Source organism: Enoplosus armatus, chromosome 21, assembly GCF_043641665.1.
Source record: "Enoplosus armatus isolate fEnoArm2 chromosome 21, fEnoArm2.hap1, whole genome shotgun sequence".
NCBI lineage: Eukaryota > Metazoa > Chordata > Actinopteri > Centrarchiformes > Enoplosidae > Enoplosus > Enoplosus armatus.
In genome coordinates, this window is record NC_092200.1 from 14,469,983 (window position 1) to 14,593,407 (window position 123,425).

At 41.0% G+C, this 123,425-nt stretch overlaps 3 protein-coding genes across 6 annotated transcripts in view; 1 reads left to right on the top strand and 2 right to left on the bottom strand.

Annotated features, from left to right (window-relative positions):
* The window catches only part of sh3glb1a (SH3-domain GRB2-like endophilin B1a), an 8,938-nt gene extending 7,090 nt beyond the window's left edge, over positions 1-1,848 (bottom strand). For 3 of the 4 annotated variants that reach the window (XM_070927911.1, XM_070927910.1, XM_070927908.1), the window contains exons 1-3: positions 1,725-1,848; positions 1,121-1,262; positions 97-225 (exon numbers count right to left, since the gene is read on the bottom strand). In XM_070927911.1, the coding sequence (XP_070784012.1) occupies positions 97-225; positions 1,121-1,262; positions 1,725-1,787 (334 nt within the window). In that variant the 5' untranslated portion in view covers positions 1,788-1,848. Of the gene's footprint in view, positions 1-96; positions 247-1,120; positions 1,263-1,724 lie in introns of all 4 variants that reach the window. The other variant, XM_070927909.1, reaches the window with a different exon arrangement.
* Positions 1,849-4,050: 2,202 nt separating this feature from the next.
* Positions 4,051-10,361, bottom strand: LOC139304282 (crystallin J1C-like). Its single transcript, XM_070928197.1, has 9 exons — positions 10,295-10,361; positions 9,372-9,551; positions 8,378-8,476; positions 7,748-7,840; positions 7,508-7,664; positions 7,317-7,432; positions 6,434-6,511; positions 5,860-5,999; positions 4,051-4,464 (listed from the first exon to the last, which is right to left on the bottom strand). The coding sequence occupies exons 1-9, from the start codon at positions 10,359-10,361 to the stop codon at positions 4,360-4,362; spliced, it is 1,035 nt and encodes a 344-aa protein (XP_070784298.1). The 3' UTR covers positions 4,051-4,359.
* Positions 10,362-17,443: 7,082 nt separating this feature from the next.
* Positions 17,444-98,987, top strand: LOC139304648 (guanine nucleotide exchange factor VAV3). The gene is made up of 28 exons (XM_070928568.1): positions 17,444-17,650; positions 31,874-31,990; positions 55,191-55,249; positions 55,449-55,514; positions 58,415-58,523; positions 59,129-59,221; positions 60,425-60,493; positions 61,193-61,296; positions 61,665-61,764; positions 62,068-62,163; positions 67,270-67,338; positions 68,075-68,161; positions 68,272-68,357; positions 69,070-69,202; positions 72,677-72,786; positions 75,002-75,103; positions 77,241-77,332; positions 77,924-77,962; positions 79,307-79,329; positions 80,584-80,602; positions 83,224-83,354; positions 84,975-85,040; positions 85,671-85,705; positions 86,059-86,175; positions 89,474-89,561; positions 90,247-90,373; positions 96,683-96,834; positions 98,441-98,987. The coding sequence occupies exons 1-28, from the start codon at positions 17,444-17,446 to the stop codon at positions 98,483-98,485; spliced, it is 2,541 nt and encodes an 846-aa protein (XP_070784669.1). The 3' UTR covers positions 98,486-98,987.
* The last annotated feature ends 24,438 nt before the right edge of the window (positions 98,988-123,425 follow it).

Here is a 123,425-nt window from a genome sequence, read left to right on the forward strand (position 1 = left end):
ATTGTGTTTGTCAACCAGCTCCAGGAATCAGCAAAATAAACTGAAATGTTCACTTAAGTCCCAGTATGTCAGGCAGCTCAGTGTACTGTAACTCACCATAGGCAGTTCCAGGACCAAATTCACTTCCTGAGTCGATCATGGACTGGCCCAGTAGCTCGTGGTTGTTCATTCGTGTGGGGGCTTTTTTCTCCAGTTTCTCATACACAAATTCTTCTAGCCGGACGTCTGCAGATTGCAACGAGAAAACTCAATTACAAAGTCATAAGACTTATACAGTGAGGGAGCCAAACGTAGGCAGTGACTTTAGGACTTTACATTTGTAAACTAAAATGGACGCTTTCATAATGACACCCATAATGATGAGGAAAATCAACAACTTTGTTTCATGTTATCACATCACGTGAATGAACACTGACAATCATGCTGAAAATCACATACCACACGTATCTGCGGTATGTTCTACATGAATGTAGCAAAAGTAGAACAAATCCAGTTTGCCATGTTCAAGACTGTAACACAAGACAGTGTAACCAGCAGCTGGTCTGGTCTGCGTTTGCTGTGCTACAGCAATATGGCATCATGGTGTGAGCTGTGGAGGATGCACAGCTGAGCTTACAGACCTCACAGAGGGCATTGATGTATGTCAAACACCATCTCAGAGATGTAAGCCATGTTTTGAGTGACCTTTCTTACTGGCAGACATGTACATCTCCTAAATTCAGGCATTTTCTGAATCACCAAGCTACTCTACAGTGCAGAAACAAGATATCACCTGTCATTCATATAATATATAATAAAATCAATATTGACTAATATTGTTGATTTCCAAATATTGGGTTCTGAAGTGGAAAAAAAAAACCTGTGGGTGGATCACCATTATGATGAATCTATGAGGACATTTAGTAATTTGTGTCATGTCATCATTAATAAAGAAATCTAAAAATGTACTAATGAGCAAAGTGAGTGGCATTACGTTGACAGATCTATAAATGGGGTTTGGTGACTCTCCCCACAGAGGGGGCAACATACAGTGGATACCTGCCCTACACTGCTCTGGAAAAGAGGTCCAGTATGTCAGCGTCGAGTCAAGTTCATTATGGAGTCAAAAGTGTGGTCTTACTTGGGTTGGGCTGTAGTAAGACTTCTGTCTGCTTCATAATCCTCTCTGTCCATTGCTTGGTGTTCTCAGCTCTGACTAAAAGGTTCTCCAAATGGGCATCCAACTCTGTCTTTTCAGCCTGGCCAAATTTCTCTTCTGTAAACTGAAAAAGAAAATATCCGGTTATAGTGTGCACACAACCTGTTCCCTGGAAAGTGACACACTGGAGAATGGAGAGTATGGGGCCGAGGTGTCAAGCAAGGCGTGTTTGATGGAACGTTAGCAAGCTGGACAGACTAGCTGTTAGCTTACAAAATAAACGTTATCTGCCAAGCTAATGTTGATAGCTCTATCTAATGGTTTTAGAGGCCTGCTTTGATGGTTATGTTGAACAACTGAGATGTCATGGGTACTGTTCAAAAACACTCATATAGTGTAACTGCAGTCAAGTTAGCAGGAGATAGAATTTTCTCTCAGATGATAACAGGCTAACGTTACTTAGCTACACAATAACACCTACGGTAGCGTTAGCTGTTTAGCAAGCGAGCTAACGCTACCTGACTGGTTAAGCTAACGGCTAACGTTGGTTAGTAACCACTACCACTAGCTACACGGTCAAACTTACTTGTACCGCGCGGCTCAGGAAAGTACCGGCGTCCGCAGCTAACCGCTTAACATTAAAATCCATGGCGGGGAAAATAAACACTTTTTACAACAGCTAGCTTGTATCACAGTCAAACTGACATCCCTATGGAAAATGTCATTGAAGCAACTTTTTGTCGGAGTTCCACCCAGCTGTTGATCATGACAAAGATAGTATACGGACAAGATAGTTCACTTCTCCACCCTATTCTGACAGCTGTAAGAAAATGTCGCGCATGCGCATATCGACATAAAACAGATTAGGCAAAGTTGAAAATGTAATGTCAAATATTTTTCAAGCAACACCCAATAGCAGTAAACTAAAACCACTAAAACCACAAGTGTTAGTGTGTTGCTGTTCATTTCGGTCGACTGCCCCGCAAACGGCTGGTGTTTTCACTCTGGGCTTGTAAGAAACGACTTTTATCTATAGGAGTGCAGGGGGAAGAGAAATTGTCCTAATAGAAAAACACTACCCTCCCGTTAATATTTTGTTGCATTCATGTCTTTCGGAAATATCGGAATCGAATGAAGCCGGTCAAGAAATGGTGAAAATAAGTGGGAAAATCGAAATGTTCTACAGTAGAAGCAGCAAAATCAAGATGTGTAGGCCTGTATTGTAGGCCTATTGTCTTTTTTGTTTTGAAAAAAAAAGAGTCATATTTGCTATTTGTCAGGAATAGATTAAGACCTACATAGATACATACTCAAAACCAACATATAAACCATATTCAAGGTAAGGAAAATGAAGCATCTTACAGCATCGGCTAAACCCATTTATAATTGTCCTCTGCCCTGAACCCTGAACCTCACACCCTTTGCCTGTCACCCCTCCCTGACGTTTTGCCATTGATTTATTCATGTATTATTGACAGCTGTCCAGTTTGAATTTGAGCATGCAACATGTTCCAAAAAGATCCAAATGTAAAACTGACACTCTATCAGATATATTAGAACAATTAATATTTTTCCTGAATATCAACCTTTAGCAGCCTGGATGTTGCTTCCTCCCACCACAAGATTTCATTTCATTATGCATTACTTCTATGCAGTGGAGGAGGAGGAGGTGGAGGAGGAGGAGAATGAGTGCAGAAAGAGGCTCATCTGTCCCCATAAGTTCTGCATTTGTTTCATAAGCAGCAGTTATGGCTCCAAACTTTGCAATTCTAATGAAATGGCATTGTGGGAGACAGGGAGAGATTGTTTGGATCCTCCCCTTTAGAATATTGTCTGTTTTATACCATCATGATGCAGTGCATGTAGGTCATTTGCTCAAGTGTAAAATCTCCATATTTACTCATAGAACAGGACAGTACTGCTTGTTTGAGAATTAAACTTTTTCCTAGTAACTGTATACCCTATCCTCATGAAGTGCAATACATTCTATTTGACCTGTAATATTATTCGGCTTGTTGATGAGTAACACTGACACAATAAGGATATATTTCTACAACATAATACCTTCTGCAACCCTCTCCCCTTGTCTTGAGGAAGCGGACTTTGGCAGATTTTGGAAAAACAAAAACACTCTTCAGGTCTGGATGTAATTATGCCAGACAGAGCCTGCTACCTGCTGTGTGGGAGGAAGTCAGGCAGAGAGAGAAATCAAATGACTTCCCCTCTGTAGGCTACCAACGCACCGTCAGCTACAAACTTTTTACTCAGTTAAACGATGGCTGGAAGGTGTCTTCGTCCACATGTTTGTTTCTATGTTGCATTTCAGCTACACAACTGAAAATGCGATGTTTTTTCCCCCCATCACACCAATGCAGTAATTTCTGATTGCACTGCCAAGATGACGAGTAATACCAGTTTACATAACTGTATTGATTTACATTGTTAACCTTGAAATGTTTCAGACTTGAACAAGCTTGAACTATTGCCTATTTATCATTTTTCAACAAGTATAAGCTGTAAAACAGCTAACGGACTGCAACAGTAGCCTACACACTGCATTTCTTATAACCACACTATGCCAAAGATTTTAAGGCTTTGGCTCTGCTTTATGCTTGGCTAACTTTCAGAATTGTTGGGGCGGGTGCTTTCAACACGTGAATATGGAAGTCAGCACTTTTAGGAAGGCAGAACAGCTCCTTTGAGGGAGGAATACAGTTGTTCCAGTAGTAAATCTGTGTCTATCTGCTCTTTCTCTTCACAATAACCGAAAGCACTCAGGGGTAAGAGAAACTTCACCTCAGCAGAATGACTTTCTCATCAAGGCAAAGCATGTTCCATGAGATTAGGAAATCCCGACTGTCAACGTCACAGCAAAGAACTAAAAACAAGATAATGGAACAATACAGACATGCTGGTGACATAAAATGTCTTTATTTGAGACTGTTGCTTACAATGCAGCGGCTGAGGATAAAATATTTAACAACGTAAATACCTTGCACAGACTCTCACTTTCTTACATGATGCGGCTTTGACAGAGCAAATGGACTCGAGTTTCATTCAGTACGAGACTTTAGAATGCGACTGTCATGGATTGTCGTGTCAAAGTACATCTGCAATTTGAGAGAGTCTTCTAAAGTAGCTTTGAAAGGCAAACTATCCACACTCCATAAATACTTGATAGGTGATAAAACAATTGTATTTAGGGCAAAATCAAAGCTGAACTATAATTGCTGACTTTTCTTGGCCACATTTTCGGCTAGCTCCAACAGCAAAGGGTATCTCAACGTCCTCTTCCTCCAAGACTCTGGGATTCCCTGGAGACCGGTCTGAAAACACATCAAGACGACAAAGCTTTGAGAATATCTGAGCACACAGTCAAACTCATCAAAAGAGTTCCACAAATACAGACAACAGATGCAAAATGATATATATATTTATAAGATATATTTTCATGTGCTGCTATCTGTTTGATACAGTAAATATTACAGGTCTTGACCTAAAACGTGAGTATCAGCTCACACTTTAATTGACAGCTGTAAACCTGCGCACTGTGCTCAGTATTAAGCTAGTTGAGTTTTCCTCTTTATGTGGAGAACCTCTGGAGAGGGCACACAGACTGAATCGCCAAAATAAAATGCATTAAATACCAGGAGGATACACTACTATACAAATCAAACACTTCCTATAATATGTTACTGATACAATATAAAAAAAATGTTACAGTGTTGTTTTTATTGTATTGTGTGTTATTGAACATTTAATGCTATTGCCTTCAAACAAGAGGCCTTTGAGTCTCCTCCATCTGCGTTGGAAAAAGGACCAACGTCTTTCTAATAAATGTCCTAGTAACTTATTAGCAAACAGATGCTTATTTAGACATCCAGCCAAAACGGAGGGTTAGCAAAATGTTAGCATTCATTTGGAGTTGTGGTTCTGGTATAAGACACCTCTCCTTTTAGCTCTGGTTTGGTCTCCAGTAACTCTTGTGAAACATTTCTGGCTCTTAAGCTTGTAAATGTTCCACTTGGTTCACCAGGTAAAACAGCTGAAAACAGCTGAAAACAGCTGGAAAACAGCTGTCTGCTGTGACTGGAACAACGCTGATGAGGTGAGAATGAAAAAACAGTAAAGTTGCGAGTTGGAAAACCAAAACAATGAGCTGAAAGACACCAAAAAGCTTTGCAGAGCTGAGGGGAACTGCAGAGCCAGGTGATAACTCCCTATCACACACACATATATCATTTTATCCATTGTTAATATAAAAATATTGATTATACTGTAGCAGCTTTAATGGCTGAAAGCAGCTGATTGTATTTCTACCCTTAAAGTGGTGACACAAACGTATGAAATAAACATGGTTAATGTCTTTGCTGCCTTTTTTACTGATTATTTTGTCATTGTTGATTGATTTTGTGACTGGGCTTAACATAGCATACACTTAGCTTAGCTTAATCATTGTGCTGTTACACAAGATCTTTCTAGATATGTATCAGCATATTTAACAACAAAACAAAATGTGTTTTGTTTTGCATATTTAATAACAAAACAAAATGTGTGTGGTTTATTATTAAATATGCTGATACCATTCCTCACATCAGTGTTTAGAAATACAATAAAAAAAAAACTTTTTAAATGAATAATGCTCTTTACATTAAAAATGTAAAACCGTATGAGTGCCTAATGACTGTTTCATGTGCCTGAGAGCCACATTCCTACTGTACCTGTGCCCCAAAGCAGGCTCCTATAAAGGAGGCTCTGCTGGAGGTGCATCCCCCGCAGCGCATGGTGTCCCTGACTGCTTCATCCAGCTGGTTCAGCTTCAGGACTCCATGAAGCGCTCCTTGGAACGCACCAGGCAAAGCTAGACACAAACCCAGATTTAGCAGCAGGTTGAGACATGGTAAATAACACAGTAACAGATCAGCAATCAAACATGGAGGATCCAGTCTTGTCCAAGCGTTCTTATATTGCTAGATGTGATTCACTGCGCCTTTTAAAACACCATAATTTGATTTACTTTTGCAGTACCATTCATTTTACAATTAAAGTAGACACTTGAACAGAATGGGCAAGCAGAGCTCTCCACATGTACATTAAGCATATCAACCTTTAAGCCCTGTAAAACCTGAGACACTCAACTCAGCGGGAAGGGGAAAATGAAAAGGAAGAAGGAGGGAGGCCATTAGTCAGGAGATCAAAGGCTGGAGGACCTACTAACGGATACACTGACAGGGAGGGTACGCAAAGCCGTGCCAAGCCAACAGACCCGGATCCTGCTGCTACCGACTGGCTTACCTCATGTGTTTGTGAACACAGCAGGTATGAGCTGTTGGGATGTCTTGGCTAGGTTGTCCTTCACCTGGTGGATATGCGCTTCAGCAGAGATACAGGAAGAGAGATAAAATGTACTGTTTAGTGTTTAAACACTGGAGCCTGTTTTTGGCTGTGGCTGCCTACTGTCATAACACACATTATGTATCTCATACATCTTTGTTGTAACATTATGTTTTGATTTTGAAAGAGAAATGCTATAGTTTCTTTAAAGATGATCATGTTCCTGCATGAAGCATTTTGTGTTTCTTGCAGTTTTGACCACATTTTCCGTAAGACCTGTTGGTTGCATTAAATAAATAGTTCGACATTTTGGGAGTCACCTTCTGCCAAGAGTTACATAAGAGGAGTATAGAGCTTGAGCCAGTAGTCAATCAGCTTAATCTAACTTTTATTGCTGTTGTTTTCTGACTAATTGTTGTGATGAAAATTTGTTGAAATACGCTTATATGCTTTGTTGTGGAGAGTCAGATGAGAAGGTTGATACCACTCTATTATCTATCCATTAAATATGAAGCCAGAGCCAGGGCGTTCACTTTCCCTTTACTTCACGTCTTTATGCTATCATGGCTCTGTCCTCTAAAGGTCATCAATTAACATTTTATATATTGTTTGTTTAAGCCGTATAAAAACTGAAATGTCAAAACTACTACTAGGTTAATTTACTAGCTTTGGAGTTAGCCTGGCTAACTGTTTCCCAGCTATTCATATTTAACAGACAGTTATTATAGTGGTCTTCTAATCTGTCAGCAATAAGCATTTTCCCCAATAAGTGTGATGTTATAATGTCAAATAGTTCCTTTGAATCTCAAAATGAAGGAAGCTTTAAAGACGCAGGTAGCCTTACCAATGACAGCCCGGTCCAGCTCCTGAGGGTTCTGTCTTTTCGGGTCGTTCAACTGAGCCAGAACAGCATCAAGAGCATTAGGAGCTGGACCATTCAGAATGAAATGCTCCAAAAACCTTACAGACAAACAAACAAAGGTTAAGCATCCTGCCCTCCCTTCACTTATCACCTTCTTCAGGGCTGTCTTTTACCTCGCTGCAGCCAGTGTCACAGCCACACACATGTCATTGTTCTGGGTCACTCGTATGGCTTTCTCCACTTTCTCCAGCATCTCAGGTCGGCCAGCGTACATGGCCACCACCGGAGCCAGCTTCGTGACACCGTCCATCTGACAGTCCACATCACAGCCTCAAAAACACATACAAACACAGTTTACAACAACCAAAAAAAGCTGGGGTGGTCTACATGCACTTATGATGTGTGATCGTTACCAGTTTCTTCATTGCCAGCATCCACATTTCTGATGAAAGCTTTCAGGCTCCCGTTTCTCCATGGGCCATTGATGGGGAGGATGGCTTTGGGACCTAACAGTTGGGACGAAGAATCAGAGAAGTATAGCAAAGGGACGAAACAGGCGAGAGAGGAGAGAAAAATGTCCCTGAACTTTCTGTTGATGCAGTTTCTGTAGGTGGAGCTCTTTTCTTTGTCAGCTCAGTCATGATGACTATCACTGCCCATGATGATGACACAGCTCTTCTGATATATTCTAAGACATAAAGCCGTCTACAGTTTACTGTACCCAATGGCACCCTGTGCTGTTATGGTGATTTACAGCGGCACTGTATTTATATGACATCCTGACAGTAAAAGAGCAGCAAATATCCAAAGCACTGGACAGCAACCAAGAACAGGGAAGTCTGACTGTATGGAATATTTTCATGGAGAGGGAATTCCCCATCAGCAGGGAGAAAAACATTATGTACTGTGTTGTTCGACAGTAACAGAAGCTCTCACATCCTTTTAGGCATGTTAAGTTGATGATTATTACGTATGGACATGACAATATTGACACGCTGTTTGTTAAAATGGATAGTTACATAAAGGCTGAACAGTTACAGTACCTCCTTTTTTCTTGTATGGGTCATTGAGAGGCAGGTCGTACACTGTTCCTTGGCCAAAGAACTTGTAGATGCGCTTGGTCATGTCTTCCACATTAACATCTGCACATGCACAACAAATGACATATTGTACCTTAAGAAAACAATTGTGTTAAATTTCTGTTACCTCTATGCTTTGAAGAGCAATACATGACTTTTGTTTTATTGTTTGTTCAAGTTTTAAACACACTGATCACCTCTTACATAGTGTACAAAGTAAAAAACAAGTGAAAGGTCCAACATTTTTGCTCGATCGATACCACTCTCGAGTCAGCTGAATATGAAGTTAGAGCCAGCTGGTTAGCTTAGATTAGCATAGATAGCTTTCTTGTTGAGAGTGAGATGAGAAGATTGATGCCACTCTCATGATTGTCTGTTAAATATGAAGCTACAGCCAGGAGATTGTTAGCTTAGCATAGCATAAAAACTGGACACAGGGGCTAACAGCTAGCTTGGCTCTGTCCAAAATCTGTCTACCAGCACCTCTAAAGATCACTACAAAAACTGTAGTTGTAAATGTGCTTGACTATTTCACGGCTGGTTTCTGTGACTTTTTGTAGTCATGGTTGCCAGGCAACCAGTGGAGACCCCAGGAAGTCAATGCACCCAGAGGGAAATAGTCTGGCACATAACCCCCCAAACACAACTTTTTTTACCCCTGCTTCCAGTCCCTATGCTAAGCTAAGCTAATCGTCTCCTGGCTGTTGCTTCATATTTAACATACAGACACTGTATAGTCTTTTCCAAAATGTTAACTTGTATCTGTAAAGACAAAGTGTCAATCTTCCTTACAACATAGTCAACAACAGGATTTATGAGGAATTGTTTTACAAACATAACAATCTTGATCGGGCTAACTTTGATAACAATATATTGGTGATTATAATAGTGCTACTGTAACACATTGGAAGGCACTGAGAGTGTCATGTTAATGTATGACACATGTATATTTCAGCACCTCCACACTGGCTCAGTGACTCCAGCAGGACGTATGCCTGGTCTCCATAGCAGGTCTGCTCGCCCGTCGTCCTGCTGTAGAAAGGATTTGCTGACTGAGGCCGAAACTCAGGATGGGGCTCCAGATCAGAGAGAACTTCTTTGAGTCTGTCTGGATTGTAGATCCAGTGCATGGGCTGGGCTGTATGGGTGGGGAACACACACAAACATGAAAGAGGGAGAAGATTTAATAGTTTTGTTTTTGTGTTTGACATAACCTACTATATATACAGTCTGTTGATAATAGATAGCATGGAAAGGGAAATAGATGTGTATTGGATATTGGAGAATCCTGACTCTAAACAAGAATTGCATGTTAATCAGTCACCAAGCAGTAACTAACATTTGGGATTACTCTCCATAGTATTCATCATTATACGGTGTGTTAAGAATGATGTGTGGTAGTAAAAATAAATGATAATTCTGGCTAGTTTAGGTTTATCAGTACAGCTGTTGCAGAAACTGAGCTTTCATAACATTATGTATGAAGTCAACATGACTTACACAAGTTAAGGAACCGCCCCTGCACTTTATCAGCTTGGACAGATGTTGCTTATGGATATTGCTACTGATAATGCTTCTGAGCAACAATGAAAACAATGAAACACTGTTTGAAATGTCATATTGTGTAACAAGCACCAGCAAGCTTTTAAATATTTAAATCACAAACAGTGGGGAATAGTGGAACTTCTTATGACAGGTAAAATGAAACAAGTGTGACTTGTAAACTCTTATGTATCACATTTCCAATATGAATGATAAACATGTATATAACATGGAACAGGGAAACATGCAATAGACCTATAAATTATTGCGATATGGGTATTTCTGTAATGAATTCAGTCCCAGCATCGTTACACAGTTACAATAAACAGTTTATCTTACCTGCTGCATCTGCCACTGCTGCCCCGATAATGGCCCCAATGGCTCTGTCTACCAACGTCAAGGCCATCTGCTTTCATTTCAGACAGAAACACAGTATAAATGAGAAATATGTGCAGGTTTCATTGTATATTAAAACACAACCTTTAAAAAGACTTTTGCCTGGAACGAATGCCTGTAATTTTGAATTGACGAAATAGAAATACAGCTCACTATTGTTGTAGGAAATGGTCTCATGTAGCCGGTAACTAAAATACTTTTACACGCTGAGTTTTAATTCAATGTTTTAATCGATGAATGGAACAGATGCAGAAGTCATATTATTTATTTTGATGCAAGCTTGTCTTCATGTAGTTTTCTACCATTTCTTTTGATAGAAAAAAAGTCAACATGGAAACTTATGCAACACAGCATTAACTATATTTGATTACATGACATCTGGTAAAAAGATTATTGAATTATTCCTATGCATTCAAGACTTTATAACCTTAGTGAGAACACACTATCGATTTTTTGTTTTTATTTTGTAATATGCTTAGAATATTAATGTGTGTATCTATTTATTTAATACCCCAGAAGTCCTTGAAACGATATGGTGCATCATAATGAAGTGCTAAATAATATTCTGTCAACAACAAATACAGACTTGTTTATCCTTACCTTAGAGCCTTGTCTTAACCTTTTAGCACACCACTTGAAGTGTTGTAAAACTCTGTCTCAATGTCAGTTTTATGACAAGGGGAGGGTACCAGCCCAGAGATAAGCATACACCATACTGGAAGGAGGAGGAGGTGGTAATATGGAGATTAAAACACTTTCAATAGTATACAGAAAGCTGGCATTATACAGTGCATGAGGGGTAATTAGTTGCTCTTGATTCTGGTCAAGAGATGCATTTTAACTTTCAACGTTCAGAAAGCTGCATCATGTTTGGAAGTATTCAGGAGATAACACCTTCTGATGATTTGTTTGTGAGGGGCTGTATGGCACTGCTTTGTATGTACTTCATCGTATTTTTAAGCTGTTTTGTTACTAGGCTCGATTGTTGTAACTCTAACTTTGGGAATTTATGGTATATATGCAAAAGTACAAGACTGGGTACTTACTATACTGACAGGGGACAAAGCATAATCTTAGCTTGAATACAATATGTTGCTAAATTATAATCTTTATTTATTGCAGCAACAAGCCTAAGCATCTACAGCCATGCTAGTGGCTCTGTGAGATGTGCTTTGAGCTATGCTATGCTAATGTAAGTATGCTAACATGCAGTTACAATGTTAAGATGCTGATGTTTAGTAAGTAATGTTTACCATGTTCAGCGCCTTGGTTTAGTGTGCTAGCACGCTAATGTTTTCTAATTAGCATTAATCACAAAGTACAGCAGAGGCTGATGGGAATAAATTAAAATTCAGAGGCTCACCAAAGTCATTAGAATTCATCCTCTGGGGAGCATGAATGTCTGTACAAAATGTCATGGCAAGCCATCAAATAAATGTCAAGATATTTCAAGTTAGTAGAAAGTAAAAGGATACTTTAAGAGGAACACACATCTAACTTTCAAGTGTATCTAATTGATCTTGTGTTACATTTTACTATTCTACTGACTGTACAATCCAAATGCTTTTGGAGATGCTGTCTGAAGCTTGAGGCAAAAGTTCTGCTTTTCTGGATTTTTCAGGCCCTCTTCAGACATAACACTGGGGGTCACCCCCCTCACCCACTGAGCTTGGGTCTCCAGCCATATGGAGTGTTTCTGTGTGTAACCCCCTGTGTCTAAACTCAAGAAGGTTTTAATGAAAACATTAACTTTCTTTAAATTCCTCAAAGGTTAAACACTTAATTTATCAGTTAATTTGCACTTCACAAACTCTACTGTGACACCAGAGGGCAAATGACTATACGCTGAAATAGCTCTCTTTGTCATTTTCATTTGTCATGCTTTCTCTGTGTATATCTTTCACTCCATTGCCTCCATCCTGACGGTTCCCCAGCTGATCCCCTCCACTGTTCCAACTCTGATGAAACCCTGCAAGGTCTGGCCAGGCTCCACTTATCCCCGGCCTCTCATGGGCATCCCAGGCCATTGATTTCTCTTCTGGCCTCCTAAACCAGCAAAATAGAGTGCTATGGGTAGGGTCATGTGATCAATAGCCGTTAGAAAACAATGAACAAAAGTCGCCTTCAGTGTTACCTCTGTGTTGTGGTTGTGGATGTCATGCTAGTATGAGTATGAATGGACAAAGTTCAAATAAGGGTCTTTTAATAAAAAACATCACATTTAAATGTATGTAAATTCATTAAGTATCAGGTACAGCTGAGAGATAAATCTTCATAGGCCAAATCTGCAGGAAATGGGGAGCATTTGCTTTCTCTGGCAGGGAGATAACATGCCCTTCACAGCGGGGATAACAGAGCTGCTCAAATAGATCAGCCACTGTCACCAGATCAGGTGACACAATGAGCAGGGTGAAGCTGTCTAAATTACAGCCTGGCAGAATTGCAAGAAGATATTGATGGAGTGCGGACAATGTGGCAGTGCTCTCATGTTCAGGGGGCTGCTTAGCTTTGGGGGCTTTGATCATCTGGCAGGACAGTGGGGAGTGGAGAGGATGCCACTCTGTTATTTGATGCCAAAATTGCAAAGTAACAATGTGCATCAAGCTGACCTGGAAACAATGCTGTGGTTCATCTTAGGGCCTGCACTGTACCCCTTTATGTGATTTTTGGGTCTTTTATTTTTCTCTTTCAGGCTCCAGCTTAATGCAGCAGATATGACTGTAACCAGCAAAATAAAGGAACAAGACTAAGAGTGTACAAGACATGCTAGAGGCTCTGTGTACTGAGGCACAGCGCTGCTTCGAGCTAAATGCTAATGTTAGTATGCTCACAATGACAATACTAACCTGCTGATGCTAAGCAGGTATAATGTTCATCATGTTCACCATTTACCATGCTAGCATACTAATATTAGCTAATTAGCACTAAATATGAAGTACAGCTGAAGCTAGTTTTGCAGGTATTTGGTCAGTTGGGGACAATTCTAGCTGATGATGGCACTAGATGAAAAGTTAGGGGATCATCAAAGTCAGTGCATGTCTGTACACAATTTTGAGTGCGATATTTCAATAGATAAGTGAAATCTTTAATCAACTGGTGGCGGTGGATGACAAGTGTCATCAGTTCATCACCTGGTGACCACGGATGTCTGCATAAAACTTGGACTACAAACAGAAACCAGAATGCTTCTGATACCAAAGTCTTGTTCCTTGCCTACAGATTCTGCATTCATATGCAGATATCTGTTTATAGAGATTACTTTGAGCCTCTCAGAGAAGCTAGTGTGGCTGTAGACCCTTATAATTTAGTTTAATATACTTGCTTTCATGTGACTTATTTTATTTTTTGATATGTTCTATTACATCCTATACCCTCTTGTCGTGTTCCATCTTGTTGTTTTTCTCTTCAGTGACTCTATGAACATTTTGTCTCATATTTGATTATTGAAGCACTTTAATTATATTCTGTGACAGTGAAAAAAAAGCCCTGGCAGTCAGATCACATCTGCCATATGTGCTCAGACATAATCATGCTGTTTCTTGGAAGTTCAGCGTTAGTCATTACCTTCTACTTCTGGTCATATTCCAGGTGATATAACCCAGAAATAGGCTAATCATTATCAATCTGTGTGTAATGGAAAAATTAAAAAAGGCAATAATAACATGTTTTGATGCAAATGCAATAGTGCTATGAAAAACATCATAAATGTCATTATTGGGTTACGGAAATTTTAAAAAAGAGACTGAGATTATTGTAATTTCCAAAATGTATGATTGTCATAATCCAAACCGTACTACACTTTGTGTTTGTGTGTTTCTCCTCAGTCCCTGAGCAGCATTAATCAGAGGAATGCTGATAATTGTCTGGCTGCATGGCTGTCCTTCCAGTCTGGGAGAGGAAGCTGAAACAGGAGAAGGGTGCTGAGAGGTGGCCAGCATCCAGCTGCTGGCCACCTCTCCTGTCATCTGTGCTATGCCAGCCATGGCATCCAGTGTGCAGCGAGCAGAGGACAAAGCTGGACGCTCACAACTCAGCCGCACAAACTCCCTCCACCCCTGACTTGAATTTGAATACAATGTGGGATAAACTAAAGAGCAGGAGTGTTGACATTTCTACTCGTTTGACGTTCATCCAAATCATCTGCACAAATACGGACGAGGAACTGAGATGCAGAGGGAGCGAGGAATTCTAGATCCCAGAAGTGTTTACATCTGCAAATGCTGCAGACTAATCTTCATAGCATTGTTTGCACAGGCCCTTGTTCAGACATTGTATGTAAATGCTCCTGGTATGATTCATCGACATGCATTCTTTGCATGGTGCCATTTTTCTGTAAGGTTCCTTCCTCTGCAAAGCTTAACGTCTTTGCGAATCGCATTTCTATCTGTATAAAGGAAATTAATCCTGTAGGTGTGTCGTACCTCTCTTCTTATCTTCCATCATTACTGCACATATACCGTAAGAGCAACCTCAAATAGCACTGTTAATGTGATTACCAGCACATCTCTGCACACCCTGTGCTGGTATAGAGAGTTGAATTACTTTTCTTATCCTCTCACATTCCTGTCTTTGTCATGTAATGCATACCTTTTTGTAATACATTTAGAATGCTCTACTTTTATCACATCTTTCTGTGATGTTATGTTGCTCTCATGCTTACAGCACTTTTTGCACAGCCTGATTCAGATGTATATTTAATCCCATTTACTCTACTCTCTTTATGTAGCCAATTGCTTTTTGTTGCGCTAACAGCCCAACAGGGATCAATAAGAACTGTATTGCAGGTGCACTCTCTTGCGTCACATTCACGCCTGGAAGCTACTCTCTGCAGTCTTCTCACTTTGGTTGACTTGGGGCTTAATTGCTTTGCTCAAGAGCAACTTGACAGTGCCATAGGAAAGAGTGCTGCTATTTCAAACTCTTGGCCACATTCTCTCTGCCGGTCTGTGTGTTTGGGCACAAACTATAACGCTACATAATATGCTGGCACCTGGTGAAGATGAAGCAAAGGCAGCTTGCACATTCTGCAATACCCCACGTCCTTTCCATTCCCATTACGGAGCAATTTAAAACATTTAATTTGATGCTCATAAGTCTAACCAGAGCTGTCAGCATACAGCAGAAACTGAGGAGAGGTTCCTCATTTATTCGCACAGAAGCAATAAAAGATAAACCCAGCTTCAATTGGACCATATACTGGCTCAGTCATGCCAATCATGCTCCTAGTGAGATGATAAGTTACTCATTTGTAGGATGAATGTCAGCAATGTTAATGCTTTGCCCTTTTTAGAAAACATTTTAACACACATTTGTCTCTTTTTTGGGGGCATTCCTATGGTATATTTTTGTAAAAGCTTTGCTCTCAAACCATAAAAGCAAATGCATCTGTATTGTTACTGCATTAATACAGTAAAAAGCATGGTGATGTTTTGCCTCCTCATTAGACCTTTGTGTTGGACAAGAGCCTGAATGTCACATTTGTAAATGTGTGATGCCATGTTTGCATACATGGAAGTAGTAAAAAACAGAAGTAGTTGTGTTTACTTTCTCTGAAACAGAGGAAATAGAGCCATTTTCAGTGTCAAATTACTACCCCCTGTCATTATTAGATGGAGGAAAGTGACCTAATTGGTCTTTCATTGTAGAAAGTGATAATATAAGGAATAAGGGGAGGAATAAGAACCATCCAAAGGGAACTTGCTAGTCTGTCTTATATTTCTCTATACTGAATGTGCATATACAGTTTTGGACAGTTGGGTGTTAGAATATGCAAACATATTGACACTGAATCATAAATCAGTCTTAATGGCTATGTCACTGTGTGGGGTTACTGGAAACATCCAGTCAGTAAATGCAATAAAAACTACTTTCCCTCCTAAACTGATTCCCTGTGCTGTCCAACATCCTTTTGTTTTCAAAATAAATAATCACCATGATCTCAAAATTCCTTTCATTGAGTTGAAATACCACAAACCCAAACGGCAACTAAATAAAGAGGCCAATCAGAAATTATTCTTATTATCAGTCTATGACAGGAACAGAATGACAGCTCACAGTGGTGCTTTTGCATAAAATGTCCAAACATAATGATTCACTCACGCAAATAAAAGGTTCAGCCCAAGATGCATCACTGAACAAACCATTCAACACAAAGCAAATACTGTACATATTGCGAATAGATGCGAACTTACCTGTAATTTCTTGATACTGTAGTTAAATTTCAGAATCAGAATCAGAGTCAGAAATACTTTATTGATCCCCGGGGGGGAAATTTAATCATATAATACTTTTTTTTGGTAAAAGTAATGATTATACCAGACATCCCAGAAGATGTGATGAATTATACCGAAGGTAGAAGAAGAGTTTCAGTGGGTTTATGAGTCCTGCACTGTGACCACAGCTAACATAAATGTCATGAGGCTTTGTTGAAAACTGTAATATAGCAGTGCTTTGGTGAAGAGAATAGGGTCTGTATCTTAGAAAGATGCATTTATTTGGTTTGTTTAACCATTCATTTCCAAGCCCTATCATCATAGCTCTGTGCAGCTGGGGGTATTTGCATTCAGAGAGGAACTTGGGCTTGCTGCATGATAATATTTGCTGTAAAAAATGAGCAAGTTAACTAATAAGAAATGCCTGTTTCTGTCACTACGGTGGATGCACTAATAAGTTTCAGTGTGGTTGTAGCCTTTGTTTCTTTTACTGTAATTTCATACAGCACACAACGAGCCTATGGGTAGCAAGCGGAAGAGGTGAGGAACTGGGTGAGGGGGAGGGAAGAGAGACATTGAGAGAACCGGAGAGAGAGAGAGAGAGAGAGAGTGTGTGTGAGTGTGAGTGAGTGAGAGAGAGAGAGAGAGAGAGGAGGAGTGCAGGGTGCGCTCCATCCACAGCCTCAGTACACCGGACTGTCATCCTTGGAGCGGCTCCCCGCATCTTCACCAGCTCTGCCGTGCTCCAGTTCCGCTTTCATCGGGTTTTACAGTTGGCGGATATAGCATGGATACGATTTAAGTGCTACCGAGCTGTCAGCAGTTTTACTTGCTAAAAAAAACTAATTCTCTTAAAGCTCGCTCGGCTTAAGGCAGAATAATGATGGAGTATTGGAGGCAATGCGCGCTGTGGTTAATTAACTGCAAGGTGCTTCCAGCTAACCACCGGGTTACATGGGAGTCTGCACAGGTATTTGACTTGGCCCAAACGCTCCGGGATGGGGTCCTCCTCTGCCATCTGCTTAACAACCTGAGACCCCAGTCCATCAACCTAAAGGAAATAAACCTCCGACCGCAAATGTCACAGGTAAGAGACGACATCCCTAATGTGTGTTCCTCGCTCCGTCGCCAAACTACAACTTAGCCCCTTTGGATGGCGCGCAACCAGACTTCGTAAGGACTACGCTAGTTTAAAGTTTCCTCACTTCTCGCAAAAAGAACATACGTGTTAGAAAATGATTGAAGCTTCTTCTAATTGGAAATGGCTATGTATCAAATTCGGCATAATGTAATCCACACATTAGCACTTGGTTTCTGGAAAATGTCAACTTTTTACAATCTTGGTGACCAGTCGCTAACGGCCCCACAGTATATTTTGGTGGCGGAAAACGGTACAAGTAAGACATCAACACATTATCTTCGTTGAAATGTAATACGCACCAGTCCATGTTTGTATGTGGAATGTATACCGAAGAATAAAGGTGGCCCTTGTCACTGTATAGAGCTCTTAATTGTTGCTATCACGTGAGTACCTCTGACAGTGAGCAAAGAAACAATAAATTGCTAAAGAATTGGACGGAATGTTGTAGCCATCCACTGGGGCCAACTTATTTAATTTAATTGGGGCCAGCTATTTAATGTCATACTGTGGGCGAAAATGACAAAAACTTTCTTTGATTCATTTACTTCACCTTGTGGTATAAGTTACTTACAGTGACCTGAACTGTTAAGTACAGAGCTCCTCAATCTGCCCTCTATAGGCCTAGGTGATGTAGATACACAGGGGATAAAGGTTAGGTGGTGATGAGGCTTTGTTGTGGTGTATCCTAATCAGAAAAGTGGATTTATCTCATTGGATTAACAACACGCATAAATAATCCGGTATTTTAACAATATATTTTTTATTGAAAATCCAAACAAATAAGCTATTAGTTTGGCTTGAATGGCAATATGAAGGAACAAAGGCATTCAGAGGCATATTATTTTTTATATGTAGTGATATAACTAAAAGAACTAACTCATGTAACTACTACTGTACAACAACTCAATCTTTATTACTACTCTTACTAGAAATCCCACATAGATAGATAGATAGATAGATAGATGGATAGAGACAGTAGATAGATAGAGAGATAGATAGAGACAGTAGATAGATAGATAGATAGATAGATAGATAGAGACAGTAGATAGATAGAGAGATAGATAGAGACAGTAGATAGATAGAGAGATAGATAGAGAGATAGATAGAGACAGTAGATAGATAGATAGATAGATAGATAGATAGATAGATAGATAGAGACAGTAGATAGATAGAGAGATAGATAGATAGATAGATAGAGACAGTAGATAGATAGATAGATAGATAGATAGATAGATAGATAGATAGATAGAGACAGTAGATAGATAGATAGATAGATAGATAGATAGAGACAGTAGATAGATAGATAGATAGATAGATAGATAGAGACAGTAGATAGATAGATAGATAGATAGATAGAGACAGTAGATAGATAGATAGATAGAGTAGATAGATAGATAGATAGATAGAGTAGATAGATAGATAGATAGATAGATAGATAGATAGAGATCTGTGGCCATGTGACTCCTGATACCATCTGCTTCAATAACAGGACAGCCGGAGCCACGACCAGATTAACATTCGCCTTCATAACAGTGAATCTGGGTGTCTGGCTCGGTGACAACACACAGTGAGGTAGACACTCACCTACAGAGCCTGCAGACCTGTTGTAGAAAAATTAAACTGTACCAGTAACACACACACACACACACACACACACAGACTACAGTATATTACTCTGTAATGGATGCCCTGATGCTCTCATCTGATGTAAAACAGGTGATTACGGTTTAAATATGAGTACTATGGATGTACTGCGGAACTGATGGAGAGGGGGATTGGGCTTGTTTCTTGGAAAAAGCACTCCAAACTCAATGTCACAGTGGGACGGTCAATATGATATGCTGTTACTGTTCCTGCAAATTATAATTGGTCATCCGCTGTTCAACTTGAGCGCGCTGGTCAAGTGGACAATTTAAAAAAAGCACAGAGGACTTTAATGGAAATCGACTGTCCTAGGATCCGTTTACTCAGAGATTTCAGACAAAACTAGATTTGGGACTGTAAGAGGAGAAGCTGATTGGTCCCTTTACTGTTCGAAATTATGCTAGCACCAATACAATTACTGATAGAGAGGCATCAGTAGGTCAGTGTTTGCTGTCAGTCATGACATAATGACACACAACGGAGCTGCCATGCGTAGAGGGGTTGTGAACCATACTTATGCTCAGTTCCTGGCCTGGCTTACACTGGGTTATTTTTAGGCAGAGTTTGTTTTATGCATGGCTGGATGGCTTACTCACATCGAGGCAGTGATGAAGCTACATTCAGAGGTAAATTAGCATCAGTAGCAGGTTTAGGCACAATCCCATACATATCCAAATGGCATGTGCGAGTTCAAGCGTATGTGAGCATATACTGTGTTTTGAACTGCATTCCCAGAGGCCAGTTAAATAATGTGTCCAGTGAGATCTAGATACACCTAGACATGTAAAGTGCATCACTTCCTGTTCACCATAGGATCTTTTTTGGGGGGAAAAACCTACCAGACAATGCTTATAACAGGAATTATGAACTCTCTCATGACCTCCCTGTAGGTTTAGTTACTGTTGTGGCAAAATGTACATTTATAAATCCATAAGTATGTCAGTAGATCATGACTCGTGGCTTCCCCATTCACATATTCACACCGCGTGATGCTGAACTGCCTCTACGAGCACACCACTGCTCAACTACAAATGGGCGTCAACAACACCCCCCAGGAACTTTCCTCCCTCAGTCTCCTCAAAGTTACATTTACATAACTGAGGGTGGAGTTGCTTCCCCTTTCTGCCTGCATAATGCATGAGGGCCGTGGCAGCTACTTTATCATTGGCCAATAATAACACATGGGACGCCACTGTGGCCTCACCCATGGGACCTATGAGATGGAAAGACAAAGGCGGTGGAGGGACAGGGCTACAAAGAGCCTGTCTGGCCTCCACAGACGCATCTCTGAGGACATAAAGGGCCCTGAAGGGCTAGCCCGCTGTGCTGGTGTTAGCTGGATAGTTAAAGCACAATGCATCAGATGCTCTGGAGGGTTCACATGTGTGATGTTGGCATCAGGACGGGCTGCTTCTCATTCTGCAACATTAATTGTGTTGCATGGGCAATAGTGAGTCAGTGCTGTTTAGAAATGGGCTCATGGAAGGGCAGCAAAGATCCAGCAAACTACTTGTATGCAGGAAAAATAGCCAGGGTCAGTCTATTTACTGATTACATGAGTTGATCTGTGCTGAAGCCTCTCCTTTGGAGAAAGACGAAGAATGATGCATGGGGGGTTGTGTGTGTGTGTGTGTGTGTGTGTGTACAAGGTTTGTTATCACTTTTTAAAATGAAGAGTTTAAAGTTCCAGTTAAGGGCTTTAGGTCAGTGTAAAGCAAAAATTTCACCCCCTCTTTGATCATTGTTTTATGGGGCTGCAATGAACCAATTACACAGTCTAGACACAGTTCAACCACAGCAACTGCATTTTTTGCTTTTCTACCAGAGAAAACACCACATAATCAGTAGTTGTTTTTTGTCTCACTCTGTGAAAATCGGCGGTTTAGCGTTAAGGGGAACTATGGATTGCTTGTCATGGCGCAATGAAGCGACCATGTGGTCAAACATGAAGCATGCAGTCTTTCCATCCTCCTGTTTCTTGCAACATTTGGGTCGGTGTTCTGCAGAATCTCAGTTTTTACTGAGAAGACTGAGGATATATTCCAAACGCTGCATATGTAAGTTGGTAGCAAAGACATTAACCTCCTTGTGTGGGTGTTTTCTTTCATCATTCAGTCATAATGCTGCTAGCAGGAGAGTGCTAAAAACAAACTAGCTGGCAGGCTAGCAGATTATGACCGAGAATGAGGCAGCCATTGATGTTTCAGTTCAAACAAACAACTGCTTAAATACATAAAACTGAGGTTGTGTTGGGGGTTCAAATGTATGTAACTTTATAATTTCATAGAAATTAGATAGAATTTGCCCTGACACCCCTGACTTGTTAAGCCTGCTGTTGCCATGTCTCCCATGACACGGGGTTGTAAACTGCCGATTCAGAATAAGGACATTGTTGCGAACCCACCGGCAGCTGAAAGTCTCTCACACAGACCAGCCGTGCGCCTCAACATGCACAGGAAATCAGGAAATGGAATAAGAGGAAGGAAGTGAAACCAAACATGCCCTCGATCAAGCTCACACCAAAGCACCGAGATGTCAGACACAATGAGGAGAAAAGCCGCCTCTCTCTCTTCTCACAGCAAAAAAACCCCAAAAAACCCCACTTTGCTCTTCATTGAGCCGCCTTCAAAAAGACTTCAAGGCCCGCTCTTCACTTTTGGAAAGTGAAAGTGAGAGAAAGAGCGAGTATGAGCAAGAGTCAGGTCTAATTTTAACGAGCGCCGGGCGGCAGAAAGTGTTTCACAGAGCAACAAAGTACATCAGGAAAGACAAGAGAGAAAAGGCTTCATAGATGTGACACAGATTCAAGACCAGCATAGGGATGCTACACAATTAACACATGTATGAATTCATTATCTGTTTATTTTAATGTCATACAGAATACAGTAATGTTAGGCTACATACAGTTAGCTACCAGGCATAGCTTAGAGCATATATACATACAGACGACCACTGCTGAAACATATGACGGATTCTGCTCATTAAATAACACAACTAATTTGTGTCATTTCGACGGGTATGCAGCAGGTGTGTTGTTTCAAATCGGGCAACTGACCTGAATTTGACTCCTGGAGACCTTGGCAAGCGTATTATATTTGTACATATAGTACACTTAGAGAACACTATTATACATTATACATGGTACATATGTATATTTTATTAAGCTGAGACCAAAATTTCAAACAAAGAAGAGAAAAGCCGGTTTCACACAGCAAACACTCCGTACAGAAGGCTTCAAAGGCCGAGGCTCGCTCTTCAGTCGCAAGGACAAAAGTTAGAAAGAGATTGTGTGGGAGAGTGAGAGAGACAGAGAGAGAATGTCTTGATTTGCTTTTTGGCTCCTGCAGAATAAGACCTCTGCTTGAGTTACAACTTACAGCCACATAACAGATTGTTATTCTGTGTAAAACCATAAGATAAGACGTCCCAAATGTTAGCACATAAGGTGTTACTTTTAGGACACCTGTGCCTATTATCGACTGCCATTACTTTCTTGTGATGTGTTTTGCAACAGAGTGAAACTCATTCGTATGAACTTTTCCTTTTTGTGGTGGTGATAAACCAAAGTGGAGTTGTGTCTTTGAGTTTTTGGTGCATTCTCCTCCATCAGCTCTCTTCTTAACTGAATGCCACATAGCAGAACGCCGTCTGTGGCCCTCATATGCAAGTAGAGGTGACCTTTCAGCTATTTTGTGTCTCAGAAATAATTTATTATATGATAAAATTGATAACGGTTTGCATTGGAACGTAAATATGCTGCTGTTCTGCTTCCTTTGTTTTCCCTCATATTGTGTAGAAAATGTCCCCTTCTCGGTTGTTTCTATTGGAATAATAAGGCGTAGTAAGAATTATGGGTCGGGTTTCAGTGAGCTTACTTCGCACTTAACATTTTCATCTATATTGCATGCATACTCATACCTTTAGCCTACTAAATCTGCATACTAATATTGCACATACAACAAATTGCATGCTAGAATGCAGTGTGGGAGCATTAGGACCCAGCCTGGGAGTCCCTTGATGTCGACCCCTGAGTTACTGTGGCTTGGCTGCCCTCGTTGATTCATTTTGAAGAAAGGATTGCACCTGTCAGTGTGTAAACACCACATTACTGCCGCCACGCATGTCGCGTCGGAACAAGGCACCACAGCCTCCCATTTACAATTCCAGTGCAGCGTAATGCAGTCGCACTGGTTTGTTCCGCCGTGTCATCCCAATGACACGCACACTTGTGCTCTGCTTCATGTACAGTGACATGGACGCAGATATTTGCAAAGATAAGATTCTGCAGCACCTCACTTGTGCACGTACATGTGCAGAGAGCCAACTGACCTTTTCACTCCGTCACCAAGGTAACATGCTTGCGCCACAGCCAACCGGTAAAGGCTGTGCTCCAATGCACATTAAAGGATAGATAATGTATATGCTGATTTTATTAGGAGATATTCAGTGGTGGAGAATGCACCTGCAATCAATGTTTATTATGTTACTCAATTCTGGCGTGGGCGATTCAGTTAATCACTGTTGAGTGCTCTGGAAGCTCTTGAGAAAGTCAATACTGTCTATTGTCTTTACCGGCAAACAATCATCATCATAAGTGACATTTTAAGTGTAGTCAGGGACTTACTCACATCAGAGGAGACTTCTCAGCATACAGGATCATTTTAAATAGTAACATTAAAAATGATGATAGCAAGATTTTTTTTTATCTTGAATGAAATGTCATGATGCTATTTAAAAGACAGTGAGCAGTCAGGAATTGTAGATTGAGATCCAGATGATACCAACCCACAACCATGATCATAGCCAGCAGCAGTGTGTCTGCAACCTTTTCCTGTCAGGTTCACCGTAGTGGAAACCTGGAGCCAAGCTCTACACAAAGCTGATTTAAGACCCATAAAAAACCTCTGTGGACCTGTGTATACCTTTTGTGTGCATAACGTATATGAGTTTCTTTTCTTTCTTTCTTTGTGTATGTGCAAGTGTGTGGACCCAGTATGGGTATGGATAACGCCTGCTGCAGATTATTGACCCCATGTCTTTTTCAGTGGGGACAGTTATGTATAAGGCGTCCTGCTCCGAGCGACTGCAGGGTAGAAGTGATGGATGACGGTTGTCTATTGGAGATGTGAATGACCTTATTTGTGTGATGGAGAAAGAGTAAGAATCCCTGCAATACAGTGGGAATAGTAGTGACTCCATACATGCATGACACAGCACACACAGGGGATAAGGAAAAGGGATAGGGACGTACAAGTCAATATATTGTCTATGTACCAATACAGTATAATGTATGATACACAGTTTCCTTGGAGGCTCTAACTTGCCAGAAATAACACTGAAAACATTGAATACTTTTTGGCAAGAAAATGGACAAACTTGCGGTTTATTAGCTCAAACGTTTGACTTTTACAGCACTGATACTGTATCAGCATTCACAAACCTATATCGGTCAGACCCCACACCTGAATGGGCACATACACACACACACACACACACACACACACACACACACGGGTCAGATAGCAGTCGATAGAAGAACATTATTCACACTTTTTTTTAATACAAGAGGTAGAAAATCAGGGGGAGTAGAAGGAGGAAGACGAGGAGGGATGCAGTCTGCTCACCATTCATGCTTCAGTGTGTGCATTTAATTTAGTGCGACACACAGTTTATATGATATTCAATCTCCACCACCCTTACTCTTAATAAACCTTCTTTTGAGCCAATCAAACACTGTTGAGCTAAAACTACTTGACCTGGGAGGCTGTAGCCAAGAGGGGTTCATATCTCATGCAGTAAGGCTAATTCAATTCCCTTATCTAGTGGGGGGATGGAGTACATGTGGGGGTCATTGGGGTTAAAACCAGGATTTAATGGAAAATGGCTTCTGAGACACTATTGGTGTTGTGGGGGAGGTACAGAGATGGAAGGGTGGGGGGTTGGAGTTGGGTTTTCCCTTATTGCCTTATTGTCATTACATGAAAGAATCTGAGAAGCATAAATGCCTGAGTGAAAATGCTGGTCCTGCAGTGTGGACGGGGAAATCAAAGCTTTTCTGAAAGCAGAAATGTCAGGAGGCCCGTTCTCTGTCATCTTCAATTCTTTCTGAGATTGTTCATTTTAAATGTCACTACAGTTGATCATGCAGTTCGGGTTGCTATTAATTGTCATTTATGTTAATGCTGTCAGACGACTTTGAGAACGTAAAGAAATGAATTGATTGACACATCAGCGCACCTGCATTGTATGTTTGGCTGTATCTTAACACAGTATCAACGATCAGGAGGTGACAGAAAGGAGGTTTAACCTGCCGAGACCAAGCAGTAACCAGGCAGACGCTGAAAGAGGTTTAGTGGTTAACCTATTGCTGTGGTGCTTCAGTGTGTACAGTAATCGTTTTAAAACTGTGCTTGGGCAACATGACCAACTCGTCTTGACATTTTCGATTGTACTGGCCTTTATAAGAGGATATAGGAGCATGTATGTCGTTTGCTGCAAAGTAAAAAAAGTATTTAGAAAAGCACTGAAATAACTTTTTGAAAATGACTATTGTGGACATGGCCTCAGTCTGTTATATGGAAGTTAAAGGAGTAGTTTTGACATTTTTGGAAGTTCATGTATTCTCTTTCTGGCAGAGAATGAGAGGAGGACAAACTATAAGGCTACAGCACTCAGCTTTTTAGCTTAGCACAAAGACTGGAAACAGCTAATCTGGCTCTGTCCAAAAACAAAATCTTATTAATAAATACATTTAACATATTATCACCTTATAAATTTGATATTGCAAACTTGTTAGCAAACAGTGCCTGTTTACACATTAAGCAGACACAGAGCAACATTAGCATTCACATGGAGTCATGTTTCTAGGCACCTGAAAAATGTGATATTCACTCTTCTTTCAGCTCTGTTTTAGTCTCCACAAACTCCTGAGGGACGTACCAGGCTATTTAGATGCTAAATGTTCCACTACGTTCACAAGCTAGTTGCTAACTTTGTCTTTCTGTGGGAAAGGTAGCATATAGTGGGTTTATTTGGCCCTTTTTGCCAAACCAAAACAGTAAAGCTGTGGGCCGTAAATCCAGAACGATGAGCTGAAAGATGCTCAGACTGTAGAGTCTGTGATAATTATCTGTGGGTTTGTTACTATGAATGACCTTTCACATTACACAGTCATGTGATCCGTTGTTAATATAAACTTTTTTATTAGTGCAGCTTTAACACTTAGCTACAAGTTCTCATTTTCCTTCTTTTGCCCACAATTACGTAACACAGTGAATGGAAGGATTAGCAGGAGCACCACAGAGCTATCTCCTGGAAACACAGATCACTTTCATGCCATTTCCTCTCCTCACCTAGTGAGGGAGGTGACCAATGAGCCAAAGCCCTGAAAAAACAGAGTAGTTCCGCACCGGACATGTGATAAGGTAAAGAGGTGATAAAGCACAGAGGTGATAGCAAAAACTAGCAGGGGATATTCGGAGTCACGAAAGTGACTGGAAAAAGTGACTGGAAAGATCATCTGCATGCTACGTCATTGTTTTTCAGTCATGTGCCGCTGCAGACCAAGAGTCTGTGAGTTTTCATTTCAACCAAACAAGCAGCTCATTTCACAGTTTAGCACACCTTAAACCAAAGAGGAGGAACTATGAAATCAGTTACCACAGTGTATTGCTGGAATGAAACGCTGCTGACCGCTGCATTATGTTGACTATATTCCATTGAGATAAGTAAGCCGATGGGTGTCTGGCTGGGCTGTCTGCTGTGATGAGGGAGCAGCGGTTTTGTCAGTGTCAGCAGACCTTCGCCTACGTTCCACCTCCCATTTCCTGGTTACACAGCTGACAAAAGCTCCAACATGACATGGATGTGACCTGATCGCTTGGATTGGGATATGTCACCCACTGGGTATGACTTGGAGAGTCTTGACAAAAGAGCTCCACAGACCAGGCATGTGCGCATTATCTCATTCACTCCGGACACAATATGTCAGCGATGTAATCCAGCAGGGGTTAGAAACTGACAGACGCATGTCTTATTAGCATTTTTCCCCTTGACATTGCTTAAGCATGGTTTCCTCTTTACTTTCCCCTCACTGCTATCATATAAGAGAGTCAGACAGAGAGGGAGAGCTTTTAACTACCAAATTAGATTCTTTGAACAGGCCTTGATTACCCCTGCAAGAGACTCATCCATTTGATGGCCATTAATTGATGCTCAACAAGGTTTAAGCAGTAAGATGGCCAAACTCTCTGGCTGTCTTTCATTGCGTTGATCTATGAGAGAACAAGAGCAGGATTTCATTAAGCTCCACAATACGCATGGGGGCCATAAAAAGGCTCCAGCTTGTTGCTATGGAGCTTTGACTTGTACCAAGGAATACATAAGCAGAAACTGGATACTTATTGTGGATACAGAGCACGACCTGGCTCATATCAAAAGCACAGCAGCGAGATGGCTTGTCTTACGGGAAGATTTGTTTTTGCCCTATATTCCAGATGGTTGGTCTTTTAGATGAAATGCACTGGTGGGGTTTTAAGCCCTCCATAGACTGGTCTTGTATAAGCTATGCGTTTTCATCCAAACTGAGTCAACGTGTGTTTGGAGCTTCCTGCGGAGATGTTGCAGCACAATCTTCCGTCCTTAATTCCTTATTCTACACAACAAGGTTATTTGCAGGTTTCACTGAAATGCAGAAATGGGTATGCTAACATTGTTGGTTATATTTGCCTTGGATTTGGTACAGTTTCACTTGGTACATTTATGAATACCAGGGTTATAATTAGAGCCCAACCAATACTGTTTGTGAAAATCTGACAAAAATGTTCAAAAACATTAAATGAAGAAGCATGTTTGATAAGGACCACCTACATTAGAATTGGGTCATGTTAGTAACTACATAATGGCGACATTGTCTCTTAATTACTTAAAACATATCTTTGGCATTTCAGACTGCGATTTTTCCGTTTATTACATATATGCAGATATCTCTGTATATCTGTCATAAGCTAATATTGGTCGATGTTCGCTGTAATCATTTGGGATGAGGATTTATTTCTATAGCTTTCAAGTCTTTTGACTAAAAAGGTCCACTTACTAGCTTTTCCCAGGCCTTTCAACTGCATCACATGGTCTTCTGAAGTCGATGGATTTGTCTTGCTTTTATCTTTCATGTTTTATTTCAGCTTTCAAGGATTAGTTAGGGACATTTTGGAGTCACTGATTCACTTTCTGGATGAGAGTTAGATGTGGATGGAAAGATCGACACCACTCTGCTGTCTATACCCTAACATGAAGCTACGGCACACCAGCCAGCTAGCTTAGCTTTGCATAAAGACAGGAAACTGGGGGAAACAGCTAGCCTGGGTCAGCCCAAATGTAACAGAATCCCCTCCTAACAGCACTTCATAAGCTAAAGAGATCTAACTACTCAATAATTATAACTTGTTTGTAAATGATTAGAGAAAAACAGAGTAATGCTCTCAGTGAAGCTTTCCTGTCTAAATAAAGGTTATTAAAAAACTGTGAAACCACAAATTGTAATTTTTACACTTTGGGTTTTGTATGGATTAAACAAAGAAGTTCTAAATGTGGTAATTAGTGAGCTTCAGGGGAACTGGTTGACGGTTTGTTTTGCTTTCAGATATAGCCAGGCTAGCTGATTCCCATCTTTGTGCTGCTGGTAGCTTCATATTTACTGCAAAGACATGAGAGTGGTATTGATCTTCTCATCTAACTTCTGACAGGAAAGTGAAGAAATGTATTTCACAAAATGAATTTTAGTTTTCTATGACATCGGCTCATACATGCTACAACAACACATGCATGCAGATACATTCACCTCCTGAGCCCCAGAGTCACTAATGCAGAAGAAAAGCAGTCAGTGGAACAGTTACTGGTTGCCTCATGCTACTACACTCTTGTTAATACAATTCCCTCTCTACTGTTTTCAGCTCAGTGCAGAAGAGACAGGGGTTTTTCATATGCGCTCTGTGAAGCTGCTTCCCTCAGATAATACACTGAGGTCCTTTGGGACTCTCCAGAGACTCCAGGCAGACAAGATGTGCTTGTCTGATAAAAGAAAGTGATGTGTACAAGTGTAAACATTCAATATTATTCACTCAGTGCTCGCTCGATGCTTTACGCTGCCTCTTATCTGGAGCTCACTGGCTGGGGGCTTTTCTCTCTCTTGTGAAGCCATCTGTAAAGCCTAATTCAACTGGAGAAGACAGGCATTTCATATTTGATGCATGGACATGCGCTGTGTAGACAAATCTGATTGCGCTTTGTACCACAAGGGCGAAGGTGTGTTATGAATAACAGAATAAGTCCGGCTGCTTTGCTTCTTCTCGTGAGCTCTTTGTTTTTTTTCAAGCTGACGCCGACTGAATTATTTTCTCAAAGGTTGTCAAACTCGATTACAGTCAGATTCCACATATTAACAGGGTTGTGCTCTTGTTCAGAAACAGGAACGGGCTAATGAAGTTCACTTCCTGTAAACCTGTTACCCAAGAAGAAAAAGAAGAAGATGATGATGGTGATGATGATGATGATGATGATGATGAAGCATTGTTATATGGAAACCTATCTCTGGAGAATTTCAAAGCTGACACTTAATGCTGATAGGCATTCAAATTAGGGCAACTTCCCCGTGTAGCTGCCAATTAAACTGCAACTTTGATGCTTCGGGTCCTTTTTCTTGCACTGTTTGAGTTAATTAGTCCACCTCTGTATGTACTGCAATGTTTTCAGTTGTCTGTGTTCGTTGTGGATGTTGGCCCTTTGTACTGGTGCAGCCATAACGCCTCACCACATAAAGGCAAAAATCACAACCGCATGGTTGGTCTTGCACTGCGCCTTTCTGTTGGCTGGGATATTTTGTTGTCTTTGTACCCCTGCATGTCAATATTGACACGGCACCAGTTCCATCATGCAAGCATCCTTTTACTGAAAAAGAAAAGTAGCAACAGCTCAGACTGTTTTCAGTGCGACAGGAATGCAGTGAAATGCACATTTACAGATGAGGTCATCGCTGTGCTCTGTTGTGGACACAAAGTGATGTGGCCAGGAAAACTTCACTTTCTGAGACATCTCTTTCATCAGCATCCTTTTTTTTGTTCCATCCTGTATCAACTACAGGAAGGCCAATGGGCGTAAGTCACAGATACTGCGCGTTGGCTAACTGTAGTGTGTTGACACCTTCCCCTTCACTTACTGCCTGCCACTCGGCACTCTTCATAAACAGTTAACCACCTCAGGAAACCTTACTTAATACTGTGGCTTTTCTCCGTTTCGTTGGTTTCTTGGGCAGCATTCAGCGCTAACTGCCGCATAATTTGGACAAATAGATTCTGGATGAAGCCCCATTAACGTCATTAGAGGAAGACTTAGTTTGCAGACGAGGCAGAAAACACGAGCATTCTCAGTAAATGACCTTGTTTTTTAGGAGGAGTGACCTATTGATTGTTTGATTCAATTTTCTTGGGTTAAGGTGCTTCCTCAGCTGTAATTAAGTCCACAGTGTATAAAAAATAGCTGAGGAAGAGTGTCCTGTTGTTTTCCTCTGCGTTAGAGTGCTTGCATTACGTTACTTTACCCTTTATGGAAATTAGTTTATGACTCATATTGAATCGTCATGACATCAGGATGAATTTAGACACAGAATTCCCTTTATTTAGCTATTACATTCCACGTCCTGGGAAAACAAAGCTTGGATGCATCCAAAGTAACATATTTTCTGTTTCCAGTTTGTTTGGAATAAAAAAACGTAGTTTATCACAGATCACTGTACATGTTGGCCAATGATTAACAAGAAATTGCAGTACAGAAATGCCAGATGTATATATTTGAGGTGATTTACAGCCATGTTAGCGGCTCTGTGAGGCTGTACACAGTGATGCTTTGAGCTCATAGCTAACGTCAACATGGTAACATGCTCACAATGCTAAGAACATGTACACTGAATATTTGTAGTATCTGTAAACAGAGAGGTGAGAAACCATAAAAGAACACAGTGGGAGTAAATTACAATACTGCTTCACTGTCAAAATGCAAATATAAGGAGAGATCTGGTCTTAAAGCAGTCATTGATACATTTGTTTTGTTTACAATCTCATCATGCTGTATCAGGAGTAAATAGGATGTCTGCCTTTCTCTCCCTGCACTGTTATATTATCTCTCTCTAATTGTGCACCACTCCACTGTCCCATTTCAGCAGGAAATACATCATATTAATGAAACAAGATGCTCTCATGGTGCCTATAAACACTGATTCATCTATCTTTTAGAGCTGCGGTCCTCATGTGTGTCTCGCAGGTCCTCAGCTGCACGCCCTGATTAGGCTGCCAGAGTGAAAGCCAGCAGACAGAATAGAAAAAGCAGCAGTATCTGAACCCATTCAGTGACAAATACACGCACAGCTCTTTGAAAAGGAAAGATAATAACACATCATATCATATCATTTGTGCATCATGTCATACTGTTTGTACACTACATGACTTGCTCACAGATGAACCCCTTTCTGTCCAGTTCCTGTGCCTGAAGAACATCAGGACCTTCCTGGCAGCGTGCAGCGAGATATACGGCATGAAGAAAAGTGAGCTGTTCGAGGCCTTTGACCTTTTCGACGTCAGGGACTTTGGAAAGGTAAGGCAGCACTACTCTGACAGAGACAGAACGAGACAGAGGGTTCGGGTCTTGGTAATGAAAGCATGCATGTCAACCCTCACTGTGTTTGCCAGCTGTCCCCAGATACAGAACTGAATTACTCAAATGTGCTTTTAAGCCCAATCTTGTTTTTGTGTGGAAGTTAAAATGATTTATAATTGAAAGAACTCCTTTATCTTTGACTTGGATTTTAAATTGTTATGAAGGTCTTTGGATATGCATCCAGCGTCTGTGCTCCTTTTTGATATTTCAGCCAAATTGTAGATAATCTTTGTTTAGTTCATGTCAGTGTAACAGCAATTTCAGTGGCCTCTGGATCATAGATGTTCTTACGGGCATAGCAGGTGCTAATAAACACAGCATTAGGCCATATTGCAGCTCTCCTCACACTCCTAAACTCTAAAGCTGAAGTCAGCAACATGACCTAGCAGTTTAATCACTTCCTCTCATTAGATTGAGAATGCCTCAGCGTGCAGGCTTTATGAGGGGTTAAAAGTCTGGCCTCGGGTTCATTACTTTCATAGAACTCTCCGTCTCTGCTTGTAGTGCTGTGAAACTGTCTGCGGCTCTTTGACAGCCCTGCCGCTGCTCTCGTGAGGTCCCCAGGAGGTTTAATTAGAAAGCCTTGAGCAGAGAGAGGGTGCTGCTGGACCCTGGTGCACACGATGTGGGGCGTTGGAATGTGTGTCTATGTGTCAGTGGGAGAAACACTTGATTTACGTGTTGTCATCCTCCACTTAGTCATGATAAAATCTGTGAAGAAGTGGCATCTAGAGCATCAAGGGCGGCTGGAAATCCTCCAGTGACACCAACAATTATTATAACATCAGTGATTAATATTATACAGCTGAAATGAAAAAAAACAGAAGTGAAACACAGACTGTGACATAACTGATCTGTGAGTTTCCTGAGCCGCTAAACCAGCGCCGTAAAGACTAGAAAAGCTGCGCCGGCTAAAATAGAAGCGCCCCGTCAAAATTTTAAATCCCTTAATAATTTATTGATTATAGGTCCGGGTCCGGATAGGACGGCGTCTGGGTCCGGACTCGGACCGCGGTCCGCCTGTTAGTGACCTATGCTCTAAAGGGTTCCCCCGCCAGAGGTCGACTCTTTATCATTTTGCTGTTTGTGTTTTCGTAACTGAAAATGTAAGATGACTAATCAGCCAATATCCACTGAAAAACATTCACTTAATGAAGGCTTTGACTTAAAAAAGATATGTTAATACTGTCTCTCAGATGAACTGTTAATGATGTAATATGTACGGGGAAAAAAGGCATTACAGATCTTGTGAAAATATACCTCTGAGAATAGAGAATGGGAAAATGAGAAAGGCTTTAGATATGGTCAACAGCACCCTCTTTTATCCCTACTTGAACGTTAATTTTCGCTGCCGTGCTGAGCTGAATTAAGTAGCTGAGAGAATTAAGTCATCTATTCATTAAGTCATCTATAATTAAAACACATTTGGACCGCTGGCAAGTTTCTTTTTTCAACCTCATAGAGAAATATTTTCACAGAAAATCTACAGAAGAACCGGCAGTGGCTCAGCGAATTAGGATATGCAAATACAAATCTTTATCCTTACTCCTGAAATGTTACTGTTAGGGGCTTTGTAGATGTGTTCATCCTCTTGCTTTTGCATTCCTATTTAAAATTCAGTCCCGGTATGCATTTTAAAGAAACACATTGAAAAACAGGGTTTTATAGACAAAAGCTGCTACTGGGAAAGCCCATTTCTAAAAAACATACTTAGTCACAAAAACACCATGTCTGATCAGTCCCAATCATTAAATCCAGTTAATTAACATTAAATGGATTTTCAACAGAAAGAGTATCACAGTCATTTATCTTAAATGTTAAGTCAAATGTTAAATGAGAAGACTGATACCACTCTCGTCTGTAAGCAAAAATGAAGCTAGAGCCAGCAGCCGGTTAGCTTAGCTAAGTGTAAAAACAACACTTTGCGGTTTTTACATAGGGGTTTTTGGCTGGGCTGTGATTTTGTGCAGATTAAACAAGCGAAATGTCATGTGTTCATTAGTGAGCTTTAGAAGTGCTGGTGGGCAGGCTGGCTGTAGCTTTATATTTAACGGACAGATATGAGATATGAGGTATCGATCTTCTCATCTAACTCTCAGCAAGAAAGCAAAGTGTATTTCCCAATGTTGAACTGTTGCTTTAATATTCTACATTTTCTCTAGTTGTTTAAGCAGTTAGCGTTTTCAGAATATTGCACCCCAACAATAAATGTTCGATCCTTTTTTCTGATAGCTCTTATCATAGCTTGACATTAAATGACTTAATGTCAGTACTTGATAACTGTGTGAGGTGGAATTTCTCTGTCCAGTTAGGTTTTTGGTTCCTCCCTGACCAATTTCAGACGAGATGATGTCAAGCGCAGCCCCCTTTTCAGTTTTTACAATGTCCTATTCCATCGTCATTCAGCTCAGGGATTTCAGTTTGCTCAAGCACAACACTTTGATGACTCTCTTGAGTGAATCCCACATTGCCCAGAGTGAATTTAACATATCTGAAATTAGACAGCAAGCTGGCCCCGTAATCCTCGCTTGGCTGGCTCTGCCGAGGCTAATGGAGTGAGGAGAGGGGGGAACGGGCGAAGCTGCCACTCACCTGCAGTTCCAGCATTTTTTTGTTTGTTTTTAAAAATAGCTGCTGGACTGCTACTGAATAAAACATCAAGCCTGTTTATTCTAAAGTTTATGTGGTAGTCCTGATAGCGACTACGCGAGGAAACACGTGCTGGATCTTTCTCTCTTTGTTCCTCAACAGTGGTGCCGTGTAATCTTAAAGGTATTTACCATGCTGTTCTTCTTGACTCCTCGGCAGTCAAGGAAGAGTCCCTGATGAGATACAGGTCTTAAAAAGGAGACGTGAGAACTTGCGTATTTGAATTTGTAGTAACACTGGTACATCTGACAAACAGCTTTTGACTTGTTGGTGTTCCTGGATTCAAACTGTGGTCCCGAACAACACTGCAATACCAGGAAAACTGATCAATACAGCAGGTCGGTCTGTAGCCCTTTCCCCTCAGTGTGGGAACATCTGGTTTGCACATCTGTCTTGTAGACATATGGAGGGTTGTGGGCTCTATAGGGAGAAGAGAAACTTGGCTGCATAGAGCATTGTACACACACTGATACACACCTGGCAGAGAGAGAGGAAGGGTGAGAGAGCACCAGAGTGGATGGTGTGAGGTATTCAGAGAAGATATTGAGAGCTATAATATCTTCTTGGTGATTCAAGTCTTATTTTTATCTGTGGAGGCATTTGGTGGCTATTTGATTGAGGAGATGAGGCATAAAACTGATGTCACCATGAGCTTTAGTAGTTTTACCATACCAACGCAATGTCTATATACAGAGAATAGAGTATATAATGAAGCTTTGCTGACATGACCCAAGAACCCTCTGATCTCGTGTAAAAACATGATGTATCCTGATGATTGAAAATACATGCTGCCATCATCATCCCTGAAAGTGAATGACTCCCTCACTTCTATTTTATTGCTAATTCCAGTCGCCTCCTATCGGCTCGTTTCAAAATAGAATCAAAGTGCTGACAGGAGCTTTCCATACTCTCAGTCACATGATGGACAGTGGCTCACTACTTGGAAAAAATGAGTGTCGTAGACCGACCCGTTAAATAATGCAGCATACTGAAACCAATAACAGTAGCACGTCGCCTTCACTGCGGTGCTTTTCATTCAGCCGGCTGTTTGTAAGATGGCCTCACTGACCACAGATCTGCTTGTTCAGTGACAGTGGCATCTCATTCACCAAGCCACACGTTCTCATCTCAAACAGTGTGAAACAGTTTATTACCTAATAAATGCATTATGCAACTAATATAATAAACAAATTCAGATAATTACACATAATAAATATGTTTTTAATTGAAACATTACAGCAGCATGTCTTTTCACCACCTGAACCTGATATTTAATACTAATGACTAAATACTAATACTGATATCAAACAACTACTATTTACAGTATGTGCATTATATATATTACCACTGGAACAAAAGGAACATTTCCTCAAGGAACACTCATTTCCTCTCTTGACAAGAGTTAGATGAGAAGATTGATACCACTCTCTTCTTTCTGTATAGTGTTATGTAGTTATTGCTAGCAGCCAGTTAGCTTAGCTTAGCATAAAGACTGCGAAAAGTCTTTATGCTAAGTCTGCTTGTCTGGATCTCTCTGAATATAAGAAAAGCTGCCCACCAACACCTCCAATGCTTACTAATTAAAACACAGCAAAGTCTCCAGGAAGTCATTGTGCCCATCCAGGCAGGAAATAGGCCCACACATAAAACTACAAGTAGTTATTTTTTCACTTGCAATGGTTTTGTTAAACTGCTTTTTTTTGTGTGCCATATTTCAGTTTGAAATGTAATATTGAATACTAGTATTTACTATGATTGAAGACCCTAGTTAAATTCTCAAAGACAGGCCTTGGAAACAAAAAGCACATCTGGATGATTGATGAACAGTGTGGCCTTCATGTGGGCTGATTCCTACTCAGTAAAGTAACCTCAGTTCATCTCCCACCCTCCATTCTGTAGACTATGCAAATCTTGCTGCACCGCAACTTCCTTTAAAATGGGCCAGGAGATGCCACACCTGCATGTGTATATACGTATTATATGTAAATAATCTGGCAATAAGAGATCGATGTGGGATGCTCTTGTTTTTGCAGCTGCATGCTATTCATCCACCGGCAATGAAATCACCCCACGTTGACTCTAGATAACGTGTGGCAATTACATTAGTCAGACACAGAAAGGTTTAAATGTTCCTCCCACCACTTGAGTCTACACTTGTTTTGAAGCAGGTTTGCTGTAGTTAACAATTAGCCTTTTCAGTAATGTAAATGAAGGGAGTGCTGACAACACAATTACATATTATTGAGAGAAGTTCACCAGCGCACTCTTATGAGCAAGATGTGTTTGAAAGCCTCGCATATGATTGTTTTGAAGAAGTTCTACCACTGGCTGTCTGTTTAGGTGGATCAAGATGCTGATTATGTTTTGGTGGGGGGTGGAAAATGACTGGGGGAGGGGAAAGCAAAGATGGAAAGGAAGAGGGAGACAGACTGAGAGGGTTTATTGATTAACGTCTTCCTCCTCAATTGTATGTGATAAATTTAACTGTGGAAACCCACTAAGGGCTGATGCATCTCCTGACCAGCCCCCCCAAGTCATCTCTCCCTCTCTGTCTCTTTCCTTTGTCCTTCAGCTGTGCTCTCTCCAGCAGATCTGTGTGGTCAGATATCATATGTCTGCTTTCCTGCTAATGGATACTTGGGTTGTATCTTTGTACTGCATGGCTAAGCTGCAGTAACAGTGGTCCACAGTCGCTTTGGAGGCAAGTTTTAATGGCTGCCATTAGAACTAGATTAGTGTAGTGGATGGTCAATATATTGGGTTGGTATTGGTGTTTTATTAAAAATCACATATTGACAGGTCAGTGTCCCCCTCCTCTGAATATGATGGCGGTTCCTCCTAGACCAGTGCTGTCATCAAGAGGATTACCAGGGAAATCTTTCTAGTGTGGTGTAGGAGGTTTTACTTTATAGCTTCAGGAGGTGTCAGTCGGTTAAAACTGCAATTAAACCGTCAGCCTTAAGGAGCTGTGGACCCAGCTAGAACATATTCATTAGTCTGGCTTGGACTGCAGAGCCTTACTTTCGCCATCATGGTCTAAATGCTGTTTCAATTGCTTCTTTATCTTGAGAGAACGATACAAAAGATACAAATACACAGGAAACATTTTGAAAGTTTGTGGTGTTTTGGGCTCACAAATGTGGCCGTCAAAAACCCACATTGGTCAAAACGTTTGCAGCTGTGAACAGCACGTTTGTTTGCTTGACCGAACACATACAAAAACTATTTTCTTGATTTTATTGGCACATGGCCAATAACCTTTCTCTGGCAGACATTTTGACTTGTCAATTGCAGGTGTATGAACTGTCATTAATGATGGCTCCATTCCAGTGTGTAGCTTGACCGAGGAAGTCACAGTATGTATGTGGACAGTTTGTGTGTGGAGAGTTCGGATTCTCACATTCATACCTCTGGATGTTTGTCTGTAATCCACCCTGACTTAATTTTTTTGGACTGTGAGAAGAAACTGAGGCTAAAAAGAGTTAAAAAGGAGTCCGACCTGCATACAGCAGGAACTATATTATCACCTGAGTTCAGTCGGCACTGTAGAGTAATCTGTCGGGTGACTTTAGAAATGTTTGCTCTAAAATCACACATTTACCTCAAGTTCCAATGTTCATGCTATGTCTGAAAAAGCCACCACGCTTCACTTACTTTCACTTACAATGCATTTGGAGTGAATTTTCTCCAAAACAATTTGATGGAACCTGCTGTAAAGCTGCTGCGCTGAAAGCTCTGTGGATAATTTATAGACTCCTAGTGACAGACAGCATGACAGCAGCTTCCACTGGAATCACACTTTTCATATCAACCGGCTTTCCTCGAGCGTGAATGCACGCACACATGTGCAAACACACACACACACACACACAAACACACACAAACACACACACAACCCTTGTTTGCTGAAGATTGCTTGGCCAGAGAGCTCTGTGTCTCCCTGCTTGCTGGCTGCAGAGATGGATTGCCTCTTTGATTGTTTCAGCGTGTCAGAGAGAAACGTCTTTGATGATTGTGGACAGCTGTTTGATCCCTGTGTGAGCACAGTGGATGTCTTAGCTGTGGCAACCCCCACCTAGGTTGCCACAGTTGAAGGGATATTTCATCTGCGCTGCGTACACACATGAATACACACTTCTACAAAGGCAGCACATTAGGCTTGTCATGGGGAGCGTATGGGTCTAGACATGAATCTTCTCCCACATTGTGACACGTGCAGACAAAATATGTTTGTTGCTTTGACAGGCTCCTACACTGTATTTTACTTTGTTCACCATTGGTCAAAAGTTTCAGAGAATCTTCTTGGCTTTACTACGGCGCAAAGGTGAGCACAGGTGATGCTCATGCAGCAACAACAGAGCTTAAGGTGTTATGCTGTTTCTACAATGGCTTTGTCCGAACCTGACTTTTATTGTCCCTCCACCCTCTCACCCCGGTGGTCTGCTTGTTTACTGTTCTGATCTGTGGTACGTTGGTACAGAATTGTGGTACAGAATCAGATAAAACTACACAAACGCTTGTTGTTGTCTTCTCAGGGATCTCTCTTTTTTTTAAACAGTCAGTTCGCTGACTGGCATTTACTCTCGACAACTACAGTGCCGAGCTACAAAGCTAGCTGATAGGAGGCGATCACTTTGTTCATGTAGAAAAAGACTTGCCACTGGTCTGTCCTGAGTGCAAATAGTATAGACATAAACATGCAGAGAGCATATTAACCAGGTTACAGCCATAAGTTTCTTTTTTGCCAGCTTGCAAATGTAACTTTAATTAGCTACCGTTACAGCTGAGTGAATCTGCTGACAGTATGACTTATTAGCATAAACGTTTACTGGCTACAACTTTTTAAAATCTCAATTTTGATGTAACAACAATGAATCATTCATCTCTAGCGCCCGTTTTAACGCACAGTATGCAGGGTAAAAAGTAATGATGAGTGAAGAGTTAGCATGTCTGTTCGGACCACCTGTATGGGCCACAAAGAAGTTCAAAACAAGTTAATGAATTATTGAGGCTAAAACGTGCACACAATAGGAGTAGGGTTTCAGACTGCGATTGATTGTCTAACTGCAGTTAGACTGTAGTTTGACTGGAACTGATTTCAGACCACCTTGTTCACGTGGATTGTATCTCTCTCAGGTTCAAAAAAAGTGTTTAAAGTGAACTGCCCCCAAATTCAGACTGAAGTCCCACTATGAAAGCACCCTTCTTTGTGATGTCAGATAGTGGGCTGAAAGAAAGAATGAAAGAAAAATAGACTGAAGCATTTGAACAACCTCTCTATGATAAGACCCTGTAAGAGGGTTTATAGGAAATTAGCTGAAATTGGAGAAATATTGGCACCAGTATGGCTGGAGTGAGGCAGAGGCTACCAGTCCATCTCCAATGCGAATTTTTAAACGTGAATGAGGGAAAACGATGTTTTGCGTATGAGTGTGTCTGTGAGTGCCTACGTGCTAGTGTTTGCATGTGTGTGTGTTAGAGCTAGCAGTGGCTCCCCTGAGGACTGACTCATCTCAAGTTTCAGTAAGCAGCAGGAAACAGGAAGAGGAAACGGTCACCACAGAGCCCCTCTGGAGTTGTTTCTTTCTGTGTGTGGATATATTCAAATTCAGCTTCAGGTGAAATGCTGCATTTACGCCAGTGTAATCAGTATCCATATTTGTGTGTAGATACAACACACTGGCAGATGTGCTCCACTCCTCCCCATGCTGTCAAAATCAAAACTATCTCCCCTGGTGTGTTGTTTTTCTCACTAAGGCCTCATGGGGCCCAACAAGCCTGTCAAAAGCTCGACGTGTGTGTGTGTGTGACCAAGACAATTGAACTTCCCCTAATTTCTTGAGCTTCTCTCAAGCTTGTTGTTCTGTTAGGGGCTCTATCAAGTACCCACTGTTCCTGTGACTGGGCCCCGGCCCCTGGAGGTGGAAATGTGTGTGTGAAGAGAGTGTATGACAGAGAGAAATAAATAGACAGACAAAAGGTTGCTGCAAGTGGAAAACTGGATGGGGGAAACTTGTATGCTTGCCACTTTTTTGGTCTACTGTGTGTGTGTGAGTGTGTACATCCTTGCCCCATACCAGTTCAAAGGGAGCCTCCCATCGAGTGTGTAACACATAAACACTGCAGGTAGTCCTACAGTGAAAAGACACTTCCTCATTCTAAAAAGTTGAATGGATTTGTGAGTCTTTTCAACTGCATATAAAAGAGAAAAAACAAATATACAGTATGTATTTATTTGTTTCATTGTAATTCTTCCTGGTGTAATCTTTTATTTCAATTAAAAGATACCTTTCATAATGGATTGTGATTTGAGATGCAATACAAACACTTACCCCTGTTGTCCTGCTGCATTATTGATTGACAGTGCTCAGCAAATAATGCAAGGTTAACAGTAATTCTGCTTGCAGGGACCTTAGTGTGAGGGCTTTACATCTCACGGTGTTGCTGGGTATTGAGGTTACCTGGCCGTGCAGACATGCCAGGTATTTATAGGCCACTGCTGAGTCTGGGCAGCCAGAGAGCATGTGAAGCTGAGCCACTGTGGTCAGGATCAAAGACTTCTACAAAGACTGAAGTGCAGGTCTACAAACCAGCCCTCCTCCCCTTGCTGTCCTACTTTCTGACAGCTTCAATACTGACTGCTACCTGGAACTACAGACCTACATCTCACTGTGACTAAATCGTACATAATAGGGTTAGACTGATGTATTGGTTTGCAAGGCTGCTGCTGGCCTGATCTGCTCTAGTCAGTGTTGTAGACTTGTTTTAACAGTTAAAGAAATAAAGAAAATAATTGTAGCATTTATCACATCTACAATATTTAAAAAGGAACTCTTTCAAATGTAACAACAAATTGGATTCCACAGAAATATGCAGCAATATAGTATATGTTTATAGTCACTGTTATTTGATTAGTAGTATTGCTCTGGATTTCAGTGCAGAGGGTTATTGTTTTCTATGGACAAAATATTATTCTGGTGGCTTTTCCACTCTGACAAGAAGAAAACATGGGGGCTTGAAAAGGCCTCAGAATATCAGCTAAATATTTATCTCAGTAGCTTCAATGGTAGCCCTGATACAGGACCATATATGTATCTTAGTCCTACATGGACAACTCTCGTAACTTGGACGTGGCAGTTGCAGATCAACACATACAATTTGTTACGGGAAGAATGTTGAACATATGGGTCTCCACATACTGTACATGCTGTAAAAGGCAATACATACAGTGTTAAATCAGTGATGCCCCAAAGTATAAAAACAACATGTTTTGGTGTTATGTGGTTTATGTGCCGGACTATTTCTTGGCCAGGTACAAGGACTCCCTGCGGATAAGTGAGCAGAGATGCCAGGACATTAGTTTACCTCCATGCAGGACCTTTATATGTCGAATACGTTCCTGGATCCAGGCTACTTCAATCCAAAAGTAACAGCCTCCAAAATGTCAGTAAAGTTCTACTAACTGCACAGTTTTTGCTATATCGACAATAAGAATCTTCATCTTCATAGTACTTCAAAAACCACCAGACAAGCCTCAACATGCAGTTCAGTTATACAGAATCAAGCTGGAAAGCTTTGATCCCGCTTACAGATGACTGTATGAGGTGCATTTACATTCAGAACATGAATTGCCCACGGTCAGTGTCCTCTTCCAGATGGGCAACCATGCGCTGAGATGGAGTAATGTTTAGATTCTGCATGGTGATTTCACTCTCTTCAGTCCACTATCTGCCCGCTTTGAGGCAAGTCTCCCTTGGGCACCTGCCGGCTTCATCTAGAAGAGCAATGAGGGAGATTTTATTTTCAACAAGTGCAATCCGTGTCTCTGACACATCTTTAAAAACTTTCTTCTAAATCTTTCATGAGGTGCCAGAGGCAACATCTGTCATCTCTCCAACGTATCTGAGCTAACAGCAGCGAATGGGATTTCACAGGGACGTTTATGTTCTTCTGATCTGGCTGAGATGTTTTTCTGTAATATAAAGATCTTGTAGAAGCCAGGCAGAGGATTCTATGTATGTCAATGATGCTTTTTCCAGATGCTTAAGGCTCCAACTATAGGGGGGTTGGGGTCTTTTCTTCTCTGTATTGCTTCCCAAAGGTGGAGGTGGAGTGGGTGGATGCGCTGTCATTCAAAGTGGGGGGGCGTTTCTAAAAGCTAATCTTCATCCTCCGCATTCTGCTCAGAAAATCTGATCCCACCTCACAATATAGCAACTGTTATGTGTTATATAATATCCAAAAAGAAACAGTTTCGCTGAAATCACATGGGCAGTTGGGGGAAAAAAGTTTGAATTCATGCCGTAGATGAAATGATACATGGTGGAGGAAGCCTTGGGATTCATCTTACATGAAGAGCTGTGGTTTGCTTTCTCTGGACGAATCTGAGAAACATACTGACGTGGATTACAGTATTACTGCAGTATTTATCATTGTCTCGTTTAGTTAATGAGAAGTAATCCACAAATGGTTACTGTATTAGACTGTATTCTATTCTAACAAGAGAACCACCTAAAATTACATCAGTCTGCTTGTTGAGTGTGTTGAAATGGATTTGAGGCATAGCGAGAAATCATGATTTCAGCTAACAGCATTTGGACACAAAGAGAAATAGTGGAGGTGTACTCCAACACAGCTAACTCCTTCTGTTTTAAATCAGTTCCCCATTTTTTTCTGAATAGCCTTGGTCAATGCCAAAAATTTCAATTCTGAAATTCAAAGCTGCCATGCATAAAATTAGGTATGTGATGGGTTGCATCTTTAAAGTGGTTTTAATTACGTTTTGTTTCTCTGTTTAGCAGGTATAATTGTTTGCCATTTTACCACATCTTAGGTTAGCGTGTTAGCATGCTAACATTTGCCAATTAGTACTAATCACAAGTACAGCTGAGGCTGATGGGGATGTCATTTGTTTTCCAGGCATTTGGTAATAAATGGAAGTATTGAACCAGTTAATTGCAATTCAAGATGTTCGCTAAAACACAAAAATGTCGACCTCATTGGCACTGGATGTAAATCGTGAGATGTGGATTCTTCAATGTGTAATTACTGGGCTGCATTGTTAGTTAAGTCAAGGTGTGCATGGACATGAGGCCCAAGACAGAATATACAGAGGAGGTTTTAGAATGAAACACTGAGGTCAATGCTACCTTCCTTGTCAGTTTCCAACTCAAAACATGCTATGATCAGAAAGACCAAAAAAAAAAAATCACCCGAAAGTTAAAGAGGTAGGACATTTTCCCCAGTTGGTGAAACACAGTCTATGACGTGCTTTTGTCTTATGTTACTCTAACCTGAAATGCAATAGATACATAATGGCTCTAAAGTGTCATATTTTCCTCTGCGATATGAAGTTATTCAAGCGAAATGTCAGAAATACCATAACGAGATTGTACACAGCTGCATGACTAATGTGCAGAATCTGCACAGTGAGACTGAAACAGTGCGTATTTAATTGTTCATGATTATAATGGGAACTCCTCAGGGTATGCAAAGTGATGCTAACCCATTTATGCCATATAGATGTGACAAGCTGGCTATTCGTGGCCAGAGCTTTAGCAGCACAGATCCAGAAGTGGGAAAAACATTGGTTGCATTACAGCAGGGACTGAAGTGTATTTGGTTTGTCTGGTGTTCTCTGAGTACAATGCTTGTTCGCTGCTGTTTCAGAGCCAGTTTGGGATTTCATCACTCGGTTTTTGATGTGTCATGTTATGTACATCAAAAAGATTTCCCACACATGCTGTAACTTACATCAGAATCTTAACTCGGGCAAACAGCATGAACATCAGTGAGTGGACTCTCTTCTTGGTTGCAGCCCTACTTTTTGATCCAAGGATTAGATGAGTAGCTTTTTACATATTAATCCGGCCTATTGCATCTTTAATACACGAAACCAGATCATAAAAACAACAACCAAAAAAAGCCAATAATGATGACAGGTTGACCTGAAATTTAAAACCACATACTAGACTTGACAGACAGGACTTACATAATTGCAGTATTGGAATTCTTCATTTACTTTCCAGGCTTTTAATGTCTTGAGCCAATAACACAGATGTCATTAAGTTTGGCTTTTTTCCATGGAGGTTTGGATTTATGGCACCACCTCAGTGAGTATTTGCCTGTTATGGCTTTGGTCGAGACTATAATCCAGCATCGGCGGAGGAAGGGAAAAAAATGGCTGACATGTAAACTACCATGATGAAACGCGGCGCGAGATGCAACATGATTGATAACCCTGCTTCAGTCTTTGTTTACCTACAGCCAGTGTGGCTGTAAATCAAGCACAGCGGCGCGTCTTCTGTTGGCCGGAAAACTACTGTCTGAGCTGCTGGAGCTCAGAAATACTACCTGTGAAGGGTTCATCTAAATATATTTGTATCTGCCTACTTTAAGCATCAAGTCTAATTGATAGATATTTTCTTTTTTATGCATTTTGTGTGAAAAGCAGCAGCATTTCTGCACTCAACTATGTGCAGCTTCCCCACTGAGTGCTTCTCAGTGTTGGCTCTCTTGAGCGCCGCAGACCTCCTGGCTTTTCTACTCTTCCAATGAGTTAATTACATTCACCTGGTGTCCCAGGTGTAATTTATTGTGATCCTGATTAGAGTGATTATTGCAGTGAAAACCAGCAGAACTCAGAGTCCTGAATTTAGACTCTTGCACTGTTGGAAAAGAAGAAAAACTTCATCTTCATAATTTATCCTTTAAATATTATAGGTATTATTAACTTCATACAAAAAGTTTATCGAATTGAATGACATTTTTTAAAAATGTATTACACTCTTAGTTAGTGAGAGTAATTCAAAAAGTGTCACAGTCATCATGCAGCTGTTTTCAAAAGGAGTTCTGCCATGCAGGTACAAAAAACCAACATACTTTACCATTTAGTGTAAACAGGCAATAATGCAATACATGCTCAGGCAAACGTTAATCAATCTGTGACTTTGAAAATCAAACTTCACAAAGAGAAATCTCGAAGTTTTCCAAATATGGAACATTTATTTTGTGTTTTTCTGGCTCTTTGTGGAGCTCTCTCACCGCCACGCACAGTTTATGTAATGTTTTTGCAGCCTTGAGCCTCCATTTCCTTTGTGTATTGCACTGTGGGGCAAACTTCCACCAGCAACACACTCAAAAACCAAGCAGATGTACTCCGCGTGCCACCTTTGAGTATACTTGTGTGACTTTTCCTGTGTGAACACACAGCATACTTGAGGCCTCCCTATAATCTGTAAGTATATAGGCCACAGTGTATTTGCTCTCACTGATGCCATAATGTAGAGTAGTAAATCCCCATAACTGATTCCAACATTTGGTTGTCCCCTCTTGTGAATCATAAGGTCCCACGGGGTGAAACGGGGCCCACTAAACTGATACGGAGGGGTCCATGGCTGACACAGCAGGATCAAAGGCTCAGGGAAGGAAAAAAAATCCAGAGGAATGTCCATATGGATTTTCACTGACTGCCTTAGGACATCGTTTACAACGCAGACAACCCACTCAAACTTGCTCTTGCACTTGGTGACGGTTTTGGCGAGTCTTTCAAGTCTTGGCTCTTCAAATGAGTCCACAAGGAGGTGAAATCTGCAGCCTTTAAATGGGATCCTGATAACTTCACTACAGCGGTTGTTTGAAGGACTCTTAAAAACAGAGTATATATTTTCGACTGAAATACCCCTGAGGGAGACTTTCTTTCCCCTGTTTGCTTCATTTCATCCTCAGTTAACAGCAGGATAGTGTTTCAGCGGCAAGGGAACGAGACCGTCATGTCATCGTGATGAAACAATGGAGATTGTATTGTAGATTGGTTTGGGAGTGGGTGGAGGGATGAGGTTATGTCTTTAGCACGGCCGCCACGATGGATTCAATGAGAATAACAGCAGTGAACACAACAGCAACAAGCTCTGAGATACCTCTTTCTATCTCTGAGTGGAGGATTGTCCTCAGCTATCAGCAGGCTGAACTGAAGAAAAACATTCATCCTGGAATACACTTACGATCTTTCATATCGGTTTGCCAGTTGCAAACAGCTGCTTTTCAGTGTGTGAACAATATTGTTCAATATGTTGTGAATAAAACAAATGGAGGACGAAAATCAATATTCCAAAAATCTGGATGAAAATTGCGTTGTAAACGTGTCTGAAGCACAATCACCATTTCAGCATTCATACTACAATTTGGCATAATTACTCTTTTGCATTTTCTTCCAGTTTTTCTCTTTGTGCTCTCCTGAAAACATATTGCAAGCTGCTCTTGCAGTGTGAGCACTGTGTGGTGCAAACTGCACTGAAGAAGAAGAAAGAAAATTTGGTTGAAAGTCATCTTAAATTGATCTTCCCACGGGCCACTCCTCCGATTTTACACATGAAGGTCAGTTTAATTGTCACAAGGAGTACTATTTAACCCGTGGAAAATAGCTGTATAATGTCCTGTGTGGCTCTGAAGTCTAAGAGAGTAACCCTGATGATGTCATAGCGATGTCATCAGGGTTATCTTGGGCTTGAGACTTCACCTCTTTGACAGAAAGCCTGTGTTACAAACTCCAGACATGGAGTCTGAAAGATGTAGGCATTTACGAGGCAGGGAGGGGCTAATGAAAGGCTGAGTTGCATTATGGGAACTGTAGGATCCAGTGTTTTTTGGGCCATACTAGGGATTAAAAGTCAGGATATCTCTGCCTCTGCTGCTTCCATTCTGACCATTCCTATTTTCTAAAATAATCAATCAATCCACAAATGGCCTTCACAATGCCCCAGATCCCAAGGTGATGCTGCATATTTTTGGGTAAATATAGTCATATAACTTATAGTAGCACCATAGTTTTGGGTTTGCACGAGTGATTGCATTGTTGTGCGTTTTTTTATATTGATAAATACTAATAAAATAAACAAAGAAAGCCGTCTGATATGTGGTTCATTCTTACTTTGCTGTATACATATCACACATAGATATTTATGGTTTCTCTCTGTTTTTCTGTGCGTGTTGGTACAGTATGAGTGGTGGTATACTGCAGGCCAGTTGTGAGCAGCCAGCTGATTCAGATGGTGTGAAATTCAGCTGGAGTTACCTCACCTGTCAGCCAAGTGAGGACTTGGCAGATCTGATGTGTTTGTGCATCGTGGCCTCGAGCTGCGCGGGAACATCAGTATGCTGTGCGTGATTGTTTGTGTGTTTGCCTGTGTGTGAAAACCGTGAAAAAATGTGCCATCACTTGGGTGATGCGCTCCCCTTTTAATGTGAACATAAAACATTCAGGGAGCGCAGGAGTGAAGGACTTCAAGGATCTGCTTTGATTACTGGGGAGAGTGTGAATGTGTGTGTGTGACTGAGCAGTGTGTGTGTGTGCGTGTCCTGAGGCGCTGTAGTGTGTGGAGGTTGATGGGATTTACCTGGACAGCGACGATGCCCTCGCATTTGACCTCACGCTGTGGAGATTGGACTGGAGGAGGGAGAGAGATAGAGGATCACACTCACAGCTGAGACTATTGCGAACTTGTGAAGTGAAGTTCAAGAGACTGAGTAAGAGTGTGACACAGTAAGAGGAGGACTGGGAGTGTCTTCGGCTTCTATTGGGACCAAGTTTTTGAATATTAGAAAGCTCAGCAGCTGGAAGAGTTGAGTCATTGGTATTGATTGGCAGCCCTTTCAGAACTTGCAGTTATTGTATATTTTGTCCTGTGGGCCTTATGGTCCAGTTATCACATAGCAGGATGTGTGTGACACATTTGACTTTACGTTTTATAAAGAAATTAAAAGATTATAAGCTGCAAGCAGCCATGGACAACTGCGATCATGAAATGACTCCAGATAAAAATGGCTCATTTGAATGAGGTCACTAGCTGAGAGATGTTTTGCTGTTAATCAGTCACTGTGTGGCTGCGCAGCTTATACTTAACATCAGTACGGCAGCTTATGGTCACTACTCCAGTAAATGCCAAAATTGACTGTTTGCTAAGCCCCGCCCCCCTTAGTTTCTGTTGCTATGCCTGTCTAGCTCTCCAAAGATTGCAGATGAGAATATGTCATTATTTTCAAAATAACAGATCTTTGATTTCACACAGAAGTAAACAAAAGCAGTCGTCAGCTGTGATGTAATTAAAACTCCATGAGTTGGTCAAAAAGGCTACACCTGCAGCTGGCTTTGTAATGATTACTACCTGATATCTGAGACTGTTCCCTTCTTGCTCTCTGTGGTCACCTGTGTTGTGTGTCAACTCACAGTTCAGTTTCATTCAGCTCATTTACTTACATTTCTGAACAAGCAGGAAACTGACCGTGGCTCATAAATAATACTTGTTAACCAGTAGTTCCTGCACTGAGACATTATTGAAGTCACTACTTTTTGATCACAAAGTCATATGACAATATAGACAGAAATACACATGAATGGCAACATATATATTGCTTTATCATCTATGCTTATTTATTTATTTAAAATAAGTGATCAGTGGAAAAGGGGATGGAAAGCTAACTTCCATTCAGCCTCTGACTGTATCTGAGCGGGCTTATGTCATCGAAAGTCCAGTCTTTCTCATCCACACTAGAACATCCTGGGGTGCGTTTTCCAAAAGCAAAACACAGAGACAAAGAGGCATTTTCACATTTAGTTGGTTTAGTGTTGACGCGGTCTGAAGTAAACTGTCTCCTCAGAAAGTTCTGCCGTCTTTATGCCGTGTAAGTACAGCCGTGTTTGTTGAGGAGAGCGGTGGACTAAATGATGCAGGTGATGAAGACTGAGGAGAAACGGCAAACAAACGCGTGCCGCATTCCAATCAGCTGCACGTCTGTATATCCAAGCACACTAATTATGTATTATGGGCGTTAATGAGCCGTGGCACTGATTGCCAAACATTAGCTAGTCTCTCTCTCTGAGCCAATCAGGATTTTATTGGCTCCTCTCTGTGTGGATTGAATTTTGTACACCGGCTGCATCTGTCAAATCGACACACACACACACACACACACACACACACACACGCACACATTCATTTATGCATACGTGCACAAATACAATAATCAATCTCACGTGCAACAACAGACACACGCAACGCAGGAAACAAGCTAAAGTCAATTATTACTGACACACACACACACACACACACACACACACACACACATTTCACACCAACATGCATCCTGTTTACTCTCTCCAGTGTGTATTTTTATGTAAATGTTCTGTTTTTTTTATGTCTCAGTGAATTTAATATCCATTTTTTGTCACCAGGCACAATACCAGAGACAGAAAGGAGGCTGTCAGATATTCACATGTCCTTTATTTCCAAAATGTTTCAACAGCAAAATGTTTGATGTCAAAAGTGTGCAAGGGCCTTTTTGGTTTTCTCCCTGAAACACAAACACGGTTTTACTGACTCGCCTTCCTGCTTTTCATAAATGTTTTATCAAGCGTGGCCTGCAAAAATGAGAGACGGAAGCATTAAAAGGTTAGTGAACTCTCAGAAGAAAAGAAAACAAAGTGTTGATTGATGTGCATTTGCAATGGAAAGGACAGGAGATTTACAGATGAGATTTTCAACCCTGACCCTTTATAGTTTTCTGCAGCCAGGACTTTCTTTCAGGTCAAACTAAATGGAACGTCCATCTTAGACAGTCTTAGATCTTTGTGCAGGGATCTAAAGCTGTAAACTCTCCAGACTCCATGCAGTATGCTAAGTGTGTGGACACTCCGGGACAGGAAGAACTGCAATCTTTGAAATAACTACTCTAAAGCAGTCAGGTGGGAAATTCCCCTGAAATAACGGCCAGCGAGGGCTGCAGATGATGGTGACACTCTCTGAAGCTGCTGCTTCGCACCTGCTTGTTTGGTGTGGTTGGATCAACACTCCCCCCCCCGTTGTTTTCCTCCTGGTTTATGTCATATGTGGCGGTGAGCAAAACCCTGAAGCAAATCCAGCTGATCCCTGGTCAGTCTTGGTCAGATGGTCTCGGGCTGCTTTCATGAAACTTGTAGTGGTTTGTTTTCAAAAGGTATGAGGAGATATTTTAAAATAAAACATGGCACAAAGACACAGGTAACTTACTTCTGAATGAGTCATAACTGTAGTTCTAAATGACAATATGGCTTTTGATTTAGGATTCACACAACCCTTCTAACAAGCTGAGAAATGTAAGTGAGTCTTTGTCACTTTGACGCTGCAGATCAGTTTGATTTCCTGTAAAAGGCTGCAGTTAAGCACTGTTTTCAGTACTGATTTCAGAATCTGTAAGTGGATAGGTGACCTCAATTACAATCTGTAAACAAGAATTAAGTTCTTTTTCTTGGTTTGGAAAGGCAAAGTCTGTAAACAAACAAACATATATATATATATATATATATATATATATATATATATATATATACACACAATATTACCAACTGTATGTGTTTCACTGGATTACCTAACTGATCTCTATTTTTAGCCGGTATTCAATAATTTAGAGGGAAAAAAAGGAAACGAAAGAAAGGAGGAGTGAAATCAGAGTGCAGAAAACTGGGACAGTGTGCTGGGTTGTGTGTGAAACCAATTAAACTGTTGGCATGTTGTACATCTAAAATGCATCACCCATTTTCTTGAGGTGCCCGCTAACCATGAGAATCTGTGAAGGACGTCTCAGGAGGTGATCCGTGGGTTTGCATGTCAATAGCGGATATTCCTTCCTGAGGATAAAATATATTGATCTTTCTGTCAAAAAATGCCATCTGTGTTTGATGTAGCCGATCAGTGGCATTGTAATGTGCGCATATTGATACTGATTGATTCAATAGTGTAATCACAGTGTCAAAGCTGTTTCCACTTGTGAAATCATGATGATATGAAACGAAATAGCTGCACTTGAATGTGCACTGTCTATCAATGTGGAAATAAATACAGTGAGAATGAAATTCACTGGAAGCAGACAGATTGCTAGTGACATGCACCTGCATTCAAGCACACACACACACACACACACACACACACACACTGTGTACTTGTCCCCCTTTCATCGTGACAGACACATCAGACACATTCTGCTTTAATTGCTATTGTGTGAATCAAATATATATCCAGCGGTGCAGCCGTCAAAGGGCCAGGGCCCCTGCCAAGCCTGCAACCTCTGCTTCATGCGCTCACATGGGACACCAGATCTGATGCACGACCTTTGGGCTTTTTCATTTTGAATTCTTAAGATGACGCCTCAACTGTACGGGGCAGCCTTTGTGCAGTTTCAGCCTCAGTTTGTAACTGTGGCAGATGACACACTTGCTTTAAAGAACAGATACCGAGCCAGTCTTGCATTGGAGTCCTCGTGACATCTGAATCATGATGTATTTTTAAATCTTGCATAATGCAGCTCTGAGAACAGTAGTAATCATCTATATTTTTGCTTTGCTGACTGATGAAGTTTTGAAGCATATTGCCTCTTGGAATTTAAACCCCTCATTTCCTTTGTGGACACTGTCTTGACGTTTCTATTATTAGTGGTACGCCCGCTGATGGATGTGATACTTGTGAGTCCCCAGAAAGTCTCCTTGGCTGCGTGCAGATGGTCAGTTTTGTTGCGAATGTGTGTGTGACTCATGTATTCAGTGAAGCCAAAAAGCACAACGATACACAACTCGTCCCCCAAAACCTCCTGCCAACTAAAACTGGAGAGCCTCCAAAGCTCTGCCCGTCACGCAGTGGATCTTCAGCTTCTGGACATGTTGTACCTGCCAGCTGGCCTCCGGATGTCATGCCCTTCATTCGTTATCAGAGGGAGAACTATATCGACTCTGTCTGATAACTGTGAGAGGATTCAGACCTGGAAGGAGGAAGATTCTCTTTGAGTTTTAGAGGATGCACTCAGAAATGTGCCATTCCCAATACACTCATTCACGCCTGTGTGTGGATCGATGTGTTCCTGAGCACATACTGTATGTTAAGTTGATTAATAACACAAAGTTGACTAATCACTGAATTAACGTAATGCGAAGCTACACACATCACAAATAGTCACAAAATGTTTACAATTATACTCAAAACTGCCTGAAGTCTAAATCTGGTTGTCTCACCTCCAGGCTGCAGCTTCAGGACTTCTGTCTGTGCTTAGCTAATGGAAATAGTCTCTTTAAGTGTTAGTTTTGGTTTTTGTTTCTAATGTAACGTGCAGAAAAAAAGGTTTCCATATTGTACAGCTACACCTAGCACTCTAAGGTAAACTTAGGGCACACTTACTCTGAATGAACTGTATGTCTACAATACAATACACTTTGCAGCATGTACAAGTGGAAAATGAATTGTACTTGTACTGGCACACTAATCTTCAAGGGCATCATTTCCACTGTGGATGGAGGGGGACATGTCCCCTTCACTTTTTAAAATCCTATTTTTGTCCCCTTCACTTTTATTGTTTTGATCAACATTGCCCTCTTACTGTCCAGCTGCCATGAGCCAGATGAGAGAAGATCTGAGGGGATAAAATGTTGCTGACCTGACGCATGCAAATGCAGCGCAAATGTTAACCGAATGCTGAGAAAATTGGCAAAAGAAAATGCAAATAGAACAGGTGGATGGAAACCCACCTTTTTCACACATGCAGTAGTGTTCCCCAACACCTGTAAACAGACTCTCATGTGTAAAATCGGTGGAGTGCTTTGAAGACTTTCCCTGGGTTTTGTCTAACTTTTACCCAGTTGGTGGAGATTGTTGGGGCTGTATGCAGCTAGAAGGGAGGACCTGCAGACACTACTTAGGGCTGAAAAACAATCTACCAACACTTTTTCTGGTAAAAAAACAACAACTTCCATCCATTTTCTTCCACTTATCTAGGGCCTAGTCGTGTTGGCAGCAGGCTAAGCAAGGTAGTCCAGACTAAAAAACTTCTAATCTGTAACTTCTGTGCAATCAAAAATCCTCCAAAATGATCCATCATAAAGTATCTATGAAGAAAACTAAAAATGATCTGTAGTAGGCTTAGTGAATTATTAATAATTATGGAAAGCTCATCAACCAATTGGATCACATTTTCTTATTTGTTAGATTGAATTAAAGATATATGAATCCAGGGCTGAAACATAGTGCACCTCCTCTCATAATGTGTAATCAGCCACTGCTGCGCAGCTCCATGTAGCCCTGTCACCAACACGCTCTGCAGCCTCCCACTCTTCAGCTGCTCACGGCTAATATTTCCCTTTGAACAGAGCTCCAACTGATGCTGTTAATGCGCCGCTGCCTCTGATGCGTCTGATGTCTGCCACGATAAAACGCTTTGTCAAACTCACAGTTTAAGAGATTTATGAAATGTGAAATGGCAGTAAGTGTCGTTCACCTCCTGTTTGGTGGATGTGATGCAGCTTGATTGATTACATATTGATCAACACTATCTGCTTATCTATTAGAGATATTTAAATTAGAGAGCCTTCTGGTTAAAAACACATAATGCTGATACTAAAAACAGCTCAAGTCCATCAATCTTCAGCACCCTGCATTGGACAAACATTCACATGTCACATTATTAGTTCCCATGGTGTACAGTCGTCCAGTTTATAGCTTAAAGGATGTCAGCAGAAACATGTTTGTGTCTCTCTCTGTCCTTTGTTTATTCTATTTACTGGTGGGGGATGGGAAAGGCCAGTTGTGTGATCAGTATTGATCTCTGAGAGCTTGTGCTCCGGGCCAAATTGTATCTACGTTACATCTGTGGTGTGCTGCGAGCGTGCTGGCATGTTTTCATGTAACATCAGTGGATAGATGAAAAGAAGAAAGAGGTTTGTGGGCCGTTTGCCAGGTTGCAAAGAATGAACAGAGCTCTCTGATGATTGTTAACTCAGATGATAAAGCTGTGTTGTTCATTCAGCAGGTGATTATTAGTCAAACAGGTCACCACACACACACACACACACACACTCAGGGGGTCAAGGGCACTGGCAAGACTGAGCACAGCAGCGTGAAATTACATGTCATACTAATAGCAATCATGTCGGTCCACGAGAGCACACGAGTAACTTCACAGCACGATCGATGGCTGACCACTTCATGCGACTCTGTTCTGCTAACGACTGTCTGTGTGTCGAATGAGTCATTTTTCTGTGCAGCAACAACATTCCTCTCTCATTTAACACATCGCTCATTATTTCTAAATATATGTGACTGGGTTTTGCTCAAGTTCTGATTTTAGATGCGTCTCAACACAGAATTTGCTCCTTGGGGATATTAAAACACACCAAACTAATATAGTATTATTATATATATGAATTACTTCGGAGTATACGTTGGCTTGTGCGACTTGATTAGCTTTCATGGAAGAGTATATGTCAGATATTGCACACGTGTAAAGGACACAGGTGGATTTGGAGTCAGTGGCAGTGTTAGAGAATGCTGCCATCATGTGTCCTCTTTTATGAAATGCAGCACCAAGACCCAAACAACAAGCTCCCATATCAGTCACAAGTCCTGCTCTCCAGGCTGTTTATGTTTTATAATGTAAATAATATTGATAAAATAACATGTCTTTTTTTCCATTGCAGGTTATGGACACACTATCTAAACTTTCCCACACAGCAATTACACAACAAACTGGAATCAGGTATGTTAATGTGAAATGACACAATCATTTACAATCATTTAAAGGTATGAAACAATGTGATTATGTTTTTTATACAAACTTATATACAATGACATGTGACACAATATGATACAATATTATATGACACATTCCAATATGTGTCCTATGGGTACGTAATGATGAAGCCTGACACAGAATGCTCTCTGTTTTCTCTTTAAAGGCCCTTTCCATCGGAGGAGAGTGTTGAAGATGAGGATATCTACAACCACCTGGAGGACCTAATAGAGTAAGTTTCCCCTCCTCTCCTCTCCTGCACACACCTGTGTGCATGACAACCTTCAAAGCTGGAGGATTTTACACACTTTCTCTTTTACACACTTGCGAACTTCTGTTTAAAGCATTGTTGATTTAGTATCTGTGTGTTGTGGGCGAAAACAACATTTGTTCCCTGGGCGTTGACTGGAAGGCAGCCACCTCCTCTTCTTGTAGTAGAGCACAAGTTGTGTGGGCTCGTGGCTTGATCATTTATCCAGGCCTTGCATTTAACATATGATGACAACCAACTGTTTTATGATTGATGTTTTCAACAAATTTATTCTAAAGCGACTTCATCAAGTAACGCATTTTTCACTTTTGAAAGTGAACATGGAACAAAATCATAACATTACATTCTCCACCTACATTGCAAACAGGACTGCTGGCACAATGTCTTGCAAAGCCCTTCATCTAAATGCAATGCAGCAGTAAAAACTGAATCTGAAAGACTTAAAGAGACCCTTTTTTTTTAATCATTTTTTCTCACCTGCTTATCAAAACATTGCATTGAAGTTAAAGCTTCCTATAGTCAGCCAATGTGGTTGCCTTTTGCTTAATTAGGCCTATATGTGTCTATTGTTGGCCCACAGTCAAGTGTAACTTCCTGGATCTAAGCATAAACTATTAACAAATATGGAAATACATGGGACTGCTAACTTGTGGGTAATGTAAGTCAGCAGAGATAATCTTACAATAAAAATGCTGTTGGGAAGCCTTACACTGACACGGGGCTCTGGTCTATGTTTAGCACTGACAGCTCCTAGAGTAGGAAGCAGCCCAGTAGTCAGTAACGACAGGAAAACAGCACCCTGACAGCAGCCAGCAGTGGATGGGAGGTGGAAGTGGCAGCCTGGATCACACTGAACAGTGCTGTGTTCAGCCCTCGACTCCCATCTGCTCAGTGTTCAGCAGCTATCAAATGGACCAAGCATGTACAGAAACACACACAGACACAGACCATTCGCCCAACAGGAGAGCTTCACTACCACTTTTCAGTTCATTTATTATCATCTTCCTGAACACTGGCAAAAGTCATGACCAAAATAAATCTTCACATCTGCAAAATTAATTCATAGATACATGAAGGTGGCTTGAAACTTCCAGTGTGTAGCTGGAATAGGTGTTTGTGGAACTTTTTATTCAATTTTATCAAATAATACAAATAATAATAGTAACCATTTTACATACGAGAAATTGACCCCGGTTAGTAGTGTTTGTGTTGTGTGGTGACATGGAGTATTTATAAAAAGTACTTATCAAAGATTTTAAAGCTCCTAAAAACTTGGTTTCAAATCTCAAGAATTTCTCTATAACTAAATATTAATGATTAAATAAGCAACAATCAAAAAACATCAAGAGTTTAACAGTCAAATGGTGACGACAGTGAACAAACAAACCACCAACTGTCGTCAGATTCTGAGTATGTGACATCACCTTTTTCCAACTGAATCCACGCCCACTTGAGCAGCGAGAAAATGAAAAACAAACATGTATCCTCTGAAATAACCAAATATGGCCCACTTTTGACAAAAATATTTCTATTCATAGTAAGAAGTTGATTAAGACTTTTTCAAGGCCTTTAAACTCAGTTCATCAGTTAAAGCCTCAAGCCACACGCTTGGCCTCCCGTGTTATTAGATCAGGAGGTGGAAGATGAGGGGAGAAATTAATGAATTAGACCACAACCATGCTCTTTTGGAAATGTAAACAACGTCTCTGCCAAGTGAGATCCAAACACACACCTCCTCCTGTGACATTGCTCTGGTTTATGAGATGGCCGGGGTTAATTATATTTTGCATATACAGAAACAAGAGATAACTGAACAGTTACACAGGGCACAGGATTATACACTTTTTCTTTCACAAGAAACTGATACATCTTTGGCTCAGTGTAGGTGTTGTAGCCAAGTCTGTTCATGGATTCATTTCAGGGGTATTTCTCCACTTGTACAATGAGTGCACCTCATTACTCACTTTACACATTGCACACTCACTCACTTACTTTTTCTTTCTATGTAAATAGGAATAGCAGTCCCTGCAAGTCAAAATGCTCTTTTTGTACCAGATATTAATCAATCATTGTTTTTTATTTATACCTTATGTTCTGACCTCTGTTCTACTGGCCCACCATCACTCCACACAATAACTATCTCTCAGTACAGCAGATCATTTGCCAGGAATATATAGATACATTTACAGTCCACAGTATTTTCTCATCATTCGAATCGTGGGCCAGTCTACTACAACCTTGGTATATTAATGTTACTGGACAGGGTTCAGATGTATCCTGTCTTGTGTGGGCTGGAGTTCGTATGAGGGGATTTTTTTCCCCCCAGTCCACAGCCTACGCTGGCCATGCTTAATCCTCACCCCTCACCTCACCCTCTATACCTGCACACTTCCAAGTCTTAGTCCTTTGTTGTGTAGAGGTCCCTCTTTGAGAGTTTCCCCCTCATGTTTCTTTCCTCTTGAGGACATTTGGTTCTAAGGTGCTTATATAAAAAGGACAAGAACGCAGTGAGTCATGTCATGTTAGCCTGGCTGCTAAGGTAGAATAATTGGCTCAGATGTGAGCAGTCTGAACAGGCTTGTGGCGCTACACATAAAAGTCTTTGCTTGTGTGTGTGTGTGTGTGACCGTATGCGTGTGTTTCTGAGCCACTTTCACAGCTATGGATTAAGTGTTGTCCCTGACTAACAAGATTTGTAGTATAGTATTTAAATTCACTTCTTTAAAACCAGGACTGTGTGTGTCTTTGTGTGAACCTTTCATGTGGTTGTCATGACAAGTAAAAACTATTACCCACTCACAGTAAAACTTCAGTGTGGTGTAATGCAATGCCATTACCACATGCTGCCGTGTGTGTTGCAGTGAGAAGGGGGTGGAGGATGAGGAGGATCTGTATGACTGCGTGTACGACGATGAAGATGGAGGAGAGATCTATGAGGACCTGATGAAGACAGAAGCCATCCCTCCTCCGGTCAGTCCTCCTCTTTAACTTCACTCACATCTTTACTATGCCTCACACATACAGGTTGACTCAACTGACACATGCCACATTGGATTCTTCCATCTGTATTAAAGAAACTGTTTGACATTTTGTGGAACATGTGTATTTGCTTTCTTGTAAAGAGATAGATAAAAAGATTTATACCACTCTCGTGTCTGTACATTAGCTAAATCCCCCTTAAAATTCTATAGAGCTTTTTTCCACATTATACAATATGTTTTTCCACATTTCATATTTTCTAATCTACCGTTTTTGGTTCAAATTTCTATTTTTTCTCCATTCAATATTGAAACCTGCAAATGCCCTTTTATGTATGAAGTTAATTATATTTAATTTATTCTCATTAGAAATGCTTTGTTCAATAAAAACATGGTACCACATACGCTATCATAATTGGCAGACAATCTAGCTAGCATGTGTTAATCTCTGACCTTGCTCAAAGGCTTGTACAGGCTACATCTGGTCGAAGACTCAACAGTTTGTCAGCCCACAGCGCTGACACATAGTAACAGTCCTGTGTGCGTGTGTGTGTGTGTGTGTGTGTGTGTGTGTGTGCGTGTGCGTAGGCGTTCCAGAAGCAGGCAGAGACTGACATCAGGAGTTGCTGTTTAACAGAGATCAAGCAGACAGAGGAGAAATACACTGAGACCCTGGAGTCCATAGAGAAGGTACTGACGCACTGACTAACGGGGCTTGTTATTGTCAAGGACATCACCATATCACTTTACAATAGTACTTAAACTCACTGGTGTGTAGCCAGTGGGCGGATATGTTGTTAAATCTTACAAATGATGTTACTCAGTGATTTTTTAGGTGATGTAACATAAAGCGGCGTCTGCATGCGACTTAATATGTCTGTGAGCAGTTCAACTAAAGAGTGATTTTCTATTCTAAACTCGTCAGATTGTTTAATTTCAATAACTGTTAGAGGCCTGAAACTATTCAGTATTTAAAATGGAGGGAAAAAAGCAAGAATCTGATCTACGTTAGATTTTTTCTTCTTTCCTGTCAAATTAACAATCGCGCACCCCTTCAGATTTATCTCTTCACTCCATGGATATATTCCGGCCTTCATTCTCTTAAGGTGATGTGGGCCCACACTCAACTACAGCGGGTCAGAAATGAAAGTGAAGTTAACTTTCTTGGGGTGGAAATACTCCCACTCCGCTGATTTTATGCTGTAAAATGATGACAAGAGCACTGGAAATCAATTTGGCCTCCTTATCACTTGCAATATGAGAAACTGACTGACTGTAATGACCCGTTTTGGCGTATAATGGAAAAAAATAATGAGTTGTGTAACAAATCTGTCCTCCCAGAGAGAAATGAGTGAAAGAATATATTTTTATTTTTGAAATTAGCAGTGGGTAATGAGTAATCCCAGCACTGCTGCACCAAAAGACCACAACTGTGAGAGAAGCCCTTTTGTCGTGGATGTTTTCCACCTTACCCTGCACTTTCACAGGACCGTGGGAGGCCCGCCGTCTCTTATCCCCCAGCCACAGCTACTTGTCTTCTCCCTCCTGTGTGCGTTCACGTCTGGAAAAAAAGACCTTGCCAGATTTCCCAGCGGAGTATCTCAGTAGATGACTTTCGATATGAAGTGGATGGTGGAGTTTAGTTTGTGCTCGCCCGCTCCTTTGAGATGTAGAGGTGACTGTGCGGCGGGAGTTCTCAGAGAGGAAATCATTAAATTGCAAACTCTGAAAATGAGATTATTGCCATGACCCAGACGGTCCTCCTTGTTTTAGCTGACTGCAGCTCTTTGCAACTTGGCCCCATGATATAATAGCTTCTAGCAAAATGACTTTCCCACTCCCACTCTAGAGGGGACGAGCTTCATTCTCTTGCATTCTCTCTCTCTGCTGCAGCACTTTATGACGCCCCTCGCCATGTTTTTATCCATGGCCGAGATGGAGAAGATGTTTGTGAATATACCGGTAAGTCATTGACTTTACTGTACACTTGACAGTGTGATAATCCAACTGGGTGAGTCAACTTGGGGTCACAAATTCTTTATTGACGGGCCTTTTTCACTGAAGACATTTTGACAGGTGCAAATAATAAAATGAATGATGTCATGGTTGTTTTCATTTTCCAAAGTGAAACCGTTGAAACTGAAATTAACATCTCTGTGAGGCACTTTGAGCTAAATGCTAACATGCTCACAATGACAATGCTAATATGCTGATGGTGAGCAGGTATAATGTTTATCACTGCCTTAGTTTAGCGTGTTAGCATGCTAACATTTGCTAGTTAGTACTAAACACAAAGTACAGCTGAGGCTGATGGGAATGTCATCAGTTTTGCGGCTGTTTTGTCATAAACTAAAGTACTCGACACGTTTAAATTGTGACCTGATGATGGTGCTATGTCGTTAGCATGGAATTTAATGTGTCATATCATGCCACCATTAGCATGTTTGGTTTCAAATGAAAGTCAAGCTGAAATGATTCATTGATTAGTTGATAAACAGAAAAATAACTGTCAGCTATGATACAAAACATTTCCTATTTCCAGCATCTCAATTGTGAGGATTTGCATTTTTCATTATTTTCTTACTTTTCATAGACCAAATGATTAATAAGACATAATCTGACAGATATCAACATTAAATTATCTTTGATGTTGTGTTTCAGGAACTGGTTAAAGTTCACAAATGTTTACTGCTGGAAATCCAAGACTCAGTCCACCACAGAAGTGCCCAGAACCTTTACCAGATCTTCATCACTTTCAAAGAGCGGTACACTATGACCTCTCCTTCCTATCTATATTTTTATTCTAGAATTATTATTACAATAAATTCTGTGTATATAAGACGTATAAACTGTTAGAATATCTCAAACCCAAGTAAAGATTTCTTTGTACTGTGTGTTGACATTTAGATTATTACAAACAGGGCTGTTTGTCTCTGATTAGCAATGTCAGAAATTTAGAAATACTGCGTCTGTCAGCTTTGTTTCTAAGTTATTTAGCAGGTCTTAACTCCAATAATACCCAATATTAAAAAAAGGCCTTTAAAGTCTCAGATAGTGTTTTCAGAAAAGTGTAGGCACCCTGGCTTCCTCTCTAATCCTCTTGCCGTCTCTTCATGCGTTTGATCTGTCCCAGGTTGCTGATCTATGGGAAATACTGCAGCCACGTGGAAACAGCCATCGCCACTCTGGATGGCGTCTGCAAAGACAGAGAGGACGTACGCATGAAGCTAGAGGTAAAACGTTTCTAGTGCCAGTAGATGATTATTTAGAGCCACAGAAGTGACAAGTGTTCATTTCTCAACATCTCAGAATGGTCAGAGAATGCCCTCAAGTGTGTACCTGAGGCATTGCAGGTGATGACACCACTGCTGACAGCATAAAGGATTGTAAAGTTGCTCTAATAGCTTGCCCCTCAAGACTCTACTTTCACTCAAAGTGAAAAAAAGTTCAATAAAGCCACTTGGTTTTCTTTATAGGATCTATATATAATTCATAAGATAATCTATTGATTTTCTTTCCTGTTTGTTCTCTCACAGGAATGTTCAAAGAGGGCCAACTACGGCAAGTTCACACTGAGGGATCTGCTAGTGGTTCCTATGCAGCGAGTCTTGAAGTATCACCTCCTCCTGCAGGTACGGTACTCCACCCTGTCCTGTGCTATTGCTGTTCTACTGGAGTCATAAAGTTGTCGTGTCATCGTGGTGTAAAGCCATAGCCTTCCAATCAGTGCTGTGAATGTGACCAGGTAACTCAGATGCAGGAATGGCTTTTGTTTTCCTTCACAATTGTTTAAAACCCTCTGGAGTCCGTCTATACATCTGTGAAAACACCCAATATGTTTTATTTAGAGTTACCAAACTTCATCATTCAGAAACTGAGAAAAGCAGTTGCAAGTGCTGATGTGGGGCTTTCACACGGGCCTTTTTGAAAGAATTTTTTAAACTTTGAATTATTCATATTTTCAGTGATTTACAGGCCCAAAGAGGATTTGTGTGTAGAAAAAGTAGAACCACTTTTTCTGTCAACCTTGAACTGTTATATATACACACAGTGCATCTGGAACGTATTCATACCGCTTCACTTTTTCCACATTTTGTTATGTTACAGCCTTATTCCAAAATAGATAAAAAAAAAAAAATTCTCAAAATGCTACACACAATACCCCATAATGACCAAATGAAAAATGTTAGACAATTTTGCAAATTTATTAAAAATAAAACACTCAAATATCACATGTACATAAGTATTCACACCCTTTACTCAATACTTTGTTGAAGCACCTTTGGCAGCAATTACAGCCTCCAGTCTTCTTGGGTATGATGCTACAAGCTTGGCACACCTGGATTTGGAGAATTTCTCCCATTCTTCTTTGCACATCCTCTCAAGCTCAATGAGGTTGGATGGTGAGCGTCGGTGCACAGCTGTTTTCAGGTCTTTCCAGAGATGTTCAATCAGGTTCCAGTCCGGGCTCTGGCTGGGCCACTCAAGGACATTCAGAGACTTGTCCCGAAGCCACTCCTTTGTCATCTTGGCTGTGTGCTTAGGGTCGTTGTCCTGTTGGAAGGTGAACCTTCGCCCCAGTCTGAGGTCCAGAGCGCTCTGGAGCAGGTTTTCGTCAAGGATTTCTCTGTACTTTGCTTGCTGCATTCATCTTTCCCTCGATCCTGACTAGTCTCCCAGTTCCCTTCTCCCCTGATTGCTCATTTTGGCCGGGCAGCCAGCTCTAGGAAGAGTCCTGGTAGTTCCAAACTTCTTCCATTTACGAATGATGGAGACCACTCTGCTCTTTGGGACCTTCAATGCTGCAGAAATTTTTCTGTACCTTTCCCCAGATCTGTGCCTCGATACAATCCTGTCTCAGAGGTCTACAGACAATTCCTTTGACTTCATGGCTTGGTTTGTGCTCTGACATGCACTGTCAACTGTGGGACCTTATATAGACAGGTGTGTGCCTTTCCAAATCATGTCCAATCAATTGAATTTACCACAGGTGGACTCCAACCAAGTTGTAGAAACATTTCAAGGATGATCAGTGGAAACAGGATGCACCCGAGCTCAATTTTGAGTTTCATAGCAAAGGGTGTGAATACTTATGTACATGCGATATTTGAGTGTTTTTTTGTTTTTTTTAATTTTTCACTTTGTCATTATGGGGTATTGTGTGTAAAATTTTGAGAAAAAAAAGAATTGAATCCATTTTGGAATAAGGCTGTAACAAATCAAAATGTGGAAAAAGTGAACACACACTTTCCGGATGCACTGTAGATGTGCTGATAGTCCTGGTTTTGCTTCATGTTCTTTGTGAAAACATTAGTATGAGCATGTGGCACCGTCACTTCTCTTATGTCCCATTACCTTCTCAATAACATATGGAAATAAAAGAAGACCTCTGCTCCTCCTTAACTTTGCCTAAGATAAATATATGTACGGTATTTGTATTAAATCAAGAATCACTCCTACATACTGTAGTAGCGGTGACTATATTTACTCAAGTACCATATTATTCTGAGGTACTTTTACTTTACTCAAGTATTTCTATGTTATCTTACTTCAACCACATTTCAGAGAGAGATACACTAAAGTTAAAGTGAGCTACACCTCACCCTGCTGCAACAGTAAAATGCTGTATGCATGTAAATGCTTGAAAAATAATGATCCAATATATATTAGACATGTATATATATTAGAGATATATACATAGACTGGGGTGATTCAGCATAATGAATATGCTTGCTTTTAACACTTTCGTATATTTTGCGGATAATGCTTTTGCCCTTTTCACTTTTACTTATAATGGAGTATTTTCTCTTTCACTAAAGTAAAGGATGTCAGTACTTCCCCCACCACTGTGCATAAGCATAACAGTGCCAGTCACTGTCATTGTAAATGCTCAAAGCTGGACAGAAACTTCAAGTTAAAAGTCTTCATCGACTTTATAGATGACTGTCAGTAAGTGACGGAGCCCCATCAGGGAGTTTTTGATTCATCAAAACCTCCATCATTCCCAAGCTTTATGACTTTGTGAGGACTCAACTGTCACTAGGTGGTGCTGTTGATCACGTTTCTCCTTCTCCTCCCCTGCCTTCGTCCTTGAGGCTCTGAGACTCCTCTCGTCTATTTCTGTAGCTTCTTTATGACTCTCAGTCTGAGATGACCCGCACATAATTGTCATCTGATCGAGACAATCAAGAAGGAGGAGGGAGAAAATAGATTAAGTGAAGCGAGGACCGAAAGAGAGAGAAAGCAGCAGACAAACAACTAAGGAGAGACAGGCAGAGAGGTGAAGTGTTTTTGAAGTGGTGAGAATCTGAATGTGACGCTGAAGTGAGGCGGCGGAAACTCAGGACAAAGTCAGTGAGAAGTTACTAACGTGTCAGTGGAAATGGAAACATTCCCTATTTAGACATTTTAATGATTCAAAATGTCTCAGAGGACTTTTTTTTTTCTACGATAAATAATGTATAATTTAAAAAAACATATAATATTCTATGATGTTATATTACCTCTTCATGGTGAAAATGTTGAAACATTGACATGCATTTGTAAAACATGCATTTCCTCAGAGTAAATTATGTGTGTGAGTGTGAGAGCACGGCTTATCCTTTTAGTCTAATACACACACGACACACGTATCCCATAGCATAGGTCAAAGAGGCTGAAGGTGGTCTGTGTATAATGTACATGTGGGTTTGCTGTGATGTACAGTGCATTGATGAAAGAGAAGCAGCAGTATGTCTCTTGGTGAAAAGATGTGTGTTTTTGTGGAGGTGAGAGGAGCACCTGCACCTCCTCACTCCACTGGACTGGTTATCCAGAGGAAGGGCTCACTATTTTATTTTCCTGTTAATTATGTATGCTAATGTTGAGGAGCAATGAGTGCAGGATGGTCTGATTAAGGAGGCTTTATATGGAAGCAAAAAAAGTTAAAAAAAAACAAAGCAAAACAAAAAAAGATTTGAATTTTAAAAGCAACTAAACACTATCATAACTTTAATTGTTGAAATGTTTGACTTTGACCTGTCTGGCTTTTTGTGGTTTCTCCTCTTTGGAATTTCCAGTAGGTCATTTGAAGTTGTGCAATGTTAAAAAATAATTAAGTATTTCGTTTGAGGCTTCACAATTCAAGAGAACGGAAACCCTGTACACTTGACCTTTTGACCGGAATTTGTGAAAACAAAATTAATTAATTATTTAATTATTTTCTGGAAATTTGTGAGTGAATTTCAAAGTAAATGTTAATCCAGTGAGTTCAATGGCATCTAAATGTCAAGAACGGGTATTCAATAGTAAAAATTATTATGGCCTTTCTTTGCTTCCATAGATATACCTGGTTTGCAGTGTTGTATTTTTATCTGTGAATCCTTACAGGTAGTGTCAGAGAGCATATTTCCTTCACTAATGAATGACAGGCCGGTTACCTGCATGTGCACTCTTAAATGAATCCAGAACCATTTAACAGAAGGATACACATGCCTTTAAATACACACCATGCACGTTGTATTCTTTCACATTAAAATTCATAGTTTCTCAGCTTTTGCTTGTTATATTCAGACTGAAATGAGCTGATTCCACCAGGGTTTTTGATAAAAGTCCTAAATCAGGCTCTCTGGAACCCTATGATCCCCCAATCCCCCACCACCACCACCCGGTGTTTGCATGCAACACAAATGTCCCACCCAGGGAGAAAAAAAAAACCCTGTAGGAACAAAGTGATTGCGTTGTGTCAACATGGGCCGAGATCCCTGCGGAACAGACGGGTAATAGCCAGCTGCACCGAATAAAGCATCCGCTGGGTTACTTTCCCACATGGTGACAGCCAGAATCTGTACAACTAATGCCTTGTCACTTCCTCTCGCTCCCCGAGTTCCTCTCTCTGGCCGCTTCTTTCTTTCTGTCTTTTTTTGTCATCAATCTCTCGCTCCTCACTGCCTCTGCTCATCATTTGTCCCCCCCACCCCTCCCCACCTGAACACACCGCAACACGATTCCCTCAATGAGTCCATCATGTATGGTCCCGGCTATCGGTGTGACCACTCCCTTCCTGTGTATGTCTGTGGAGGTGTGGAGGTGGGAGCAGGGCTTGATAAATGGGACTCTGCCGTCTTGCCACTGATAATAATGCCCAGGTTGAGCTTGACTGACACCAGGGATTTGAGCAGTGCCAAGCAGACATATATATCTCCCTCAGTGGCTCAGTGTGTATCTGTGTGTGTGTGTGTGTGTGTGTGTGTGTGTGTGTGGACACAGTTTGTATGGGCCTGTATGAAGGACATGCATGGCATCCTTCCTTATCCTCCACTGCTGAGGTTTAGATGTCTTGTTTACGCTGCAACCAGGCACTGGCAAGCAATTTCAGATACACACTTGCACACACGTCTGCAATAGATGAGTGCACACACACACACACACTCACTCACACAGACACACACACACACACACACACACACACACACACAATATCTGATTTATTTCAGGACAGGATTCTTTTTGCAGTAACCTTTTTTCATTTCTTATCTAGACCCAAAGCAGTACTCTCTCATGTGTGGGATGTGGCCGTAGCATGTTAGCAGCAGGATAACAATGTTCCTGAATTTTTACACGTGTTTTTGTTTCATGACTGACAGACAGCCTCACTGTCCTTATTTTCTGTCATAGGGCACTTGCTCACTTATTGTATGTTGTGTGTGTGTGTGTGTGTGTGTGTGTGTGTGTGTGTGTGATTTGTTTCTGTCCAATAGGAGCTGGTGAAACACACTCATGATGCCACTGACAAGAGTAATCTGCGGATGGCACTGGATGCCATGAAGGTACAGCATTTATCCAGTTGATTTCATTTCCACACGCTGCTATCCCAGCGTGCAGCGAGTGGACGGTCCAACAACCCAAAGCTACATACACAAACATATTCACATTCACTCTTCCAGTATGAACCATTTAGAGTTTGTTTTCCCTTAAAGCCCCTGAAAACGTGTTTTATTTAATTTAACATTAAATAACTTTGTTACTATTTATCAAGTGTTTAACACTCAAAAACTCAGCTAATTTGCTTCATTAGGACTGTGTGGGTGTGATTGACAGTGAACTGGAAACTTCACAACCCCACAACTGTCAAATGTTGCTAAATCCTCATTGGTGCACGGAAGTCTGTAAACTAGTGAGAAGAAGCACGGATCATGTCTGAAAGGAGGCTGTAAAGATATTGCACCTCATTGCACGTCATTGCATGTCCACAACTTCTGACTGCCCATAAATAAATGAGTCTTCCTCTAAATGCAGCATTTATAAGTCCTGCTCAAAGGCTGTTCTGTCCTGTCCTTAGTCAGGTTTATTTGTACAACCCAATATCATATACAGTGTCTAATTGGAGTTGACAAGCCCACATCAGTAGTGGGTACAGAAAAGAAAAAAACTACAGAAAAAGGAATGAAAACCTTGAGGGGGCAATAGGGGCCGTACTGTACCGGGGGGGGGCAATTTAAATGTTTAGTCTATATGGAACTAAATTTGCGTAATATGCTTTATTGTTTTCTGATTTGTGTGCAGGACTTGGCTCAGTATGTTAACGAAGTCAAGAGGGACAACGAGACGTTGCGAGAGATAGACCAGTATCAGAAATCCATCGAAAACCTGGTGAGCCTCCTGTTTTTTCCAAATAACGAGATCTCAGACCTCGCAATACTTTGGAAATGCTTGGTTCCTGTCAGATCACACCCCATCTCTCTTTGTCTCTTCTCCTGTAGAATCAGGCTCTGATTGACTATGGAAGACCCAAGGGGGACGGGGAGGTACGGGTGGCCTCGGTGGACAAACGAGCTAAACAGGATAGGTGAGATGACACGCTGGTTGAGTAAAACGCTGACAGGCTGATTGCAGCTTAGGTGGAATCGGGTGCACTGGCTGTAAAACTGAGTGTATAGTACTTTAAGCCAAACTGCAGTTAGAAACGAAACCTGTGTGTCTTGTAAGTTAAGAACAAATTACACCAATCACGTCAATTACGCTACTATCAATCACAATCAATCATGGTGCCTGCCACATTTTTGGCATTTTGCTGATGTCCTGAAGGATCTCCAGAATAACAACCAGCCAGTAATTCTTTTAATAGCTAATATTTTAAACTACATTTCCAAACAGGTGCGATATAAGCTACAATATGCAACTTTTTCATCACACAGAAATGACATTGTTAGTCCTGCCCCTTCTTCTCTCGGATAATGTTCGCCCAACACTTGTCAGCTTCCTTGATGAGCTGTTTAATGTATCTTAAAATAACAGGTAGCTTGAGCTTGAGGCTATCCATATCTGTAAAGCCAGAAGCAGACTTCTGTCTAAAACCTTGGTAAAAGTCAAATTTCAGGTAACAGAGTTCTGAGAGAGAGACTGATAATGTATCATAAATCATATTTATTGCTGTCAAAGATAATGCACCTGAAATAATGTAAGTGACACAGCGATTTCCCAAAATGCAGTTGGCAGAGTAACATGGAAATATCATCTGGTGCATCAAGTTTGCTGTCAATGACTTTCAATAACCACAGGCACATCTTCCTGTTCGATGCGGCGGTGATTGTGTGTAAGCGGCGAGGAGACAACTACGAGATGAAAGAAGTGATCGACCTGCACCTCTTCAAGATCACCAACAACCCCACGTCGGACAAGGAGAACCGAAAGGTCTGCACACACCTAACCCTGACAAGAAAACCTATTTTTTTTGGGGGGGGGGGGGGGGGGGGGGGATTTAGTGCCGACATCAACCCCCATGAGTCTACCAATAGACTTTTATTTCACTGCAGACATTTGACTTTAAAGCACAGGTGCAACTCACATCATTAATGATGGCTGTTTCCTGGGTAACTGAGAATCTTCTTAGATATGGCTTTGTTATATTCAGCTGTCTGTAAGCTGGTGATTGCAGCCACTATGAGTGAATGTTACCAGTTACACCGGTGTAAATGTCCAACATGTCCACCGTAAGAAAGCTCTGGTGTTTGAGTGATTATCAGCAGTGTTTCTGGAGTAGATTACACAACAGTATTCAATGGGAAAAAGAACAAAGATACACTTTGGGTCATGGAACCGTTCTGATTTTGTTAAGGAAAATTCATTGTATTGTACAACATGGTCAGGTTTGGACCCCCACCTTGGACTGCACATGAGCAGGTCTCCCAGGTGAATTCAAGTTTCAAACTTGGCCGTCACCTTGGAAAAGATATTGGCACATCTTCCAGTCTTTTCTTCTTTTCTGTTTCTTTGGCAGCAACACATCTCTTTGTGAACGTTTCCCTTTTGGTTCCAAGAGAGTAACTCAATTCCGCAGTGATGATGTTCCACCTCAGACATGCATAAACATTAGCCCCAATTAAATCAAGCTGAACTCAAAAAGAAAACAAAACAGGTAGTTTTTTTTCTGCCAGCCTTGCAGACCATGTTTATTGCTCACATTTGCACAAAACATTGAAACACATAACCCAGTAATTCTGAGTGTATTCATAACACTTCTTATTCTAGATATGTCACAGCTGAGAGGAAAGTGCGAATCACACGTCTAATTTTATTGTTTTTACCTTCATAAAGAAGCGTAGATTTCTCAGGTGTGATTGGTGCCGTCATTTTGAATCCACACTGATTCAGTTCCACGACTGAAGAAGAAAATGCATCTTTTAGCTTTTTGCATTTTATGGTGTGTTATCACTATTTTCAAGATGCAGTAACCCACATTAAGCTGTGATTCACGGTGATTTTATAACAGCTAAATCAGCTTTAGATGACTTTTAATTTCACCCGGGTCTGTGTGCCACGTCCATCCTAATAGGTCCAGAACAATGCAGCGGGGACATTCCGCTTTCTACTTTCTCTCTCTTTCTGTTGCTGGAATATACAGCGTGTAAAAGTGAAAAATAACAGCAGAACGCTCTTCCTAACATGCTGTAAATTAAAAAGAACAAAATAAGCATCTCGTATAACAACCAATCAGCTGTAATGGAGGGAAGTCTTGCACTGTTGAGTCTATTATTGCCTCTTTATGACTGAGTCAGCAAAGCTCAGAAACCATGTTGGACTCCTGACAAACCAATTACCAGCGCTACTTCAGCATAATGAGCAGCCGTAACAATTTATCAGATGAACGCAGGTTCATAAAATTGAGTAACAATTGAGTTAACTTGCTTCTTGACAGTATTTCACGAGCACCTGTGCCACCCTCTATGCCCCAACGCTACCTTTTGTGCTCTGAATCCCCTAATGTGCTGTTGAAGTGAACTGCATGCCAACATCTTTCCAAGAAAAAGAGCCTTAAATAATTTGGTACATGCTTGTTCCAGCACATGTTTTACATTGTCTTGTTCATTTACCAGCATAATACCGAAACAGTGTCAGACTAGAGCAGTCTGCCTCCTCCCAGATGGTGTTATCATTAAACCTCGCTTTGGGCCTGACTACATACACACACACACACACACACACACACACACACACACACACACACAGTGAATACTAAGTGCCAAGTGGTGAAAAATATTGCCAATCATAATGAGGAATGATATCTAAGGCGTGCCAGGAAACAATGATTTGGGCAATAATGATGTCGTAAATAGCAGACATTAGTAGGCTTAGACCCATATGGGCTTGTATAGTTGTTTTCTTCTATAAAACGTTCAGCTACCTCGGTGTCATTCACCTCTGACGTGATGGATATGACGCAGTTTGTTTGATGAAATATTTATTATGGAAATGCCAAAGATGACGGTGGCTGTCTGAGGGAAGCAGCAATAAAGAACCTTCATCACAGAAGCAAAATAATCACATTTACATGCAAGGCATCTGGAGGTAAAGCCAAATAACCCTAAAGTCTAATCATTTCTAAAGCGATACAGTACACAGCAGGAGGAAACGACTGAAGCCGCTTTTCATGCAAAATCCGATGTTTGAGCCTTTGCAGCAGGAAATGATGCAATGAAAGCTTCACAAGCAGCGATATTCAATATTTTTATAATAACAAAAAATCTAATTACTATGTGTAAAAGTTGTTCGTGGTGATGAACCAACAGATAACCTTCCCCTTGTTTTAGCGTCTTTCAGCTCATTGTTTTGGTACACTACCTGCCCAGCAACAATGGCAACTAGCTAGTGAACATGCAGAGCATGCTAAAGAGCCAGATGTTTCCCTCAGGACTTGGTGGAGACCAAAACAGCGCTGAAAGGAGAAGGAAACATTGGAGGTGGGCAGAAACACGACTGTTCAACAAGGAAATATTGTACATTTTCCATCTGGATTTGTGATCCTTTTAAATTCCAAAGATAAACCGAAGCCAAAAACAAGACCTGAACTGACGGAAAGACAGACAAACACCCCCTCCGTCTCTTTACAAATTGGTAGCTAGAGATATCTTTGCTGAGCACAAGTCTTGGTGTCCACTGGGAATGCCTCTGTGGAGAGCTGCTATCCTTTTCTCTTTTCTTTCAATGGAAAAGATGAGCTTCCCTGACAGCGCTCTGAGCTTGGCATGTTTTTTTTAGCCCTCACAGCTGAGTGCTAAGTTCAAAACCTCAACTAGGGAGCCATGAAAAGCACATCTCACAGGCATCTGTTTGGTGGTGTTGTCTTAAAAAACACACGCATGTGTGGACACAGAGGCTGATAGGCAAATGTTTAGCCTTTGGAGTGTGCAAAGGGGCCCACTCACGACTTGGGTCTATGTGTAGCAGCTGTCTATCTACATATTCATTCATTCAATATAAGGTTGGCGATCCACCGAAACTTTGGCTTTCTAGCAGAGAATATTACACACAGGTTTTAAAAATGTTCACCAAAATAAAAATAACATTGTAACATATTGACTCGGCTACATGTGCATGCTGTCTGATGCCCAGCAGTTATATGGCAGACTTGCTTCCTCTTCTCCTTCATGCTCTCCCTCTCTGTTTTGTCTCTGTCTGTCGGTTCTGCTGCCCTGCAACTCTTTGTGTGTGCTCTCCCCGAAGGCATCCCTCTTTCATTTTGCATCTCTTTGTCTCCATCTGTCTCCCTGCATCCCGTCTCCTTCAGCTCCTGCTCCCTCCTGCTCCGTTTGTCTTTCACTCAGTTCATTTGTTCGGCGTCGTTTTGTTTTCTGTCTCACATGTGTTTTTTTCTTATTCCTGTTGCAGTGGTCCTACGGATTCTACCTCACTCATAACCAGGGCCAGAGCGGCTTTGAGTTCTTCTTCAAGACCAAAGAGCTGAAAAAGAAGTGGCTGGAGCAGTTTGGCATGGCCATGTGAGTGTGTGTGTGTGTGTGTGTGTGTGTGTGTGTGTGTGCTTTCATGCATGACAGTGGGATAAGAGTGTGCGTCTCTCTGTCACAGCATCAAAACGCACACATTGCCCATCCTGTTATTCAAGTTAGGCTGCTCGATGATTTATGAGGGACACGGCACTGTGACAAAAAGATGAGCAGATTACAAGTCGCACACTTACTTTTAAAACCAAAACCTGACTGAAAATGCACAAAAAAATGACATCACGGTCTCTAAAGCTCATGCATGAGTAGCACTGTCAAATTAGCCAACATTTTGAGTCCAGTATTTTTAACATTTAGTGCTTTAGACTCAGAGAACACAATTGGTTGAATTTGATTCCAGCATCAGGTGTATGTAGTTAGACTGCATCAACCAGTCCACGTCCTGAACTGGATGCAAATGAAGCTAAAGTGACTGACAAACTGGTGCCAGGAGTGACGAAGGGAAGTATAGTATTTCATATGTAGAGCCAAGAAAGACGAATGACTGACAAACTAATTGTCTCAGAGACACATGAAATTGGCAGCAGAAAGATATTCACAGGTTGCACAATGAAGCCAAATAGCACATGCTTCCAAACAGTGCAACAGGTGCAGTAGGAGACAGTTGAAGACATCTGTATGGTCTCCTCTGTGGCTCTGGAGAAGCTCTGTAAAGCCTAAACAAAAAAGTGACCCTGATGATGTCATAGTGATGTTGTCATGGAGACTTCACATATTTAACAGAAAGCCTTCGCTACAAACTGAAGATGCGTGCGTTTGCCAGACATAGAGTGTCCAACAAAAGATGCTGTCGAGTTGCATTATGGGAAATGTAGGATCAAGAACTTTATTGTGAAAGTCAGGATATCTCTGTCTCTGCTGCTGTGATTTTGACAATGCTTTTTTAAATGTATCTCTCTCAAGTGCCCCCACTTTATGGAAGTACAATACACCATTAAAGGCTGTAGCCATTTAATGTCAATACCAGACGTATGAGACATCACTCCATAATGTACATTAAAACGTCAATCTTTACACTCCACACAGATACCCTAGTACTCATGCAAAAACCCCTGGTCTTGCTGTTTTAGTCACTAAACCCTCACCACAATCATTTCCGACAACACCACAGATAAAAACTAACATTCTCCCAGTCCCATATTGTTTTTCTGGGTTTTAAAGTTCTTAAAAGTCATGCTGCTACCTCTCAGCGAAGTTTGGACCATACAAAGTTTTATCAGAGAGCTTTAATGGCTTCAGTACACAGAGAAGACACCACTGAAGTTCGTTTGCCTGTCTGAAGTCTGTTTTTCCAGAGAACATGTTGTAGACCATCAGTTTGATTTATTATTTGAGTAGAAAAGTAGCACCTGTGCATATTATGCGAAGAGCTTATGCAACTATGAGATTGTTGCACGTTGTGACGCTGACAAACAAAGGAAGGACCTCTTACATTTCAAATGAACAGGCAAATTGCTACAGGCAAATTTGGGCGAATCCTGTCTTTTTCTTTCTTTCTTTCTTTCTTTCTTTCTTTCTCTCTCACACACACACACACACACACACACACACACACACACACACATGCATCCATGTCCCAAGGGGCCAAGAACACTTCTGTGTTCACTTCGAGCAGACCTTGCCCGTCTACTTGCAATTCTCTCCTTCTCACTTCAAAGAACTGTATCAGTGGAATGGTACTGTTGCCATGGAAGACAGTTTGTTGGTTGCAATTATAAGTGAAAAAATATTTGTTTTCATTTTGCTTTGAAATTGACATTCTCATCAAAGACCAAAGCTGTTTGCTTGGGCAACAAGCACAAACGCATTTTCATTCATTCATTTGGGCTCATCTGACTGCTTGTCCTGATTTTAATTCTGAACTCTCCCATTGTTTCTGAAGTTCAAATGAAAACACATCACACATCTCTTCTCCTGTCACCATGCTTTATTCACCTCACAGATAAGTCATGTGATTTATAGATCACTTTAGATACTACATATACTAAACAACATAAATCTTTTTTATGCATATTATTTCTCTAAAATGCCACATGTAATCTTAATAGATACATACATTTTTATGAGGGATATAAATGACCATAAATACAAAACATATTACAACCATCTTTTCAGAATATTCTTTAGCAAATACAATCTTTCATCTTAACCCATCAGTAAGTATCTAATGTTTGTTTTGTGTCGTATTTAGATCCAACATCCGTCCTGAGAACGCCACTAACAACTTCCATGAGTTTCGTATGCACACTTTTGAAAGGATCACCTCCTGCAACTCTTGCCACATGCTGCTGAGGTAAGAGGCTAATAATTATTCACACACACACACACACACACACACACACACACACACAGAGTGGAAGCAGCACAAAAATCTCTTCAAGGCTATCGTGGAACATAAAGACGCGAGGACGAGACGCGGACCCTTTCCCTTCAAACAACTGTCAGGACTCCTTTGAAAGACCTGCACTCCTGCTATTCCTCTCCAGTGTACCCTAACAATCTATTCGTCACTTTTCCTTTTCCTCCTCTCTTCCTCTGCACATGTGCCTTCGTTACACAGAGTTTCTTTTGAATTCGCTGAATGGTATCAGCACCCAGAGGACTGTGCCTCATGGTCTTTCTTACAGCGGGGACGACTGAGTGGTTTCACCTACTGAGCATGGGGAAGAAAAATGTCTGTCACACTTGAGCACTTCTTCAAGGCGACGGATGGGGAAAGCGGACATATACAGAGGCGCTGAATTCACCAACGTTTAAAGGGGATAAGATATGAGAAGAAACAAGAATAAGGTCAGGGAAGGTCTCAAGAAGCATCTGATGATTCATTATTGTCTTTAAGAAGTTGCTATTTTCTTGATTAGTTCTCAAGTTTTTCTTTAGTCCTAATGAAATAGTCCAAAGGGCCAATCACTATTTATTGTCCTGGAGCTCTTTGTTTGCAGTACCTGTAGAAGAACATTTGATTAACTAAATGTAACCTCTTATCTAACAGGCACCACAAATCAAATGACTTCATGAATCATGAGCCTCATGAGTCAAGTGTTATTCTGTGATTTTAAGAAGTGTATGACATTATTTTATTAAACCTACAGAAAAAAAGAATTTGCAAATCACATTATTCTGTATTTCTTAGAAGAAAGTTATGAAAATACCAGATCTTCTTTGTCTAATCCAATATACTATACTATACTGGTATTATGAGGAGTCTCTAAAACCCACTCAGATTTATGATAATATTAATAAGATCACAGGCCTCGCTGAGACATTGTGTCATTAATCAGAAAACATTACGTACAAATATTCAGTAAAGTGTCTTGTAGAAGTTTTAATTTGAAAAGAAACAATTCTTGAAATCACATGAAAGGAAATCTTTTTTAGGTTCGCCTAAAAATAAAAGGAGTGGCGTCCTAATGGTTTAAATTCACTGTTCTGTCTTCTTCCCCCAACACAACACACGCCCTGTAGTTCTGAACCGCACAAATAAAATATAAAACAGCGTACCTGCAGGTTAACTCCATGCTGGTTTTCTCAAAGAGGTTAAAGAGACAATTAGCTGGAGAGCAGAGCAAAAGCAGCCTTTACTTTCATGTCATTTTAATTAGGGCCTCTGAGATGGTTATGTAAATGAAAACAGAAGTGCACACTGTGCACACATCGTTTACTCCAGAATTTCAGCGTCTTCTTTTCAGTATTTGTTAAATATGAGCTGAGGATGCAGTTTGGTTGAGATTAAGGTAGAATGAACCTCTCTGTATACTACCTACCTACCACACCTGTGTTGAGTTCTGGCTGCTGTCCTGGTGCTGCTGAGTTGGCTACGGTGGAACAACTTTACCTATACCTAAACTAAGAAAACACAGTGGTGCTTTTTGCTAACAACAGCATACTAACATGCTCAAAATGACAATCCTGATGGTCACCATCTTGGTTTAGCATGTTAGCATGCTAACATTTACTAACAAGCACTAAATGCAAAGTACAGCTGAGGCCGATAGAAATATAGTGACTTTTGCGGGTATATGGTCATTTGGTCAACCAAAGATTTGGACAAATTCAATGTTTGACCAGATGATGGTGCTAGATGAAATGTTAAGTGGTCGCCAAAGTCATTGCAGTTCACCCAGAGGGGGGTGAGAATGTCAAATTTCATGGAGATCAGTCCAAGAGGAAGTCATTCAGAGGAGTCACCAAAGTCATTAGGATACACCATCTTGGAACCTCGAATGTCTGTACAAAATGTCATGGCAGTCCATTCAATAGTATTTCAATTGAGATATTTTATATATTTAGACAACATTGCCGTCCATAGAGCCATGCCACTCCTCTAAACACCTCAGTAATTTTGCTTCTTTGCATTGATGCACTGTTACTACTGTGTGTGTACTATCAAGCACTCCACCTGATGACTTTTCCTGTTCTTTTATCTGCAGGGGCGTCTTTAACCAAGGTTACCTGTGCTCCAAGTGTGGTTTAGGTGCCCATAAAGAATGCCTGGCCCGCTTTGGGTGCTGTGGAAAATCAGGTAACACACCACTGCTCACACACTCATAAATATAACAACCTCACATCAGTTGCAACCAGTCTGAAACAGTTCTGCACTTCACAGTTTGTCACTGAATGAAATGTTTTCAAGGGACACATTAAATCTAATCGTATGAACACAACTGCACTTTTATAGCAGTATGAACATAATGACAGATGACACACAATGGTGCATAAAACCTGATGTATGAGTGTCTCCTGTGACTAATCACGGGTATGAGGGAGATTTGTTACACTGTGATTAAAAAAAAAAAAGAGCCTCACAGCGACATTCTGAAAATGATTGCACCAAGTGGAATTATGGGAAGTTGCTCTAAACAAGCAAGAATTTCATGCCTGCCCTTATTTCTACCAACCAAGGTCGTCCAAGTATTCGATCAGTATTGCAGATATTCATTCAGAAACTCCCCAGCTTCCTTCCGTGGGTGGTTTTGACACTTCAGAGCTTCTTAAAGGCAATGTCACTGTGTATCATTGTACCGATCCCCAAAGCTTAATAGTAGTTTTACTGAGGAATTTTAAGAAACTCCTGACTTTTTTATTATGCTCCTGTTGTGTATCTGTCACTCAGCTCCCTGTGCAGGAACACTGACAGCTCTGAAGGAGGATGGTGGGAAAACTTCAGACATGTGGAATGAAAAGAAAGCCTTCAGAAACCAGCTTAGCATGTCCTCTGCATGTGTGTGTGAGTGTGTGTGAGAGAGAAAAACTAAATTCACACTTTTTGTTTGTGGAAGTTCTTTCAGGTCTTGGAAGTTCTCACAGAACTAAAACTCGAAAAACCAAACAAGCGTGCAAGTTTTACTGTTACAACCCGTTAACACCGCATGTCACCATTGCGTGTGTGTGTGTGTGTGTGTGTGTGTGTGTTTGTATTCCCCCGTGGCCGGCTGCCAGCTCCTGTTGGACCTGGCATCTGTCATGGTGCTATCAGGTCGCAGAGGCAATAACGCCACTGCCAGGCCCACCTGGGCACACTGTGTGCCTGAGTAGATTTGGGCGACACCAGCAGCGGGAGAGCTGGCCAAGACTGGGATGTCGGTTTGAATTCCCACCGTCATTACTCCACATAGTATTCACCCTCTGCTGGTACAGGAAATGTGCAGGGGTGAGGGCCAGTACTTAAGTAACATACTAAAGTAAAAGTATTTGAAGAAGTCTGAAACTTCAGAAACTACTAAAAGCTACTCAGGTACAGTAATTGGAGATATTTTCATTTGTTACTTCCTTTTTGGTAGCACCACTTTTTGCTGATGTCTGTTTGACCTCAACATTGAACTTTTTTCACTCTAAAATGTCTCAGAAAGCCACCGCAGCGCTTGCACGGCTGCACAAACACACAATCACAGCATCACAGTATAGGGCTGTGTGTGCGCGTGTGTCACAGATAAGCCAGTGTTTACCTACGTTTGTCTGCTTTATCAGCTCCCTCGCCAGATGTTTGCGTAACAGGTCAAAGTTCACTTGAGGAACAACAGGCCTGCTGAGAGATGTGTGTGTGTGTGTGTGTTTGTACAGGTACTTTAGGTACACTGCATATATTTGTGGCTTTCTGCCAGCTAGTGTGTGTGTGAGTGTGTGGAGGTGTGCGTGTGTTTATGCAAGTGCTCTGTTTGTACAGGTACAGGAGTATGAGTGTGTGGAAAGGTGTGTGTTTATGTGTGTCTAGGGGGTGTAACCCGTCCCTCAGGGAGCCAATGAAAGAAACTGGTGGAGCAAAAACCTCAGGTCTGCCCCCCACCCCTCTTCCTCTCCACCCCCCGCCTCGTTACCTCCTCTATCCCGGCTGTCAGGTAGTGGCAGCGCAGCAAAACAAAGTGAGCCGCGGTCAGACACGAGCGGCCGCCGTCTCCACTAATGAGGGAGTGTTGCCTTGTACCGACGAGTGTGTGCAAGTGTTTGCGTGCACCTGCTAACCCGTCATTCACTATGCCTGTTCTCAAACTTCTTTCAGATCCCGGCTCCGTCAGAACTCAGGTGAGCTGCCACTGTGCGTGTGTGTGTTAGTGTGTGTGTGTCCTTGTTGAGGTGTACACTGTCTGTCTGTGTCTGCTGCTCGCCTTCTCTCCAAAGCTTTGCTGCACTTTGAAGACTGCTCTCTCCTGCAGCTATTTGCCAAGGAGACTCCAATTGACTTAACTCGCTGCAGCCTACCTGACGCGAGAAACGAGAATGTTTTTTTTTTGCAGATTTACCCTGAGTTGCCTCTGCTGTTTCTGAAACTGCTGTGTGCTTCACTGCCGCAACGCTCACAAGTATCCCCAAGCTGGAAATTAGACTGGGCTCAAAACAGTTTACTTAAGTAGTATAGCCAATAACTGTGGCTGAAACTGCACTATGTGGATAAGACAAGTCAAATCAAAGTCAAGTCAAATTGACTTGTGTCCCTCTTGCCTTGAGTTTATTTCTGGTGGCAGGTACTAACATAACATAACAACTAATGAGAAGCGGTTTTTGTGCACAAAAAGCTAAACACAAATTCAAAGTGCAGAATCCAACCTTTTTTAAAACTGCAGAAACTTGTCAACCAGCCGCTCTGATGAAATACGCACAAAAATGCATAAATACAGTGTGTTGTATTGTTGTTATCATTGTTAGAAGCAGTAGAAGTAATAATAGCAGTAATGCTATTTTGGGTGGAAATATTGTACAATGTCCCTTTGGCTACATGCAGTTTTTCACCTTTATCAAAGTAAAATAATAATCTGTCAGAAACAAAATATCATTATAGACAGAAAACATCACTATTTGCCAATAAATATCAGTTTAACTGCTCTCTGCCACTTTGAAACATTGCTGCTGCAGCAGCAGCAGTGCATGCAATCTGGGTTTTAACATGTTATTTCGTGTTGTCCATGGCAGGCCTGCTGCATGTGGTCTGCATAGGGGAGATAGCAGACTGGGTTAAAATATTAATTCTGTGTGTGCACATATATTCGTAGCATTAGGCTGTGTGTCTGATCATATTCACGTCACTGCAATGTGAGTGTAGCTAATAATTGATTTAGTAGGTTATAAGGTAGTAGAAGGTGGATGTAGGCTGCACTGACTTTGCATGACTTAAGATGTTTAAGATGTACACGTTGACCGTGGCAGTGAATTGTGTGTGCTGGTGACGAATGAACTTGTGGTCAGCGCAGAAACAGGTTGAAACATTCCCTAAATGTGCACGTGTTTGTTTGCATGCATTTGCCTGTTTCAGCGTGTAACTTTCTCTGTGTGTTTTTCCAGGGCTCGTGTAAAGATCCAGGTGAGAGATTCAGAACACAACACCACAGCAGACATCCTCCCACCTGGCATGCATCCTCCTCTTCCTCCTTTGTAGTCTGTTTTTTTCTCTCTCTGGCAATGTTTATGTGCATAGAGACTGCTGCTCCGAAGACAAATTATACCACGTTTTGGCACATAATCCAAGCAACTATTGATATTCACTAATACTGTGAATCAGCATGCTGCAACTAGCTGCTGATATCAGCACTTTTCCTTGCAACAAATGACTGACCAAGTATTTTTTGTTTAATTTTTCTAGATTATTCTGTTAATTGTTAAAATGGGCTTATTGTCTAAATAGGCTATATGTTATAATTACGATGATCTTAAAAAAGGTTTTACACCTTTTTAGGGCTGCAACAAAGGCTAATTTTCGTTACTGTTCATTACTGATGATTATTTTTCCAATCAATCAATTAGTCGTGAAGCCTTTTTAAGTGTAAGCAAAGTGAAAATAAGTAAAATTTTAGCAAATAGTGAAAAATGCCACAAGTGACTTCTCTTCCTCTCTCTCTCAGTCCGAAAAACACAAAGATATTCGATTTATAATGAATAAAATAAATAAAACAGCGGAAAGTAGAAAATCCTCACATTTTGAGAAGAAGGAAACAGTGACAGTGCACATAATTCACACAAACACACACACACAAACACACACACACACACACACATACACACACTCACACAAACAAGATCAACCAGGAAGCTGGACTTTCCTCTATCAGGTTGTTTATCAGGACTGGCAGTAGGTTTGCATTAATTGCTGCTGGCATGGCATCATAATGTTTTTTTGCTATCAGAGGTGACCTGGCTCAGTCAGAGGAAGGTGTACCTCACCTGGTAGCTATTAGACTCAATCTATGACTGAAAGGCTCATGGACACAGTTTAGGTTGAATAAAACTCAAACCAGGGTGCATAAATTAGCACTATACAGTAAATGCAGCCATTTTATTTCTGCCTCCCTCCTTCTGTGGCTTTCTGTCTCTCAATCTTTCTCCAATAGAATATGAATCCTTTGAATTGTGTGTGTGTGTGTGTGTGTGTGTGGGTGCCTACACTACACCGAGGGCCTTTAATCTCTTATAAACCTGGCTTCAACACTCATTTTTCCACCCCTCCATCCATTACGCTGCAGAAAATCATTTCTGACTGAAGACGCATTAAAATCAATAGGCATTTGATTGCCCCAGCCCTTGGCGTTTTCATAATATCCCGACGCTGCTCTCTTTGTCTGTTTTCAAAGGTACGCTAACACTTGGCTTGTCCTTGTGTGGATAGAAATGCAATTCATGCCCCCAAGACTCAATTCTCCACGGCCCTGTGTCTTTAGAAGTCCTATTCAGGCAAGCTAGCACATGTCAGGCTGCCAGCCTCAGTGCTACAGCGCTGGAACACACACTGAAAGAGAAGCAGGGCAGATATAGATGTATTGGCTTTCAATACAATGTTGTTGACTCCTCTATTATTTGCCTTAAGCTTTACCCTTTTCTCCATGCTCTCACTTGAATTTTCTTTTTCTCACATTGTATTCCTGCGCAACACTATCGCCACACTCTGCAGGGAAAGATATGCACATTTCATTTTATTGTGTTGGGCACATGAGATTTGAACTTTGGCTTTGTTTGGCATGGGTGGGTGCTTCATAACAGACGCGTTGTAATTCAATTGCAGTGATTTCTTGGTAATAACAAAGTTGCCCATTGTGCAGAATCAAATAGCGCTGACTGAGGTCATGTACTTCTGTTCGTACCAGTGCAGAGCCTTACTACTATGTAATATATCACCTGGGGAGTAGTGTGCTTCAGTTAGTCCTTGCGCTGTTAACTGGAGCAGTAAGGAAAAATGTGCATACTATGAACTTGAGCTAAGAAAAAGGAGGAAAATAGTGGAAAAAAACTACATGACACTGATTGAATTTTCCCCCAAGAGGCCAGAATATGTTGTGCAGCAGTAAACAGCGTCACTCCAGCTTATCTTTTATCTATGAGCCAGACAACCAGCCGTGCACTGTTGCTTATCCGTAATATGATAATGGATAATAGGTCAAAGTGATTTGCAAGGGCAGTACACTGGTGACAAGGAGTGTGTTTGTATGTATGTGTGTACACATGTATACTCCCTCTCATTACCACCTATAATGGGGGCCATGAATAGTTCCTTTAGATGCACCTTTAGAATGGCAAACATGCCCTTTTAGACCTGAGGTCACCCGGTACATGTATGCACACACGCATACGTAGACGTCCCCATATGCAGCCAAGCATTCACAATGAAGGGAATCAAGCCGAAGAAGTCTACGAGAAGGGTTTTAGTTTTATGTGTGTCTTCTTGTCTACTCAAGTCTACTTTTAAAAAGAGGACAATTGGGTTAAACCATCGCCACACATCAAAAAGTTCACATGATTCACTTTATTACAAACTTATGGTCCATAGAAAAAAATAAAATATGTATATAATATATATTTTCTTTACGTTTTACCATTAGCTGCAGAACTGTTCTCATTTCTCACTCTCAATATAGTGCCAGTCCAGTCGTGTTCGTACTGTATAAGGCCCTTTTTGCAAACAGTATGCAGGAACCAACTGTATCCCTCTTGCAGGTTTGCCCAAAATGCTGGTAATCAGGAACTACTTTGGCATGCCGAGCCCTACGTCTGGTCCAGCACTCAGCATCCAGACGGGTGACATCATTGAACTAATCTGCGCCGACCTTCACAGCGCCTGGTGGCAGGTCAGAGGTCGCACTATGTCTTAATCTCATATTTCACAACACTATAAAATAAAAAGGACATTTCCTCCACTGTCAGTCCATCTAGCCCTCATCCTGATCTCATATTCTGTAATAGAGCTAGAATGATATATCGCTTAGTCAGTTCTGCCTTTTTATTATAAGTCAGATCTGGTTTAGTCAGCATGGTCCACTTTTTATGAAAGGGATTTTGCACTACTGTCCTGTGTATCAACTTCCTGATCATGTGTTTATGTAGACATCATACTATAAGTCGGACATTTCATACCTGTGATTGTGCCTGTTCACAGTTCTTACTGTGAAAATAAACACTCTTAGTAACATGTATTTATATACACACACAGCGCGTCTTATAAGGAAGTTAAACTCCCACACGCTGGAAATGTTTGTTTGTTTCATGCAAGCAATTAGTCATATGACAACACGAGTGATTTAAAGCTCACTGGAGGAGGAAAGATAGGCTGTTTTCTGGATATTTGATGATAGTAATTTACCGTGTGTGTTTGAGACTTTGAATCAAAGTCACCATAATAATTATAATGAGATTTGATCTGAAAAGGGGCATTGTATTGACATGAACTACTGTATTATTGTATTATAATCAGACATGTAACAAGGAAGCCTAGATATCTCACCATATTTAATGCAAAACAGATAAAATAGATAAAGAATTCAATTAACCCTGTGTAAGAGCTTAACCAGAGGCAGCCATGGCCCCACGCTCGGCAAACATTCAATATCCATCACCTTTGTAGCCAGCAGACCGCAACCATTTCTGTTCTGGGGGTGCGTGACAAATAGAATTGATCGCTGTAATTTCATTTCATTCAACGGCAACCGTCTGTTTACTCTGTCAATGCTACCAGCTATAATCATTATCACACCCTCTGCGAGGATGCAGCAGAAAGCGAGGCTTTCCACAAGGACTGGCAAAAATGTCCTGAGGTGGCAGGGACGTGACAGGGACGACCACAAAACCATCAAAACAGGCTTAGCTGGTAGTGTGCCACTTGTGCCTCTGAGAAATAGACAAACACTGCCTGCTGCAGGGCTCCTGCTCAGTGGAGAACTGGAACAGCAGTACTACAACAGACTGCCTTAGATTTCCACACAATGTAGCACAGTGTTCATTTTGTATTTACCCCTCAAGATATTAATTACCCACCAACAACAGCCACTTCATATGTAGGTGAAAGCCTTTTTTTAACCAAGTCATCTCTGAATGCAACTGTTAAAATGCACAAAACTCTCAATTTCTTTCCAGCTGTGGAATCCATGTCTGAATTATTGTCCCATATAAATCAAGCCACAGCGCCTGAGTCAGACAGAAGAAGATAACTGCACTATGGCCTCCAGAAAACCCCCTATTTATATGGAGTCTCCCCAGTGTTGATAAATTAAGGCCCCCAGCTTAAAGAGTCATCACCAAGGGAGGAATAAGGAACTCATCCTCTTCCCTCTCTTCCTGCCAGCCATTATTTCAACAATAGTTAACTAGGGCTGTAAATTTACACTGCTCTGTGTTGCAAGCTAATTGTTCCTGAATTATGGAGACAGAGTCAGCCAGATGTACGTAACACAATTATCTCTCTGTGGTTTCAGGGCAAAATCCTGTCGACGAAGGAGGTTGGCTTCTTTCCAAGCGATGCTGTGAAGCCTTGCCCATGTGTAAGCAGCATTTCCTTGTAGTCCTTCGCCACATCAGGGCCTGTTGCAGCAGCTTGCATGTGGCTGCGTGTATTTACTAGCAGTGCAGTGATGTGAGGATGGTTTGGACTTCTGTGGTGAGACGAGCTATTTTACCTGGCGAGAAGAATGGGTTTTTATGTTCCGAGCACAAGGAACTTGTCTTACGAGATAAAAGACGGTTTTACTGTCGAATTCACTTCATCAATAAGAAACAAAGCATTAAATTAAACAAGCTATACTTTACATTGTGCAAACTTTATGTGGTGTCTCCACTTACTTAACTGTATATCAACTGCTTGTTTTTGTCCTCCACTTTGGATTGTCATGTTCCCTTTGATAAAATGAAATTCACAGCTGCTTCAGGAATAGATAACAAACCATTATCACCATGTCCACACTGTTGTAAAGATAAGAAGAGCATTAAGCTGTTTTATTGGGGTTGTACAGTGTAAAAGTGCCTGTTTTATAGAAGAGCAAAACATCATCTGGGAAACAGCACTGTGGTACTGACGCCAAGTACAAGACTTTACTGCAGTGGTGCACGTTGTATTGAGTGAAAGCTTCATGAAGATAACAAAAAAACATGTCTGCTTTTGGTTTTTGCTCCAGGTCCCGAAGCCCGTTGATTACTCCTCTCAACCTTGGTATGTTCACAGCAACAGAGTTCTGCTTTTTATTGGACAGACCAAGGTTTTATTGGGTAGAGCAAAAGGCAGCAATATACAGATGTAAATCCATGTACGGAAGATCAGGCTGATGAGAGATTCATTTGGTCCAGACAATAACATCATATGAATTTATTTACACATAGCAGCTTCAGCATGTCAAAGCAATTACATTACGCAGCTCTGACCCAGAAGTGTAAGCAAATTAAACAGCTCACACGGATTTTAGGAGAATACACAGTAATCAATGGTCTGCAGACAGTCAATAACTTTTACAGTACAGTATATTTCATGTGGGTCAAGCTCATGTCTTTTTGGCTGTGGTGTTGTAGGTTTGCGGGGCCCATGGAAAGGCTCCAGGCAGAGGCAGAGCTCATTAACAGGGTCAACAGCACCTACCTGGTCCGCCACCGCAGCAGAGAGTACACAGAGTACGCCATCAGTATAAAGTAAGTCTGTAGATTCTTGGATTTAATTGATTTAAATGAAGCATAATTATATTATTATTAATGAAAATGTCTCTTATATAATGATACACAATTTGTGTTCCTAATAGGAGTGCCCTTTAAATGTGAGCCTGTAGTGTAAGTGATGAATTTCACTACATCAGACAACAGTTTGAACAACTGTAACAACATATTTCCATCATCTTGTTTTAATGTTAGAGTTAGAGTTATGGGCTTGTCTTGGGTCTGGCCATCAACAATCACCAGATTGTTCTTTAACATGACAATTGTCTGTTTGCGGCTGCTCTGTCTGTTAGATTCATCAGATGCCTTCAGCCAAACCGCAGCATTGACCAGATGTAACTCCTGGCTATACTGCATGATTTGACGGACCAATTTATAGTTCCTTTGCAGGATGATGTGCTTTTCCCTCTGAGGCGGAGGCTGTGGTTAACCACAGCGATGTGGGTGAAACTGACCAAACCAAAACGCTAATCATGGAGCAGGGTCTCAGTTAAGGCACTTGGAAGTAGTACACATTAAGTTTTGACCTCAAAACCCACGAATACAATCTGATTAGTTTAGAATTAGAGTCATATAACCATTTAATCTTGGTAATCGCAAACCCAAATGAAATCTGCTTTTCAGCTGTGATCCAGATAGAAAATCTGCAAAATTTAGCAGAATGTTTTCATTGAAGATAACAAAGACTGTTTTTGAGCAAAATTAAGCACACACACACACACACACACACACACACACACACACAATACATTAAAACAACCTAAAATTACCTCAAGCAAGCTGAAAGAAATGTTTAGTAGATTTTAGTAGAACCTTTGAATTTGAGGTTCAGTGTGAACAGCATGTAGGACACATGGCCACTAAAATGCAAGGCTCAATGTGGAGCAGTGAGAGCAAAAATGAATTTGCGAAACCATTAACCATTAATCATTCATTGCCCAACAATTAACAACAATTAACTACAAACAAATACATAGATAAATAACTGGTAAGGTGCTTGACCTCAACTTCACTAAATATCTTTCGAGAACCTTTAAAAAGGGCAAAACTTGACGCTCAAACGTAACTTTCCCAGATGCTCTAAAATAATGCATCTGCTTAAAATTTTAAACACTATGGGTATTCAAAATATCCAGATATGTGCAAATTGTCCTACAAAATTAATGTAGTCAAAAGTGAGCGAACAATTCAACAGGCAGCGTCTCTCTGCGGAGGCGTTGTCAGAATTCTACAGGTGCAGAGTCCGTGTAGGCTTACAGAGCATATTTCAGACCCTTGGGGTGCTAGTGACCCTACCATTGCTCATGATAAATGCTGTCAGTGTAAACGCAGGCGGTGAAGTCACATCAACTGAGCTGGAACACTTTCCGTCTCAAGGAGCCAGCACGCCTCTCTGTGAGCAACTGAAACATTCCTTTAAACTTCGTTTGACTTTTTTTAGAATCCTTTTTTCCTCTTGCAGAATGGACCGGCTTTCATTGCCTTCAAGTTCCTTCTGCGCTGCAGTCTTAATTGCTTGTGTGCACACAGACACGATGCTAAGACTGTTCAAGGTTATTAAAACCTCCCCATGGAAGAGAGAAGCGGGGTAGAAAAAGAAAGCCGTTGTAGGAATGACGTTTTAAAAAGTATTACTCACAAATGAAAATGCCCTCTCCTTCATTGCCTTTTTCTCAGAATAGAGCTGGATGAAGATTGCATCTAAATAGCCAGGAGACCCCAGTTCGGTACAAATGAAGCTCTCAAATTTGTATTTAATGCATTCGACAAAAGTAGAGGGAAAGGGGCGTGGGTGGCTCTGCCACACACAGTAAAGAAAAGCTTTTTCTAAATGGGAAAATCTTGAGATAAGATTCTGGAAGTCTCAATATTTTCACATCATCACAAGTTGTAATTTGCTGTCCTGCAGAGAGTGACAGGAGTAGATTGATACCACTCTCATGACTGTAGCTTAGCACAAAGACTGGAAACAGGAGAAAACAGCTAGCTGGGCTCTAAAAGCACCTCTAAAGCTAATTAACACGTTATATCTCGTTTGTTTAAGAAAGTGTAAAAAATTACAATTTGTGGTTTTATGGAAGTCACTGCTCCCGGCCAAGAAATAGCCCAGTACATAATCCCCTTTAAACCAGTCAGTTTTACACTTCAGTTTTTAATAGTTAAAACAAAGAAGATAGAACTTGTTAATTACTGAGCTTTAAAAGTGCCGGTAGACTGACCGGCTGCTGGCTGCAGCTTCATATTTAACACACAGATATGAGATATGATTTTTTTCAGTTAACTCTAAAGCATATTTCTCAAAATATCAAACTATTCTTTTAACATTAAAATCAGCTAGTCTTAGCATTACTGTTAAGGTTTTAAAAGTTTTAGTTTTTGAAATCTAGACGTCATGACAAGTCCAGCTCTGTTCTTAGTGACAAGGCCTGACCCAGGAACAGTCAGGCCAGGGGTCCAAATTATATTCATTCTAATTGGGTCAGGTTGGACCTGGAGAGGGAAAGTAGGAACTTTGAAGTGAAGGCAAAAATGAAGTGTTTTGCTGCTCTTTTCGCTCTGTAATTGGAGGTGCACCACGCCGCCATGCTGTGTTAAGTCTCTCTATTTGGATCTGTTTGGGTCGATCACAGTTTGGATTTGGGTCTAATGATCCTCAGGTCTCTTTTTGGAGCAGGTCTCTGTTTTTATGCACGTAGCTTTGAGTTGAGTTTTCCACAGGTTCATGTGTGAAGACCTCGACGGAAAGCAGTCGATACCAGAACAGAGTTTGTAGATTAAAGCCACTATGTGTAGAATTTGAACTTTTCCAACCTTGGTGCCCCCTAGTGGTAGCATCAAAGAAGACCCTACCCCAAACCAGGGACATGGAAAATGAAGGGCTGAAAGCCACATATGAACTCTCATGTGTGTTGTCTCATTTTTCTACAAAAATGCTATCAGAGTAATTTAATGCAATAATTACTTCAAAAGAATCTACGTATAGTGACTTAGAAATAGGACAGGAGCTAGCAGATTGATGCAGTCGACACTCAGCTGAGTATTCACTGTGACTAACAGACACGCTAGATTTCTGCACACCCTGTCCCTATGTGGGTAGGGGAGTAGTTACACACATTTTCCTCCTGACCACCCATCATTCACGTGTCACGAACCTTCGGGACCCTATGCATTACAACGACGGCCGTGCTCTCCACAGTGGGGCCAGGGGGGCGGCCACCGATCGATGGTGGTGATCAGAGAGGGAAATTACACTCATAACTTATTCAATGGCCCACAGGTACAACAACGACGTGAAGCACATAAAGATCCTGACCAAGGAGGGCTGCTTCCACATCGCAGAGAACAAGAAGTTCAGGAGCATATTAGTGAGTCTTTTCAGCCTGTTTTATTATTTTTTTCAAATTCCACCACTGCAATTCATAAATAAATCATCATGTTCGCTTAATGAAGTGTCAAAACCTGAATTTTATTTTAGCAGTGTGCACAAAAATAGCCATGATTAGAGACGTGTTTATACTGGCCTGAGGGCTTCAGCATTATAGATAAGTGCAGCGCATATTGGAAAGGTTCACCAGCTTTATTTATGCCAGGATTGTATTTTCTCTATCTCAGATTTGCTAAAAACAGGTTTCAGAGTATAATATTTGAATACTGGTGTTTGTCAAAACAGTATTTTAATAACATATTTTCACTACATTTTATAGAGGCAGAAAACTGTTCAAAGGTTCTGTCTAATGTGGAGGTATAGTAAGTCAAACTTATAGTCAGCTTTCATAACATATTATAATTCTATAAATCTACAGCAGTTTAAAAGCACTATGGTAATAATAAGATTCAGTTTTCATGCAGACTCTTCATGATTGACGGATACGTAAACAACACAGATGTTTCTGTCATCAGAGCTGCAAAGAAACTATGCATGAATGTGTCATTTATCTGGTTTTACAAAGTGAATTCAAGAGAAATGTGACATGCAGTAAAGACTAACTTCAATGACTGTATATCTATTAGTGTGCTTACTTATTCTTATGTATGTGTGTGTTTGTCCAGGAGCTGATTGAGTACTACAAACACCACTCCCTGAGAGAAGGTTTTAGGAGCCTCGACACCACTCTGCAGTTCCCTTACCGGGAACCGGAGAACGCTGCTATGCACCGTCACCGGTCGGGTGGCAGCAGTGAGTAGACCTGACGAGTCACTAAGAATAGAAACAATCCACCACTAAGACACTAAAGCCCACTTCGCAGTAATGGTAGCAACTGATAATGCAACAACTGGGAAATATAAAAACTATTGACGGAAGGATTAAAGACATCTGAGAGAAATCTATCCCATACTGTATTTGTATATTCTGAGCTGATGATTCATGTAAACAAACAACATAATGTTTACATTCAGAGGGTACCTTTAAGTTTCTGGTAGCAGTCTGTTGATTCATTTTCTGATTTTATCTGTAAAATCTCTGAAAAATGCTCGTCACAGAACCCAAGGTGACATCTTAAAATTGATTCCAACAGTCTAAAACCCAAAGATATTTAGTTTACGATCATAATAAAACTGGGAAAAGCATCGAAATCATTGCATTTAACAAGCTGGAAGTGTTTAAATTATCAAAATAGTTCCTGATTAAGTTTCTGTTGATTGACTTCAGCTCTAGCCGCGGCATTTTAAACCTTAGACAGTTGACAGTCATACATGCAGTCAGCTAATCAGCATCAGCGGACTCTTCATCATCAAGTCAGGAAAGCAGTCAGTGTGATCCGACACTCATCATTCATGCTCCTTTCATTGTTAATAGCTTTTGTTTCTGTTACTGCTGCTTTTACTGGCTCTGCTGATTTCTCCCACCACTACTCCTGCCGCCTGTTCTGTTTTCTTATCTATCATCCTTCCCAACTCTCTCACACACGCCTTTAATTCACTTGGGAGCGTCTTCACATCCTTAAAAAGGAGCTAAGTAGCCATTTGTTGTTAAAGACAGCCCAGTCTCCTCTGATGTTAATTGTTTTTGACTGAACTGTCAAACGGTGGTTGGAGAATCCACTAAGCATGTTATTAGATTTGATAACACTCTCTGGACGTTTACTGAAGATCAAATCAATTAGAGTTGCCAGAGAGAGAGATAATCTGGTAGAACCTTCAACAAGTCCAGAGTCAAGAGCATTTATATGAGTTATAGTCTTATCCACCTACTGCATGTTACACAAATTCAAATAATGATATCATCCGTCATTAGTTACTTTTGAAATCCCAAATGACTTTTTTTCACTATTTTCATGTTCAATTTTCCCTGAAAAGTCACAAATAAACAGGGACTATGATAGTACAAAGACAGACTACCACAACTGTAGTATCTTTTTAATGTATCTGTTACTCAAATGTTTTAATGAAATAGTGATAGTAGATAATAGATAATAGTTTTTCATAATAAGAGGTCAAATATTTCTTCAATTGATGGTGTAATTTTGTTTATTTATTTTTATAGTTGATGTTAATGATCTTAATCACAGATTCATTTATTTTATTGAGCCATCAACCATCAAGCAATTTACTACACAAGTGTTAATGTGGGATATCAAAAACAGACGCTCACCAGCAGATTGTTGTTTCAGCTGTCATTTTGCTGCAAACATCCTTGTACACTTCAGACAGCCCAAAATTTGTTAGCAACTGCGCCACAAGAGGTTGTCTGCAAACTTTGTTCTTGTGGATGTTGTGGTGTGCTGTCTGGCAGTCGTTGAGGTGAAGATTTGAGCTGTGTGATATTTTTTTTTTACCTGTGTAAGATTGAGCTGTTTGTTCTATTATGAACAAACCTGTCAACACCTCAAGACAAAAGCAGCAATCATTGTCTGAGGAGCAGAACTGTACTGGAATGCAGCGCACTGATGATTATTTATGCATGCGGCTGCTGTTCCTTCTTAACTGTGCGACTTTGTCAGTCATTAAACTAACTAACCTGACTCCTCTCAGCAGTCAAGATGCTATTTGTTAGGGCGGAATGAGGGAGAACGCAACATCCAGTGACATGTTCTTCCTTTCTGACTTGGAATTTAACAGGGGTGGAGTGTGTAACTTTGAGCCGAGATTTTAATGAGATGATGTTTGGGTTTGAAGTGAAACAGCTGAGCATCGTCAACTCAGGAGTGAATATAGACATTTCTGTGACAGAAACAATTTTTTCTTGTGTAATTTAATAAGTAAAAGGTGTTTTTAAATAGTTTGTTGAAAAGAATGGCAGTATATACTCAATTGATCCTTTTATCCTTTCATTATTGGCTTGGTTGATAATGTCAGGTGGGAATAGGTTTGAAAAACCGTCAAGGGAGGTCAAAAAGACTCACAGTCTTCAGCCTCCAATGCTGAAGAAGAAAGTGCTGTTCGCTCTTTAAAACATCCAATGTTCACCCAACACAAGCTGAATGTTTCAAGCAATGCCAGCAGAAACGGTGTTAAACAGCGTGTGAGCCAGGCACAGCGACTTTGCCCATCAGTTGGTTAATGGAAAATGGATGACGTATCACAATTGGTGGCTAAATGAGATTTCATTTGAACCCTGTATGCCACCGCGTGCAGTGGAGAAAAGAAAAAGTCCCAAGCGAGAGAAATGTGAACAGATTGTACGGAGCTGTTTGGTTGTTCTGAAGAGGCCTGTTGTTCAAACTCCGCTTCAAAACACAAGTCGAGACAGCTTCAATCCAAATTTGTTTTGTTCCGGTGTGGTCTTCTGTCTCGTGGGCAGCCTCCTCCTGGTGTGCAGACTTCATTTTCTCTCTTTCACATTTAAATGTTTTTGTTTTGATTTGCGTCTTCCTCAAGCACTGCTGGAAGACGTCTAATTATTGTTCATGCTTTGTTTCATGTTTTTTTGGACAGCTTTGCAGAAGGCAAAACTGATTGATTAATACCAATACACTAACTAAAATAGCAACAATACCAGTGTTAACTCAAAATATGAATTAAAATGTGTCCATGGAACAAACACAGCTGACAGTGTGTGTAGGACTCTTGACTGCTGATTGGATTTTAACTCATCTTCATTCTCTTGTGAAATGATACAATGCACGAGTATGTGTGCGCCCTGGATGTTAGTCTCCTCTATTAGTGAACCAGCTCACATTGTGTATTCCGCTGTGGTCCACAAATCAGATTGTGCAAAAATGAAGCATGTAAAATGCAGCTGGTGTCTTGGTGGCTGTTTGAAGCGGAGGGCGATCCCTCTTCATATTGCTCGTACCTAGACACCATTAGGGGTTGCTGAGCTGTCTCTCAGTGCGCTGATTAGTATTCATTTTAAAAACCACTAGAGCTCTGCTCTCCTTACAGCATATCAATAACCCAGGCCTGTTAACTTGCCAGCAGTATTGTTGGGAGCGGCACATTTTTCATAAAGTTTGGGCATTTATCTGCCATTGTGGGGATTAGATTTTCTATTCCCAGTGGCAGAAATGTGGGCTCCTGTGCAGAGGCAGGTTTAGAAACTTTTCAAAGGGGGTGTTGGACCAGGGGCACAGTTTTAAGGGGGGGCCATTTAGTAAAATGAGTAAAAATGTGTTACCACTCAAATTAAAAGCCCAATACACTGTTCATTATCAATAATTACATGGTTTATTCCGTGAAATAAATGGATGCCAAATAAACAACTTTAAATATTCTGATATGAAATAATGTCAATTATTAGCTTCTATTTGTAACTCCACATAGCCTACAGCCATGAACAGATTATGAGATAGTGGGCTCCTGGACACAGATATGTACAAGGCCTCCCACCCCTCCTACGTGGGAGAAAGACCCCCAGACCCAAAGACATGGCCACGTTGCTTTTAGTCGTTTTGTGTCTATTTGTGGTTGTTTTGCTCTGGCTCAGGCTCTGGTCCATGGGCCCTGGGCCTGTGCCCAGTAGGCTCATTCAGTAATCCATCCATTATACTAATACACCAACTACCACCTATTACTATATCCTTCTGACTCTGTTAGGGGGGTCACCCACCACTGCTCCTTTGTAGTGATGCTATGCGGTCGTGTAGCCAGAATTAACCACACCAAGTTCTTTGTCTTGAGTTTTCCATCGTCCAGACAGTACACATAATTCCTACATCAGGAATGTTTTGTTAACCCTAGTTAAACTTTTCTGGACAAAATCATTCATTGGCATCCATTTAGCCAACTGCCTGTATTGAATTTATACTGTGTAGTCTGATTCTACTTAAATAGCACATTCCAAAATAACCCAGTGGACTCAAATGTATCCTCAAAGACTAAGGTATTAATACTTTAAGGGTTAGAGGTTCTATTCCCCAGAGCAAGGCACTAACACTGCCAACTCTAAGACATTGTTGGAATCAGATCAATGCCGGGAGCTTCTTTCTCTGCCAGTAGAAATACTGGAGGACAGATAGAGATACAACTGCAGTGGGTTATTTCTCAAGTTGTTTGAAAGGTAACGGCACAGCTAAGTCTTTCTAAAGTAGAGGAATCTGTGCTGTGGACATTGTGAGCTTCAGAGAGATGACATGAAAAGCAATTTGGAGATCACAGGAAAGTACTATAATAATAGTGAAATAAGGCAACGCCAGTGTCTGATAAGTTATCAAGTTAAGGGTGTCTGTCAGAGGAAGTTTGTAAAGGAGATTGTTGTGGCTGTACTACAGCTGGGTGATTGTCTTTATAAATATGCAAATAGAAATCTATTCCCTGTGCTGTAATTGTGAGTACTCCGCATGTTCCTCCCAATTAAAGTGGAGATGCCATTTATGACGCAGATATCTTTTTGGCAAATTGGAATCAAGATGTGTCATCACTTCATCTTTCAACAAAATCTTAGTGGTGATGTTTGTTTTGGACCTTCGATGTTTGACCTTTAATTTAATCAGGACCATCTTTCAATTCAGTTTTTTTTTTTTTTCAGTTTCACACCAGAACACAAAATGTGTATTCCTCCAAGTTTTATGGAAATGAGACAAATGTTGTGAGTTATGTAGTGAGTTATCTCAAATGTGTTTAATTAGAGCACCACTTCATGCCTGCAAGTGTATTTTGTAGGTTTTCTTCTTCTTCTTTTGTCATTAAGTTTCATATGAGTTGATGTAGAAGTAAGGGCCTTACAATATTCAAAATTCTGACCTTTAGTCAAGGAAGGAGTTGGAGTTACCTCTTCTTTGAGTTCAAATTTTAGCTTTCCAATTACAGAGCCCAATTTAGGCCAAACTGTGTAAATACTTTCAGGGGTACAAATTAATTAACCGTCAGTGAAAGAACTGCTACCACTGGCTAGAGCTCTTCCTGCCGTCATTTATTTTTTATCAAACTGCAACTGTGTTCTTTACCTCTGAAATTTTTTTTTAACTTAGAGTTGGGATTTATAAAAACATGTTTCATTTTTTCTCCTTTGCTTCTCTCTCCTTCTACCATCCCCCCCATCCCCTGCCCCCTCCGCTCCCTGCCTGGCCTGCCCTGCCATAGCCCCATTGCTCTGCGGCCTCTCTTTTGTAACTCCTGCCGGCTACAGCTTTGTACCTCCTTCCTCTGCTCCCTTCTGGTCAGGTACAGGTATCGCTTCTCACTCTGTCTGTCTGTCTGTCTGTCTCTCTAACACTCTCTGTTTCTCTCTTTTGCCTTTCATGTTGAAGGCTGCTTAGCATGCTGGCTGTAGCTCAGTGCATTCACATCATCGCCTGAATCTCTGCCTTTACATCTGCCATCTAGCTTCTCATTGCACCATTTCACCTCTCCCATAGTTGTGTGCACATACATGTCATCCTGTGTGGAGAATAGGGACTGTTTGTTTTAGTAATGCATGAATGTACTGTGTGTGTGTGTGTTAGCTCCTCTATATTAGATATTCCGTCCCCACGGCCAGGTTGTAGAGGTCTGACATTCCATTTCCACCCGTCAGCTGAGCCCAGTTTGACCCACCAGTCAGTGTCTGGAGAAGGTAGAAAGCCGGCAGGGTGGAATGGAGCAGTGGTAACTAGCTAACTGCCTCCACAGCTGTCTCTCATGCTGCTGTCTCCTAGACAGGAAGTCTAGTCGCTCGCACACACACACACACACACACACACACACACCGCTGTCAGAACACTCGAGCTGGACTTCACAGCTTCAAGGACTTGTAGGGCCATACTTCTCGTTATATAAATAATATATAATAATTAGAATATGATTATTAAACAGCAATTGAACCATCTAGTGTCAGTGTGTCTAGTGTCTAGGTCAGATGTGTCAACCATTTTCCATCTCGTTCACTCTTTATGAAAGAATGAAAGAAATGAAGAAAATATCACCCATCTCTATCTGTCTGTGTGTGTGTGTGTGTGTGTGTGTGTGTGTGTGTGTGTGTGTGTGTGTGTGTGTGTGTACATGTGTGTATGCGTCGACACTGAAACTGATGTTTTTAGATTTATTTCAAACGCATCTTCTTGAACCGTGGATGAACGAAATGTTATATATATTTTAATACCCACATCTCTTTCTCTATCTGTTGTAGTGTTTACTCCAAAAGTGATTGGCGTGGCGATAGCAAGGTACGACTTCAGCTCGCGTGACACCCGGGAGCTGTCGCTGCAGGAGGGTGACGTGGTCAAGATCTACACCAAGTCAGGAGCCAACGGCTGGTGGAGGGGCGAGGTCAATGGCAGGGTAAGTGGCAGCCATAAGATTCCAATAAAACACAGCTTCCCATCACCAAATCCAAATGCAGAGAATCATCCTTTCTGAGGGCTGATATTGCCTTCCAGGCCTGATAACAGTCCCAAGTTTGGATGGTGAAATGCTGTGTCCTTTTTCATCAGCGATATGGGCTGCACTGCATTCACTAATATTTAATCAAGGCAGAAAAGTTTCAGAACTTTCATTAGCGGTGTTTACTTAGAAACCACTTTTGTTTCTTCATGCTGGCTGTTAAATTCTTAAATCCAATTTTCAGTAGAGCTAAAAACAGGCTTTTAGAAGAAGAAACATTTGGCGGATATTCTTGTCTACAGGTACCTGGAAGGGACTATTCACATTTAGTCTGTTTTATCTTTAGTCTGTTATGTACACCTTTCCAACATTTCTGTTTCCCCATATCATCCCTTGGAAGAGTTAATTTGCTGCTTTTGTGTCTTAAATGCATAAATGTTCCCATCCAATACCAAGAGCGCTTCATAATCAGGCATATAGCGCTGAGAGAATCCTGGTTCTAAATACAGGGAAATATATGTACTGACTCCCACACACATGCACTGCATTCAGCCTGTGTGTGTGGTGTGTGTGTGTGTGTGCGCTGCAGTGCTCAGTAAAAGAGAAGCGCTTTTACATTTACCACACCTCTTCACAAGAACACACTCACACAGCACAGACACATTACTAAGCCAGATGTGTGTGTTGATGCTGCTCTGGTGAAAACTAAACACTGTGTGTGGAGTCTGTAGAGAGTTGTTAGACTCTCTTTAGAGCCTTCAACCAGTAACAACAATCGGTACTTCTGAATCTGTCAATTGTCAACACTCTGTCAACACTAACACATTTTATCACTTCATTTGAATATTTTTACAGTACTGTTATAGAGTATTTTATGTTTTAATATCTTTATTTTTGTTTTAGAATGTTTTAAATTACATTTTCTTTGTTTAAAATTGCTAACCACTATTTAAAACTGTCTATTTCAATCGTATAAAACAGCTGCTATTATACTTGTAATTAAAAACAGTCATTAATAAATGGAATGATTTCTATCATTTAATTACATTTTGTCTAAATTTAAAATATTAGGTTTTGGGCATCTTTTCACGTGAACAATGCAGTTAGAAAAAAAAGATGTGCTGAAAAAAATGTTACCATGTTAACCATGAGTTTAAAATATAAATTTAGTTATGTGTTCCCAAAAATGAATCTCCACGCTCAAACTGAACATTTCATTTGTAAACCCATGTTATATCACAATGGTTTTAATGTCAACAATGTAAAACTTTAGCAATACATTTATTTTATTTTACTCTCACCATTCAGATACCTTCAGGATTGCCAATATTAGCTTGGAAAATATACATTTTTATTTTTGTTACTTATTAGAACCACTGCTCTCTCTTACACACACACAGTATACAGCTATTCTCTGTGGGTTCCTGAAAGGCATTCTGGTAAATGTAGTAAATCACTATCTGAAGTATAAAAAGCAAAGGGAAGGAAAGCGAGTACGCCATAAATGACTGTAAATTACAGCTGTTACAGCAGTGTGATTTCTTATTCCCATCTCCCCTCTCAGGTCGGCTGGTTCCCATCCACATACGTAGAGGAGGGTGAGGAGTGAACGGTCCGACATGGGAAGAAGAGTAAGAGAAAGCAAGAACGGCTGCAGTGGAGTAAGCAAACTGAGCACATACCGGTAGCGGAGAGAGTGAGCTTCTGCACCGCTGCTTGCTGCAGTGTTACTTTTCAGAGCCGAGCAGACGGCTTCGCTCTCCTCGTCGGAGTCTCCTGTTGCCCCCCACCTTCCCAGAGGCCTTTGGGAGAGAAAAAAAGGGCTACAGTACATTGCAGATGCAAAGACGCCCATCATTTCTGGTTGACTCTGTGTGGCTAAGTGACTCCACCGACTAGCAGCTTGCCTGTCAGCGGGGCACAAGCCACCCCACCCCCCCAACTTCATCCGTCCATCCATAATTCACCCTTCACTCCCTTCCTCTCTCTGCCCCAGCCCCCAAACTCCCACCTGTTTCTGCTTGCCAAGTCGGCCGTCGCCAATCTGTCAAAAGTAGATACTCAAATGCCACTCTTCCAGTCATGCGCTCATTCATCCACTCATCCATCCATCCAAGCATCCGTCCCCCCTACCAGCCCCCCATGGGAATCGTCATCTGAGCTGGAAAAGACCCCTTTCATCCCCTTTTCACTCTGAAAGGATTTCACTCAGTTTTGACCTTGCCTGTGTGTTTGGTCCACTAATGCAGGTGGTTATTGATGACTTGGTGACCCAGATTCACACACACACACACACACACACACACACACACACACACACACACACACACACACACACACACACTACCCGCCTCTCTACCCCTTCAGATTATGATCGCGAACACACACACACTCTTACAGGAGATGTAAGAGAGGGATGGCGTTGGATAGCATCGCTTCTCAGTGCCAGCAATTGATCGCTGTTGTTCCTATTTTCTTCCCACCTCCTACATTCTTTATCTCCCGCCCAGCCTCTCATGTTTTCAGTTGTCTTGGCCGTTAACGATCCTCTGCTCTTATCGGTGGCAGCTCCGGCGACAGGAGCCCATTCGCCGAGGGTTTATCTTATTGGAGGCATTAGCGGCTTGTCGGGGGAAACAGGCCACACTACCCAGAAGCCACCTGTCCCCTTAACATGAAAAATAAGAAAAGGCGAAGATTAAACACAAGCGTGGCCTAACTTTGTTCTTCTGTTTTTCCTCCCCAATTTTCCATCTCTCTTTCTTTGCTTTTCTCAGCATGTCTTGAATTGTTTTGTCCAGTTTCATCATCTACAGATATGATGCAGTTTGATTGCACTGCACTGATAGTCTATAGGAGGCCGTCTACCCAGATGTGTACTTTTGCAACATTTGTCACAAGATTATGCATCAAAATGTTTTATCATCATCTTCCTAGGTGTTAGTGAGGACTTAGCGTCTTCCGCTATGGCTGCTATTTTAGAGGTTTTTCCACTCAAGAATACAGTTTGTGCAGTAACTCTGTTTTGGCAGGAAAAAACATCAAATTAAAAAAAAAGGGTATTTATGTATTAACACAGTCCAAAAGAACTGATATCAGCTTTCGGAAAGCTTTTTCCACTGCTTATATCTTCCTGCTAACTGTCCTCCCCCTCACCCCCGCTCCCTTTCTGTGTTCCACCCTCTCCCCCCCGCATACATTATGCACACCGTCTCCTTAATCCACAGTGAAAGAGGATTTTCCCACATTTGAGGGAATAAATACCTTTACAGCAAAAACATGCTGAACAACACACTCGTAATGTTAACACACACCAATATGTAGTCACAGACGGAATAAGACGGCAGTGAACACAGATCCAAAATAATGATCAACTTTTGTCTGGAGGTGAGGCCAAAAACTCCCCTGCAGTTGGCTTAGTGCAGCCATGTTTTAACCTCAGCCAGGATGGGTTTATTTGCTGTACAACAAAACTACAAACCATACTTCTTTGTTTAATTTATGTACATACTGACGTTTTTAATTTCATTTGTGGTTGGTGATTTCTGTTCACGCAGTGGGCAGAAGGCAGGCAAACTCTCTGGACCTGTCAATCACCCGATCACACAATCATTCAGTCATTTCTATGAAGATGGTCAGAACATAACTTTTAACTAGTCCTTTTAATTTCTATAATTTGAAGTTGTTCTTTGGCTACATTCCTCGTCACTCCTCAAATACAGACTTTTCACACAGTTACACACGCCTACGCATGACATTTTAAAAAGTCATCTCTTTTCTGTTAAGGGAAAGCTATTTATGTAACATGCAATGTACATAAAATACAATATCTGTCACTTGATGACATATTGGGGTAGTTTACCAAGAGGCAGCATTCTCTAGTTGACAATTTAAGTGGGAACATGGTGAAACACTCCATCAGAGCATTGAATAAAGTCCAAACTTTCAGAGCTAATGTTGAAGTTTAACCACTTGATGAGATGAAGAAAGGCGTCATGTGGCTAACTACTGGATCCTGCCTCTGGTAGCAGCCGTCAGGACATCCTCCATTCAAAGCTATCATCCTCCCCTGTCACGTCGTCGTTGTGTCAGTGCCATTGGGTATTGTGTCACAAATATAGTTTGTGAATCCAAGTAAGAATTTATTGTAAAGATACGCTTTTGTATGCGCTTAATGGATCCATTATGTTCACTAATAACCCCCCTGCCAGCCCTGCCGCTCCATGCCATTATGATATGTATGACAAAAAGATTTTTTTGTTCCCAGTCATGCTGTTTAACTACTGGACTGAAGAAATGTGTCAAAAAGGGTCACATTAATGTGTTTTTGCATTAAGACGTCTCCTTTTTTTTGCATCATTTTGTATTATCAACAGTGTCATTAGGTGGCCACTAGATGGAAGCATCCAAAACACATCTCTTCCTCTCCGAGCGGTCACCTTCAACTTGCTAAAAGTTTGGAGATGACATCATCTGATTAGGAGATGAACAATGTTTAAGGGAGCAATTAGCATCGGCCTTGTTGCTGCTGTAGACCAAACCAAGTGATCAAAATGCACAAGATTAAGGTTTTCTAAAGTAGTGACAGGTAGACCACAAAGCATGCAATGCATTTAATAGGAAATTATTTGTAGAATAAATTGGATTGTTAAATTTCTTTACAGTCCCTGAGTCTCTGTCAAAATTCCCTGATATTGTTAATTTCCAGTAGGAGCCCTGAGGGTAATATTTCCCCCCTCCCCTCCTACTTCCCCAAAATGCCTGCAGTCTCTCCACAGTCAGACATTTATAACATCTTTAAGAAATCTTCGGCGCGGCAGCAGCACAAATGCGATCCAGCACCGGCTTCTCTCCCGTCTTGGGAGAAGTGGTGGAGGCAGAGTAGGCTGCTCTAATCGCAGACTCCGGTAATCCACTCCCGCACTCCTCCTCCGCCCAGATGAACTCTGACAGTGGGGCCATTTACAACTGCAGGCTTTCCTCCCCTCCAAGTGCGCTTCCAGATTTTTTTTGTGTGTGTGTGCGCGGGAGGGACGGGAGGAAGGCTCAAGGGTATCTGTGATCTAATCATTACACCATCTCCTCACCTCAGCGACCTCGCTGCATCCATCTCTCTGTCGGCTCCCCTCTCTCTCGCTCTATCTCACCTTGTCACTTCCCCCCTCTCTCTCTCTCACTCTCCTCACTGCTCTCTTTCCCCATCTATCTTTCATCCAATCTCTGTCTTCTCGGCTTCTCTCTGTATTCTGTCCCTCACCCCGATGCTCTGTAGGCTGTAACTACCGCTGCTGTATGTTGGCGGGAGGAGAACTTAAGATTCAGTATTATCAGGAGAGGATGGAGAGGCGGCTCTGATTCTCTATAAACAACTCCAGCAACATGAGGACTAGTTTGATTTTACCACAAATGAATAGACCGAGAGAAATGATGCCAATTAGAGAATGAATTAGAATTTGCTCTCATATACAGTGTGTGCACAGATTATGTCCATATGTGCAGGCACACACCGCGTACGTGTGGAAACACATTTTGACAGGATTCTGGGTCGGGCAAATCCCAGCAGGATACAATCTCCTATACATGCAGAAAAAAGGTCTCATAACACTTCTCTCTCTGGGCTGAAAATCCATCCTTAAGTCTAGAAATCATTGACAAATCACCCGCCTCTCGCTGTGTTGTTTTTCTCACTCTTGACTTTAGTTTGCACCCACCGTGTTCTTGTTCCATGTCCATGTTTTGAAGCCAAAGATGTATGCTGTACTTACTGTACACTCAGTGTTATGTCTCATAACCACGGTACCCGACCGCTGTGGCCTAACTCTCTAACTGTGCAATCGACTGTGTAGCATTACCATGTATTGTTGCTGTACCATACTGTAAAATATGTACATAGCATATAATAAAGATATACATTGCTTCTTCTAATGGGTTGTTATTTCATATCACTATATATCATATAACAAATCAAACGTGTCACAACTTAAAGACAATATAAAAACACACAGGTTTCTTTTAAAGTAAGTGAGATTCAAATAATTGAATTGACTTTAATTATCCTGAATCATGTTTTGTGTTCAGAGGTTCAGTGGGATCTGATGAGGTTGTTGGCAAGTAGTTTTAGGTTCAGACATTCAAATCTTAAGTGGTGGAATCTAAATACCTTTGCTTAAGTACTATACTTAAGTACATTTGTGAGGTACCTGTACTTATGTATTTCCACTTTATGCAACTCAACACTCAGGTTAGTAGATACTTTACAGATTGTGAAGTAGTATTTGTATTGTGTGATACTGCTACTTTAACTACTTCTTCCACCACTACAAACCTGACGGCAACATAAAAATATTTTTAAAGCAAATAAGATGAACCATGCACTCAGTGTGAAATTTTTTATTTCACTTGTAAGATGTACCCATGTCATTTGATTTCATACATAAGGATTCTGATAATTCACTGAGTGGACAAATTCCTTAAGCAGCTGCAATAGCATATTGTGCTGGGTGCCACATTTAATGATGAGTCACTTGGCTACTCTTTCGTAACTTTTTAATTGTAATATGGACTCTAATAATAATATAATGATCATTTTGCATCAATCATCAAGATTGCGATGTTTAAGGTTTAATTTATCCATGTACAAACACTGTTGCCAACTCACTGTCAGAAAATCAAAAAGACATGAAAGTGTCATTCAGGCTCTGGCCCTCATCGTGGTCAGTCTCGTCTCTGTTAGCTCAGCTTGCCCAGAAGTGACTTTCTGGCTAAAATTAGGACTTGGTCCTCAAAGTATAATAGTGCTCATTAAATAGCTGCCATGGTGTTACTGCCGTGTTTTGTTGCTGTTCCCTCCACAGGACTTAAATAACCTGCAGCCAGTGGGGTGCTGTTTCTCACTGGCTTATTGGTTAATAGGTGTGAATGAATGCGGGGATAACGGTGGGTCTTGTTGCTGTCATCATGCTGATAATAATGAACCAAGTTTACTTCTAAATATAAAATTGATGCAAAAAAAAAGCGAATGCTAACACTACTGTGGGTGTGTGAAACCATGCAGTGAACAGTTGTACAAGTGTGTACAAGACGCAGACCATATGTTGATGCTGACTGTAGCTTCTTTGTAAAAATTATGGTGCATTCATGTGCAGGTCTTGTGTGTGTGTGTGAATGCGCGCCCGAGTGTGGGGGTGGTGGTCTCCTCGGCCATCTGGTGCCCGGTTACCTGCCGTTGCTGAAGCTGAACTGAGGCTCGGACACCAAAAGCATGAGCAGTGTCGGGCTGTAGCAGCCAGTGCTGCTGGCACTGCAGGGGTGGAGAGAGATGCTGTACTAAATACCCACCAGGAGGGCTTTTTGCCTTGGCCAGGGCTGGTCTGGATCCACCACCAGTCCACTTCCAGCTGAGGTTGGACCACCAGCGTGACAGATGGCTGGTGAGAGGGTGACATCAGCCTTCTTCACAACGCTGAGAGATTGTGAGGCCCAACTTTCTGGACTGCTGCAGTCTCTCTCTGATATGAAATGGATATTGAAGCTGAGCAAAGATATAGATTCTGATATGTGAGAGCGGGGGTGGCTGTGCCTATGACTCTCTGACTTGGGAACAACCTCACTATAACAAATCAGTCTTCAGTGCGGCCCCACGTGTCAAAGCACATATTTAAATTTTAAATTTTTGATTCTGTAGTGTAGGTTTAGCGCCGTCTCTCAGTTGCTAAATGCGGCTGGTAGCTGCGAAACTTTGCCAGTTTATGAGAGATATTCCCGAGTGTGCGATATATATTTATTCTGTTCCTGTCCAGATAGTAAAATGACAGCACAGAAATAGACACGAGCTTCCCGTCCATCATTACATAGAGTTAGACCTGCTCCAGACGCCGTGCAACATGCATCACCACCCTAACCTGAAGGATGAGTACATGCTACTTGTGTAAACTTTGTATTTTTCAAAGTTTGTTGTAATCGTTGATTTCAAAATTCAACACATTGCTGACAGTACATTTCACATTACTACTGTTACCACAATACAGTTGTACATGAAGAACTTTGTCTACTACCCCAAGCTCTACCAATAAAATCAAAACATATACCACATTTTGCTAAAGAGATATTTTTAGATGGATTGCCATTTCAGGTCATACTGGTGCATTTAGGTCAGTGCTAAAAAGTGCTGCATTCAAAAGTAAATGTTGTCAGAAGACAGAGAAAAGAAAGAAAAAGGCGGTGAAGACACAGCTTGTGAGTACGGCACATGACCCAAACTCTCAGATATTTCCTTGAAAGTACCAGCAAGGAAGAGATCTAGCAACGGTTCTTGATCTCAACATTCAACTCCACGTGCAAAAAAAATGTTGTTTTTCCTATTTGTATTTACCCCACTGTGTCTTTGGAAGCTGATTTCCTTTCTGTTGTTGAATTAATAAAAACCAAAAGGTGCCTGGCCGGTAGTAAATCAATCATCATCATACTTATGGCACCCTTTTGAAAACTGTTAACTACAGTATAAACTATATATAATTACACATCAGGACTGTCTAGAACATGCAAAAACACTAGTGAGGACCATTGTAACAAAATGACCTGCTCAGTTGACTGAATTCTGTCTTGCTTCAGTTTAGCTCTGCAGTCATTTGTCTACTTTTCCTTCCGTCTCTGTTTCCAAATCTCTGTATCTCATATAACCTGCCATGTTTTGACTTCTTCGACTACACTCCGCATATCCCAGTCTCATTTCTCACTCCGTCTCGCTCGAGCTTTCTCTGGGTTTTATTGCTGTCTTTTGGGGCCATGAGGGAGCCATCATCATTGCCAGACGGTATGGCTGCTGTGTGTAAATATCAAGCAGCACTCTTTCCCCCCTGTTTTCCTGGAGACTATCAGCACTGCATAAACACTGGAGGTGCTGTCTATGGAACACACTCAAGACAGCTCATCACCATAAAACACACACACACTTCACCATTCAGAAACATACACTCCTGTATTGGCTGTTATGGGGATCTTTCTTTACAGGTTGCGGCTATGTTATTCCAGCCTTTAGTTTATTCTCATACATAGTTATGTGGTCATGAAGCGTTGATTCAAGGGGAACTTATGTCCTCTATAGCCCTGTGTGCATGTTGACACGGCTTGGCATTTCTCAGAAGCAAAGTGTGTGCAATGTGATTGCATTTATTCTACCTGGCGACTGCATGAAATGAAGGCATACACTCATACATACTCTAGTGCACTGTTCAGAGCTGCAGCTTGCTGTCGTAGCCTTTTTCCCTTGAAAAAATTCACACATACAAACAAAAACATACAAGCTATAAAGAATGTATGCCACGCACACACACACACACACACACACACACACACACACACACACACACACACACACACACACACACACACACACACACACACACACACACACACACAGCCGTGTTTCCATCACTTCAGAGGACATTACATTGACTTACATTAATTTCCAGGAAACTTACCCTAACCCTAACCACTACTTGCCTAAACCTGACCCTAAACCAAGTCTTCACCCTAAAATCAAATGATTTACGTTGTTTATGATGGTGACTTGGCGTTTTGTCCCCACAATGTGTGTAAACAGATTTATGTCCCCACAACATGAGTAATACACACTCACACACACACACACACACACACACACACACACACAGACACACAGAAGTAACAGATGGTGGCACAAATGCCTTCAATAATAATCAGCATTATAAAGCGGCGGAAAACGTATCCTTTAATTTGCTGAAAGGCTTACCCCAAGTTTTATTTAGCCACATTATCCTTGCAATATTTAACACACTCTGCTCCTATTTTCTTGAGGGTAAATAAAGACTCGGTGCTTTACGGTGCTGTCCTTCTTTCAAGGTCAACAGGTGCCAACAGCAAACTTGCCGCACAGCTGAAGCGGAGTGAGCTCAGAAGCATGTGGGTTTCAGTCTCAATGCACTGAATATATCTGTGCTGTAAATAAATACCTGGGTGTGATGACACCCTGTAGGTTCCACACACAGTTTTTTTTCTCTGTGCATCAATTGCGATAAAAAGTAGAAGAGAAAACAGGGTGTATAGGTGTGTGTATCATACCTGTGGCTTCGTCATACTATATCTGGGAGAAATCTGTCTGGAAGTTCCAATAATACATAATGTCAGGAAACAGTAATACGTTATATACTGTATTATGCTATATTATTACTTTTATTGCTATTACACAATTCTTTCCCACACCAGTATGAATTCAGTCATTCCAGTGGGTTGTTGTGTTGTGATGTACATCATTAGTAGATGCCGGCGCATAATGATGCTTTTATGGTATTATTCTGCTGTAGCCATTAAATATGTTTCGCATTCATTAGTTACCTCTTTATATACAGTAGTAGTAGCACTGGATTCAAATGGTGTGCACAAATTCGGAAGACACATTGCACGTCATTTGTTACGTCATGACACAATCCAGAAAAGTGGAACAGCTGGTCCCAGGCACAAAGACGGCTGCAATTTATAAATAAAAGACATTTTCATCATTTCCAACAGTAAGAAACAAGAAAATGCTCTAAAAGTCAGGAGTTTCCAGTTGACAGTGATATATTGCAATCGATTTTGCTATAGAAATTTAAACACTACAAGAAGGGATCGGGGGTGTCCGAATAGTGTTTTCTACAGAGATTACATAAGTATTGCACGAAACCCTCTGCCATGAAGAATTGTGTTGAGTCATGTATTATTTTGTTCATGACTTTGGATTAAAAAGGTTTGACCTCAGTAGCTTTTGCTTGACGAGCTCACCATCCTTACATACTTATGTTGTACTGAGTTCAAACCCAGAGAACTAAATTACTGAAAAAATGTACATAAAAAAAGGCACCTAGAATTTTCCCTTTCACATAATCGTGCAGCCTTAAAAACACAGTGTGCCAGATTTGAATATTTTCCTCAATATAAATGTGATATTGCTTCAAGGCACCGCTGGGACACACAGATACAGAATACATATATGTGCTGTTAGTTAACAATGTGGAAATGTGTTATCTAACTTTCAAGCAGCTTAAGGGGAAATTTAAAGAGAAATATTGGAAACATTAAGTTTAATTTGAGTAAATTAACTTCAACTGGCCTTTTATTTTTTACTCCAGCACATTTTTAAATCAGTATTTTGACTTGTGCTCGAGAGAAATATTTAACGCAGCCGAGGTACTTCCACATGTCCAGGAGATCCTGGAATTCTTCCCTCCCCTGTGGTTTGTACGGGGGGGCTGGAGCTCACACCGATCCACTCCAATTTGGAAATGAGGGAAACTATCACTCTGCATGGTAAGCCACTGTCTCGGTTACATTTCATTTGCCCTTCTGTCGCAACTGCATTAACTCATCATGCCTTGTGTTATTGAAGTGGAACTGGAGGGATGTTCCAGCATCATGAACCTTGTGTTACAGAAGGTAATATGACACATCAATTATCTACATGACTATCAAATTTTTAATTTGACATGTTACCTGCCTGAAAGTCTGCTCCTGTATTTGCCCCGCTGTAATATTTGGTTTGGTCCTGTGCACGTGAACTGTTTTGATGTGGGATGTACAGTTATATGTGATCTCAACACATTCCCCAGTGTATCTTGTTTAAATGCTAGATACGTTTATTTTAGGTGCTGCCGGGAAGCTTCACATCTATTATTTATCTGACTGTTTGTGCAATGCGTAGAAATTGCAGTTTACTGTATGTTTGTGCGCATGTGTGTTTAAATCTGGAGCACTGTAACGCCTCTCTGCAAAGGGGTTTTAAAGGGTTTAAACCTTTAAGGCTCTTATATGTCTGTTTGTCTTACTTGTGTGGTATAACAAACTCAATTACTAAGATGGTTGGAGCATTCAAATAGATTTTTCAGTTACAATGACTGTAACTAGCCAGAGTGAGGTTATAATGACACATATCTATGGCCCAGTATTTCTTATATGCCATGTTCCAGTGTTTTAGCTTTGTACGACAATTGAGTTTGAATGTATATACTGTTTAAATGCATTTAAACATGAATGTAATAATGGTATTAATAAAAAAAAAGAATGTGCTGATGATCTTTAAGGCCAACCAAGCTTTAAATCCACTATCAGCTGTATAAAATGTGTGGATGTGTCTTATTGTCTTACACAGCTGCAGCCATGAGTGACTATACTACCACAGTACTGTAGCCCAGAGCACACCTGTGGCTAGAGGTGGTTTTGTTGATAGTATACACACATATAGTTCTCTACATTATGTATGCAGACCCCTATTTCCTCCTGCGTGGCAGAAGGAAGATGGAGATGTGGGAGGCAGAGCTTCTATTTTGGGGTATTTGAGTCGAGTTCACTCTTTGCTTTGCCTCTCTCTTTCCCTCCTAACCTCAACTGGCAATCGTGCCATTCGCAATGTGCCCATTCCCCAGTGTCCCCTGAAGCACCTCCATATGTATTCAGCTCCCATTTGTCATTCCTGGGAATGTGGTGGCGTCAGCAGTTATGTCCCAACCTCCACTGATGGCACCACACCACCACTACGAGGAGTTTCAGCCCCGCCTGAGGTCACCCTACTCCCTTATTACAGTTTTATACCTTCAGCGTGATGGATAATGATGCTGTTGCCCTATTTAGTCTGCAGTGGCAGACTAAATAAGGCTCATTCAGTTGCATTTCATGTATGTGCTGGCTCGTTTTTCATATGTCGGTTAGCTACACTGGTGCAGTAAAGCCAGGACTGACTTCGCTGATCAGAATTCCCATTTAAACTAATAATACGCTTCCTCGTTATGAGCGATTGGTGCATGCAAACATTAAAACTGAGCTAAGAGTCAAGTGTACAATTCCACTGGAAGAGGCCGGCACAGTAGCTAAATGGAATTAAGCCATATTATTTACACGTTTGAGACAACACATTTGAAAATAAATTCAGTGTTTATTCAGAAGACCTATCTGTGCCATCATGTCTCACAACTGTCTGCAAACCACGTCTCTTTTGTGGAACAGTTTTTACTCCAACAGAGGAGGTTAAATAAAAATAAATGGTACAACGCAGCTAATAAGCTACAATGGCTTCCTCTATTTTGGACTACAGCTCTCCCTTTGCTATAGGTGTGCCTGAGCAGCGTTAGCTTACGCTAAATGCAAAGTTTGTAATGACTGCAACAACATAGTCATGCACATAGTGACAGATACAGTAGAACAAAACCTTTTTATGATGGGAAGAGAACATGCTAGAAAATGACACAATACATATACATGTATAGTTCAACTTCCCCCAGAAAACATTGTTTTCTTTGATTAGCTGATTAAATTCTGCTCACAAACAAGAGATGCGATGTGTACAAAATGATTTTCATATAATGAAGAATCCCATCAGGGGGTGAGAGAAGATGTTGCGGCCTCCAGTAAACTTGTTGAGCAGCTAACGGCGGCCCTCATTTGAACCAGTTTTGACAGCTCTGCTCTCATCCCACGTAGCTGCAACATTCACCTACGGAAAAGCAAAGGCCCAGCGGCAGCACACACTGATGACAATCTAATAAATTAAACTCAATTAATTACCATGTTTAGCATAATTCTGGAGTTTAACAAAGGTCTTTGTGGTAGATGTATGCATTACAACAATTATTCATTTTGATGAGCAGGGATTATAAATGAGGCAATTAACGCGCTGTCAGATTGGAGGGGAAAGAGCCTCGCTGCTCATTCTCTGAATCCTTTTTTTTGCATGTAAACTTCAAAATTGAGTGCAGTGGCGGCGGCTGGTGTCAGGCTGTCAGACGGGGAGGGCTCTGAGGGTCAGCTGGGTGCTGGAGGGACCGGGACTGCAGTGGACAGCTGACCCCATCAAAACACAGAGTGGAGCTGAGTTAAAGCGGAGATGCTGCGTCCTTCCATCCTCTCAGGTTAACCTGATTTAACTCAACAACACACACACCCACTTAGGATGTTAAACCCCTCCTTTCTACCCATCACATGAGCACAGACACACACAAACATAGACATGGAGATACACACACATACACACTGGCTGCCAGCGAGTTACGTCCCCAGGCGCGAGCTGAGGCTGCAGAGAGGGGGAACACATTAGCCTAATAAGGGCCATCTGGTGGCCATTCATTAACTTGACCATCCTTGAAGTCCCCGACCCAAAATGTCATTTTTCACTTTGCTGAGGAATCCGTTCAGTGACAAGATGAACTTGGGCCAAATTACCAAAGATGGAAAACGTGCGCGAAAAAAGGGGAGACAGAGAGTGAGAGAGCAGAGAAGTGCGATGTGAGGAGGACTGGTGGTGGAGCTGGGGGGGGGGGGGGGGGGGGGGGAGAGAGAGAGAGAGAGAGAGAGAGAGAGAGAGAGAGAGAGAGAGACAGAGAGAGAGTGGGAGCATGAGTGAGGCCAGAAAGGGAAGTTAATTAGCTGACATTGTACACACTGTGGGCTGATCCGAAGCATAAGTGACACAGTGAAATGGAAAAACACCTTTTCACCCCATTAGCTAATTCTTCATATCATCACAGACAGACACCTATTGAAGAAACAAACATTGACATTTCTTTATTTTTTCCATTCAAAAACCTCATTACTTTTACTTCATGGAAAAACATTCCAGTGAAAAAAACAACATCATTTTTTGACACCTTAAAGAAATCCTCCTATTCTCCTCATATCCTGCTCAAACGTCTAAAAGACACAAGACATATTTTGTGGAACCGTAAGGTGAAAGGATTAATGAAAAGACACTGTGACAGATATTTCTGTAGTGCATCTCAGACCTTGACTGACACTCATTTACTGTGATAAGGGATTCTTAAATGAGTGTACGCTCACACACGTGAGCTGCAGGGCCCTTGTGCAACAGGGGGCCTGCACGGGTTTAATCAAGCTGTCTGATTAGATGCGTGCACCGAGAAGCACCTTTCTGTCTCATACCAAAACACTCCACAAGGTCATATGCAAAAGCTCCCCGACTATTTCTTAATAAATTCATTTAAAGTGGCAATGTGACTGATCTGTGTTTTTATTTTTTTTTTTTGTCCAATCCTTGGTGCCAAGCGGTCATTGCTGTTCTGTTTTTACTCTGCAGTTCCCAGAGATCAGCAGCAAGAGGATAAATGTGTTTTTATTTCAACCATTTAATGCTCTCTATGTTCAAGGTTATTTAGAATGAATGGCACCATTTTTGGGTACTGCAGGTAATATAATTTTTAGAGTCGGACAGTCTTCATTAGAGCATGTTGGGAGCCTTAAGGAGGTAAAATGTTACACATCTTAACACTTTTCTTTTTCCTCAGGATAAAGAGTCAGTCAGTACTATATTGCTATGTTGTGTGTATGAGCGACTGAGAGTGAGAGTGAGAGTTTTTGAAGGCGTTCTTTGTCACATGTTCCAGGTAAATCTTCTTTGTCACTGTTCTCAGTATTTCTTCAGTGCCATTCGGTCTATTTTCCTCTGTCCTTTGTCGTGCATTTTTCTTATGACTCCTCCTGGCTGCTCTTGAGACCCTCAAAACACCTGGAACCCTTCTTCGTTTTGTGTTTCCAGACACATGGAAAAGTGAGATGTACTGTATGTGCATCAATACAGTGACCTGATGGTGAAGCCACATGAAAAGTAAAAGCTGAGTTGCTTTGACTGACATAAGATGCATAACTATGTGACTTTGCCCATAAAGACAAACACTGGAAGTTTAGCTAATGTTACTTCTAATGAACTCCTGTGTAAATTATAAGGAGCAGAAAATTCAACGGACTAAAATTGGGATTTATATAATCCTGGTTGGTCTGGTTGATGAAAAGTCTACAATGTAAGTGAGTATTTTGAGCTACAGGGGGGCATTGTACTACCAACCTGACTAAACCATTCATTGTTAAATATTCAGTAGGTGGTTGATTATGTGGCCAGAATTTACACACAAGCATACCCAGTGTTTTCATATTGATTTCATTTTGACACGGCTTTGAAAAGCCATAACTGTCATCATGGTAAGCTCAGATATATTTACATCTTCCTCACTGAAGTCACAGCGAGCCAAAGCTGTGCAGGAGACTTTAGAACAAACATGCCATGCATAATTATTTCACTCACACACCTGTTTGGGTCCCCAGGGATATGCGAAAGCAAAAAAGGGTATTTTCTGCTGCTCAGAGATGGCTCCTTAATGAAGGCTGCATTTGCTCATAAGCAACTGCGGAGCTGGCGGGGGGGGGGGGGGGGGGGGAGTGTTCTCAAAAGCCCAGAATCTTTTTGGTTTTTAAAATTTACTGGGCCAGCAAATCAATGGAGCAAAACTTATATTACCGGGGAAATATCAGCATCTAGGTCCACCCTAACATTGTCATGGGGTGTTGTTGTCTTGTGTGTGTTGTGCTTTATTCACTCTAGCTCTAATATCATTGGAGAAAATGTTCTTCTGTTGGCCTAATATTGTTGTGCAGTTTTGCAGTTAGAGCAGCCCAGACTATTATGGCATGGATTCATATGTAGAAGATTTGTCAGCTAAACACTCATTCTGTGAACTCCAGCATGGTATAACAAAAATAGGTTTCAAGATTAGCAATGCTGTTTACACCAAATACCCGACCTATGTTATGTAACTTAAAAATAGTCATGCCAGCGCTGACCAGATGAACTGAAGCAGGTTGGATGTGATTTGCTCAAGGGCACTTTTAATTCCAGTAGATGAGAAGCAAAGAGGAAGGTCTTCATTTACTTTGCCTGGTTGTAGTTGCTGAGCTGCCAACCCACACACTGCGCTATCCAAACCCTGAAGGTTGCCCAGTGGTCCAGTTGCCAGGCTGATGGACTTTCAACCATATTTGTCTCTTTACCATCCAACAAATGCCTTTTGTTTGATTAACTGCCAGAGCCTTTGCTGAGATATTCCCATTAGTAAGGCTGGACCACAATACGGCTGATTATCCCATCCTTATTAAAGCTGCGGGGATGCCAGCAGTGGAGTAAACTGTATTTACAGCACCAGAGATGCTCTTTTGTTCCCCCTATAAAAAGGGGAGATACAGGAATGCTGGCTAATGATGGCACAGATGACCATCTTGGCCCTCATTCGTAGTTAGCAGGCAGCATGAGGCATCGCTCTCTCCCTCAGACCGTCATCCTTTCACTCCCGTCTCCCGCTACATCGTGTACCTCTGGAAACATCAAAGATAGCAGGAATTAACATGCCTCTTTCAGGTGAACAATACTACAGTGATGCTAATTCTCTAACCTCCATCTCCTTCTCTAAATGAAAGAAACTTCAAATGAAAATATCACTATCTGTCAAGTGTGGCCTCGTTTTTATCCGGAACAACCGGAGAAAACAAACAGTAAAAGGAGGGGGATTATTTAGTTGGCATGGTCTTACATGTGAAAGCATCAAGCTGAGGCAGACAAGTTTTCTATTAGTGACTGATTGACTCATGTTTAATTTGTGATTCAAACAACCAGTTCAGGCACTGTTGTCTTTTCCCACTGTGGTTTAAAGCTTCAAGTCTCACATGTCTGAAATTGTTTTTGCACATCAGGTGTTTTGCCATAGGCATGGCACCAAATCTATTCCGTTCCTGAAGAGACAGCTGTCTCTGGTCTTGTTAGTGCAGCACAGACATAGATGTAACGGCCTCTAAGAGAAGAACTTATGTGATTGAATACCTGTTGCGCCGACAAATTACTGTCAAAACAAATCCACCTTGAGTGACAATAATGTGACAGAGATGATTTTCACTTCCATCTCTGATTCATTTAATTAGCTGGTTGCCGTGAACAAGCACAATTCTGGCAGTGAGAGGTTTACACTTACTTTTCAAGTGTGATTAATGTCATCAAAACAGAAAAGGAGAGACGGAAGAATGAGTCGAAACTAAAAAATAAGAGAACAAAACAATCCAGTTTCACAGGATTTTTGTTTTCTTTTTTGGCATGTGAGCTTTGTGACTTATTATTTGACCCTGCGTTTGTTCAGTCTATCAGTGTATCAGAGTGTTGACACTGTGGTTTTGCACACGCTGTTTGTCCACAGCACACACTGCATCTGTGGAAAATGGCCAGTGTGGACTCAGGTTGATACAATACACACTGCAGGGGAGAGCATGACACGGAAAACAAACACAATCTGTCACTTCGATTCTCACCACTTCTATATTCAGCCATTTGTTGTATTTTTGACTTTGACATAAGAACTCAGTTGAGTGAAGTGTGATTTGCTTCATTTGTCCTCACAGTGTAAATCCTTATAGGGCATTTGAAAGGTTTCTAAAGACATAACTTCCAATGACTTGCATTTCCCAGTGAGTGACTACCAAAGTATTTACAATAAAAGAAGTGATATGAAGAAACTTGGAGCTCTCTTTTTTTTTAAATGCCGCATCATACTCCAACACACACTAGAGTTGTGATTTACTGACACATGAATGAAAAGGTCTGTCTAAAATGACTTCTGGGCTTTTTAAAAGGCCCTCCTCGTCCCACACAGGTGTCTCCACGTTTGCCTGATGGGACCTCTTCCAAAGACTGTGTGAGCATGTGCTTGATTGACATCTTCCTCACTCTCCTGTTGCACATGTGAAGGCAGGACAACGTGCACCTTTATCAGTCCTGGTGGTACCTTGATAATTGTGAAGTTCTGTTCCAGCCGTGAGCAGAGGTCCAATCAGCCTCAATAACTCAAAACACCTGTGAGGGTGTGCGCGGCACTGATGGTTCAGGCTGAACTCCTCTTCAGTGAGCCACAGAGCACACACACAGGTGTCTGTCATTAGCAGGAATTAGGTTAAGTGGTAAGATGGACACGGTGCAACAAACACTCCAGTAGGGGAACTATGCAGCCCAAACATATATCAATATACAGTATAATCAACGTCACTGACTAACATTCATTCATAAGAAAAAGAAAACATGTCAATAAACCTTCCTGTCTGAGTCTTTAAAGTCACACTCCACTTAAAGCTCATGAAGTCACTATATACATACTTAGTGTTAGTTTTGACTTGTGTACTTATTTGGTCAAAGTTGTGATTATAAAAGAAAAAGAGATTTCAGTTTTGTATATATTTGGTTTAGATGTTGGATCAACAACATGATGTTTTATAGAAACCTCTCATTTGTGTTTAATTGGAGATTAGTCTGATTTTGCACTATGAAGTTTTGTTTTGTCAAAATACAAATACATACAGAATACATTCGGTAGCTTCCAATATAATGTGGATTTATTTATTGTATTTGAGAGGGACAGATCTAGCAATCAAGTCTGGTCAGCTGATTTATATACAGCAGCAAGCTGACATGATGGCGTGCCTTACATGAGAAATCTAAATCTAAATTTTCATGTAAAATAATTGAATAATGTGAAGGCTGACCTGACCATCGCAGCATTTTAATAGGCTACACTGTCATACAGAAGAACGTAATTAAAACAGCAATAACAATATTTATTTACCACACGTCTTATATCTCCAGATTTGGGATGGTACAGTTAGTATTACCGAGGCATTTCAGCCAGCTCAGCCAGCATTGCTACCTTCAATAGGATTATTTCTCTTCCCTATTGTAATTCCACTCACAGAATTACCAGTTACATTTGGCTGTGGTTCCAAGTTACAGGTGCATCATTCCACGTCCCAGGAAAAAGGCTGTCGTCGCCAAACTGTCACATCAAAACTGCTCTGCTCGTGGCTGGTGTCGGTTCCCCTTCACTCCCGACTCTCCCTGGCATGAGAGCAGCATTTGACATCCATCAACCGCATTGAGCCACGATGGAATTTCCCTCTTTACATTTCAAACAGTCCCACCTCACAGCTGGAAAAATCATCACGAGTGTCAAAGTATTTTAAAGTACAGGGGGGGGGAGTATGATAAAGCTTGAATCCCGATGGCTTAACTCTGTACCACTGCACAATATTTTCACTTCAACAAGATGTCACCCCTCAGTCTCACTTCTCACTCGCTTTGTCTCCCACGTGTTGTCTCACTCTGTCGGTATCACGGGGCCCAGCGCTGAGTAAACAGACTGTACTGATATTATGTGAGTCACAAGATCATGAAGAAGTCTTTCAATCTTTGTCAAGTCTACACAGCGATGGTCCTGCATACAGAAAAGAAACATGCGTCTAAACCTTTAGTAACTGACACAATATCATCTGCACGGAACAATCCAATCCAATACAACAGTGCTGCAACAAACACTGCCTTTGTGAAGCTGAAAAAGCTCCACTTTTGTTGAAACTCTTTTCTGAGACCGTAGTTTTGTGGTGTTGTTGAATCAGTTTCTATTGTAGAGCCCATGTGTTTGTCACTGTGCCTTCTGAATACACATCAAGCTTACTAAAAACAAGAATATTTCTTCTGTAATCACGGCAATAAAAGGCTTTCTAACTTCAATAGCCCATGTTTCCAAACACTACAGGAAGTGACTGTTTGAGATTCCCCCCCAAGAAAAAAGGATACAGCACCATGTTCCCGCCAGGTAAGAATCCTAGTTGTGTAACACTTAATCACCAGCAAGGAGACATATTACCCATGTAACATCACTGTGGAAACTCTCAGGTGTATATGTACCTTTGAAAAATGGCCTTGAAAGTATTCATTAGTTAGCCAAGCATTGAGATTACCCTGCTAATGCTAGTGTGATTTAAAAGGAAAGATGTGGGCCAGAGGACAAAAAACAACTTTTAACCTCAGAAAAAGAACCATTTCTAAAGGAAAAAGAAAGAATGTGAAAGTCGAACAATTTCAGTCAAGCTCTGTAAAGGCTTCTAGCTGAGAAGCAGCTTTAGTGTCCATTAATGGACATACTGTATGTCTAGTTTCAGCGTGGAGAAACCACTCAGCGTACTGCAGGAAAAAGAAACACTGATCAATAAGTGCTGTGTGCGGTTCAATAACTGCATTGATCATCACACAAAACAAACACATCACAACCATAGCGGGAATGCGAGTGCTGGAGCAAGGTCAATACCTCTCAACCCGACCTAATGTAAGTCTGCTTAGGCTTGTTTTCACTTGCCCATGCAGAAACTGAATATACACTGAAATGCAATGTTCAACATGTGAATGTCTTCTCTTCTTTGACGATTCTCGAAAAAAGATTCTTGTTATATTCTGTGATTATGGCAGATTATGCCATTAAATTGTCAAGAAATGCAAATGATTTCAGCAGACAAGGGGATCTATCTTGGGTCGGGCGGGTGTATGGGCGAGAGCTCGCACTGCGGCTCCACCCCCCCGACCACTACTCTCCAAATGACGTCACCAGCGCAAGATGGCAGCGTCCATCTCCGGGATATTTTGGCTTCATTCTTGTACAGTGGGAGGAAGTGGAGACGCATCGTCCATCTTTATATATACAGTCTATGGTTTAGACTAATAACAGCGCTAAAAGGAAAGCCAATATCAGATACCAGAAACATGACGTCAAATGAATGCTAATGTTGCTCCTTTTTTTGTGTTTGTGTAAACTGGCAAATGTTTGCTAGCAAGTTTGCCATATCAGCATGTGTTTACGGCTTCTTTCCGCTTCCCCTGAGTGGTCAGAAAAATCACTTTGCTGCTGGGAGTTAGATGAGATTGACACCACTCATGTCTGTACGCTAAATATGCTACAGCCAGGAGATGGTTCTAAAGCTCACTAATTAACATGATATATCTCATTGACAAGACTCAAAGAAGTTACATGCGTCTGGCCAAGAAATAGTTCAACATGACGCTCTGTAAACTAAAATGAGTGAGTGTATTTCACAAAATGTCAAATCATTTATTGATGATATTGAAATATGTTACACATCGCAATCTGTAGAAATGTTTTCCTGGTCTATTCTTTCATTAAGTGTATCTAGGTGTTTTTTCCAGCGCAGCATTTTAACCATCTCAAAGTGTGTCTCTGTGGCTTCCTGTGACCTCTGTGATGCGTTTGGCGTAATATCCAACAGCTGAAGTATGACTCCAAAACAAAAGAATGCGAGGGTGGTGGATGGATAAAGATCCCTCAAGCTTGCTTGAGAACCAAGGATGCATCAGATGGCAATTTGGCTCCCTAGCAAATGGGAAAAGCCTCGAAATTCACTGGAGGATTGAGGCATAGGTTTATTGTACAGAACTGGTATAAATAGGTGAGAAAATGGACAGTTTTTCATCTTCATTGATTGTAAATGGAAGTAGCAAACACACAGTCCACCTCAAAGTGTGATTTCTTTAGAAGTTTGTTCTCTTTGAAGACAACTAAGGGAAGTTTTGAGTTCCTGGGTTTGACTCTCACCTTTTTATCTGCACAAATATGACAAAGAGATTTGTCCCCTTGAGCTACGGTGGCCCGTGAGTGACATAAACCGTCAGAATTCTAGCTAATTGAAGCATGGATCCAAAGAAACACCCCTTGCCTCTGTAGCTGAAATGCCGTTGTTGAGTCTTTGGTTCCCCACAGATAAATCACACACTGTTTTAGCTGCAGTGCAGAAATAAAAAAAAATATAACACACTCATTGCCCCTTTAAACACTTTTCACCAGTCATTTCCACAAAGCACATTACAGCGGGGAGATAATCCAGTGGCAGCGGATGGTTTGCCCCGAGGTATTTCGGTGATGCTTCGTGGTTGGGTCAGCCAACAGCTGCTGGAGGTGAGATATCTGGGATGAAGTCCTCTCCCCGAACGACGTCAACTCTATTTTAATTCTCCACGCAGCATGGTGCATTGACACCTGGGCTGAACACATGGTTAAAATTAGGGCCACTGTAGGGGACCTTGACAAACAAGTGACTTTGACTGAATTTATCAGGGCGTCCCTGGAGTCAGACGCTTCTCACTCACACACAGCAGTGGTCGAGGAAATTTTGTTTTAGTTTGTGTTTTCCGTAAGCAGTAATATCCAGATTTAAACATGTGATGCAATTCCAAATGGTAAATTAGTGTGTCAATCTTCTTGAGAAAAGTATGCTATGGAATGAATTGCTAATATTGCTTTTTTGTTTCTTGTTTAGACCACTCCTCAGCATTACAGAATAAGAATCAGACCAATTATTTCAGTTAAATTTATTTAAATGTAAAAGAAATGAAAGAAAATATGAAAGAAAAAAACAATATTTTAAAATAACCTTTGCAAAGAAACACCAGCACTTACAGAAAAAATATAAAGCCAGTGAAATAAAGAGGGTCTTTAATTTTCATTTCAACAAAGGTGCTACAATACACTAAAGATTTTTCAAAAGAAGAAGTTTTGAATTGAATTTGTTTTGGGGATTTGGCTTTGGTGGCTCTGGATCTGACACAGACAAGAATATGAAATGTCTGAATCATTTAATTTGGCATATAAGAGACAATATGCTGGGAAACAAAAATCTCTTATTTAATCTTGCTGTCATATCAGAGTAAAAAAGCTGAAAAGAAAGCAAACGTACAGCGGTATACGTAGCATGTGGATGTCTTCACATTCTAGCTCAAGTTTCTTCTCTTTGTGAAGTCAGGACTACGTACATTAGAGAGAAAAAAGTCTGCTTGCTATTAGCTTAACAATCAGTGGCCCTAAGTTCCTTTATTTCCTCTGAGTCAAACTTTTAAAACAACAAAAGGACGGAGTCTAGTCGGAGCTGCGGCTTGAATATTTCAGGTTATGGATGAACTGTCGAGTGTCTGACAAGACCCACTATATAAACTTTGAGCACCGGCTCTCCGGGAGACATCGATAGTTGTAAATATTTAATTCAGTGCCTCCGACAATGCATGCCACTGAAACAAATCTTTACCAGATTGAATTCAAGATAAATAGCACGGAAATATCACCAAAGCTGATACACAGATTTTCATGCCACCGTTTTGTCAGGGTGGCCTTGTTGGAGGTGTCTGTTCCACAGATCCCATGTTAAGTTTGTCCAACGTGTCAGCACTTCTTAAGCAGGACCTCAGGTGTTTGTAGCATATCATATGTGCAGATAAAAATAAGATAACAATATAATATGCACAGTAAAGGCACTTCAAGTACCCGGAAGGTATGTATTATTAATAATGCAATAATCAATATCAATATAATGATAAATATCAACAGAAATGAATAAATTGTCCTGCAGAGAGCTTTATGCAATGTTTTAATATTATTATTATTTGTACAATAATATATAATAACAGTTGCTGTAGGCACTCATTATGGTCTGTAAATAAGCTGAAAATATGAAATCAATGAAACTGATTAGACTTAATTTAAGTGTAACCGGCCAATATCTCCATATACATTGGAAGGATTGTGAGATAATGGGCCCCTGGGCACAGACATCTCTCCTACATAGGTGTAAGACACCCAGACTGTCTTTCACCGACATTTTGAAGGTGAACCAGGACTCTCTATGAAGGGGGCTTCCTGCCACAGCAGATCCACCCTCCTCTGAACACATACGATGCAGAATACTGCAGCAAAAATATTATAGGAAACCATCAAAGAGAGCCTGAGCCCCCGGTTCTATTTTCTCAAAGCACAGCTATTTTGCTGTTGTGACTGAAATGTACTAATTTGACTGTACTGTTTAGTCTCACTGACAAATGTTATAGTCAGATTAGTTTTCCGTTCAAATTTTCGGTCCGACCTTTTGGCCCAGAGTTTGTACAAAGACATGAGTCTTTGATAAATGAGTGTATGGAGGAAGGGATGGAACTTGATCATCATCAGCATCTTAACATGTTTTAAAGACACACAGCAAGTTTCCATCACGTCAGTTTTCTTCAAACTACAAAGAAAAGAAGGGTCTCTGGAGAGTTGTAACTCTCAAACAATGCATGCTGGGAGGTCTGCTAATATGCCGATCATATTTAGGAACTGCATTTAATTATTCTAGTGAGGTTTCAGCAATAGTCATTCAACTATATTTCATAGTTTCACTATATTCAAGTATATTTATATTAACTTATTGACAAAAGATGAGTTATTTCCACTAAATTCCTGTGATGATTTGTAGGTTAAAGTGAATGTATTATTTTATGGGTCTGTCATTTTTCTAATAATTTCCTAATTTTCAAGACGCTTTCTGGAAAGATGTAATTTGGCACAAATGACAGGGTAAACAGGGATGTCCTTGAGAGAAAAGATGCATCTAAACCAAAGTCATTGTATATTCAGTATTCATTTATTATTGGAAACTTAATAACTATTACTATATATTATTATTATTACTATATAAACTATTCTCAATGTTGAATTGTATGGCGCCTGTAAGCAAAGTTGACACTTTGGCACGTTCAGCTGACCTGCTGTGCACTGATAAATCACTTGCTTTGATTTAATTAATTGGAAAGGTACTCACTGAACACTGCCTCTAGTTTCACTATAATTGCTACCAAATAATATAATTCCTTTGAGGAAATGTCTTGGAAATTATTAGGTATTTATTTTGAAATGATGGACCTTAATTAAAGCATCACAAAAAACAAATTATTGTATTGGATTTGGTTGGCAGATATTCAATCAGGATCATCCCTGCTTCCATCCACGATGTTCTAGTGTCAATCAAAAAGTCACATCTCAGTTCAAAAACAACAAAATCATGTACCTACCTGCGATCAACAAATGATCAACACAGTTTAATTTTTAAACTTTTATTCACTTAAATTCTCAAGTGTTAAAGCAAGAACAAAACATTTATAATGTCCTTTGGTGGGATTTTATTACACTTTATTAATAATGTATGTAAACTGATATTCTTTGATGCCAGCACGTTGCCAATACAAAGGAAAATCAACTGCACAACTAAAAGTATTATTAACAAATAAAATAAGTGAGTGAAAAGAATGGAAATCAAACAAAAAGGAAAGCATAAACAATTGCTTCTGCATTTTGGATGTCTTAAATAGATACATTAAAGGTTGCCTTTTTTCAATCACAGTTCGGCAAAGATACAAAAGGACTACATGACTCTTTTTTTTGTTTGCTCTGTCGAGAAAAGAACTTGCAAATACACCGATGGTTTTCTATGCACGTCTCGTCTGCTCAGGTGAAAACTATCCTCTGACCATGATCGTAGGGAGCGTGGTGGCTCTAAGATAGAAAAAGAATCAGACAGCTTTTTTGGAGTATCTTTTTGCAAGAGAGGGGGAAGGAGGGGGAGGGGAGGAGAAAGGGCTTCTTACACATGTGCATCACTAACATCGGACAAAAGAACCTTTCAACCAACAAGGGTTTACAGAGTAACGTTCACAAAAGCACAGGGTCAGTGGCAGCATGGCGAGGGGGTCCGGGGATCGGAGGACGGAAGAGGGAGGGAGGATGAACAGGAGGGAGGATGAGAGAGAGCTCCAAGGAGAGACAGAAAGCTAGAGAGGGGTCGACGTGGGCAAGGTTTTTTTGTGTCACAAAGTGGAGTGCAGTCCCGACAGATTTCCTTCTATCCACAATGCACTGACAGCAAAGAATGCTTCCTGTGTTTCCTCCTCTTTTCGTGTGTCTTTGTTTTGAAGTATAACGGTTATGTTTCAGAGGCCAGTCTGTGCCGTTCAGCGCAGGGGGGGACAGTTTCTTTGAGATTTCTTAGGCGTCAGTTCAGCCAACATTAACTCGCAGAAGCAACCC

Excerpts from the sequence above, each read along its gene's own strand:
- LOC139304648 (XM_070928568.1), top strand. The coding sequence starts at position 17,444 with ATGATGGAGTATTGGAGGCAATGCGCGCTGTGGTTAATTAACTGCAAG. Across the intron at positions 59,222-60,424 it reads CCCTGGAGTCCATAGAGAAG|CACTTTATGACGCCCCTCGC; the intron begins GTACTGACGCAC and ends TCTCTGCTGCAG. Across the intron at positions 83,355-84,974 it reads TTCACAGCGCCTGGTGGCAG|GGCAAAATCCTGTCGACGAA; the intron begins GTCAGAGGTCGC and ends CTGTGGTTTCAG.